The sequence below is a fragment of the Atractosteus spatula genome, chromosome 9 (assembly GCF_055471065.1).
Source record: "Atractosteus spatula isolate fAtrSpa1 chromosome 9, fAtrSpa1.hap1, whole genome shotgun sequence".
NCBI lineage: Eukaryota > Metazoa > Chordata > Actinopteri > Semionotiformes > Lepisosteidae > Atractosteus > Atractosteus spatula.
In genome coordinates this window covers 21,194,218-21,338,396 of record NC_142714.1, presented here as the reverse complement: position 1 = coordinate 21,338,396, position 144,179 = coordinate 21,194,218, and positions in this window count along the sequence as shown.

Here is a 144,179-nt window from a genome sequence, read left to right as displayed (position 1 = left end):
TTTGACCACTCCTGACACACTCTCTTGGTTTAGGCAGTGCTGTATTGTCTTTTCAGACTCATATTTTGATTCAGTGAAGCACATTTTCCAGTCAAATGAGTGGAATATTGAGAAAATTGACTTTGAGAAATATTTGAACCCTAACCCTAACTAGCAAAACCCGAAGCTAGGGTTAGGGTTTTATTCCCATACAATGTAGACAGTTTTTGATGGCATGGCTGTGTTTTGGGGCTGAAAGGATACCTAGGAATGTAATTCTTTCTATGTTTTCTAAACATTTTTTTCTGACCTATATGGCTGTAAACAGTGCTTTGCCCCAAAAAGGAATGGTGTCTGAACTGCCCTACAAGCAACAGTTCGAAAGAATCTGATTTTACTTTTAAACTCTTGCCTATGGGCTTTGAAATCACAGGCATATTAACAGATAAAGCCAAAATGTATTCGTTGTTTCGGACTTTTAGGCCACTTAGGCCTAAAAGTACATTCATTCAGCACTCCGTTCAACACGAAATTTCCAATGAAAGAATACCTTTCAAGAATTAATTTGACCACTCCTGACACACTCTCTTGGTTTAGGCAGTGGTGTATTGTCTTTTCAGACTCATATTTTGATTCAGAGAAGCACATTTTCCAGTCAAATGAGTGGAATATTGAGAAAATTGTCTTTGAGAAATATTTGAACCCTAACCCTAACTAGCAAAACCCAAAGCTAGGGTTAGGGTTTTATTCCCGTACAATGTAGACAGTTTTTGATGGCATGGTTGTGTTTTAGGGCTGAAATGATTCTGAGGAATGTAGTTCTTTCAATGTTTTCTAAACATTTTTTTCTGACCTATATGGCTGTATACAGTGCTTTGCCCCGAAAAGGAATGGTGTCTGAACTGCCCTACAAGCAACAGTTCGAAAGAACCTGATTTTACTTTTAAACTCTTACCATGGGCTTTGAAATCACAGGCATATTAACAGATAAAGCAAAAATGTATTAGTTGTTTCGGACTTTTAGGCCACTTAAGCCTAAACGTACATTCATTCAGCATTCCGTTGAACACGAAATTTCCAATGAAAGAATACCTTTCAAGAATTAATTTGACCACTCCTGACACACTCTCTTGGTTTAGGCAGTGGTGTATTGTCTTTTCAGACTCATATTTTGATTCAGAGAAGCACATTTTCCAGTCAAATGAGTGGAATATTGAGAAAATTGTCTTTGAGAAATATTTGAACCCTAACCCTAACTAGCAAAACCCGAAGCTAGTGTAAGGGTTTTATTTCCATACAATGTAGACAGTTTTTGATGGCATGGTTGTGTTTTAGGGCTGAAAAGATTCTGAGGAATTTAGTTCTTTCAATGTTTTCTAAACATTTTTTTCTGACCTATATGGCTGTATACAGTGCTTTGCCCCAAAAAGGAATGGTGTCTGACCTGCCCTACAAGCAACAGTTTGAAAAACCTGATTTTACTTTTAAACTCTTGCCTATGGGCTTTGAAATCACAGGCATATTAACAGATAAAGCCAAAATGTATTCGTTGTTTCGGACTTTTAGTGACTTTTAGGCCACTTAGGCCTAAACGTACATTCATTCAGCACTCCGTTCAACACGAAATTTCCAATGAAGAATATCTTTCAAGAATTAATTTGACCACTCCTGACACACTATCTTGGTTTAGGCAGTGCTGTATTGTCTTTTCAGACTCATATTTTGATTCAGAGAAGCTCATTTTCCAGTTAAATGAGTGGAATATTGAGAAAATTGTCTTTGAGAAATATTTGAACCCTAAACCTAACTAGCAAAAGCCGAAGCTAGGGTTAGGGTTTTATTCCCATACAATGTAGATAGTTTTTGATGGCATGGCTGTGTTTTAGGGCTGAAAGGACACTTAGGAATGTAGTTATTTCTATGTTTTCTAAACATTTTTTTCTGACCTATATGGCTGTATACTTAGGAATGCCCCAAAAAGGAATGGTGTCTGAACTGCCCTACAAGCAACAGTTCGAAAGAACTTGATTTTTCTTTTAAACTCTTGCCTATGGGCTTTGAAATCACAGGCATATTAACAGATAAAGCCAAAATGTATTCGTTGTTTCAGACTTTTAGGCCACTTAGGCCTTACCGCACATTCATTCAGCACTCCGTTCAACACGAAATTTCCAATGAAAGAATACCTTTCAAGAATTAATTTGACCACTCCTGACACACTGTCTTGGTTTAGGAAGTGCTGTATTGTCTTTTCAGACTCATATTTTGATTCAGAGAAGCACATTTTCCAGTCAAATGAGTGGAATATTGAGACAATTGTCTTTGAGAAATATTTGAACCCTAACCCTAACTAGCAAAACCCGAAGCTAGGGTTAGGGTTTTATTCCCATACAGTGTAGACAGTTTTTGATGGCATGGCTGTGTTTTGGGGCTAAAAGGATACCTAGGAATGTAATTCTTTCAATGTTTTCTAAACATTTTTTTCTGACCTATATGGCTGTATATAGTGGTTTGCCCCAAAAACAAATTGTGTTTGAACTGCCCTACAAGCAACAGTTCGAAAGAACCTGATTTAACTTTTAAACTCTTGCCTATGGGCTTTGAAATCACAGGCATATTAACAGATAAAGCGAAAATGTATTCGTTGTTTCCGACTTTTAGGCCACTTAGGCCTAAACGTACATACATTCAGCACTCCGTTCAACACGAAATTTCCAATGAAAGAACACATTTCAAGAATTAATTTGACCACTCCTGACACACTCTCTTGGTTTAGGCAGTGGTGTATTGTCTTTTCAGACTCATATTTTGATTCAGAGAAGCTCATTTTCCAGTCAAATGAGTGGAATATTGAGAAAATTGTCTTTGAGAAATATTTGAACCCTAACCTTAACTAGCAAAACCCAAAGCTAGGTTTAGGGTTTTATTCCCATACAATGTAGATAGTTTTTGATGGCATGGCTGTGTTTTGGGGCTGAAAGGATACTTAGGAATGTAGTTCTTTCAATGTTTTCTAAACATTTTTTTCTGACCTATATGGCTGTATACAGTGCTTTGCCCCAAAAAGGAATGGTGTCTGAACTGCCCTACAAGCAACAGTTCGAAAGAACCTGATTTTACTTTTAAACTCTTGCCTATGGGCTTTGAAATCACAGGCATTTTAACAGATAAAGCGAAAATGTATTCGTTGTTTCGGACTTTTAGGCCACTTAGGCCTAAACGTACATACATTCAGCACTCCGTTCAACACGAAATTTCCAATGAAAGAACACATTTCAAGAATTAATTTGACCACTCCTGACACACTCTCTTGGTTTAGGCAGTGGTGTATTGTCTTTTCAGACTCATTTTTTGATTCAGAGAAGCTCATTTTCCAGTCAAATGAGTGGAATATTGAGAAAATTGTCTTTGAGAAATATTTGAACCCTAACCCTAACTAGCAAAACCCGAAGCTAGGGTTAGGGTTTTATTCCCATACAATGTGGACAGTTTTTGATGGCATGGCTGTGTTTTGGGGCTGAAAGGATACTTAGGAATGTAGTTCTTTCAATGTTTTCTAAACATTTTTTTCTGACCTATATGGCTGTATATAGTGCTTTGCCCCAAAAAGGAATGGTGTCTGAACTGCCCTACAAGCAACAGTTCGAAAGAACCTGAATTTACTTTTAAAATCTTGCCTATGGGCTTTGAAATCACAGGCATTTTAACAGATAAAGCGAAAATGTATTCGTTGTTTCGGACTTTTAGGCCACTTAGGCCTAAACGTACATACATTCAGCACTCCGTTCAACACGAAATTTCCAATGAAAGAACACATTTCAAGAATTAATTTGAGCACTCCTGACACACTCTCTTGGTTTAGGCAGTGGTGTATTGTCTTTTCAGACTCATATTTTGATTCAGAGAAGCTCATTTTCCAGTCAAATCAGTGGAATATTGAGAAAATTGTCTTTGAGAAATATTTGAACCCTAACCCTAACTAGCAAAACCCGAAGCTAGGGTTAGGGTTTTATTCCCATACAATGTAGACAGTTTTTGATGGCATGGCTGTGTTTTGGGGCTGAAAGGATACTTAGGAATGTAGTTCTTTCAATGTTTTCTAAACATTTTTTTCTGACCTATATGGCTGTATACAGTGCTTTGCCCCAAAAAAGAATGGTGTGTGAACTGCCCTACAAGCAACAGTTCGAAAGAACCTGATTTTACTTTTAAACTCTTGCCTATGGGCTTTGAAATCACAGGCATTTTAACAGATAAAGCGAAAATGTATTCGTTGTTTCGGACTTTTAGGCCACTTAGGCCTAAACGTTCATACATTCAGCACTCCGTTCAACACGAAATTTCCAATGAAAGAACACATTTCAAGAATTAATTTGACCACTCCTGACACATTCTCTTGGTTTAGGCAGTGGTGTATTGTCTTTTCAGACTCATTTTTTGATTCAGAGAAGCTCATTTTCCAGTCAAATGAGTGGAATATTGAGAAAATTGTCTTTGAGAAATATTTGAACCCTAACCCTTAACTAGCAAAACCCAAAGCTAGGTTTAGGGTTTTATTCCCATACAATGTAGATAGTTTTTGATGGCATAGCTGTGTTTTGGGGCTGAAAAGATACTTAGGAATGTACTTCTTTCTATGTTTTCTAAACATTTTTTTCTGACCTATATGGCTGTATACAGTGCTTTGCCCCAAAAAGGAATGGTGTCTGAACTGTCCTACAAGCAACAGTTCGAAAGAATCTGATTTTACTTTTAAACTCTTGCCTATGGGCTTTGAAATCACAGGGATATTAACAGATAAAGCCAAAATGTATTCATTGTTTCGGACTTTTAGGCCACTTAGGCCTAAACGTACATTTATTAGCAATCCGTTCAACATGAGATTTCCAATGAAAGAATGCCTTTCAAGAATTAATTTGACCACTCCTGACACACTCTCTTGGTTTAGGCAGTGGTGTATTGTCTTTTCAGACTCATATTTTGATTCAGAGAAGCTCATTTTCCAGTCAAATCAGTGGAATATTGAGAAAATTGTCTTTGAGAAATACTTGAACCCTAACCCTAACTAGCAAAAGCCGAAGCTAGGGTTAGGGTTTTATTCCCATACAATGTAGACAGTTTTTGATGGCATGGCTGTGTTTTAGGGCTGAAAGGATACTTAGGAATGTAGTTCTTTCTATGTTTTCTAAACATTTTTTTCTGACTTCTATGGCTGTATACAGTGCTTTGCCCCAAAAAGGAATGGTGTCTGAAGTGCCCTATAAGCAACAGTTCGAAAGAACCTGATTTTACTTTTAAACTCTTCCCTATCGGCTTTGAAATCACAGGCATATTAACTGATAAAGCCAAAATGTATTCGTTGTTTCGGACATTTAGGCCACTTAGGCCTAACCGCACATTCATTCAGCACTCCGTTCAACACGAAATTTCCAATGAAAGAATACATTTCAAGAATTAATTTGACCACTCCTGACACTCTCTCTTGGTTTAGGCAGTGGTGTATTGTCTTTTCAGACTCATATTTTGATTCAGAGAAGCTCATTTTCCAGTCAAATCAGTGGAATATTGAGAAAATTGTCTTTGAGAAATATTTGAACCCTAACCCTAACTAGCAAAACCCGAAGCTAGGGTTAGGGTTTTATTCCCATACAATGTGGACAGTTTTTGATGGCATGGCTGTGTTTTGGGGCTGAAAGGATACTTAGGAATGTAGTTCTTTCAATGTTTTCTAAACATTTTTTTCTGACCTATATGGCTGTATACAGTGCTTTGCCCCAAAAAGGAATGGTGTCTGAACTGCCCTACAAGCAACAGTTCGAAAGAACCTGATTTTACTTTTAAACTCTTGCCTATGGGCTTTGAAATCACAGGCATTTTAACAGATAAAGCGAAAATGTATTCGTTGTTTCGGACTTTTAGGCCACTTAGGCCTAAACGTACATACATTCAGCACTCCGTTCAACACGAAATTTCCAATGAAAGAACACATTTCAAGAATTAATTTGAGCACTCCTGACACACTCTCTTGGTTTAGGCAGTGGTGTATTGTCTTTTCAGACTCATTTTTTGATTCAGAGAAGCTCATTTTCCAGTCAAATGAGTGGAATATTGAGAAAATTGTCTTTGAGAAATATTTGAACCCTAACCTTAACTAGCAAAACCCAAAGCTAGGGTTAGGGTTTTATTCCCATACAATGTAGATAGTTTTTGATGGCATAGCTGTGTTTTGGGGCTGAAAGGATACTTAGGAATGTAGTTCTTTCTATGTTTTCTAAACATTTTTTTCTGACCTATATGGCTGTATACAGTGCTTTGCCCCAAAAAGGAATGGTGTCTGAACTGTCCTACAAGCAACAGTTCGAAAGAATCTGATTTTACTTTTAAACTCTTGCCTATGGGCTTTGAAATCACAGGGATATTAACAGATAAAGCCAAAATGTATTCATTGTTTCGGACTTTTAGGCCACTTAGGCCTAAACGTACATTTATTAGCACTCCGTTCAACATGAGATTTCCAATGAAAGAATGCCTTTCAAGAATTAATTTGACCACTCCTGACACACTCTCTTGGTTTAGGCAGTGGTGTATTGTCTTTTCAGACTCATATTTTGATTCAGAGAAGCTCATTTTCCAGTCAAATCAGTGGAATATTGAGAAAATTGTCTTTGAGAAATATTTGAACCCTAACCCTAACTAGCAAAACCCGAAGCTAGGGTTAGGGTTTTATTCCCATACAATGTGGACAGTTTTTGATGGCATGGCTGTGTTTTGGGGCTGAAAGGATACTTAGGAATGTAGTTCTTTCAATGTTTTCTAAACATTTTTTTCTGACCTATATGGCTGTATATAGTGCTTTGCCCCAAAAAGGAATGGTGTCTGAACTGCCCTACAAGCAACAGTTCGAAAGAACCTGAATTTACTTTTAAAATCTTGCCTATGGGCTTTGAAATCACAGGCATTTTAACAGATAAAGCGAAAATGTATTCGTTGTTTCGGACTTTTAGGCCACTTAGGCCTAAACGTACATACATTCAGCACTCCGTTCAACACGAAATTTCCAATGAAAGAACACATTTCAAGAATTAATTTGAGCACTCCTGACACACTCTCTTGGTTTAGGCAGTGGTGTATTGTCTTTTCAGACTCATATTTTGATTCAGAAAAGCTCATTTTCCAGTCAAAATCAGTGGAATATTGAGAAAATTGTCTTTGAGAAATATTTGAACCCTAACCCTAACTAGCAAAAGCCGAAGCTAGGGTTAGGGTTTTATTCCCATACAATGTAGATAGTTTTTGATGGCATGGCTGTGTTTTAGGGCTGAAAGGATTCTGAGGAATGTAGTTATTTCAATGTTTTCTAAACATTTTTTTCTGACCTATATGGCTGTATACAGTGCTTTGCCCCAAAAAGGAATGGTGTCTGAACTGCCCTACAAGCAACAGTTCGAAAGAACTTGATTTTTCTTTTAAACTCTTGCCTATGGGCTTTGAAATCACAGGCATATTAACAGACAAAACCAAAATGTATTCGTTGTTTCGGACTTTTAGGCCACTTAGGCCTAACCACACATTCATTCAGTACTCCGTTCAACACGAAATTTCCAATGAAAGAATACATTTCAAGAATTAATTTGACCACTCCTGACACACTCTCTTGGTTTAGGCAGTGCTGTATTGTCTTTTCAGACTCATATTTTGATTCAGTGAAGCACATTTTCCAGTCAAATGAGTGGAATATTGAGAAAATTGTCTTTGAGAAATATTTGAACCCTAACCCTAACTAGCAAAACCCGAAGCTAGGGTTAGGGTTTTATTCCCATACAATGTAGACAGTTTTTGATGGCATGGTTGTGTTTTAGGGCTGAAAAGATACTTAGGAATGTAGTTCTTTCAATGCTTTCAAAACATTTTTTTCTGACCTATATGGCTGTAAACAGTGCTTTGCCCCAAAAAGGAATGGTGTTTGAAATGCCCTACAAGCAACAGTTCGAAAGAATCTGATTTTACTTTTAAACTCTTGCCTATGGGCTTTGAAATCACAGGCATATTAACAGATAAAGCCAAAATGTATTCGTTGTTTCGGACTTTGAGGCCACTTAGGCCTAACCACACATTCATTCAGTACTCCGTTCAACACGAAATTTCCAATGAAAGAATACATTTCAAGAATTAATTTGACCACTCCTGACACACTCTCTTGGTTTAGGCAGTGCTGTATTGTCTTTTCAGACTCATATTTTGATTCAGTGAAGCACATTTTCCAGTCAAATGAGTGGAATATTGAGAAAATTGTCTTTGAGAAATATTTGAACCCTAACCCTAACTAGCAAAACCCGAAGCTAGGGTTAGGGTTTTATTCCCATACAATGTAGACAGTTTTTGATGGCATGGTTGTGTTTTAGGGCTGAAAAGATACTTAGGAATGTAGTTCTTTCAATGCTTTCAAAACATTTTTTTCTGACCTATATGGCTGTAAACAGTGCTTTGCCCCAAAAAGGAATGGTGTTTGAACTGCCCTACAAGCAACAGTTCGAAAGAATCTGATTTTACTTTTAAACTCTTGCCTATGGGCTTTGAAATCACAGGCATATTAACAGATAAAGCCAAAATGTATTCGTTGTTTCGGACTTTTAGGCCACTTAGGCCTAAAAGTACATTCATTCAGCACTCCGTTCAACACGAAATTTCCAATGAAAGAATACCTTTCAAGAATTAATTTGACCACTCCTGACACACTCTCTTGGTTTAGGCAGTGGTGTATTGTCTTTTCAGACTCATATTTTGATTCAGAGAAGCACATTTTCCAGTCAAATGAGTGGAATATTGAGAAAATTGTCTTTGAGAAATATTTGAACCCTAACCCTAACTAGCAAAACCCAAAGCTAGGGTTAGGGTTTTATTCCCGTACAATGTAGACAGTTTTTGATGGCATGGTTGTGTTTTAGGGCTGAAATGATTCTGAGGAATGTAGTTCTTTCAATGTTTTCTAAACATTTTTTTCTGACCTATATGGCTGTATACATTGCTTTGCCCCGAAAAGGAATGGTGTCTGAACTGCCCTACAAGCAACAGTTCGAAAGAACCTGATTTTACTTTTAAACTCTTACCATGGGCTTTGAAATCATAGGCATATTAACAGATAAAGCAAAAATGTATTAGTTGTTTCGGACTTTTAGGCCACTTAAGCCTAAACGTACATTCATTCAGCATTCCGTTGAACACGAAATTTCCAATGAAAGAATACCTTTCAAGAATTAATTTGACCACTCCTGACACACTCTCTTGGTTTAGGCAGTGGTGTATTGTCTTTTCAGACTCATATTTTGATTCAGAGAAGCACATTTTCCAGTCAAATGAGTGGAATATTGAGAAAATTGTCTTTGAGAAATATTTGAACCCTAACCCTAACTAGCAAAACCCGAAGCTAGTGTAAGGGTTTTATTTCCATACAATGTAGACAGTTTTTGATGGCATGGTTGTGTTTTAGGGCTGAAAAGATTCTGAGGAATTTAGTTCTTTCAATGTTTTCTAAACATTTTTTTCTGACCTATATGGCTGTATACAGTGCTTTGCCCCAAAAAGGAATGGTGTCTGACCTGCCCTACAAGCAACAGTTTGAAAAACCTGATTTTACTTTTAAACTCTTGCCTATGGGCTTTGAAATCACAGGCATATTAACAGATAAAGCCAAAATGTATTCGTTGTTTCGGACTTTTAGTGACTTTTAGGCCACTTAGGCCTAAACGTACATTCATTCAGCACTCCGTTCAACACGAAATTTCCAATGAAGAATATCTTTCAAGAATTAATTTGACCACTCCTGACACACTATCTTGGTTTAGGCAGTGCTGTATTGTCTTTTCAGACTCATATTTTGATTCAGAGAAGCTCATTTTCCAGTTAAATGAGTGGAATATTGAGAAAATTGTCTTTGAGAAATATCTGAACCCTAAACCTAACTAGCAAAAGCCGAAGCTAGGGTTAGGGTTTTATTCCCATACAATGTAGATAGTTTTTGATGGCATGGCTGTGTTTTAGGGCTGAAAGGACACTTAGGAATGTAGTTATTTCTATGTTTTCTAAACATTTTTTTCTGACCTATATGGCTGTATACTTAGGAATGCCCCAAAAAGGAATGGTGTCTGAACTGCCCTACAAGCAACAGTTCGAAAGAACTTGATTTTTCTTTTAAACTCTTGCCTATGGGCTTTGAAATCACAGGCATATTAACAGATAAAGCCAAAATGTATTCGTTGTTTCAGACTTTTAGGCCACTTAGGCCTTACCGCACATTCATTCAGCACTCCGTTCAACACGAAATTTCCAATGAAAGAATACCTTTCAAGAATTAATTTGACCACTCCTGACACACTGTCTTGGTTTAGGAAGTGCTGTATTGTCTTTTCAGACTCATATTTTGATTCAGAGAAGCACATTTTCCAGTCAAATGAGTGGAATATTGAGACAATTGTCTTTGAGAAATATTTGAACCCTAACCCTAACTAGCAAAACCCGAAGCTAGGGTTAGGGTTTTATTCCCATACAGTGTAGACAGTTTTTGATGGCATGGCTGTGTTTTGGGGCTGAAAGGATACCTAGGAATGTAATTCTTTCAATGTTTTCTAAACATTTTTTTCTGACCTATATGGCTGTATATAGTGGTTTGCCCCAAAAACAAATTTTGTTTGAACTGCCCTACAAGCAACAGTTCGAAAGAACCTGATTTAACTTTTAAACTCTTGCCTATGGGCTTTGAAATCACAGGCATATTAACAGATAAAGCCAAAATGTATTAGTTGTTTCGGACTTTTAGGCCACTTAAGCCTAAACGTACATTCATTCAGCACTCCGTTCAACACGAAATTTCCAATGAAAGAATACCTTTCAAGAATTAATTTGACCTCACCTGAAACACTCTCTTGGTTTAGGGAGTGCTGTATTGTCTTTTCAGACTCATATTTTGATTCAGAGAAGCACATTTTACAGTCAAATGAGTGGAATATTGAGAAAATTGTCTTTGAGAAATATTTGAACCCTAACCCTAACTAGCAAAACCCGAAACTAGGGTTAGGGTTTTATTCCCATACAATGTAGACAGTTTTTGATGGCATGGCTGTGTTTTGGGGCTGAAAAGATTCTGAGGAATGTAGTTCTTTCAATGTTTTCTAAACATTTTTTTCTGACCTATATGGCTGTATACAGTGCTTTGCCCCAAAAAGGAATGTTGTCTGAACTGCCCAACAAGCAACAGTTCGAAAGAATCTGATTTTACTTTTAAACTCTTGCCTATGGGCTTTGAAATCACAGGCATATTAACAGATAAAGCCAAAATGTATTCGTTGTTTCGGACTTTTAGGCCACTTAGGCCTAAACGTACATTCATTCAGCACTCCGTTCAACACGAAATTTCCAATGAAAGAATACCTTTCAAGAATTAATTTGACCACTCCTGAAACACTCTCTTGGTTTAGGCAGTGGTGTATTGTCTTTTCAGACTCATATTTTGATTCAGAGCAGCTCATTTTCCAGTCAAATCAGTGGAATATTGAGAAAATTGTCTTTGAGAAATATTTGAACCCTAACCCTAACTAGCAAAAGCCGAAGCTAGGGTTAGGGTTTTATTCCCATACAATGTAGATAGTTTTTGATGGCATGGCTGTGTTTTAGGGCTGAAAGGATACTTAGGAATGTAGTTCTTTCTATGTTTTCTAAACATTTTTTTCTGACCTATACAGATGCAGCCATTCAAAGTGCGCGGCACAGACACCGCGGTACAGATACCGCAGGTATGATGACACGGGATACCGCGGTGCGTGATTGGTTGACCGACAGGGGCACTCGTGGTCCGTTGGTCTGTCGTAGAAAGACTTACTGTAAACGTCTTTACTGTGCCCGTTGTAGATATTGAATTTTACCACTGAAGGGAAATCTTAGTAGCTGAGCATAAAAAGAATAGGAGCATACTGTAACGCGTGTGAAGGCCATAAACGATATTAATTTTGGAACGTAAACATACAGTATATAGCTGGTCTTGGTACTTTAAAGAAAAAAATACACACCGGTACTCCATTTCTCCCTTAACATTGTAAGCTTCGAAGTCTTTAACTAACGTGATACCGGAGTCAACAAGCATACTTTTAGAATTTGATTAAAAGGGAATATAATATGGAATCGCGTATCTAAAGAATTTAATAACGGTATGATTATATCCATGTACTGCGGCAGGGCTGTGTAGGGCTGTTTCGCCTGCCTGATCATGCGAGCTCTCTTGTAGCCTACTGGTCTAGGTGCGTGACTTCCAACTAGCAGGTTGTGTGTTCGAATCCAGCTGGTGCTGAACTTTTATTTTAACAAACATTTCTTCGAAAAAATAGGTAAGCGATATTATGGATATTATGTGTGTGTGTGCAACAGTAAATTTTTATAGAGAAATGGAGGCTGGACAGTATGCGTTACAATATAAACATTTATATTGATTTAAATCGTGTTCTGATTTAAATCGCAAACGCGTGTTTAATTATGTGTTTTTAATCATAATCAGGCTAATGCATTTCTACATTTTCTGTATGAACCAGCTTAGAGGTTCATACAGAAAGACAGCTTGTGTTTAAATTGAGTGTAAGGTAATTTAATCTTCTAAAGTCATGGTCAGTATTATTGTACTGTGCTGTACTGTGTCACATTATTTTATAGCGTTTTTATTGCGTTATTAAATCCGGTGGCGCTGTGTTAGTTTCCTGACTCACATTATTTAAACTACCACATTGATCATTCATCTCTAAATAAACTTTATTTTATATAGCGTTTTAAGCGATTAGGTAATTAGATTGCTCATAAACCTAATCGCTTTTTCTACATAAACACAGCGTGATTGCTCTCTGAAAATGCTTTTCCTTTATTTTTAAAGTAGGCTCAGATTTCAACTATAGATCGTATTATTATAAACTTTCTTGGAAAAATGTATTTTATGTAAACCATGTTTGCTATTAATTCATTTAGGGCTAAAATACGTTCATTGTCTTCCAATTGAGTCGAGTTGACATTGGAAGCCAGCCACACCCGGACTGTTAAACCAACACATTAGCACGTCAAAGCCCATTGAGCCAGTATTGGCTTTAGTATCCCCCCCTTCTCCCCTCAATTCAATTCAATTCAAGGTGTTTTATTTGCATGACAGATGGGTACAAGCAGTGTTGGGTATGTATATTGTAACGCTTACGGCAGACAGGCACTGTGTAAGAGCTGGCGCACCAGAGCAGTGCACCGAGGGAGCGTCTGCATTTCTAACTTAGTTTTTAAAATTAGTCAAGCAATATGAAGCATCTCCTTTTACTTAGTGCCTGAGCATAAAAAGAATAGGAGCATACTGCAACGCGTGTGAAGGCCATAAACGATATTAATTTTGGAACATAAACATACAGTATATGGCTGGTCTTGGTACTTTAAAGAAAAAAATACACACCAGTATTCCATTTCTCCCTAAACATTTTAAGCATCGAAGTCTTTAACTAACACGATACCGGAGTCAACAAGCATACTTTTAGAATTTGATTAAAAGGGAATATAATATGGAATCGCGTATCTCAAGAAATTAATAACGATATAATTATATTCATGTTGCAAAAGAACTGCAACGGACATAAAAACTCCCTTGCTTTTAACAGAGCGTTCCATAATTTCTAACTACGAAAATGCCAGGTGAAAGGATTTGTAAACATATTTTGTTAAAGCAAGTCAGTTTTTTCCACAACACATAAAAGACATTTTTCCAAGAAAGTTTAGCCTTTGTCACTAATGAAACCACTAAATAAAGACATAAATATAGAAATCTTAAGATTTGTTCTATTTAATGTTGGTAGCAGGATGAACTGTCAGAGTGTATATTTTGTCGCAGAGTTGCTGCAAGATGTTAACAGTGAAAAAGGTATTTAGAAATGAGTTATTTCAAGATGAAAATTTTCAGAATAATTGCAAATCTAGCAGGATAGAGAAAGCACAGAAAACTGGCAGTTAGATTGATCAGATTAGTATGAAAAGTCATTTAGCAAAGGGAATTAGAAGAGTGACAAACTAGTATACTTTAGATCTTTTTTTCTGAACCAGGGACAATCTGATCATGTTTCCCTATAACAATAATAAAAAACTTTATTTGATATATCACCATTAAAGGTGGCATCTCAAAGCAATACAGTAGATGTAAAAACAGATAAAAGGACCACAGATTACAAAGTAAATGCATATAAGAAAGACAAGCAGTTAGAGGTGCTACCAAAATTAGAAAATGAAGCAGATACAGACACTAAGTCTTCTGAAAAGAAAGGTTCTGAGGTTAGATTTAAACTGGCCTTGGTGTGTGTGTGTTTGTGTATGTCTGTCCTGTGATGGACTGGCGCTATGTCCAGGGTGTATTCTGCCTTGTGTCCGTCGCTTACTGGGATAGGCTCCAAATCCTCTGTACTGGATAAAGAGATTAGAAATGGATGGAAGTAAAGGCACTGTGTGGATGGAACTATACACAGTGTTAGAAACCCACTATGAAATGGCAGCATCTCACTGAGAATAAACCATTTTATACTGCTGGCTTAAGGAAACAGCCTTTCCACCTCTCTTGCACATCAGTATCCATACCTAGTTATTTAAACAAATTGCCTCTAATTATAAACATCTTAATATGCTGGCTCTGTGGATCCGCATCAGCTATGTTTGCCCATTCCTTCAATTCATGTGCATCCAACACACAGTTCAACGCTAGCAACTACACAAAATCTAAAATATGAGCTCTACTTGCCACTTACAGTACCAACAGTACCAGCTAACTTTAGTAGTGACATTTTCATGGATCTTTTTAACAATAAAATTTACAACATCAGACTTCAGACACAATTAAACAGGCCTCAAAAAAGTCTGGTACAAACATTTTCAGCATGGAATAAACCGTTACTTTAATGGTATAAACCTTAAATGGATTCATATTCTCAATAAGATTTGGTGCTCAGTAACATGACTTAGAAAATGACAGAAGACATACGTATCATGCTTATCCTTCTATTTTTCATAATCGTAAACTCCTTAAGGCAGTTACATTTTCTCTGTTCTGACCTGGAGTTACAGAGAAATTTAAATTCTAATAAGAGATTTGTAATGAGGAAAGTCATACCAATCACTCATACAGTACCAAGATTTGCAATTACAATACAAATACTTTCTTTCTGTATGTGTTTATTTTGCAGTTTGAGTCTATGGCATTCCTTTGGGGGTCTATACTCCAAGGCATGACTTTTTTATGTATAAACATCAGTATTTACTGCTATTAATTACTGTACGATTTATAGTTGAAATCTGAGCCTAGATATAAAGTTAGATATAAAGTTAAAATCTCGACAAAGCAATGTAGGAAATACAGAGAAAATAAATCCTTTCTGACATCTAAAATCAGTTTCGATCAAGGTCTCTAAAACGAACAAGAAAAAGAAGATTTTCGGAGGGCAATTACGCTGTGTTTATATAGAATAAGTGATTTATGAGCAATCTAATTTCTTGTTCGTTTAAAACAGTGAAATGTCAGCTGTAAAAGATCGCACCAGAAACAGCACTCTCTCTGCCTGTCATAGACGTTCAGGAAAGGCTGAATGAAGTCATGTCAAGTACAATAATTCGGAGATCAATAATAACAGTTGTAGGACAGTATATAAGGAGGATAAGGATTTTGAAGTTGACTCGAAATCTGATAGGTAACCAGTGCAAGGACTTGAAAACAGGTGTAATGCATCCCTGATAGGATTCTTGCTGTCATATTCTGAACATATTGAAGATTGCTCAGTGTGGATTTAATTTCCTCAGTGAACAGGATGTGCATTTATTAATTCTAGAAAAAAAGCCTTTCTTGATTTCTCTAGTTCTTAGTTTCTCTAGTTCCCTTTAAAATAAACTATTATTCCACAATGCAGAGTATTACATGGCCAGTATTTACACATGATATTTGTGATTTAAAGAAATTAACACAAGCAGCTTTTGGAGATTTAAGTGTTGGCTGAGTTATTGCAGGATAAAAGACTAGAGATGTTGGCAAGAAGAAGATAATTTGGGGAAAGCTGAGGAATACACTTATAACAAGAACACTTCCTAATGGGGTTAGGCATACTTTTGATGAAGATGATGAAGTTAACAAACTATATGTTTACATAGATACTGAAATAAGGATTGTATTTTAGATTATGTGTAGTTGCTGGCATTGAACTGTGTGTTGGATGCACATGAATTGAAGGAATGGGCAAACATAGCTGATGCGGATCCACAGAGCCAGCATATTAAGATGTTTATAATTAGAGGCAAGTTGTTTAAATAACTAGGTATGGATACTGATGTGCAAGAGAGGTGGAAAGGCTGTTTCCTTAAGCCAGCAGTATAAAATATTTTATTCTCAGTGAGATGCTGCCATTTCATAGTGGGTTTCTAACACTGTGTATAGTTCCATCCACACAGTGCCTTTACTTCCATTTCTAATCTCTTTATCCAGTACAGAGGATTTGGAGCCTATCCCAGTAAGCAACGGACACAAGGCAGAATACACCCTGGACATAGCGCCAGTCCATCACAGGACAGACAGACACAAACACACACACACCAGGGCCAGTTTTCCCATAAACCAATTAACTTACCAGTATGTTTTGGAGTGCGAGAGGGAGTCATATCACACATATGGAGAAAAACCATGTAACCCAGAGAGAACATGTAAACCCCACACACACAGGATGGCAGGAATTGAACCTAGGACCCCAGTGCTGCAAGATAGCAATGCTAACCACTTTGCCACCATTATAAATGGATGGATATCTTAGTTATCTTTCTAGTTCACAGGTTTGCATGCATAATTTAATTTTGAAAGCCACTGAGACATCAGGTACTACTGTTGTATTTATGAAAAAGAAACAAAACAAAAAACATACTAACAACTGTGCCATCCTACTCCTTAGCTAATACATTTTATTATTCATAAACAGTTAACATTGTTAGCAAAATATTTTGAATTATATTTAACCCTATTTTTTCTTTAGTTTTGTATTTAACTTATTATATGATAGTCAGACTTAATGTATATTTGAACAATGAAAATATATTTTTACAAGATTTTACATTAAGCACTTAAAATTAATATGGTTAATAATAGTAAACTGTAACATGCTGTAACAAGATCGGTTAAACTGCGAAGAAAATGCTTTCAGAGAAAATGTTTCAGGTGTGAAGAACATAGATCTCCAATGCAATTTCAACCAAACCTGTTCCCACACACCCTGCCCCCACTACCATTAGAATATACACAAAGCACTAAAATCTTTCGAGCTAATGATCAGGTGACCCGAGAGAGAGCGAGAGAAACACCAAGGGGTGCGGAACCAGGGAACTATTTACATGGAAAACGGGCGATCTCCCCAGACTGTCCGCCCGTTTCACTGTTACCTGGATACCTCTTTATTTAGAACTCACAAACACTGATTTTTAGTTTAGAAGGATTCAAGTAGGGTTTTAGATGAAAGGCAGCGACCTTAATCAAGCCCAAATCACAATTGAACCCATTCAGAGCCTACATTACATTTTAGCGTTTCATTCTGAGCAGAAGACCCTCACACCTGAAGAAGGGGGAGGTGTTTTTCGCTGGAAATCTCGCCTGCTTCTACTTTACAACCGGAGTGCTGGCTGTGACGAATTAAACCGGTTTTACAAGTTTTAATCACAGACCATGTGACATGGGAGTCAGGAAACTCCACCGGATTTGATAACGCTATAAAAACGCTATAAAATAATGTGACTTGGCACAGAACAAGTTTACAGCACAGTTCAATAATAAATGCTGACCATGACTTTAGAAGCATAAATTGCCTTACACTCAATTTAAACACAAGCTGTCTTTAGCCCTCTAAGCTGGTTCATACAGAAATGTAGAGATCCAGGCTCAGAACACACAGCTTCATTAGCGAATACATATGCAGGACAACTAGAGAAGATGTTTTACAGAGGATGGATTTTTAGAAACATCCCATCAGTGACATCACTGAAGTCAACTCCTAGGTACTGTAACTGTCGTGTGGATAGTTTCACAAGAATCAGACAAAGGTTTAAGCATCGCTTGTTCTAGATAAAACTGCATAAAAAAAACAACAACCCATAATGTACTTCTTTGCGGCTCTGTTTGCCCAAATCATATATTCACAACGTGAAATCTAGAAAATAATATTACGTAACCAAAATCCGCAATATGGAAACAGAACCTGTGTAATTGTTGATAGATGATGTACTCGTAACATTTTTTCAAGACGAACTACAACATTTAAAAAATGACTTGTATGTACTTGATATCTCTAATCAATCCACGGGTCCCAGCACGAAACGAAACTAAAACGCATACCGTTTCGCGCTTCTTATTAGTTGCTCAAAAGTAATTTGACCTTATGAAATGCATAATATAAACCTAGAAACATATACGTGAGCAGTACTTAAGCACTGTAGTATCGGTGTTAAGACATACCTCTCAAATACTGTAAATCAAGTTAAAAATATCTCAAGACAGATTCTGGTCATAATGAAACCATGTTTTGTGTATGTTTTCTTTAAAGTACCGAGACCAGCCATATACTGTATGTTTATGTTCCAAAATTAATATCGTTTATGGCCTTCACACGCGTTGCAGTATGCTCCTATTCTTTTTATGCTCAGCTACTAAGATTTCCCTTCAGTGGTAAAATTAGATATGAATAGTCAATACTTAAACGGGCACAGTTAAGACATTAAATATACATACTGTATACAGTACAGTTTGCATACAGTAATATGTTTATGTTCCTAAATCAATCTCTTTTATGAGCATGTGAAAGGCATGGTGAATCACTGTACTCTGCATGATTGGAAACAAATGCGTGATTGCGAAATGCTGTGGTGTTACTTTTACAAAGATGGTCAATGAAAAAAAGAATGTTGACCAGGGCAATACTTTGAGTTTACACTTACAGCTTGTCCAAGGTCATTCATTATTAATACTATTAGTAATATCTTCGTTAAAGACTTTGATGGCCACAGCTCAAACATGAGAGGTTGAGCTTTATTAGCTCCACCTTGCGGAAATTCCGGATACTATTATTTTGCTTGTCGTATTATAGGAGAATTTACGGTAACTCGCGGTATTTACCGGTAGCTTGCGGTAGACTGCGTACAGCGTACCGCAAAATAATGCGGTATCGCCCGCGCATTTTGAATGGCTGCATCTGTACATACATTCAGCACTTCGTTCAACACGAAATTTCCAATGAAAGAATACCTTTCAAGAATTAATTTGACCACTCCTGAAACACTCTCTTGGTTTAGGCAGTGCTGTATTGTCTTTTCAGACTCATATTTTGATTCAGAGAAGCTCATTTTCCAGTCAAATCAGTGGAATATTGAGAAAATTGTCTTTGAGAAATATTTGAACCCTAACCCTAACTAGCAAAACCCGAAGCTAGGGTTAGGGTTTTATTCCCATACAATGTAGACAGTTTTTGATGGCATGGCTGTGTTTTGGGGCTGAAAGGATACTTAGGAATGTAGTTCTTTCTATGTTTTCTAAACATTTTTTTCTGACCTATATGGCTGTATACAGTGCTTTGCCCCAAAAAGGAATGATATCTGAAGTGCCCTACAAGCAACAGTTCGAAAGAACCTGATTTTACTTTTAAACTCTTGCCTATGGGCTTTGAAATCACAGGCATATTAACTGATAAAGCCAAAATGTATTCGTTGATTCGGACTTTTAGGCCACTTAGGCCTAACCGCACATTCATTCAGCACTCAGTTCAACACGAAATTTCCAATGAAAGAATACCTTTCAAGAATTAATTGGACCACTCCTGACACACTCTATTGGTTTAGGCAGTGGTGTATTGTCTATTCAGACTCATATTTTGATTCAGAGAAGCACATTTTCCAGTCAAATGAGTGGAATATTGAGAAAATTGTCTTTGAGAAATATTTGAACCCTAACCCTAACTAGCAAAACCCGAAGTTAGGGTTAGGGTTTTATTCCCATACAATGTAGACAGTTTTTGATGGCATGGCTGTGTTTTGGGGCTGAAAGGATACTTAGGAATGTAGTTCTTTCAATGTTTTCTAAACATTTTTTTCTGACCTATGTGGCTGTATATAGTGCTTTGCCCCAAAAACGAATGGTTTTTGAACTGCTCTACAAGCAACAGTTCGAAAGAACCTGATTTAACTTTTAAACTCTTGCCTATGGGCTTTGAAATCACAGGCATTTTAACAGATAAAGCGAAAATGTATTCGTTGTTTCGGACTTTTAGGCCACTTAGGCCTAAACGTACATACATTCAGCACTTCGTTCAACACGAGATTTCCAATGAAAGAATACCTTTCAAGAATTAATTTGACCACTCCTGAAATACTCTCTTGGTTTAGGCAGTGGTGTATTGTCTTTTCAGACTCATATTTTGATTCAGAGAAGCTCATTTTCCAGTCAAATCAGTGGAATATTGAGAAAATTGTCTTTGAGAAATATTTGAACCCTAACCCTAACTAGCAAAACCCGAAGCTAGGGTTAGGGTTTTATTCCCATACAATGTAGACAGTTTTTGATGGCATGGCTGTGTTTTGGGGCTGAAAGGATACTTAGGAATGTAGTTCTTTCTATGTTTTCTAAACATTTTTTTCTGACCTATATGGCTGTATACAGTGCTTTGCCCCAAAAAGGAATGATGTCTGAAGTGCCCTACAAGCAAAAGTTCGAAAGAACCTGATTTTACTTTTAAACTCTTGCCTATGGGCTTTGAAATCACAGGCATATTAACTGATAAAACCAAAATGTATTCGTTGATTTGGACTTTTAGGCCACTTAGGCCTAACCGCACATTCATTCAGCACTCAGTTCAACACGAAATTTCCAAAGAAAGAATACCTTTCAAGAATTAATTTGACCACTCCTGACACACTCTCTTGGTTTAGGCAGTGCTGTATTGTCTTTTCAGACTCATATTTTGATTCAGAGAAGCACATTTTCCAGTCAAACAAGTGGAATATTGAGAAAATTGTCTTTGAGAAATATTTGAACCCTAACCCTAACTAGCAAAACCCAAAGCTAGCGTTAGGGTTTTATTCCCATACAATGTAGACAGTTTTTGATGGCATAGTTGTGTTTTAGGGCTGAAAAGATACTTAGGAATGTAGTTCTTTCAATGCTTTCTAAACATTTTTTTCTGACGTATATGGCTGTATATAGTGCTTTGCCCCCAAAACGAATGGTGTTTGAACTGTCCTACAAGCAACAGTTCGAAAGAACCTGATTTAACTTTTAAACTCTTACCATGGGCTTTGACATCACAGGCATATTAACAGATAAAGCCAAAATGTATTAGTTGTTTCGGACTTTTAGGCCACTTAGGCCTAAACGTACATACATTCAGCACTCCGTTCAACACGAAATTTCCAATGAAAGAATACCTTTCAAGAATTAATTTGACCACTCCTGACACACTCTCTTGGTTTAGGCAGTGCTGTATTGTCTTTTCAGACTCATATTTTGATTCAGAGAAGCTCATTTTCCAGTCAAATGAGTGGAATATTGAGAAAATTGTCTTTGAGAAATATTTGAACCCTAACCCTAACTAGCAATCCCGAAGCTATGGTTAGGGTTTTATTCCCATACAATGTAGACAGTTTTTGATGGCATGGCTGTGTTTTAGGGCTGAAAGGATACTTAGGAATGTAGTTATTTCAATGTTTTCTAAACATTTTTTTCTGACCTATATGGCTGTATACAGTGCTTTGCCCCAAAAAGGAATGGTGTCTGAACTGCCCTACAAGCAACAGTTCGAAAGAACCTGATTTTACTTTTAAACTCTTGCCTATGGGCTTTGAAATCACAGGCATATTAACAAATAAAGCCAAAATGTATTCGTTGTTTCGGACTTTTAGGCCACTTAGGCCTAAACGTACATTCATTCAGCACTCCGTTCAACACGAAATTTCCAATGAAAGAATACCTTTCAAGAATTAATTGGACCTCTCCTGAAACACTCTCTTGGTTTAGGCAGTGTTGTATTGTCTTTTCAGACTCATATTTTGATTCAGTGAAGCACATTTTCCAGTCAAATGAGTGGAATATTGAGAAAATTGACTTTGAGAAATATTTGAACCCTAACCCTAACTAGCAAAACCCGAAGCTAGGGTTAGGGTTTTATTCCCATACAATGTAGACAGTTTTTGATGGCATGGCTGTGTTTTGGGGCTGAAAGGATACCTAGGAATGTAATTCTTTCTATGTTTTCTAAACATTTTTTTCTGACCTATATGGCTGTAAACAGTGCTTTGCCCCAAAAAGGAATGGTGTCTGAACTGCCCTACAAGCAACAGTTCGAAAGAATCTGATTTTACTTTTAAACTCTTGCCTATGGGCTTTGAAATCACAGGCATATTAACAGATAAAGCCAAAATGTATTCGTTGTTTCGGACTTTTAGGCCACTTAGGCCTAAAAGTACATTCATTCAGCACTCCGTTCAACACGAAATTTCCAATGAAAGAATACCTTTCAAGAATTAATTTGACCACTCCTGACACACTCTCTTGGTTTAGGCAGTGGTGTATTGTCTTTTCAGACTCATATTTTGATTCAGAGAAGCACATTTTCCAGTCAAATGAGTGGAATATTGAGAAAATTGTCTTTGAGAAATATTTGAACCCTAACCCTAACTAGCAAAACCCAAAGCTAGGGTTAGGGTTTTATTCCCGTACAATGTAGACAGTTTTTGATGGCATGGTTGTGTTTTAGGGCTGAAATGATTCTGAGGAATGTAGTTCTTTCAATGTTTTCTAAACATTTTTTTCTGACCTATATGGCTGTATACAGTGCTTTGCCCCGAAAAGGAATGGTGTCTGAACTGCCCTACAAGCAACAGTTCGAAAGAACCTGATTTTACTTTTAAACTCTTACCATGGGCTTTGAAATCACAGGCATATTAACAGATAAAGCAAAAATGTATTCGTTGTTTCGGACTTTTAGGCCACTTAGGCCTAAACGTACATTCATTCAGCACTCCGTTCAACACGAAATTTCCAATGAAAGAATACCTTTCAAGAATTAATTGGACCTCTCCTGAAACACTCTCTTGGTTTAGGCAGTGTTGTATTGTCTTTTCAGACTCATATTTTGATTCAGTGAAGCACATTTTCCAGTCAAATGAGTGGAATATTGAGAAAATTGACTTTGAGAAATATTTGAACCCTAACCCTAACTAGCAAAACCCGAAGCTAGGGTTAGGGTTTTATTCCCATACAATGTAGACAGTTTTTGATGGCATGGCTGTGTTTTGGGGCTGAAAGGATACCTAGGAATGTAATTCTTTCTATGTTTTCTAAACATTTTTTTCTGACCTATATGGCTGTAAACAGTGCTTTGCCCCAAAAAGGAATGGTGTCTGAACTGCCCTACAAGCAACAGTTCGAAAGAATCTGATTTTACTTTTAAACTCTTGCCTATGGGCTTTGAAATCACAGGCATATTAACAGATAAAGCCAAAATGTATTCGTTGTTTCGGACTTTTAGGCCACTTAGGCCTAAAAGTACATTCATTCAGCACTCCGTTCAACACGAAATTTCCAATGAAAGAATACCTTTCAAGAATTAATTTGACCACTCCTGACACACTCTCTTGGTTTAGGCAGTGGTGTATTGTCTTTTCAGACTCATATTTTGATTCAGAGAAGCACATTTTCCAGTCAAATGAGTGGAATATTGAGAAAATTGTCTTTGAGAAATATTTGAACCCTAACCCTAACTAGCAAAACCCAAAGCTAGGGTTAGGGTTTTATTCCCGTACAATGTAGACAGTTTTTGATGGCATGGTTGTGTTTTAGGGCTGAAATGATTCTGAGGAATGTAGTTCTTTCAATGTTTTCTAAACATTTTTTTCTGACCTATATGGCTGTATACAGTGCTTTGCCCCGAAAAGGAATGGTGTCTGAACTGCCCTACAAGCAACAGTTCGAAAGAACCTGATTTTACTTTTAAACTCTTACCATGGGCTTTGAAATCACAGGCATATTAACAGATAAAGCAAAAATGTATTAGTTGTTTCGGACTTTTAGGCCACTTAAGCCTAAACGTACATTCATTCAGCATTCCGTTGAACACGAAATTTCCAATGAAAGAATACCTTTCAAGAATTAATTTGACCACTCCTGACACACTCTCTTGGTTTAGGCAGTGGTGTATTGTCTTTTCAGACTCATATTTTGATTCAGAGAAGCACATTTTCCAGTCAAATGAGTGGAATATTGAGAAAATTGTCTTTGAGAAATATTTGAACCCTAACCCTAACTAGCAAAACCCGAAGCTAGTGTAAGGGTTTTATTTCCATACAATGTAGACAGTTTTTGATGGCATGGTTGTGTTTTAGGGCTGAAAAGATTCTGAGGAATTTAGTTCTTTCAATGTTTTCTAAACATTTTTTTCTGACCTATATGGCTGTATACAGTGCTTTGCCCCAAAAAGGAATGGTGTCTGACCTGCCCTACAAGCAACAGTTTGAAAAACCTGATTTTACTTTTAAACTCTTGCCTATGGGCTTTGAAATCACAGGCATATTAAAAGATAAAGCCAAAATGTATTCGTTGTTTCGGACTTTTAGTGACTTTTAGGCCACTTAGGCCTAAACGTACATTCATTCAGCACTCCGTTCAACACGAAATTTCCAATGAAAGAATACCTTTCAAGAATTAATTTGACCACTCCTGACACACTCTCTTGGTTTAGGCAGTGGTGTATTGTCTTTTCAGACTCATATTTTGATTCAGAAAAGCTCATTTTCCAGTCAAAATCAGTGGAATATTGAGAAAATTGTCTTTGAGAAATATTTGAACCCTAACCCTAACTAGCAAAAGCCGAAGCTAGGGTTAGGGTTTTATTCCCATACAATGTAGATAGTTTTTGATGGCATGGCTGTGTTTTAGGGCTGAAAGGATTCTGAGGAATGTAGTTATTTCTATGTTTTCTAAACATTTTTTTCTGACCTATATGGCTGTATACAGTGCTTTGCCCCAAAAAGGAATGGTGTCTGAACTGCCCTACAAGCAACAGTTCGAAAGAACTTGATTTTTCTTTTAAACTCTTGCCTATGGGCTTTGAAATCACAGGCATATTAACAGATAAAACCAAAATGTATTCGTTGTTTCGGACTTTTAGGCCACTGAGGCCTAACCACACATTCATTCAGCACTCCGTTCAACACGAAATTTCCAATGAAAGAATACCTTTCAAGAATTAATTTGACCACTCCTGACACACTCTCTTGGTTTAGGCAGTGCTGTATTGTCTTTTCAGACTCATATTTTGATTCAGTGAAGCACATTTTCCAGTCAAATGAGTGGAATATTGAGAAAATTGACTTTGAGAAATATTTGAACCCTAACCCTAACTAGCAAAACCCGAAGCTAGGGTTAGGGTTTTATTCCCATACAATGTAGACAGTTTTTGATGGCATGGCTGTGTTTTGGGGCTGAAAGGATACCTAGGAATGTAATTCTTTCTATGTTTTCTAAACATTTTTTTCTGACCTATATGGCTGTAAACAGTGCTTTGCCCCAAAAAGGAATGGTGTCTGAACTGCCCTACAAGCAACAGTTCGAAAGAATCTGATTTTACTTTTAAACTCTTGCCTATGGGCTTTGAAATCACAGGCATATTAACAGATAAAGCCAAAATGTATTCGTTGTTTCGGACTTTTAGGCCACTTAGGCCTAAAAGTACATTCATTCAGCACTCCGTTCAACACGAAATTTCCAATGAAAGAATACCTTTCAAGAATTAATTTGACCACTCCTGACACACTCTCTTGGTTTAGGCAGTGGTGTATTGTCTTTTCAGACTCATATTTTGATTCAGAGAAGCACATTTTCCAGTCAAATGAGTGGAATATTGAGAAAATTGTCTTTGAGAAATATTTGAACCCTAACCCTAACTAGCAAAACCCAAAGCTAGGGTTAGGGTTTTATTCCCGTACAATGTAGACAGTTTTTGATGGCATGGTTGTGTTTTAGGGCTGAAATGATTCTGAGGAATGTAGTTCTTTCAATGTTTTCTAAACATTTTTTTCTGACCTATATGGCTGTATACAGTGCTTTGCCCCGAAAAGGAATGGTGTCTGAACTGCCCTACAAGCAACAGTTCGAAAGAACCTGATTTTACTTTTAAACTCTTACCATGGGCTTTGAAATCACAGGCATATTAACAGATAAAGCAAAAATGTATTAGTTGTTTCGGACTTTTAGGCCACTTAAGCCTAAACGTACATTCATTCAGCATTCCGTTGAACACGAAATTTCCAATGAAAGAATACCTTTCAAGAATTAATTTGACCACTCCTGACACACTCTCTTGGTTTAGGCAGTGGTGTATTGTCTTTTCAGACTCATATTTTGATTCAGAGAAGCACATTTTCCAGTCAAATGAGTGGAATATTGAGAAAATTGTCTTTGAGAAATATTTGAACCCTAACCCTAACTAGCAAAACCCGAAGCTAGTGTAAGGGTTTTATTTCCATACAATGTAGACAGTTTTTGATGGCATGGTTGTGTTTTAGGGCTGAAAAGATTCTGAGGAATTTAGTTCTTTCAATGTTTTCTAAACATTTTTTTCTGACCTATATGGCTGTATACAGTGCTTTGCCCCAAAAAGGAATGGTGTCTGACCTGCCCTACAAGCAACAGTTTGAAAAACCTGATTTTACTTTTAAACTCTTGCCTATGGGCTTTGAAATCACAGGCATATTAACAGATAAAGCCAAAATGTATTCGTTGTTTCGGACTTTTAGTGACTTTTAGGCCACTTAGGCCTAAACGTACATTCATTCAGCACTCCGTTCAACACGAAATTTCCAATGAAGAATATCTTTCAAGAATTAATTTGACCACTCCTGACACACTATCTTGGTTTAGGCAGTGCTGTATTGTCTTTTCAGACTCATATTTTGATTCAGAGAAGCTCATTTTCCAGTTAAATGAGTGGAATATTGAGAAAATTGTCTTTGAGAAATATTTGAACCCTAAACCTAACTAGCAAAAGCCGAAGCTAGGGTTAGGGTTTTATTCCCATACAATGTAGATAGTTTTTGATGGCATGGCTGTGTTTTAGGGCTGAAAGGACACTTAGGAATGTAGTTATTTCTATGTTTTCTAAACATTTTTTTCTGACCTATATGGCTGTATACTTAGGAATGCCCCAAAAAGGAATGGTGTCTGAACTGCCCTACAAGCAACAGTTCGAAAGAACTTGATTTTTCTTTTAAACTCTTGCCTATGGGCTTTGAAATCACAGGCATATTAACAGATAAAGCCAAAATGTATTCGTTGTTTCAGACTTTTAGGCCACTTAGGCCTTACCGCACATTCATTCAGCACTCCGTTCAACACGAAATTTCCAATGAAAGAATACCTTTCAAGAATTAATTTGACCACTCCTGACACACTGTCTTGGTTTAGGAAGTGCTGTATTGTCTTTTCAGACTCATATTTTGATTCAGAGAAGCACATTTTCCAGTCAAATGAGTGGAATATTGAGACAATTGTCTTTGAGAAATATTTGAACCCTAACCCTAACTAGCAAAACCCGAAGCTAGGGTTAGGGTTTTATTCCCATACAGTGTAGACAGTTTTTGATGGCATGGCTGTGTTTTGGGGCTAAAAGGATACCTAGGAATGTAATTCTTTCAATGTTTTCTAAACATTTTTTTCTGACCTATATGGCTGTATATAGTGGTTTGCCCCAAAAACAAATTGTGTTTGAACTGCCCTACAAGCAACAGTTCGAAAGAACCTGATTTAACTTTTAAACTCTTGCCTATGGGCTTTGAAATCACAGGCATATTAACAGATAAAGCGAAAATGTATTCGTTGTTTCCGACTTTTAGGCCACTTAGGCCTAAACGTACATACATTCAGCACTCCGTTCAACACGAAATTTCCAATGAAAGAACACATTTCAAGAATTAATTTGACCACTCCTGACACACTCTCTTGGTTTAGGCAGTGGTGTATTGTCTTTTCAGACTCATATTTTGATTCAGAGAAGCTCATTTTCCAGTCAAATGAGTGGAATATTGAGAAAATTGTCTTTGAGAAATATTTGAACCCTAACCTTAACTAGCAAAACCCAAAGCTAGGTTTAGGGTTTTATTCCCATACAATGTAGATAGTTTTTGATGGCATGGCTGTGTTTTGGGGCTGAAAGGATACTTAGGAATGTAGTTCTTTCAATGTTTTCTAAACATTTTTTTCTGACCTATATGGCTGTATACAGTGCTTTGCCCCAAAAAGGAATGGTGTCTGAACTGCCCTACAAGCAACAGTTCGAAAGAACCTGATTTTACTTTTAAACTCTTGCCTATGGGCTTTGAAATCACAGGCATTTTAACAGATAAAGCGAAAATGTATTCGTTGTTTCGGACTTTTAGGCCACTTAGGCCTAAACGTACATACATTCAGCACTCCGTTCAACACGAAATTTCCAATGAAAGAACACATTTCAAGAATTAATTTGACCACTCCTGACACACTCTCTTGGTTTAGGCAGTGGTGTATTGTCTTTTCAGACTCATTTTTTGATTCAGAGAAGCTCATTTTCCAGTCAAATGAGTGGAATATTGAGAAAATTGTCTTTGAGAAATATTTGAACCCTAACCCTAACTAGCAAAACCCGAAGCTAGGGTTAGGGTTTTATTCCCATACAATGTGGACAGTTTTTGATGGCATGGCTGTGTTTTGGGGCTGAAAGGATACTTAGGAATGTAGTTCTTTCAATGTTTTCTAAACATTTTTTTCTGACCTATATGGCTGTATATAGTGCTTTGCCCCAAAAAGGAATGGTGTCTGAACTGCCCTACAAGCAACAGTTCGAAAGAACCTGAATTTACTTTTAAAATCTTGCCTATGGGCTTTGAAATCACAGGCATTTTAACAGATAAAGCGAAAATGTATTCGTTGTTTCGGACTTTTAGGCCACTTAGGCCTAAACGTACATACATTCAGCACTCCGTTCAACACGAAATTTCCAATGAAAGAACACATTTCAAGAATTAATTTGAGCACTCCTGACACACTCTCTTGGTTTAGGCAGTGGTGTATTGTCTTTTCAGACTCATATTTTGATTCAGAGAAGCTCATTTTCCAGTCAAATCAGTGGAATATTGAGAAAATTGTCTTTGAGAAATATTTGAACCCTAACCCTAACTAGCAAAACCCGAAGCTAGGGTTAGGGTTTTATTCCCATACAATGTAGACAGTTTTTGATGGCATGGCTGTGTTTTGGGGCTGAAAGGATACTTAGGAATGTAGTTCTTTCAATGTTTTCTAAACATTTTTTTCTGACCTATATGGCTGTATACAGTGCTTTGCCCCAAAAAGGAATGGTGTGTGAACTGCCCTACAAGCAACAGTTCGAAAGAACCTGATTTTACTTTTAAACTCTTGCCTATGGGCTTTGAAATCACATGCATTTTAACAGATAAAGCGAAAATGTATTCGTTGTTTCCGACTTTTAGGCCACTTAGGCCTAAACGTACATACATTCAGCACTCCGTTCAACACGAAATTTCCAATGAAAGAACACATTTCAAGAATTAATTTGACCACTCATGACACACTCTCTTGGTTTAGGCAGTGGTGTATTGTCTTTTCAGACTCATATTTTGATTCAGAGAAGCTCATTTTCCAGTCAAATGAGTGGAATATTGAGAAAATTGTCTTTGAGAAATATTTGAACCCTAACCGTAACTAGCAAAACCCGAAGCTAGGGTTAGGGTTTTATTCCCATACAATGTAGACAGTTTTTGATGGCATGGCTGTGTTTTGGGGCTGAAAGGATACTTAGGAATGTAGTTCTTTCAATGTTTTCTAAACATTTTTTTCTGACCTATATGGCTGTATACAGTGCTTTGCCCCAAAAAGGAATGGTGTGTGAACTGCCCTACAAGCAACAGTTCGAAAGAACCTGATTTTACTTTTAAACTCTTGCCTATGGGCTTTGAAATCACAGGCATTTTAACAGATAAAGCGAAAATGTATTCGTTGTTTCGGACTTTTAGGCCACTTAGGCCTAAACGTTCATACATTCAGCACTCCGTTCAACACGAAATTTCCAATGAAAGAACACATTTCAAGAATTAATTTGACCACTCCTGACACACTCTCTTGGTTTAGGCAGTGGTGTATTGTCTTTTCAGACTCATTTTTTGATTCAGAGAAGCTCATTTTCCAGTCAAATGAGTGGAATATTGAGAAAATTGTCTTTGAGAAATATTTGAACCCTAACCCTTAACTAGCAAAACCCAAAGCTAGGTTTAGGGTTTTATTCCCATACAATGTAGATAGTTTTTGATGGCATAGCTGTGTTTTGGGGCTGAAAAGATACTTAGGAATGTACTTCTTTCTATGTTTTCTAAACATTTTTTTCTGACCTATATGGCTGTATACAGTGCTTTGCCCCAAAAAGGAATGGTGTCTGAACTGTCCTACAAGCAACAATTCGAAAGAATCTGATTTTACTTTTAAACTCTTGCCTATGGGCTTTGAAATCACAGGGATATTAACAGATAAAGCCAAAATGTATTCATTGTTTCGGACTTTTAGGCCACTTAGGCCTAAACGTACATTTATTAGCAATCCGTTCAACATGAGATTTCCAATGAAAGAATGCCTTTCAAGAATTAATTTGACCACTCCTGACACACTCTCTTGGTTTAGGCAGTGGTGTATTGTCTTTTCAGACTCATATTTTGATTCAGAGAAGCTCATTTTCCAGTCAAATCAGTGGAATATTGAGAAAATTGTCTTTGAGAAATACTTGAACCCTAACCCTAACTAGCAAAAGCCGAAGCTAGGGTTAGGGTTTTATTCCCATACAATGTAGACAGTTTTTGATGGCATGGCTGTGTTTTAGGGCTGAAAGGATACTTAGGAATGTAGTTCTTTCTATGTTTTCTAAACATTTTTTTCTGACTTCTATGGCTGTATACAGTGCTTTGCCCCAAAAAGGAATGGTGTCTGAAGTGCCCTATAAGCAACAGTTCGAAAGAACCTGATTTTACTTTTAAACTCTTCCCTATGGGCTTTGAAATCACAGGCATATTAACTGATAAAGCCAAAATGTATTCGTTGTTTCGGACATTTAGGCCACTTAGGCCTAACCGCACATTCATTCAGCACTCCGTTCAACACGAAATTTCCAATGAAAGAATACATTTCAAGAATTAATTTGACCACTCCTGACACTCTCTCTTGGTTTAGGCAGTGGTGTATTGTCTTTTCAGACTCATATTTTGATTCAGAGAAGCTCATTTTCCAGTCAAATCAGTGGAATATTGAGAAAATTGTCTTTGAGAAATATTTGAACCCTAACCCTAACTAGCAAAACCCGAAGCTAGGGTTAGGGTTTTATTCCCATACAATGTGGACAGTTTTTGATGGCATGGCTGTGTTTTGGGGCTGAAAGGATACTTAGGAATGTAGTTCTTTCAATGTTTTCTAAACATTTTTTTCTGACCTATATGGCTGTATACAGTGCTTTGCCCCAAAAAGGAATGGTGTCTGAACTGCCCTACAAGCAACAGTTCGAAAGAACCTGATTTTACTTTTAAACTCTTGCCTATGGGCTTTGAAATCACAGGCATTTTAACAGATAAAGCGAAAATGTATTCGTTGTTTCGGACTTTTAGGCCACTTAGGCCTAAACGTACATACATTCAGCACTCCGTTCAACACGAAATTTCCAATGAAAGAACACATTTCAAGAATTAATTTGACCACTCCTGACACACTCTCTTGGTTTAGGCAGTGGTGTATTGTCTTTTCAGACTCATTTTTTGATTCAGAGAAGCTCATTTTCCAGTCAAATGAGTGGAATATTGAGAAAATTGTCTTTGAGAAATATTTGAACCCTAACCTTAACTAGCAAAACCCAAAGCTAGGGTTAGGGTTTTATTCCCATACAATGTAGATAGTTTTTGATGGCATAGCTGTGTTTTGGGGCTGAAAGGATACTTAGGAATGTAGTTCTTTCTATGTTTTCTAAACATTTTTTTCTGACCTATATGGCTGTATACAGTGCTTTGCCCCAAAAAGGAATGGTGTCTGAACTGTCCTACAAGCAACAGTTCGAAAGAATCTGATTTTACTTTTAAACTCTTGCCTATGGGCTTTGAAATCACAGGGATATTAACAGATAAAACCAAAATGTATTCATTGTTTCGGACTTTTAGGCCACTTAGGCCTAAACGTACATTTATTAGCACTCCGTTCAACATGAGATTTCCAATTAAAGAATGCCTTTCAAGAATTAATTTGACCACTCCTGACACACTCTCTTGGTTTAGGCAGTGGTGTATTGTCTTTTCAGACTCATATTTTGATTCAGAGAAGCTCATTTTCCAGTCAAATCAGTGGAATATTGAGAAAATTGTCTTTGAGAAATATTTGAACCCTAACCCTAACTAGCAAAACCCGAAGCTAGGGTTAGGGTTTTATTCCCATACAATGTGGACAGTTTTTGATGGCATGGCTGTGTTTTGGGGCTGAAAGGATTCTTAGGAATGTAGTTCTTTCAATGTTTTCTAAACATTTTTTTCTGACCTATATGGCTGTATATAGTGCTTTGCCCCAAAAAGGAATGGTGTCTGAACTGCCCTACAAGCAACAGTTCGAAAGAACCTGAATTTACTTTTAAAATCTTGCCTATGGGCTTTGAAATCACAGGCATTTTAACAGATAAAGCGAAAATGTATTCGTTGTTTCGGACTTTTAGGCCACTTAGGCCTAAACGTACATACATTCAGCACTCCGTTCAACACGAAATTTCCAATGAAAGAACACATTTCAAGAATTAATTTGAGCACTCCTGACACACTCTCTTGGTTTAGGCAGTGGTGTATTGTCTTTTCAGACTCATATTTTGATTCAGAGAAGCTCATTTTCCAGTCAAATCAGTGGAATATTGAGAAAATTGTCTTTGAGAAATATTTGAACCCTAACCCTAACTAGCAAAACCCGAAGCTAGGGTTAGGGTTTTATTCCCATACAATGTAGACAGTTTTTGATGGCATGGCTGTGTTTTGGGGCTGAAAGGATACTTAGGAATGTAGTTCTTTCAATGTTTTCTAAACATTTTTTTCTGACCTATATGGCTGTATACAGTGCTTTGCCCCAAAAAGGAATGGTGTGTGAACTGCCCTACAAGCAACAGCTCGAAAGAACCTGATTTTACTTTTAAACTCTTGCCTATGGGCTTTGAAATCACATGCATTTTAACAGATAAAGCGAAAATGTATTCGTTGTTTCCGACTTTTAGGCCACTTAGGCCTAAACGTACATACATTCAGCACTCCGTTCAACACGAAATTTCCAATGAAAGAACACATTTCAAGAATTAATTTGACCACTCATGACACACTCTCTTGGTTTAGGCAGTGGTGTATTGTCTTTTCAGACTCATATTTTGATTCAGAGAAGCTCATTTTCCAGTCAAATCAGTGGAATATTGAGAAAATTGTCTTTGAGAAATACTTGAACCCTAACCCTAACTAGCAAAAGCCGAAGCTAGGGTTAGGGTTTTATTCCCATACAATGTAGACAGTTTTTGATGGCATGGCTGTGTTTTAGGGCTGAAAGGATACTTAGGAATGTAGTTCTTTCTATGTTTTCTAAACATTTTTTTCTGACTTCTATGGCTGTATACAGTGCTTTGCCCCAAAAAGGAATGGTGTCTGAAGTGCCCTATAAGCAACAGTTCGAAAGAACCTGATTTTACTTTTAAACTCTTCCCTATGGGCTTTGAAATCACAGGCATATTACCTGATAAAGCCAAAATGTATTCGTTGTTTCGGACATTTAGGCCACTTAGGCCTAACCGCACATTCATTCAGCACTCCGTTCAACACGAAATTTCCAATGAAAGAATACATTTCAAGAATTAATTTGACCACTCCTGACACTCTCTCTTGGTTTAGGCAGTGGTGTATTGTCTTTTCAGACTCATATTTTGATTCAGAGAAGCTCATTTTCCAGTCAAATCAGTGGAATATTGAGAAAATTGTCTTTGAGAAATATTTGAACCCTAACCCTAACTAGCAAAACCCGAAGCTAGGGTTAGGGTTTTATTCCCATACAATGTGGACAGTTTTTGATGGCATGGCTGTGTTTTGGGGCTGAAAGGATACTTAGGAATGTAGTTCTTTCAATGTTTTCTAAACATTTTTTTCTGACCTATATGGCTGTATACAGTGCTTTGCCCCAAAAAGGAATGGTGTCTGAACTGCCCTACAAGCAACAGTTCGAAAGAACCTGATTTTACTTTTAAACTCTTGCCTATGGGCTTTGAAATCACAGGCATTTTAACAGATAAAGCGAAAATGTATTCGTTGTTTCGGACTTTTAGGCCACTTAGGCCTAAACGTACATACATTCAGCACTCCGTTCAACACGAAATTTCCAATGAAAGAACACATTTCAAGAATTAATTTGACCACTCCTGACACACTCTCTTGGTTTAGGCAGTGGTGTATTGTCTTTTCAGACTCATTTTTTGATTCAGAGAAGCTCATTTTCCAGTCAAATGAGTGGAATATTGAGAAAATTGTCTTTGAGAAATATTTGAACCCTAACCTTAACTAGCAAAACCCAAAGCTAGGGTTAGGGTTTTATTCCCATACAATGTAGATAGTTTTTGATGGCATAGCTGTGTTTTGGGGCTGAAAGGATACTTAGGAATGTAGTTCTTTCTATGTTTTCTAAACATTTTTTTCTGACCTATATGGCTGTATACAGTGCTTTGCCCCAAAAAGGAATGGTGTCTGAACTGTCCTACAAGCAACAGTTCGAAAGAATCTGATTTTACTTTTAAACTCTTGCCTATGGGCTTTGAAATCACAGGGATATTAACAGATAAAGCCAAAATGTATTCATTGTTTCGGACTTTTAGGCCACTTAGGCCTAAACGTACATTTATTAACACTCCGTTCAACATGAGATTTCCAATGAAAGAATGCCTTTCAAGAATTAATTTGACCACTCCTGACACACTCTCTTGGTTTAGGCAGTGGTGTATTGTCTTTTCAGACTCATATTTTGATTCAGAGAAGCTCATTTTCCAGTCAAATCAGTGGAATATTGAGAAAATTGTCTTTGAGAAATATTTGAACCCTAACCCTAACTAGCAAAACCCGAAGCTAGGGTTAGGGTTTTATTCCCATACAATGTAGACAGTTTTTGATGGCATGGCTGTGTTTTGGGGCTGAAAGGATACTTTGGAATGTAGTTCTTTCAATGTTTTCTAAACATTTTTTTCTGACCTATATGGCTGTATACAGTGCTTTGCCCCAAAAAGGAATGGTGTCTGAACTGCCCTACAAGCAACAGTTCGAAAGAACCTGATTTTACTTTTAAACTCTTGCCTATGGGCTTTGAAATCACAGGCATTTTAACAGATAAAGCGAAAATGTATTTGTTGTTTCGGACTTTTAGGCCACTTAGGCCTAAACGTACATACATTCAGCACTCCGTTCAACACGAAATTTCCAATGAAAGAACACATTTCAAGAATTAATTTGACCACTCCTGACACACTCTCTTGGTTTAGGCAGTGGTGTATTGTCTTTTCAGACTCATATTTTGATTCAGAGAAGCTCATTTTCCAGTCAAATCAGTGGAATATTGAGAAAATTGTCTTTGAGAAATATTTGAACCCTAATCCTAACTAGCAAAACCCGAAGCTAGGGTTAGGGTTTTATTCCCATACAATGTAGACAGTTTTTGATGGCATGGCTGTGTTTTGGGGCTGAAAGGATACTTAGGAATGTAGTTCTTTCAATGTTTTCTAAACATTTTTTTCTGACCTATATGGCTGTATACAGTGCTTTGCCCCAAAAAGGAATGGTGTGTGAACTGCCCTACAAGCAACAGTTCGAAAGAACCTGATTTTACTTTTAAACTCTTGCCTATGGGCTTTGAAATCACAGGCATTTTAACAGATAAAGCGAAAATGTATTCGTTCTTTCCGACTTTTAGGCCACTTAGGCCTAAACGTACATACATTCAGCACTCCGTTCAACACGAAATTTCCAATGAAAGAACACATTTCAAGAATTAATTTGACCACTCCTGACACACTCTCTTGGTTTAGGCAGTGGTGTATTGTCTTTTCAGACTCATATTTTGATTCAGAGAAGCTCATTTTCCAGTCAAATGAGTGGAATATTGAGAAAATTGTCTTTGAGAAATATTTGAACCCTAACCTTAACAAGCAAAACCCAAAGCTAGGTTTAGGGTTTTATTCCCATACAATGTAGATAGTTTTTGATGGCATGGCTGTGTTTTGGGGCTGAAAGGATACTTAGGAATGTAGTTCTTTCAATGTTTTCTAAACATTTTTTTCTGACCTATATGGCTGTATACAGTGCTTTGCCCCAAAAAGGAATGGTGTCTGAAGTGCCCTACAAGCAACAGTTCGAAAGAACCTGATTTTACTTTTAAACTCTTCCCTATCGGCTTTGAAATCACAGGCATATTAACTGATAAAGCCAAAATGTATTCGTTGTTTCGGACTTTTAGGCCACTTAGGCCTAACCGCACATTCATTCAGCACTCCGTTCAACACGAAATTTCCAATGAAAGAATACATTTCAAGAATTAATTTGACCACTCCTGACACTCTCTCTTGGTTTAGGCAGTGGTGTATTGTCTTTTCAGACTCATATTTTGATTCAGAGAAGCTCATTTTCCAGTCAAATCAGTGGAATATTGAGAAAATTGTCTTTGAGAAATATTTGAACCCTAACCCTAACTAGCAAAACCCGAAGCTAGGGTTAGGGTTTTATTCCCATACAGTGTAGACAGTTTTTGATGGCATGGCTGTGTTTTGGGGCTGAAAGGATACTTAGGAATGTAGTTCTTTCAATGTTTTCTAAACATTTTTTTCTGACCTATATGGCTGTATACAGTGCTTTGCCCCAAAAAGGAATGGTGTGTGAACTGCCCTACAAGCAACAGTTCGAAAGAACCTGATTTTACTTTTAAACTCTTGCCTATGGGCTTTGAAATCACAGGCATATTAACAGATAAAGCCAAAATGTATTTGTTGTTTCGGACTTTTAGGCCACTTAAGCCTAAACGTACATTCATTCAGCACTCCGTTCAACACGAAATTTCCAATGAAAGAATACCTTTCAAGAATTAATTTGACCACACCTGAAACACTCTCTTGGTTTAGGCAGTGCTGTATTGTCTTTTCAGACTTATATTTTGATTCAGAGAAGCACATTTTCCAGTCAAATGATTGGAATATTGAGAAAATTGTCTTTGAGAAATATTTGAGCCCTAACCCTAACTAGCAAAACCCGAAGCTAGTGTTAGGGTTTTATTTCCATACAATGTAGACAGTTTTTGATGGCAAGGTTGTGTTTTAGGGCTGAAAAGATTCTGAGGAATTTAGTTCTTTCAATGTTTTCTAAACATTTTTTTCTGACCTATATGGCTGTATACAGTGCTTTGCCCCAAGAAGGAATGGTGTCTGAACTGCCCTACAAGCAACAGTTCGAAAGAACTTGATTTTTCTTTTAAACTCTTCCCTATGGGCTTTGAAATCATAGGCATATTAACAGATAAAACCAAAATGTATTCGTTGTTTCGGACTTTTAGGCCACTTAGGCCTTACCACACATTCATTCAGCACTCCGTTCAACACGAAATTTCCAATGAAAGAATACATTTCAAGAAATAATTTGACCACTCCTGACACACTCTCTTGGTTTAGGCAGTGCTGTATTGTCTTTTCAGACTAATATTTTTATTCAGAGAAGCACATTTTCCAGTCAAATGAGTGGAATATTGAGAAAATTGTCTTTGAGAAATATTTGAACCCTAACCCTAACTAGCAAAACCCGAAGCTAGGGTTAGGGTTTTATTCCCATACAATGTAGACAGTTTTTGATGGCATGGCTGTGTTTTGGGGCTGAAAGGATACCTAGGAATGTAATTCTTTCAATGTTTTCTAAACATTTTTTTCTGACCTATATGGCTGTATACAGTGCTTTGCCCCAAAAAGGAATGGTGTCTGAACTGCCCTACAAGCAACAGTTCGAAAGAACCTGATTTTACTTTTAAACTCTTGCCTATGGGCTTTGAAATCACAGGCATATTAACAGATAAAGCCAAAATGTATTAGTTGTTTCGGACTTTTAGGCCACTTAAGCCTAAACGTACATTCATTCAGCACTCCGTTCAACACGAAATTTCCAATGAAAGAATACCTTTCAAGAATTAATTTGACCACACCTGAAACACTCTCTTGGTTTAGGCAGTGCTGTATTGTCTTTTCAGACTCATATTTTGATTCAGAGAAGCACATTTTCCAGTCAAATGAGTAGAATATTGAGAAAATTGTCTTTGAGAAATATTTGAGCCCTAACCCTAACTAGCAAAACCCGAAGCTAGTGTTAGGATTTTATTTCCATACAATGTAGATAGTTTTTGATGGCAAGGTTGTGTTTTAGGGCTGAAAAGATTCTGAGGAATTTAGTTCTTTCAATGTTTTCTAAACATTTTTTTCTGACCTATATGGCTGTATACAGTGCTTTGCCCCAAAAAGGAATGGTGTCTGAACTGCCCTACAAGCAACAGTTTGAAAGAACCTGATTTTACTTTTAAACTCTTGCCTATGGGCTTTGAAATCATAGGCATATTAACAGATAAAACCAAAATGTATTCGTTGTTTCGGACTTTTAGGCCACTTAGGCCTAAACGTACATTCATTCAGCACTCCGTTCAACACGAAATTTCCAATGAAAGAATACCTTTCAAGAATTAATTGGACCTCTCCTGAAACACTCTCTTGGTTTAGGCAGTGTTGTATTGTCTTTTCAGACTCATATTTTGATTCAGTGAAGCACATTTTCCAGTCAAATGAGTGGAATATTGAGAAAATTGACTTTGAGAAATATTTGAACCCTAACCCTAACTAGCAAAACCCGAAGCTAGGGTTAGGGTTTTATTCCCATACAATGTAGACAGTTTTTGATGGCATGGCTGTGTTTTGGGGCTGAAAGGATACCTAGGAATGTAATTCTTTCTATGTTTTCTAAACATTTTTTTCTGACCTATATGGCTGTAAACAGTGCTTTGCCCCAAAAAGGAATGGTGTCTGAACTGCCCTACAAGCAACAGTTCGAAAGAATCTGATTTTACTTTTAAACTCTTGCCTATGGGCTTTGAAATCACAGGCATATTAACAGATAAAGCCAAAATGTATTCGTTGTTTCGGACTTTTAGGCCACTTAGGCCTAAAAGTACATTCATTCAGCACTCCGTTCAACACGAAATTTCCAATGAAAGAATACCTTTCAAGAATTAATTTGACCACTCCTGACACACTCTCTTGGTTTAGGCAGTGGTGTATTGTCTTTTCAGACTCATATTTTGATTCAGAGAAGCACATTTTCCAGTCAAATGAGTGGAATATTGAGAAAATTGTCTTTGAGAAATATTTGAACCCTAACCCTAACTAGCAAAACCCAAAGCTAGGGTTAGGGTTTTATTCCCGTACAATGTAGACAGTTTTTGATGGCATGGTTGTGTTTTAGGGCTGAAATGATTCTGAGGAATGTAGTTCTTTCAATGTTTTCTAAACATTTTTTTCTGACCTATATGGCTGTATACAGTGCTTTGCCCCGAAAAGGAATGGTGTCTGAACTGCCCTACAAGCAACAGTTCGAAAGAACCTGATTTTACTTTTAAACTCTTACCATGGGCTTTGAAATCACAGGCATATTAACAGATAAAGCAAAAATGTATTAGTTGTTTCGGACTTTTAGGCCACTTAAGCCTAAACGTACATTCATTCAGCATTCCGTTGAACACGAAATTTCCAATGAAAGAATACCTTTCAAGAATTAATTTGACCACTCCTGACACACTCTCTTGGTTTAGGCAGTGGTGTATTGTCTTTTCAGACTCATATTTTGATTCAGAGAAGCACATTTTCCAGTCAAATGAGTGGAATATTGAGAAAATTGTCTTTGAGAAATATTTGAACCCTAACCCTAACTAGCAAAACCCGAAGCTAGTGTAAGGGTTTTATTTCCATACAATGTAGACAGTTTTTGATGGCATGGTTGTGTTTTAGGGCTGAAAAGATTCTGAGGAATTTAGTTCTTTCAATGTTTTCTAAACATTTTTTTCTGACCTATATGGCTGTATACAGTGCTTTGCCCCAAAAAGGAATGGTGTCTGACCTGCCCTACAAGCAACAGTTTGAAAAACCTGATTTTACTTTTAAACTCTTGCCTATGGGCTTTGAAATCACAGGCATATTAACAGATAAAGCCAAAATGTATTCGTTGTTTCGGACTTTTAGTGACTTTTAGGCCACTTAGGCCTAAACGTACATTCATTCAGCACTCCGTTCAACACGAAATTTCCAATGAAGAATATCTTTCAAGAATTAATTTGACCACTCCTGACACACTATCTTGGTTTAGGCAGTGCTGTATTGTCTTTTCAGACTCATATTTTGATTCAGAGAAGCTCATTTTCCAGTTAAATGAGTGGAATATTGAGAAAATTGTCTTTGAGAAATATTTGAACCCTAAACCTAACTAGCAAAAGCCGAAGCTAGGGTTAGGGTTTTATTCCCATACAATGTAGATAGTTTTTGATGGCATGGCTGTGTTTTAGGGCTGAAAGGACACTTAGGAATGTAGTTATTTCTATGTTTTCTAAACATTTTTTTCTGACCTATATGGCTGTATACTTAGGAATGCCCCAAAAAGGAATGGTGTCTGAACTGCCCTACAAGCAACAGTTCGAAAGAACTTGATTTTTCTTTTAAACTCTTGCCTATGGGCTTTGAAATCACAGGCATATTAACAGATAAAGCCAAAATGTATTCGTTGTTTCAGACTTTTAGGCCACTTAGGCCTTACCGCACATTCATTCAGCACTCCGTTCAACACGAAATTTCCAATGAAAGAATACCTTTCAAGAATTAATTTGACCACTCCTGACACACTGTCTTGGTTTAGGAAGTGCTGTATTGTCTTTTCAGACTCATATTTTGATTCAGAGAAGCACATTTTCCAGTCAAATGAGTGGAATATTGAGACAATTGTCTTTGAGAAATATTTGAACCCTAACCCTAACTAGCAAAACCCGAAGCTAGGGTTAGGGTTTTATTCCCATACAGTGTAGACAGTTTTTGATGGCATGGCTGTGTTTTGGGGCTAAAAGGATACCTAGGAATGTAATTCTTTCAATGTTTTCTAAACATTTTTTTCTGACCTATATGGCTGTATATAGTGGTTTGCCCCAAAAACAAATTGTGTTTGAACTGCCCTACAAGCAACAGTTCGAAAGAACCTGATTTAACTTTTAAACTCTTGCCTATGGGCTTTGAAATCACAGGCATATTAACAGATAAAGCGAAAATGTATTCGTTGTTTCCGACTTTTAGGCCACTTAGGCCTAAACGTACATACATTCAGCACTCCGTTCAACACGAAATTTCCAATGAAAGAACACATTTCAAGAATTAATTTGACCACTCCTGACACACTCTCTTGGTTTAGGCAGTGGTGTATTGTCTTTTCAGACTCATATTTTGATTCAGAGAAGCTCATTTTCCAGTCAAATGAGTGGAATATTGAGAAAATTGTCTTTGAGAAATATTTGAACCCTAACCTTAACTAGCAAAACCCAAAGCTAGGTTTAGGGTTTTATTCCCATACAATGTAGATAGTTTTTGATGGCATGGCTGTGTTTTGGGGCTGAAAGGATACTTAGGAATGTAGTTCTTTCAATGTTTTCTAAACATTTTTTTCTGACCTATATGGCTGTATACAGTGCTTTGCCCCAAAAAGGAATGGTGTCTGAACTGCCCTACAAGCAACAGTTCGAAAGAACCTGATTTTACTTTTAAACTCTTGCCTATGGGCTTTGAAATCACAGGCATTTTAACAGATAAAGCGAAAATGTATTCGTTGTTTCGGACTTTTAGGCCACTTAGGCCTAAACGTACATACATTCAGCACTCCGTTCAACACGAAATTTCCAATGAAAGAACACATTTCAAGAATTAATTTGACCACTCCTGACACACTCTCTTGGTTTAGGCAGTGGTGTATTGTCTTTTCAGACTCATATTTTGATTCAGAGAAGCTCATTTTCCAGTCAAATCAGTGGAATATTGAGAAAATTGTCTTTGAGAAATATTTGAACCCTAACCCTAACTAGCAAAACCCGAAGCTAGGGTTAGGGTTTTATTCCCATACAATGTAGACAGTTTTTGATGGCATGGCTGTGTTTTGGGGCTGAAAGGATACTTAGGAATGTAGTTCTTTCAATGTTTTCTAAACATTTTTTTCTGACCTATATGGCTGTATACAGTGCTTTGCCCCAAAAAGGAATGGTGTGTGAACTGCCCTACAAGCAACAGTTCGAAAGAACCTGATTTTACTTTTAAACTCTTGCCTATGGGCTTTGAAATCACATGCATTTTAACAGATAAAGCGAAAATGTATTCGTTGTTTCCGACTTTTAGGCCACTTAGGCCTAAACGTACATACATTCAGCACTCCGTTCAACACGAAATTTCCAATGAAAGAACACATTTCAAGAATTAATTTGACCACTCATGACACACTCTCTTGGTTTAGGCAGTGGTGTATTGTCTTTTCAGACTCATATTTTGATTCAGAGAAGCTCATTTTCCAGTCAAATGAGTGGAATATTGAGAAAATTGTCTTTGAGAAATATTTGAACCCTAACCGTAACTAGCAAAACCCGAAGCTAGGGTTAGGGTTTTATTCCCATACAATGTAGACAGTTTTTGATGGCATGGCTGTGTTTTGGGGCTGAAAGGATACTTAGGAATGTAGTTCTTTCAATGTTTTCTAAACATTTTTTTCTGACCTATATGGCTGTATACAGTGCTTTGCCCCAAAAAGGAATGGTGTGTGAACTGCCCTACAAGCAACAGTTCGAAAGAACCTGATTTTACTTTTAAACTCTTGCCTATGGGCTTTGAAATCACAGGCATTTTAACAGATAAAGCGAAAATGTATTCGTTGTTTCGGACTTTTAGGCCACTTAGGCCTAAACGTTCATACATTCAGCACTCCGTTCAACACGAAATTTCCAATGAAAGAACACATTTCAAGAATTAATTTGACCACTCCTGACACACTCTCTTGGTTTAGGCAGTGGTGTATTGTCTTTTCAGACTCATTTTTTGATTCAGAGAAGCTCATTTTCCAGTCAAATGAGTGGAATATTGAGAAAATTGTCTTTGAGAAATATTTGAACCCTAACCCTTAACTAGCAAAACCCAAAGCTAGGTTTAGGGTTTTATTCCCATACAATGTAGATAGTTTTTGATGGCATAGCTGTGTTTTGGGGCTGAAAAGATACTTAGGAATGTACTTCTTTCTATGTTTTCTAAACATTTTTTTCTGACCTATATGGCTGTATACAGTGCTTTGCCCCAAAAAGGAATGGTGTCTGAACTGTCCTACAAGCAACAATTCGAAAGAATCTGATTTTACTTTTAAACTCTTGCCTATGGGCTTTGAAATCACAGGGATATTAACAGATAAAGCCAAAATGTATTCATTGTTTCGGACTTTTAGGCCACTTAGGCCTAAACGTACATTTATTAGCAATCCGTTCAACATGAGATTTCCAATGAAAGAATGCCTTTCAAGAATTAATTTGACCACTCCTGACACACTCTCTTGGTTTAGGCAGTGGTGTATTGTCTTTTCAGACTCATATTTTGATTCAGAGAAGCTCATTTTCCAGTCAAATCAGTGGAATATTGAGAAAATTGTCTTTGAGAAATACTTGAACCCTAACCCTAACTAGCAAAAGCCGAAGCTAGGGTTAGGGTTTTATTCCCATACAATGTAGACAGTTTTTGATGGCATGGCTGTGTTTTAGGGCTGAAAGGATACTTAGGAATGTAGTTCTTTCTATGTTTTCTAAACATTTTTTTCTGACTTCTATGGCTGTATACAGTGCTTTGCCCCAAAAAGGAATGGTGTCTGAAGTGCCCTATAAGCAACAGTTCGAAAGAACCTGATTTTACTTTTAAACTCTTCCCTATGGGCTTTGAAATCACAGGCATATTAACTGATAAAGCCAAAATGTATTCGTTGTTTCGGACATTTAGGCCACTTAGGCCTAACCGCACATTCATTCAGCACTCCGTTCAACACGAAATTTCCAATGAAAGAATACATTTCAAGAATTAATTTGACCACTCCTGACACTCTCTCTTGGTTTAGGCAGTGGTGTATTGTCTTTTCAGACTCATATTTTGATTCAGAGAAGCTCATTTTCCAGTCAAATCAGTGGAATATTGAGAAAATTGTCTTTGAGAAATATTTGAACCCTAACCCTAACTAGCAAAACCCGAAGCTAGGGTTAGGGTTTTATTCCCATACAATGTGGACAGTTTTTGATGGCATGGCTGTGTTTTGGGGCTGAAAGGATACTTAGGAATGTAGTTCTTTCAATGTTTTCTAAACATTTTTTTCTGACCTATATGGCTGTATACAGTGCTTTGCCCCAAAAAGGAATGGTGTCTGAACTGCCCTACAAGCAACAGTTCGAAAGAACCTGATTTTACTTTTAAACTCTTGCCTATGGGCTTTGAAATCACAGGCATTTTAACAGATAAAGCGAAAATGTATTCGTTGTTTCGGACTTTTAGGCCACTTAGGCCTAAACGTACATACATTCAGCACTCCGTTCAACACGAAATTTCCAATGAAAGAACACATTTCAAGAATTAATTTGACCACTCCTGACACACTCTCTTGGTTTAGGCAGTGGTGTATTGTCTTTTCAGACTCATTTTTTGATTCAGAGAAGCTCATTTTCCAGTCAAATGAGTGGAATATTGAGAAAATTGTCTTTGAGAAATATTTGAACCCTAACCTTAACTAGCAAAACCCAAAGCTAGGGTTAGGGTTTTATTCCCATACAATGTAGATAGTTTTTGATGGCATAGCTGTGTTTTGGGGCTGAAAGGATACTTAGGAATGTAGTTCTTTCTATGTTTTCTAAACATTTTTTTCTGACCTATATGGCTGTATACAGTGCTTTGCCCCAAAAAGGAATGGTGTCTGAACTGTCCTACAAGCAACAGTTCGAAAGAATCTGATTTTACTTTTAAACTCTTGCCTATGGGCTTTGAAATCACAGGGATATTAACAGATAAAACCAAAATGTATTCATTGTTTCGGACTTTTAGGCCACTTAGGCCTAAACGTACATTTATTAGCACTCCGTTCAACATGAGATTTCCAATGAAAGAATGCCTTTCAAGAATTAATTTGACCACTCCTGACACACTCTCTTGGTTTAGGCAGTGGTGTATTGTCTTTTCAGACTCATATTTTGATTCAGAGAAGCTCATTTTCCAGTCAAATCAGTGGAATATTGAGAAAATTGTCTTTGAGAAATATTTGAACCCTAACCCTAACTAGCAAAACCCGAAGCTAGGGTTAGGGTTTTATTCCCATACAATGTGGACAGTTTTTGATGGCATGGCTGTGTTTTGGGGCTGAAAGGATACTTAGGAATGTAGTTCTTTCAATGTTTTCTAAACATTTTTTTCTGACCTATATGGCTGTATATAGTGCTTTGCCCCAAAAAGGAATGGTGTCTGAACTGCCCTACAAGCAACAGTTCGAAAGAACCTGAATTTACTTTTAAAATCTTGCCTATGGGCTTTGAAATCACAGGCATTTTAACAGATAAAGCGAAAATGTATTCGTTGTTTCGGACTTTTAGGCCACTTAGGCCTAAACGTACATACATTCAGCACTCCGTTCAACACGAAATTTCCAATGAAAGAACACATTTCAAGAATTAATTTGAGCACTCCTGACACACTCTCTTGGTTTAGGCAGTGGTGTATTGTCTTTTCAGACTCATATTTTGATTCAGAGAAGCTCATTTTCCAGTCAAATCAGTGGAATATTGAGAAAATTGTCTTTGAGAAATATTTGAACCCTAACCCTAACTAGCAAAACCCGAAGCTAGGGTTAGGGTTTTATTCCCATACAATGTAGACAGTTTTTGATGGCATGGCTGTGTTTTGGGGCTGAAAGGATACTTAGGAATGTAGTTCTTTCAATGTTTTCTAAACATTTTTTTCTGACCTATATGGCTGTATACAGTGCTTTGCCCCAAAAAGGAATGGTGTGTGAACTGCCCTACAAGCAACAGCTCGAAAGAACCTGATTTTACTTTTAAACTCTTGCCTATGGGCTTTGAAATCACATGCATTTTAACAGATAAAGCGAAAATGTATTCGTTGTTTCCGACTTTTAGGCCACTTAGGCCTAAACGTACATACATTCAGCACTCCGTTCAACACGAAATTTCCAATGAAAGAACACATTTCAAGAATTAATTTGACCACTCATGACACACTCTCTTGGTTTAGGCAGTGGTGTATTGTCTTTTCAGACTCATATTTTGATTCAGAGAAGCTCATTTTCCAGTCAAATGAGTGGAATATTGAGAAAATTGTCTTTGAGAAATATTTGAACCCTAACCGTAACTAGCAAAACCCGAAGCTAGGGTTAGGGTTTTATTCCCATACAATGTAGACAGTTTTTGATGGCATGGCTGTGTTTTGGGGCTGAAAGGATACTTAGGAATGTAGTTCTTTCAATGTTTTCTAAACATTTTTTTCTGACCTATATGGCTGTATACAGTGCTTTGCCCCAAAAAGGAATGGTGTGTGAACTGCCCTACAAGCAACAGTTCGAAAGAACCTGATTTTACTTTTAAACTCTTGCCTATGGGCTTTGAAATCACAGGCATTTTAACAGATAAAGCGAAAATGTATTCGTTGTTTCGGACTTTTAGGCCACTTAGGCCTAAACGTACATACATTCAGCACTCCGTTCAACACGAAATTTCCAATGAAAGAACACATTTCAAGAATTAATTTGACCACTCCTGACACACTCTCTTGGTTTAGGCAGTGGTATATTGTCTTTTCAGACTCATTTTTTGATTCAGAGAAGCTCATTTTCCAGTCAAATGAGTGGAATATTGAGAAAATTGTCTTTGAGAAATATTTGAACCCTAACCCTTAACTAGCAAAACCCAAAGCTAGGTTTAGGGTTTTATTCCCATACAATGTAGATAGTTTTTGATGGCATAGCTGTGTTTTGGGGCTGAAAGGATACTTAGGAATGTACTTCTTTCTATGTTTTCTAAACATTTTTTTCTGACCTATATGGCTGTATACAGTGCTTTGCCCCAAAAAGGAATGGTGTCTGAACTGTCCTACAAGCAACAATTCGAAAGAATCTGATTTTACTTTTAAACTCTTGCCTATGGGCTTTGAAATCACAGGGATATTAACAGATGAAGCCAAAATGTATTCATTGTTTCGGACTTTTAGGCCACTTAGGCCTAAACGTACATTTATTAGCAATCCGTTCAACACGAAATTTCCAATGAAAGAATACATTTCAAGAATTAATTTGACCACTCCTGACACACTCTCTTGGTTTAGGCAGTGGTGTATTGTCTTTTCAGACTCATATTTTGATTCAGAGAAGCTCATTTTCCAGTCAAATCAGTGGAATATTGAGAAAATTGTCTTTGAGAAATACTTGAACCCTAACCCTAACTAGCAAAAGCCGAAGCTAGGGTTAGGGTTTTATTCCCATACAATGTAGACAGTTTTTGATGGCATGGCTGTGTTTTAGGGCTGAAAGGATACTTAGGAATGTAGTTCTTTCTATGTTTTCTAAACATTTTTTTCTGACTTCTATGGCTGTATACAGTGCTTTGCCCCAAAAAGGAATGGTGTCTGAAGTGCCCTATAAGCAACAGTTCGAAAGAACCTGATTTTACTTTTAAACTCTTCCCTATGGGCTTTGAAATCACAGGCATATTACCTGATAAAGCCAAAATGTATTCGTTGTTTCGGACATTTAGGCCACTTAGGCCTAACCGCACATTCATTCAGCACTCCGTTCAACACGAAATGTCCAATGAAAGAACACATTTCAAGAATTAATTTGACCACTCCTGACACACTCTCTTGGTTTAGGCAGTGGTGTATTGTCTTTTCAGACTCATTTTTTGATTCAGAGAAGCTCATTTTCCAGTCAAATGAGTGGAATATTGAGAAAATTGTCTTTGAGAAATATTTGAACCCTAACCTTAACTAGCAAAACCCAAAGCTAGGGTTAGGGTTTTATTCCCATACAATGTAGATAGTTTTTGATGGCATAGCTGTGTTTTGGGGCTGAAAGGATACTTAGGAATGTAGTTCTTTCTATGTTTTCTAAACATTTTTTTCTGACCTATATGGCTGTATACAGTGCTTTGCCCCAAAAAGGAATGGTGTCTGAACTGTCCTACAAGCAACAGTTCGAAAGAATCTGATTTTACTTTTAAACTCTTGCCTATGGGCTTTGAAATCACAGGGATATTAACAGATAAAGCCAAAATGTATTCATTGTTTCGGACTTTTAGGCCACTTAGGCCTAAACGTACATTTATTAACACTCCGTTCAACATGAGATTTCCAATGAAAGAATGCCTTTCAAGAATTAATTTGACCACTCCTGACACACTCTCTTGGTTTAGGCAGTGGTGTATTGTCTTTTCAGACTCATATTTTGATTCAGAGAAGCTCATTTTCCAGTCAAATCAGTGGAATATTGAGAAAATTGTCTTTGAGAAATATTTGAACCCTAACCCTAACTAGCAAAACCCGAAGCTAGGGTTAGGGTTTTATTCCCATACAATGTAGACAGTTTTTGATGGCATGGCTGTGTTTTGGGGCTGAAAGGATACTTTGGAATGTAGTTCTTTCAATGTTTTCTAAACATTTTTTTCTGACCTATATGGCTGTATACAGTGCTTTGCCCCAAAAAGGAATGGTGTCTGAACTGCCCTACAAGCAACAGTTCGAAAGAACCTGATTTTACTTTTAAACTCTTGCCTATGGGCTTTGAAATCACAGGCATTTTAACAGATAAAGCGAAAATGTATTTGTTGTTTCGGACTTTTAGGCCACTTAGGCCTAAACGTACATACATTCAGCACTCCGTTCAACACGAAATTTCCAATGAAAGAACACATTTCAAGAATTAATTTGACCACTCCTGACACACTCTCTTGGTTTAGGCAGTGGTGTATTGTCTTTTCAGACTCATATTTTGATTCAGAGAAGCTCATTTTCCAGTCAAATCAGTGGAATATTGAGAAAATTGTCTTTGAGAAATATTTGAACCCTAATCCTAACTAGCAAAACCCGAAGCTAGGGTTAGGGTTTTATTCCCATACAATGTAGACAGTTTTTGATGGCATGGCTGTGTTTTGGGGCTGAAAGGATACTTAGGAATGTAGTTCTTTCAATGTTTTCTAAACATTTTTTTCTGACCTATATGGCTGTATACAGTGCTTTGCCCCAAAAAGGAATGGTGTGTGAACTGCCCTACAAGCAACAGTTCGAAAGAACCTGATTTTACTTTTAAACTCTTGCCTATGGGCTTTGAAATCACAGGCATTTTAACAGATAAAGCGAAAATGTATTCGTTCTTTCCGACTTTTAGGCCACTTAGGCCTAAACGTACATACATTCAGCACTCCGTTCAACACGAAATTTCCAATGAAAGAACACATTTCAAGAATTAATTTGACCACTCCTGACACACTCTCTTGGTTTAGGCAGTGGTGTATTGTCTTTTCAGACTCATATTTTGATTCAGAGAAGCTCATTTTCCAGTCAAATGAGTGGAATATTGAGAAAATTGTCTTTGAGAAATATTTGAACCCTAACCTTAACAAGCAAAACCCAAAGCTAGGTTTAGGGTTTTATTCCCATACAATGTAGATAGTTTTTGATGGCATGGCTGTGTTTTGGGGCTGAAAGGATACTTAGGAATGTAGTTCTTTCAATGTTTTCTAAACATTTTTTTCTGACCTATATGGCTGTATACAGTGCTTTGCCCCAAAAAGGAATGGTGTCTGAAGTGCCCTACAAGCAACAGTTCGAAAGAACCTGATTTTACTTTTAAACTCTTCCCTATCGGCTTTGAAATCACAGGCATATTAACTGATAAAGCCAAAATGTATTCGTTGTTTCGGACTTTTAGGCCACTTAGGCCTAACCGCACATTCATTCAGCACTCCGTTCAACACGAAATTTCCAATGAAAGAATACATTTCAAGAATTAATTTGACCACTCCTGACACTCTCTCTTGGTTTAGGCAGTGGTGTATTGTCTTTTCAGACTCATATTTTGATTCAGAGAAGCTCATTTTCCAGTCAAATCAGTGGAATATTGAGAAAATTGTCTTTGAGAAATATTTGAACCCTAACCCTAACTAGCAAAACCCGAAGCTAGGGTTAGGGTTTTATTCCCATACAGTGTAGACAGTTTTTGATGGCATGGCTGTGTTTTGGGGCTGAAAGGATACTTAGGAATGTAGTTCTTTCAATGTTTTCTAAACATTTTTTTCTGACCTATATGGCTGTATACAGTGCTTTGCCCCAAAAAGGAATGGTGTGTGAACTGCCCTACAAGCAACAGTTCGAAAGAACCTGATTTTACTTTTAAACTCTTGCCTATGGGCTTTGAAATCACAGGCATATTAACAGATAAAGCCAAAATGTATTTGTTGTTTCGGACTTTTAGGCCACTTAAGCCTAAACGTACATTCATTCAGCACTCCGTTCAACACGAAATTTCCAATGAAAGAATACCTTTCAAGAATTAATTTGACCACACCTGAAACACTCTCTTGGTTTAGGCAGTGCTGTATTGTCTTTTCAGACTTATATTTTGATTCAGAGAAGCACATTTTCCAGTCAAATGATTGGAATATTGAGAAAATTGTCTTTGAGAAATATTTGAGCCCTAACCCTAACTAGCAAAACCCGAAGCTAGTGTTAGGGTTTTATTTCCATACAATGTAGACAGTTTTTGATGGCAAGGTTGTGTTTTAGGGCTGAAAAGATTCTGAGGAATTTAGTTCTTTCAATGTTTTCTAAACATTTTTTTCTGACCTATATGGCTGTATACAGTGCTTTGCCCCAAGAAGGAATGGTGTCTGAACTGCCCTACAAGCAACAGTTCGAAAGAACTTGATTTTTCTTTTAAACTCTTCCCTATGGGCTTTGAAATCATAGGCATATTAACAGATAAAACCAAAATGTATTCGTTGTTTCGGACTTTTAGGCCACTTAGGCCTTACCACACATTCATTCAGCACTCCGTTCAACACGAAATTTCCAATGAAAGAATACATTTCAAGAAATAATTTGACCACTCCTGACACACTCTCTTGGTTTAGGCAGTGCTGTATTGTCTTTTCAGACTAATATTTTTATTCAGAGAAGCACATTTTCCAGTCAAATGAGTGGAATATTGAGAAAATTGTCTTTGAGAAATATTTGAACCCTAACCCTAACTAGCAAAACCCGAAGCTAGGGTTAGGGTTTTATTCCCATACAATGTAGACAGTTTTTGATGGCATGGCTGTGTTTTGGGGCTGAAAGGATACCTAGGAATGTAATTCTTTCAATGTTTTCTAAACATTTTTTTCTGACCTATATGGCTGTATACAGTGCTTTGCCCCAAAAAGGAATGGTGTCTGAACTGCCCTACAAGCAACAGTTCGAAAGAACCTGATTTTACTTTTAAACTCTTGCCTATGGGCTTTGAAATCACAGGCATTTTAACAGATAAAGCGAAAATGTATTTGTTGTTTCGGACTTTTAGGCCACTTAGGCCTAAACGTACATACATTCAGCACTCCGTTCAACACGAAATTTCCAATGAAAGAACACATTTCAAGAATTAATTTGACCACTCCTGACACACTCTCTTGGTTTAGGCAGTGGTGTATTGTCTTTTCAGACTCATATTTTGATTCAGAGAAGCTCATTTTCCAGTCAAATCAGTGGAATATTGAGAAAATTGTCTTTGAGAAATATTTGAACCCTAATCCTAACTAGCAAAACCCGAAGCTAGGGTTAGGGTTTTATTCCCATACAATGTAGACAGTTTTTGATGGCATGGCTGTGTTTTGGGGCTGAAAGGATACTTAGGAATGTAGTTCTTTCAATGTTTTCTAAACATTTTTTTCTGACCTATATGGCTGTATACAGTGCTTTGCCCCAAAAAGGAATGGTGTGTGAACTGCCCTACAAGCAACAGTTCGAAAGAACCTGATTTTACTTTTAAACTCTTGCCTATGGGCTTTGAAATCACAGGCATTTTAACAGATAAAGCGAAAATGTATTCGTTCTTTCCGACTTTTAGGCCACTTAGGCCTAAACGTACATACATTCAGCACTCCGTTCAACACGAAATTTCCAATGAAAGAACACATTTCAAGAATTAATTTGACCACTCCTGACACACTCTCTTGGTTTAGGCAGTGGTGTATTGTCTTTTCAGACTCATATTTTGATTCAGAGAAGCTCATTTTCCAGTCAAATGAGTGGAATATTGAGAAAATTGTCTTTGAGAAATATTTGAACCCTAACCTTAACAAGCAAAACCCAAAGCTAGGTTTAGGGTTTTATTCCCATACAATGTAGATAGTTTTTGATGGCATGGCTGTGTTTTGGGGCTGAAAGGATACTTAGGAATGTAGTTCTTTCAATGTTTTCTAAACATTTTTTTCTGACCTATATGGCTGTATACAGTGCTTTGCCCCAAAAAGGAATGGTGTCTGAAGTGCCCTACAAGCAACAGTTCGAAAGAACCTGATTTTACTTTTAAACTCTTCCCTATCGGCTTTGAAATCACAGGCATATTAACTGATAAAGCCAAAATGTATTCGTTGTTTCGGACTTTTAGGCCACTTAGGCCTAACCGCACATTCATTCAGCACTCCGTTCAACACGAAATTTCCAATGAAAGAATACATTTCAAGAATTAATTTGACCACTCCTGACACTCTCTCTTGGTTTAGGCAGTGGTGTATTGTCTTTTCAGACTCATATTTTGATTCAGAGAAGCTCATTTTCCAGTCAAATCAGTGGAATATTGAGAAAATTGTCTTTGAGAAATATTTGAACCCTAACCCTAACTAGCAAAACCCGAAGCTAGGGTTAGGGTTTTATTCCCATACAGTGTAGACAGTTTTTGATGGCATGGCTGTGTTTTGGGGCTGAAAGGATACTTAGGAATGTAGTTCTTTCAATGTTTTCTAAACATTTTTTTCTGACCTATATGGCTGTATACAGTGCTTTGCCCCAAAAAGGAATGGTGTGTGAACTGCCCTACAAGCAACAGTTCGAAAGAACCTGATTTTACTTTTAAACTCTTGCCTATGGGCTTTGAAATCACAGGCATATTAACAGATAAAGCCAAAATGTATTTGTTGTTTCGGACTTTTAGGCCACTTAAGCCTAAACGTACATTCATTCAGCACTCCGTTCAACACGAAATTTCCAATGAAAGAATACCTTTCAAGAATTAATTTGACCACACCTGAAACACTCTCTTGGTTTAGGCAGTGCTGTATTGTCTTTTCAGACTTATATTTTGATTCAGAGAAGCACATTTTCCAGTCAAATGATTGGAATATTGAGAAAATTGTCTTTGAGAAATATTTGAGCCCTAACCCTAACTAGCAAAACCCGAAGCTAGTGTTAGGGTTTTATTTCCATACAATGTAGACAGTTTTTGATGGCAAGGTTGTGTTTTAGGGCTGAAAAGATTCTGAGGAATTTAGTTCTTTCAATGTTTTCTAAACATTTTTTTCTGACCTATATGGCTGTATACAGTGCTTTGCCCCAAGAAGGAATGGTGTCTGAACTGCCCTACAAGCAACAGTTCGAAAGAACTTGATTTTTCTTTTAAACTCTTCCCTATGGGCTTTGAAATCATAGGCATATTAACAGATAAAACCAAAATGTATTCGTTGTTTCGGACTTTTAGGCCACTTAGGCCTTACCACACATTCATTCAGCACTCCGTTCAACACGAAATTTCCAATGAAAGAATACATTTCAAGAAATAATTTGACCACTCCTGACACACTCTCTTGGTTTAGGCAGTGCTGTATTGTCTTTTCAGACTAATATTTTTATTCAGAGAAGCACATTTTCCAGTCAAATGAGTGGAATATTGAGAAAATTGTCTTTGAGAAATATTTGAACCCTAACCCTAACTAGCAAAACCCGAAGCTAGGGTTAGGGTTTTATTCCCATACAATGTAGACAGTTTTTGATGGCATGGCTGTGTTTTGGGGCTGAAAGGATACCTAGGAATGTAATTCTTTCAATGTTTTCTAAACATTTTTTTCTGACCTATATGGCTGTATACAGTGCTTTGCCCCAAAAAGGAATGGTGTCTGAACTGCCCTACAAGCAACAGTTCGAAAGAACCTGATTTTACTTTTAAACTCTTGCCTATGGGCTTTGAAATCACAGGCATATTAACAGATAAAGCCAAAATGTATTAGTTGTTTCGAACTTTTAGGCCACTTAAGCCTAAACGTACATTCATTCAGCACTCCGTTCAACACGAAATTTCCAATGAAAGAATACCTTTCAAGAATTAATTTGACCACACCTGAAACACTCTCTTGGTTTAGGCAGTGCTGTATTGTCTTTTCAGACTCATATTTTGATTCAGAGAAGCACATTTTCCAGTCAAATGAGTAGAATATTGAGAAAATTGTCTTTGAGAAATATTTGAGCCCTAACCCTAACTAGCAAAACCCGAAGCTAGTGTTAGGATTTTATTTCCATACAATGTAGATAGTTTTTGATGGCAAGGTTGTGTTTTAGGGCTGAAAAGATTCTGAGGAATTTAGTTCTTTCAATGTTTTCTAAACATTTTTTTCTGACCTATATGGCTGTATACAGTGCTTTGCCCCAAAAAGGAATGGTGTCTGAACTGCCCTACAAGCAACAGTTTGAAAGAACCTGATTTTACTTTTAAACTCTTGCCTATGGGCTTTGAAATCATAGGCATATTAACAGATAAAACCAAAATGTATTCGTTGTTTCGGACTTTTAGGCCACTTAGGCCTTACCACACATTCATTCAGCACTCCGTTCAACACGAAATTTCCAATGAAAGAATACATTTCGAGAAATAATTTGACCACTCCTGACACACTCTCTTGGTTTAGGCAGTGGTGTATTGTCTTTTCAGACTCATATTTTGATTCAGAGAAGCACATTTTCCAGTCAAATGAGTGGAATATTGAGAAAATTGTCTTTGAGAAATATTTGAACCCTATCCCTAACTAGCAAAAGCCGAAGCTAGGGTTAGGGTTTTATTCCCATACAATGTAGATAGTTTTTGATGGCATGGCTGTGTTTTAGGGCTGAAAGGATTCTGAGGAATGTAGTTCTTTCTATGTTTTCTAAACATTTTTTCTGACCTATATGGCTGTATACAGTGCTTTGCCCCAAAAAGGAATGGTGTCTGAACTGCCCTACAAGCAACAGTTCGAAAGAACTTGATTTTTCTTTTAAACTCTTGCCTATGGGCTTTGAAATCACAGGTATATTAACAGATAAAACCAAAATGTATTCGTTGTTTCGGACTTTTAGGCCACTTAGGCCTTACCACACATTCATTCAGCACTCCGTTCAACACGAAATTTCCAATGAAAGTATACCTTTCAAGAATTAATTTGACCACTCCTGACACACTCTCTTGGTTTAGGCAGTGCTGTATTGTCTTTTCAGACTAATATTTTGATTCAGTGAAGCACATTTTCCAGTCAAATGAGTGGAATATTGAGAAAATTGTCTTTGAGAAATATTTGAACCCTAACCCTAACTAGCAAAACCCGAAGCTAGGGTTAGGGTTTTATTCCCATACAATGTAGACAGTTTTTGATGGCATGGCTGTGTTTTGGGGCTGAAAGGATACCTAGGAATGTAATTCTTTCAATGTTTTCTAAACATTTTTTTCTGACCTATATGGCTGTATACAGTGCTTTGCCCCAAAAAGGAATGGTGTCTGAACTGCCCTACAAGCAACAGTTCGAAAGAGCCTGATTTTACTTTTAAACTCTTGCCTATGGGCTTTGAAATCACAGGCATATTAACAGATAAAGCCAAAATGTATTAGTTGTTTCGGACTTTTAGGCCACTTAAGCCTAAACGTACATTCATTCAGCACTCCGTTCAACACGAAATTTCCAATGAAAGAATACCTTTCAAGAATTAATTTGACCACACCTGAAACACTCTCTTGGTTTAGGCAGTGCTGTATTGTCTTTTCAGACTCATATTTTGATTCAGAGAAGCACATTTTCCAGTCAAATGAGTAGAATATTGAGAAAATTGTCTTTGAGAAATATTTGAGCCCTAACCCTAACTAGCAAAACCCGAAGCTAGTGTTAGGATTTTATTTCCATACAATGTAGATAGTTTTTGATGGCAAGGTTGTGTTTTAGGGCTGAAAAGATTCTGAGGAATTTAGTTCTTTCAATGTTTTCTAAACATTTTTTTCTGACCTATATGGCTGTATACAGTGCTTTGCCCCAAAAAGGAATGGTGTCTGAACTGCCCTACAAGCAACAGTTTGAAAGAACCTGATTTTACTTTTAAACTCTTGCCTACAGATGCAGCCATTCAAAGTGTGCGTCACAGACACGTACCGCAGGTGACGTCGCTCAGTATGACGCAAGATGACGCGTGGCACCGCAGTAAGTGATTGGTTGACCGACAGGGGCACTCGTGGTCCGTTGGTCTGTCGTAGAAAGACTTACAGTAAAAACGTCTTTGCTGTGCCCGTTGTAGATATTGAATTTACCAATGAAGGGAAATCTTAGTAGCTGAGCATAAAAAGAATAGGAGCATACTGTAACGCGTGTGAAGGCCATAAACGATATTAATTTTGGAACATAAACATACAGTATATAGCTGGTCTTGGTACTTTAAAGAAAAAAATACACACCAGTATTCCATTTCTCCCTAAACATTTTAAGCTTTGAAGTCTTTAACTAACGTGATACCGGAGTCAACAAGCATACTTTTAGAATTTGATTAAAAGGGAATATAATATGGAATCGCGTATCTAAGGAATTTAATAATGGTATTCGTGTGCTGCGACAGGGCTGTGTAGGGCTGTTTCGCCTGCCTGTTCATGCGAGCTGTGTTGTAGCCGACTGGTCTAGGTGCGTGCCTAGCAACTGGTAGGTTGTGTGTTCAAATCCAGCTGGTACCGGACTTTTCTTTTAACAAACATTTCTTCGAAAAAATAGAATAGCGATATTATGGACAATCAATTGACTTTTATATTTCAAAATATCGCAACATGATCGATATTTGCGATATTTTGAACATATCTTCCCTTCTGACAGCGGTTCCTCCTTCTATTGTGTGTGTGTGTGCAACAGAGTAAATTTTTATAGAGAAATGGAGGCTGGACAGTATGCGTTACAATATAAACATTTATATTGATTTAAATCGTGTTCTGATTTAAATCGCAAACGCGTGTTTAATTATGTGTTTTTTAATCATAATCAGGCTAATGCATTTCTACATTTTCTGTATGAACCAGCTTAGAGGTTCATACAGAAAGACAGCTTGTGTTTAAATTGAGTGTAAGGTAATTTATGCTTCTAAAGTCATGGTCAGCATTTATTATCGTACTGTGCTGTAAACTTTTTCTGTGCCTAGTCACATTATTTTATAGCGTTTTTATTGCGTTATTAAATCTGGTGGCGCTGTGTGTTACAGTAGTTTCGTGACTCCCATGTCACATGGTCTGTGATTGAATCCCATAGAACTATGACTTTATTTTTTAACAAACATTTCTTTGAAAAAAATGAAACGTTTCCCTTAGTCAGAGATTAAATAAAACCTCACTCGCACCAAACAAATTTATATTTCTAAATATCACAAAATACGTTCATTGTCTTCCAATCGAGTCGAGTTGACATTGGAAGCCTGCCACACCCGGACTCTTAAACCAACGCATTAGCACGTCAAAGCCCATCGAGGGTATTGAGCCAGTATTGGCTTTAGTATTCCCCCCCTCTCCCCTCAATTCAATTCAATTCAAGGTGTTTTATTTGCATGACAGATGGGTACAAGCAGTGTTGGGTATGTATATTGTAACGCTTACGGCAGACAGGCACTGTGTAAGAGCCGGCGCACCAGAGCAGCGCACCGAGGGAGCGTCTGCATTTCTAACTTAGTTTTTAAAATTAGTCAAGCAATATGAAGCATCCCCTTTTACTTTGTGCCTGAGCATAAAAAGAATAGGAGCATACTGCAACGCGTGTGAAGTCCATAAAGGATATTAATTTTGGAACTTAAACATACAGTATATGGCTGGTATCGGTACTTTAAAGAAAACATACACACCAGTATTCCATTTCTCCCTAAACATTTTAAGCATCGAAGTCTTTAACTACCGCGATACCGGAGTCAACAAGCATACTTTTAGAATTTGATTAAAAGGGAATATAATATGGAATCGCGTATCTCAAGAAATTAATAACGATATAATTATATTCATGTTGCAAAAGAACTGCAACGGACATAAAAACTCCCTTGCTTTTAATAGAGCGTTCCATAATTTCTAACTACGAAAATGGCAGGTGAAAGGATTTGTAAACATATTTTGTTAAAGCAAGTCAGTTTTTTCCACAACACATAAAAGACATTTTTCCAAGAAAGTTTAGCCTTTGTCACTAATGAAATCACTAAATAAAGACATAAATATAGAAATCTTAAGATTTGTTTTATTTAATGTTGGTAGCAGGATGAACTGTCAGAGTGTATATTTTGTCGCAGAGTTGCTGCAAGATGTTAACAGTGAAAAAGGTATTTAGAAATGAGTTATTTCAAGATGAAAATTTTCAGAATAATTGCAAATCTAGCAGGATAGAGAAAGCACAGAAAACTGGCAGTTAGATTGATCAGATTAGTATGAAAAGTCATTTAGCAAAGGGAATTAGAAGAGTGACAAACTAGTATACTTTAGATCTTTTTTTTCTGAACCAGGGACAATCTGATCATGTTTCCCTATAACAATAATAAAAAACTTTATTTGATATATCACCATTAAAGGTGGCATCTCAAAGCAATACAGTAGATGTAAAAACAGATAAAAGGACCACAGATTACAAAGTAAATGCATATAAGAAAGACAAGCAGGTAGAGGTGCTACCAAAATTAGAAAATGAAGCAGATACAGACACTAAGTCTTCTGAAAAGAAAGGTTCTGAGGTTAGATTTAAACTGGCCCTGGTGTGTGTGTGTGTTTGTGTCTGTCCTGTGATGGACTGGCGCTATGTCCAGGGTGTATTCTGCCTTGTGTCCGTCGCTTCATTCATGTGCATCCAACACACAGTTCAACGCTAGCAACTACACAAAATCTAAAATATGAGCTCTACTTGCCACTTACAGTACCAACAGTACCAGCTAACTTTAGTAGTGACATTTTCATGGATCTTTTTAACAATAAAATTTACAACATCAGACTTCAGACACAATTAAACAGGCCTCAAAAAAGTCTGGTACAAACATTTTCAGCATGGAATAAACCGTTACTTTAATGGTATAAACCTTAAATGGATTCATATTCTCAATAAGATTTGGTGCTCAGTAACATGACTTAGAAAATGACAGAAGACATACGTATCATGCTTATCCTTCTATTTTTCATAATCGTAAACTCCTTAAGGCAGTTACATTTTCTCTGTTCTGACCTGGAGTTACAGAGAAATTTAAATTCTAATAAGAGATTTGTAATGAGGAAAGTCATACCAATCACTCATACAGTACCAGGATTTGCAATTACAATACAAATACTTTCTTTCTGTATGTGTTTATTTTGCAGTTTGAGTCTATGGCATTCCTTTGGGGGTCTATACTCCAAGGCATGACTTTTTTATGTATAAACATCAGTATTTACTGCTATTAATTACTGTACGATTTATAGTTGAAATCTGAGCCTAGATATAAAGTTAGATATAAAGTTAAAATCTCGACAAAGCAATGTAGGAAATACAGAGAAAATAAATCCTTTCTGACATCTAAAATCAGTTTCGATCAAGGTCTCTAAAACGAACAAGAAAAAGAAGATTTTCGGAGGGCAATTACGCTGTGTTTATATAGAATAGGTGATTTATGAGCAATCTAATTTCTTGTTCGTTTAAAACAGTGAAATGTCAGCTGTAAAAGATCGCACCAGAAACAGCACTCTCTCTGCCTGTCATAGACGTTCAGGAAAGGCTGAATGAAGTCATGTCAAGTACAATAATTCGGAGATCAATAATACCAGTTGTAGGACAGTATATAAGGAGGATAAGGATTTTGAAGTTGACTCGAAATCTGATAGGTAACCAGTGCAAGGACTTGAAAACAGGTGTAATGCATCCCTGATAGGATTCTTGCTGTCATATTCTGAACATATTGAAGATTGCTCAGTGTGGATTTAATTTCCCCAGTGAACAGGATGTGCATTTATTAATTCTAGAAAAAAAGCCTTTCTTGATTTCTCTAGTTCTTAGTTTCTCTAGTTCCCTTTAAAATAAACTATTATTCCACAATGCAGAGTATTACATGGCCAGTATTTACACATGATATTTGTGATTTAAAGAAATTAACACAAGCAGCTTTTGGAGATTTAAGTGTTGGCTGAGTTATTGCAGGATAAAAGACTAGAGATGTTGGCAAGAAGAAGATAGTTTGGGGAAAGCTGAGGAATACACTTATAACAAGAACACTTCCTAATGGGGTTAGGCATACTTTTGATGAAGATGATGAAGTTAACAGACTATATGTTTACATAGATACTGAAATAAGGATTGTATTTTAGATTATGTGTAGTTGCTGGCATTGAACTGTGTGTTGGATGCACATGAATTGAAGGAATGGGCAAACATAGCTGATGCGGATCCACAGAGCCAGCATATTAAGATGTTTATAATTAGAGGCAATTTGTTTAAATAACTAGGTATGGATACTGATGTGCAAGAGAGGTGGAAAGGCTGTTTCCTTAAGCCAGCAGTATAAAATATTTTATTCTCAGTGAGATGCTGCCATTTCATAGTGGGTTTCTAACACTGTGTATAGTTCCATCCACACAGTGCCTTTACTTCCATTTCTAATCTCTTTATCCAGTACAGAGGATTTGGAGCCTATCCCAGTAAGCAACGGACACAAGGCAGAATACACCCTGGACATAGTGCCAGTCCATCACAGGACAGACAGACACAAACACACACAGACCAGGGCCAGGTTTCCCATAAACTAATTAACTTACCAGTATGTTTTGGAGTGCGAGAGGGAGTCATATCACACATATGGAGAAAAACCATGTAACCCAGAGAGAACATGTAAACCCCACACACACAGGATGGCAGGAATTGAACCTAGGACCCCAGTGCTGCAAGATAGCAATGCTAACCACTTTGCCACCATTATAAATGGATGAATATCTTAGTTATCTTTCTAGTTCACAGGTTTGCATGCATAATTTAATTTTGAAAGCCACTGAGACATCAGGTACTACTGTTGTATTTATGAAAAAGAAACAAAACAAAAAACATACTAACAACTGTGCCATCCTACTCCTTAGCTAATACATTTTATTATTCATAAACAGTTAACATTGTTAGCAAAATATTTTGAATTATATTTAACCCTATTTTTTCTTTAGTTTTGTATTTAACTTATTATATGATAGTCAGACTTAATGTATATTTGAACAATGAAAATATATTTTTACAAGATTTTACATTAAGCACTTAAAATTAATATGGTTAATAATAGTAAACTGTAACATGCTGTAACAAGATCGGTTAAACAGCGAAGAAAATGCTTTCAGAGAAAATGTTTCAGGTGTGAAGAACATAGATCTCCAATGCAATTTCAACCAAACCTGTTCCCACACACCCTGCCCCCACTACCATTAGAATATACACAAAGCACTCAAATCTTTCGAGCTAATGATCAGGTGACCCGAGAGAGAGCGAGAGAAACACCAAGGGGTGCGGAACCAGGGAACTATTTACATGGAAAACGGGCGATCTCCCCAGACTGTCCGCCCGTTTCACTGTTACCTGGATACCTCTTTATTTAGAACTCACTAACACTGATTTTTAGTTTAGAAGGATTCAAGTAGGGTTTTAGATGAAAGGCAGCGACCTTAATCAAGCCCAAATCACAATTGAACCCATTCAGAGCTTACATTACATTTTAGCGTTTCATTCTGAGCAGAAGACCCTCACACCTGAAGAAGGGGGAGGTGTTTTTCGCTGGAAATCTCGCCTGCTTCTACTTTACAACCGGAGTGCTGGCTGTGACGAATTAAACCGGTATTACAGGTTTCAATCACAGACCATGTGACATGGGAGTCAGGAAACTAACACCGCGCCACCGGATTTGATAACGCTATAAAAACGCTATAAAATAATGTGACTTGGCACAGAACAAGTTTACAGCACAGTACAAAAATGCTGACCATGACTTTAGAAGCATAAATTGCCTTACACTCAATTTAAACACAAGCTGTCTTTAGCCCTCTAAGCTGGTTCATACACAAATGTAGAGATCCAGGCTCAGAACACACAGCTTCATTAGCGAATACATATGCAGGACAACTAGAGAAGACGTTTTACAGAGGATGGATTTTTAGAAACATCCCATCAGTGACATCACTGAAGTCAACTCCTAGGTACTGTAACTGTCGTGTGGATAGTTTCACAAGGATCAGACAAAGGTTTAAGCATCGCTTGTTCTAGATAAAACTGCAAAAAAAAAACAACCACCCATAATGTACTTCTTTGCGGCTGTTTGCCCAAATCATATATTCACAACGTGAAATCTAGAACATAATATTACGTAACCAAAATCCGCAATATGGAAACAGAACCTGTGTAATTGTTGATAGATGATGTACTCGTAACATTTTTTCAAGACGAACTACAACATTTAAAAAATGACTTGTATGTACTTGATATCTCTAATCAATCCACGGGTCCCAGCACGAAACGAAACTAAAACGCATACCGTTTCGCGCTTCTTATTAGTTGCTCAAAAGTAATTTGACCGTATGAAATGCATAATATAAACCTAGAAACATATACGTGAGTAGTACTTAAGCACTGTAGTATCTGTGTTAAGACATCAGGATGTCTTCTATCTTCTTCAGGATGAATAAAGTGGGCCTATTTATCTATCAATCATATTTAAATAACTAGTGTTCTGTACCGTGGTACCCCTAAAAGTACCACACTTGTACCATACAACAGTAGTACCTGATGTCTCAGTGGCTTTCAAAATTAAATTATGCAATAAATAACCACATGTAAGACTCTGATGCTTAAAATGTTTAGGGAGAAAGTGGAATACTGGTGTGTATTTTTTCTTTAAACTACCAATACCAGCCATATACAGTCTGTAACGTAGGGATTTCTATACGTCTTTATTTAGTGTTTACATTAGTGACAAAGGCTAAACGTTTAGCTTCAGTAACGTGTACATATCTCCCCTTTTTATAAAACGACATGGTTGAAAACTGTTCCAGAGCCACTGTTGTTTCATCAGTGAAAAGTACATCATGAAATGCCTCTCCCTGTTCAATCCACTGGAAAAAAGAAAAGGAGCATAAAGCTTCTGATGGTCATAAACGATATTCATTTAGGAGCAGCATCAGAGGTATGTTTTTAACTGCACTGCATTGGAGAGAATACCATAGTGTGTTTTTTTTTACTCCCTGGCGGAAACTGGCTTCCAGAAGAATCAGTATGGCTCAGAGATTAAATAAAACTTCACTCGCACCAAACAAATGTATATTTCTAAATATCACAACATGATCGAATTTAAGTCATTTTAATAACAATGAATAGTCACCTATGCGTTACAATATAAACATTTATATTGATTTAAATCGCGTTTAAATCACCTTTATTTAAAACCCATAAATAAAGCTGATACTGTTTAGACTTCCAATTATTTAAAACTGTATTAAAGCAGCACGATACACAATGCAACGTAAATCGCTATCTTTGTCTTCTGTGTGATAATGTTCACCTCTCTGTCCAGCAAATTTACAGGTTAAAAACAATACTGTTAGGCTGGGAAAACGATTTTTCTCCCCCCCCCCTCAAAAACCCAGTAAGTACAGTACTTACTAGTTAAAGGCTAGGCTCCCGACTACGGCGAAAGGAACCCTTCTTTCATTAGAATACAATGAACATATTTTAGCCCTGAATGAATAAATAGCAAACATGGTTTACATAAAAGACATTTTTCCAAGAAAGTTTAGCCTTTGTCACTAATGAAACCACTAAATAAAGACATAAATATAAAAATCTTAAGATTTTTAAAATGCATGACTTTGCTAAAATTTATTTGAAAATAAAAACAATTACAACCGCCAGGGGAGAGAGAGAACAGGGGAGGGATGTTGGTTTTGCATAAGGGGCGGGGCTATGGAAATTAGGTCTGTTTGGGAATGTGTAGTTACATGTTCTGGCTGTTTGTGAATTATCGTTGTTGAGTATGGAGTGTTGAGGTATTGATTTTGTGTAATGCTTTATGTTGAAAATTGAGGTGGATTTTGTTTATGATAAACAGGATAAAATGGGATGGGAGGAAGGTTTGGTTTTGCATAAGGGGCGGGATTATGATAATTGGAGGACTTTGCGAGAGTAAAATGGTTTGATATATTTGATTTTGTATTGTGGTTGTTATCTATGTTTTTGGTTGGTATTATGTTTATATGGTTGTTTTTGTTGGTTGGTTGTTATTATGGTTATTAATAATACGATCTATAGTTGAAATCTGAGCCTAAATAAAAAGAAAAAGCAAGTGATTAGGTTTATGAGCAATCTAATTACTTATTCGTTTAAAACGCTATATAAAATAAAGTTTATTATTAATTTGCTGCACAGAGCGGTGAATATTATTATGCATAAGACAAAGATAACGATCCTGATCAGTTTAGAAATCTGTGTACGCTGTAAGGTTTTTACTTCTTAAACTTTTAAAATACACGTTTTGAATAGAAAGAAATCCTCTTCCTGTTACAGTATGTATAGCAAACTAGCACGTCTTTTTTCTCCAATCAGAGGGGTGTCAGATGGTGTCAGCCAATCACCATTCTGCGTTGGGTAGCAACGGGTGACTGTTCTCAGGCGGAAGATGTAAACAGCTTAATGTTCGTGTTAAATAATTTTTTAAAATTCAATTAAACGGGCACAGTTAAGACATTAAATATACATATACATACTGTATACAGTACAGTTTGCATACGGTAATATGTTACGCGATTAAAAAATAAATAAATAAAACTGGAAGGTTCAGCACCAGCTGGATTCGAGCACACAACCTGCCCGTTGGCAGGCACGCACCTAGACCAGTCGGCTACAGTCAGCTCGCATGAGCAGGCAGGCGAAACAGCCCTACACAGCCCTGCCGCAGTACACGGATATAATCATACCGTTATTAAATTCTTGAGATACGCGATTCCATATTATATTCCCTTTTAATCAAATTCTAAAAGTATGCTTGTTGACTCCGGTATCACGTTAGTTAAAGACTTCGAAGCTTACAATGTTTAGGGAGAAATGGAATACCGGTGTGTATTTTTCCTTGTGATATTTTAAGCTCTAGTTGAATGATAGGTGTCGCATTTTAAATCATTTTCGTAGTTAGAAATTATGAAACGTCCTGTTAAAAGCAAGGAAGTTTTTATGCCCGTTGAAGTAAAACAAAATGCCTGACAAAGTATGGTTTGGACAGATTCCAAGTGCTTGTACAAATGTGCTAAAGAAATTATACTTTGAGTATACAGCTTGTCCAAAGTCATCCATTATTAATACTATTAGTAATATCTTCGGTAAAGGCTTTGATGCATAAATATTTCTGATAAAGGTAGGTTGTGTACTTTTGTCCAACTGAGCAATCTTGCTTTCATAAAATATACCAACATTTTAATGACTGAAGATTAACATGCTGTAATACACTGTTCAAAATTAAAGGCTCAAATGCTGTACATGAGAGGTTAAGCTCCCCCTGGCGGTTTTACAAGGTGACGCCGGATAGTTTCCGGCAGAGCGTCAAATGACGCGCGATTAACCACGTCACACTGCGTGACACTGCGTGATGCCGCGACACGCCCACCGGGGTATGCCGCAAAATAACGCACGCATTTTGAATGGCTGCATCTGTATGGGCTTTGAAATCACAGGCATATTAACAGATAAAGCCAAAATGTATTCGTTGTTTCGGACTTTTAGGCCACTTAGGCCTAAACGTACATTCATTTAGCACTCCGTTCAACACGAAATTTCCAATGAAAGAATACCTTTCAAGAATTAATTTGACCACTCCTGACACACTCTCTTGGTTTAGGCAGTGCTGTATTGTCTTTTCAGACTCATATTTTGATTCAGAGAAGCACATTTTCCAGTCAAATGAGTGGAATATTGAGAAAATTGTCTTTGAGAAATATTTGAACCCTAACCCTAACTAGCAAAACCCAAAGCTAGGGTTAGGGTTTTATTCCCGTACAATGTAGACAGTTTTTGATGGCATGGTTGTGTTTTAGGGCTGAAAAGATACTTAGGAATGTAGTTCTTTCAATGCTTTCAAAACATTTTTTTCTGACCTATATGGCTGTATATAGTGCTTTGCCCCAAAAACAAATTGTGTTTGAACTGTCTTACCAGCAACAGTTCGAAAGAACCTGATTTAACTTTTAAACTCTTACCATGGGCTTTGAAACCACAGGCATATTAACAGATAAAGCCAAAATGTATTCGTTGTTTCGGACTAGTAGGCCACTTAGGCCTAAACTTGCATTCATTCAGCACTCCGTTCAACACGAAATTTCCAATGAAAGAATACCTTTCAAGAATTAATTTGACCACTCCTGACACACTCTCTTGGTTTAGGCAGTGGTGTATTGTCTTTTCAGACTCATATTTTGATTCAGAAAAGCTCATTTTCCAGTCAAAATCAGTGGAATATTGAGAAAATTGTCTTTGAGAAATATTTGAACCCTAACCCTAACTAGCAAAAGCCGAAGCTAGGGTTAGGGTTTTATTCCCATACAATGTAGATAGTTTTTGATGGCATGGCTGTGTTTTAGGGCTGAAAGGATTCTGAGGAATGTAGTTATTTCAATGTTTTCTAAACATTTTTTTCTGACCTATATGGCTGTATACAGTGCTTTGCCCCAAAAAGGAATGGTGTCTGAACTGCCCTACAAGCAACAGTTCGAAAGAACTTGATTTTTCTTTTAAACTCTTGCCTATGGGCTTTGAAATCACAGGCATATTAACAGACAAAACCAAAATGTATTCGTTGTTTCGGACTTTTAGGCCACTTAGGCCTAACCACACATTCATTCAGCACTCCGTTCAACACGAAATTTCCAATGAAAGAATACATTTCAAGAATTAATTTGACCACTCCTGACACACTCTCTTGGTTTAGGCAGTGCTGTATTGTCTTTTCAGACTCATATTTTGATTCAGTGAAGCACATTTTCCAGTCAAATGAGTGGAATATTGAGAAAATTGTCTTTGAGAAATATTTGAACCCTAACCCTAACTAGCAAAACCCGAAGCTAGGGTTAGGGTTTTATTCCCATACAATGTAGACAGTTTTTGATGGCATGGTTGTGTTTTAGGGCTGAAAAGATACTTAGGAATGTAGTTCTTTCAATGCTTTCAAAACATTTTTTTCTGACCTATATGGCTGTATATAGTGCTTCGCCCCAAAAACAAATTGTGTTTGAACTGCCCTACAAGCAACAGTTCGAAAGAACCTGATTTAACTTTTAAACTCTTGCCTATGGGCTTTGAAATCACAGGCATATTAACAGATAAAACCAAAATGTATTCGTTGTTTCGGACTTTTAGGCCACTTAGGCCTTACCACACATTCATTCAGCACTCCGTTCAACACGAAATTTCCAATGAAAGTATACCTTTCAAGAATTAATTTGACCACTCCTGACACACTCTCTTGGTTTAGGCAGTGCTGTATTGTCTTTTCAGACTAATATTTTGATTCAGTGAAGCACATTTTCCAGTCAAATGAGTGGAATATTGAGAAAATTGTCTTTGAGAAATATTTGAACCCTAACCCTAACTAGCAAAACCCGAAGCTAGGGTTAGGGTTTTATTCCCATACAATGTAGACAGTTTTTGATGGCATGGCTGTGTTTTGGGGCTGAAAGGATACCTAGGAATGTAATTCTTTCAATGTTTTCTAAACATTTTTTTCTGACCTATATGGCTGTATATAGTGCTTCGCCCCAAAAACAAATTGTGTTTGAACTGCCCTACAAGCAACAGTTCGAAAGAACCTGATTTAACTTTTAAACTCTTACCATGGGCTTTGAAATCACAGGCATATTAACAGATAAAGCCAAAATGTATTCGTTGTTTCGGACTAGTAGGCCATTTAGGCCTAAACGTGCATTCATTCAGCACTCCGTTCAACACGAAATTTCCAATGAAAGAATACCTTTCAAGAATTAATTTGACCACTCCTGACACAATCTCTTGGTTTAGGCAGTGGTGTATTGTCTTTTCAGACTCATATTTTGATTCAGAAAAGCTCATTTTCCAGTCAAAATCAGTGGAATATTGAGAAAATTGTCATTGAGAAATATTTGAACCCTAACCCTAACTAGCAAAAGCCGAAGCTAGGGTTAGGGTTTTATTCCCATACAATGTAGATAGTTTTTTATGGCATGGCTGTGTTTTAGGGCTGAAAGGATTCTGAGGAATGTAGTTATTTCTATGTTTTCTAAACATTTTTTTCTGACCTATATGGCTGTATACAGTGCTTTGCCCCAAAAAGGAATGGTGTCTGAACTGCCCTACAAGCAACAGTTCGAAAGAACTTGATTTTTCTTTTAAACTCTTGCCTATGGGCTTTGAAATCACAGGCATATTAACAGATAAAACCAAAATGTATTCGTTGTTTCGGACTTTTAGGCCACTGAGGCCTAACCACACATTCATTCAGCACTCCGTTCAACACGAAATTTCCAATGAAAGAATACCTTTCAAGAATTAATTTGACCACTCCTGACACACTCTCTTGGTTTAGGCAGTGCTGTATTGTCTTTTCAGACTCATATTTTGATTCAGTGAAGCACATTTTCCAGTCAAATGAGTGGAATATTGAGAAAATTGACTTTGAGAAATATTTGAACCCTAACCCTAACTAGCAAAACCCGAAGCTAGGGTTAGGGTTTTATTCCCATACAATGTAGACAGTTTTTGATGGCATGGCTGTGTTTTGGGGCTGAAAGGATACCTAGGAATGTAATTCTTTCTATGTTTTCTAAACATTTTTTTCTGACCTATATGGCTGTAAACAGTGCTTTGCCCCAAAAAGGAATGGTGTCTGAACTGCCCTACAAGCAACAGTTCGAAAGAATCTGATTTTACTTTTAAACTCTTGCCTATGGGCTTTGAAATCACAGGCATATTAACAGATAAAGCCAAAATGTATTCGTTGTTTCGGACTTTTAGGCCACTTAGGCCTAAAAGTACATTCATTCAGCACTCCGTTCAACACGAAATTTCCAATGAAAGAATACCTTTCAAGAATTAATTTGACCACTCCTGACACACTCTCTTGGTTTAGGCAGTGGTGTATTGTCTTTTCAGACTCATATTTTGATTCAGAGAAGCACATTTTCCAGTCAAATGAGTGGAATATTGAGAAAATTGTCTTTGAGAAATATTTGAACCCTAACCCTAACTAGCAAAACCCAAAGCTAGGGTTAGGGTTTTATTCCCGTACAATGTAGACAGTTTTTGATGACATGGTTGTGTTTTAGGGCTGAAATGATTCTGAGGAATGTAGTTCTTTCAATGTTTTCTAAACATTTTTTTCTGACCTATATGGCTGTATACAGTGCTTTGCCCCGAAAAGGAATGGTGTCTGAACTGCCCTACAAGCAACAGTTTGAAAAACCTGATTTTACTTTTAAACTCTTGCCTATGGGCTTTGAAATCACAGGCATAGTAACAGATAAAGCCAAAATGTATTCGTTGTTTCGGACTTTTAGGCCACTTAGGCCTAAAAGTACATTCATTCAGCACTCCGTTCAACACGAAATTTCCAATGAAAGAATACCTTTCAAGAATTAATTTGACCACTCCTGACACACTCTCTTGGTTTAGGCAGTGGTGTATTGTCTTTTCAGACTCAAATTTTGATTCAGAGAAGCACATTTTCCAGTCAAATGAGTGGAATATTGAGAAAATTCTTTGAGAAATATTTGAACCCTAACCCTAACTAGCAAAACCCGAAGCTAGTGTAAGGGTTTTATTTCCATACAATGTAGACAGTTTTTGATGGCATGGTTGTGTTTTAGGGCTGAAAAGATTCTGAGGAATTTAGTTCTTTCAATGTTTTCTAAACATTTTTTTCTGACCTATATGGCTGTATACAGTGCTTTGCCCCAAAAAGGAATGGTTTCTGACCTGCCCTACAAGCAACAGTTTGAAAAACCTGATTTTACTTTTAAACTCTTGCCTATGGGCTTTGAAATCACAGGCATAGTAACAGATAAAGCCAAAATGTATTCGTTGTTTCGGACTTTTAGGCCACTTAGGCCTTACCACACATTCATTCAGCACTCCGTTCAACACGAAATTTCCAATGAAAGTATACCTTTCAAGAATGAATTTGACCACTCCTGACACACTCTCTTGGTTTAGGCAGTGGTGTATTGTCTTTTCAGACTCATATTTTGATTCAGAGAAGCACATTTTCCAGTCAAATGAGTGGAATATTGAGAAAATTGTCTTTGAGAAATATTTGAACCCTAACCCTAACTAGCAAAACCCGAAGCTAGGGTTAGGGTTTTATTCCCATACAATGTAGACAGTTTTTGATGGCATGGCTGTGTTTTGGGGCTGAAAGGATACCTAGGAATGTAATTCTTTCAATGTTTTCTAAACATTTTTTTCTGACCTATATGGCTGTATACAGTGCTTTGCCCCAAAAAGGAATGGTGTCTGAACTGCCCTACAAGCAACAGTTCGAAAGAGCCTGATTTTACTTTTAAACTCTTGCCTATGGGCTTTGAAATCACAGGCATATTAACAGATAAAGCCAAAATGTATTAGTTGTTTCGGACTTTTAGGCCACTTAAGCCTAAACGTACATTCATTCAGCACTCCGTTCAACACGAAATTTCCAATGAAAGAATACCTTTCAAGAATTAATTTGACCACACCTGAAACACTCTCTTGGTTTAGGCAGTGCTGTATTGTCTTTTCAGACTCATATTTTGATTCAGAGAAGCACATTTTCCAGTCAAATGAGTAGAATATTGAGAAAATTGTCTTTGAGAAATATTTGAGCCCTAACCCTAACTAGCAAAACCCGAAGCTAGTGTTAGGATTTTATTTCCATACAATGTAGATAGTTTTTGATGGCAAGGTTGTGTTTTAGGGCTGAAAAGATTCTGAGGAATTTAGTTCTTTCAATGTTTTCTAAACATTTTTTTCTGACCTATATGGCTGTATACAGTGCTTTGCCCCAAAAAGGAATGGTGTCTGAACTGCCCTACAAGCAACAGTTTGAAAGAACCTGATTTTACTTTTAAACTCTTGCCTATGGGCTTTGAAATCACAGGCATATTAACAGATAAAGCCAAAATGTATTCGTTGTTTCGGACTTTTAGGCCACTTAGGCCTAAACGTACATTCATTTAGCACTCCGTTCAACACGAAATTTCCAATGAAAGAATACCTTTCAAGAATTAATTTGACCACTCCTGACACACTCTCTTGGTTTAGGCAGTGCTGTATTGTCTTTTCAGACTCATATTTTGATTCAGAGTAGCACATTTTCCAGTCAAATGAGTGGAATATTGAGAAAATTGTCTTTGAGAAATATTTGAACCCTAACCCTAACTAGCAAAACCCAAAGCTAGGGTTAGGGTTTTATTCCCGTACAATGTAGACAGTTTTTGATGGCATGGTTGTGTTTTAGGGCTGAAAAGATACTTAGGAATGTAGTTCTTCAATGCTTTCAAAACATTTTTTTCTGACCTATATGGCTGTATATAGTGCTTTGCCCCAAAAACAAATTGTGTTTGAACTGCCTTACCAGCAACAGTTCGAAAGAACCTGATTTAACTTTTAAACTCTTACCATGGGCTTTGAAACCACAGGCATATTAACAGATAAAGCCAAAATGTATTCGTTGTTTCGGACTAGTAGGCCACTTAGGCCTAAACGTGCATTCATTCAGCACTCCGTTCAACACGAAATTTCCAATGAAAGAATACCTTTCAAGAATTAATTTGACCACTCCTGACACACTCTCTTGGTTTAGGCAGTGGTGTATTGTCTTTTCAGACTCATATTTTGATTCAGAAAAGCTCATTTTCCAGTCAAAATCAGTGGAATATTGAGAAAATTGTCTTTGAGAAATATTTGAACCCTAACCCTAACTAGCAAAAGCCGAAGCTAGGGTTAGGGTTTTATTCCCATACAATGTAGATAGTTTTTGATGGCATGGCTGTGTTTTAGGGCTGAAAGGATTCTGAGGAATGTAGTTATTTCAATGTTTTCTAAACATTTTTTTCTGACCTATATGGCTGTATACAGTGCTTTGCCCCAAAAAGGAATGGTGTCTGAACTGCCCTACAAGCAACAGTTCGAAAGAACTTGATTTTTCTTTTAAACTCTTGCCTATGGGCTTTGAAATCACAGGCATATTAACAGACAAAACCAAAATGTATTCGTTGTTTCGGATTTTTAGGCCACTTAGGCCTAACCACACATTCATTCAGCACTCCGTTCAACACGAAATTTCCAATGAAAGAATACATTTCAAGAATTAATTTGACCACTCCTGACACACTCTCTTGGTTTAGGCAGTGCTGTATTGTCTTTTCAGACTCATATTGTGATTCAGTGAAGCACATTTTCCAGTCAAATGAGTGGAATATTGAGAAAATTGTCTTTGAGAAATATTTGAACCCTAACCCTAACTAGCAAAACCCGAAGCTAGGGTTAGGGTTTTATTCCCATACAATGTAGACAGTTTTTGATGGCATGGTTGTGTTTTAGGGCTGAAAAGATACTTAGGAATGTAGTTCTTTCAATGCTTTCAAAACATTTTTTTCTGACCTATATGGCTGTATATAGTGCTTCGCCCCAAAAACAAATTGTGTTTGAACTGCCCTACAAGCAACAGTTCGAAACAACCTGATTTAACTTTTAAACTCTTGCCTATGGGCTTTGAAATCACAGGCATATTAACAGATAAAACCAAAATGTATTCGTTGTTTCGGACTTTTAGGCCACTTAGGCCTTACCACACATTCATTCAGCACTCCGTTCAACACGAAATTTCCAATGAAAGTATACCTTTCAAGAATTAATTTGACCACTCCTGACACACTCTCTTGGTTTAGGCAGTGCTGTATTGTCTTTTCAGACTAATATTTTGATTCAGTGAAGCACATTTTCCAGTCAAATGAGTGGAATATTGAGAAAATTGTCTTTGAGAAATATTTGAACCCTAACCCTAACTAGCAAAACCCGAAGCTAGGGTTAGGGTTTTATTCCCATACAATGTAGACAGTTTTTGATGGCATGGCTGTGTTTTGGGGCTGAAAGGATACCTAGGAATGTAATTCTTTCAATGTTTTCTAAACATTTTTTTCTGACCTATATGGCTGTATATAGTGCTTCGCCCCAAAAACAAATTGTGTTTGAACTGCCCTACAAGCAACAGTTCGAAAGAACCTGATTTAACTTTTAAACTCTTACCATGGGCTTTGAAATCACAGGCATATTAACAGATAAAGCCAAAATGTATTCGTTGTTTCGGACTAGTAGGCCATTTAGGCCTAAACGTGCATTCATTCAGCACTCCGTTCAACACGAAATTTCCAATGAAAGAATACCTTTCAAGAATTAATTTGACCACTCCTGACACAATCTCTTGGTTTAGGCAGTGGTGTATTGTCTTTTCAGACTCATATTTTGATTCAGAAAAGCTCATTTTCCAGTCAAAATCAGTGGAATATTGAGAAAATTGTCATTGAGAAATATTTGAACCCTAACCCTAACTAGCAAAAGCCGAAGCTAGGTTTAGGGTTTTATTCCCATACAATGTAGATAGTTTTTTATGGCATGGCTGTGTTTTAGGGCTGAAAGGATTCTGAGGAATGTAGTTATTTCTATGTTTTCTAAACATTTTTTTCTGACCTATATGGCTGTATACAGTGCTTTGCCCCAAAAAGGAATGGTGTCTGAACTGCCCTACAAGCAACAGTTCGAAAGAACTTGATTTTTCTTTTAAACTCTTGCCTATGGGCTTTGAAATCACAGGCATATTAACAGATAAAGCCAAAATGTATTCGTTGTTTCGGACTTTTAGGCCACTGAGGCCTAACCACACATTCATTCAGCACTCCGTTCAACACGAAATTTCCAATGAAAGAATACCTTTCAAGAATTAATTTGACCACTCCTGACACACTGTCTTGGTTTAGGAAGTGCTGTATTGTCTTTTCAGACTCATATTTTGATTCAGAGAAGCACATTTTCCAGTCAAATGAGTGGAATATTGAGACAATTGTCTTTGAGAAATATTTGAACCCTAACCCTAACTAGCAAAACCCGAAGCTAGGGTTAGGGTTTTATTCCCATACAGTGTAGACAGTTTTTGATGGCATGGCTGTGTTTTGGGGCTGAAAGGATACCTAGGAATGTAATTCTTTCAATGTTTTCTAAACATTTTTTTCTGACCTATATGGCTGTATATAGTGGTTTGCCCCAAAAACAAATTGTGTTTGAACTGCCCTACAAGCAACAGTTCGAAAGAACCTGATTTAACTTTTAAACTCTTGCCTATGGGCTTTGAAATCACAGGCATATTAACAGATAAAGCCAAAATGTATTAGTTGTTTCGGACTTTTAGGCCACTTAAGCCTAAACGTACATTCATTCAGCACTCCGTTCAACACGAAATTTCCAATGAAAGAATACCTTTCAAGAATTAATTTGACCACACCTGAAACACTCTCTTGGTTTAGGGAGTGCTGTATTGTCTTTTCAGACTCATATTTTGATTCAGAGAAGCACATTTTACAGTCAAATGAGTGGAATATTGAGAAAATTGTCTTTGAGAAATATTTGAACCCTAACCCTAACTAGCAAAACCCGAAGCTAGGGTTAGGGTTTTATTCCCATACAATGTAGACAGTTTTTGATGGCATGGCTGTGTTTTGGGGCTGAAAGGATACTTAGGAATGTAGTTCTTTCAATGTTTTCTAAACATTTTTTTCTGACCTATGTGGCTGTATACAGTGCTTTGCCTCAAAAAGGAATGGTGTTTGAACTGCCCTACAAGCAACAGTTCGAAAGAACCTGATTTTACTTTTAAACTCTTGCCTATGGGCTTTGAAATCACAGGCATATTAACAGATAAAGCCAAAATGTATTAGTTGTTTCGGACTTTTAGCCACTTAAGCCTAAACGTACATTCATTCAGCACTCCGTTCAATACGAAATTTCCAATGAAAGAATACCTTTCAAGAATTAATTTGACCACACCTGAAACACTGTCTTGGTTTAGGCAGTGCTGTATTGTCTTTTCAGATTCATATTTTGATTCAGAGAAGCACATTTTCCATTCAAATGAGTGGAATATTGAGAAAATTGTCTTTGAGAAATATTTGAACCCTAACTCTAACTAGCAAAACCCGAAGCTAGGGTTAGGGTTTTTTTCCCATACAATGTAGACAGTTTTTGATGGCATGGCTGTGTTTTGGGGCTGAAAGGATACTGAGGAATGTAGTTCTTTCAATGTTTTCTAAAAAATTTTTTCTGACCTATATGGCTGTATACAGTGCTTTGCCTCAAAAAGGAATGGTGTCTGAACTCCCCTACAAGCAACAGTTTGAAAGAACCTGATTTTACTTTTAAACTCTTGCCTATGGGCTTTGAAATCACAGGCATATTAACAGATAAAGCCGAAATGTATTTGTTGTTTCGGACTTTTAGGCCACTTAGGCCTAAACGTACATACATTCAGCACTCCGTTCAACACGAAATTTCCAATGAAAGAATACCTTTCTAGAATTAATTTGACCACTCCTGACACACTCTCTTGGTTTAGGCAGTGCTGTATTGTCTTTTCAGACTCATATTTTGATTCAGAGAAGCACATTTTCCAGTCAAATGAGTGGAATATTGAGAAAATTGTCTTTGAGAAATATTTGAACCCTAACCCTAACTAGCAAAACCCGAAGTTAGGGTTAGGGTTTTATTCCCATACAATGTAGACAGTTTTTGATGGCATGGCTGTGTTTTGGGGCTGAAAAGATTCTGAGGAATGTAGTTCTTTCAATGTTTTCTAAACATTTTTTTCTGACCTATATGGCTGTATACAGTGCTTTGCCCCAAAAAGGAATGTTGTCTGAACTGCCCAACAAGCAACAGTTCGAAAGAATCTGATTTTACTTTTAAACTCTTGCCTATGGGCTTTGAAATCACAGGCATATTAACAGATAAAGCCAAAATGTATTCGTTGTTTCGGACTTTTAGGCCACTTAGGCCTAAACGTACATTCATTCAGCACTCCGTTCAACACGAAATTTCCAATGAAAGAATACCTTTCAAGAATTAATTTGACCACTCCTGAAACACTCTCTTGGTTTAGGCAGTGGTGTATTGTCTTTTCAGACTCATATTTTGATTCAGAGCAGCTCATTTTCCAGTCAAATCAGTGGAATATTGAGAAAATTGTCTTTGAGAAATATTTGAACCCTAACCCTAACTAGCAAAAGCCGAAGCTAGGGTTAGGGTTTTATTCCCATACAATGTAGATAGTTTTTGATGGCATGGCTGTGTTTTAGGGCTGAAAGGATACTTAGGAATGTAGTTCTTTCTATGTTTTCTAAACATTTTTTTCTGACCTATACAGATGCAGCCATTCAAAGTGCGCGGCACAGACACCGCGGTACAGATACCGCAGGTATGATGACACGGGATACCGCGGTGCGTGATTGGTTGACCGACAGGGGCACTCGTGGTCCGTTGGTCTGTCGTAGAAAGACTTACTGTAAACGTCTTTACTGTGCCCGTTGTAGATATTGAATTTTACCACTGAAGGGAAATCTTAGTAGCTGAGCATAAAAAGAATAGGAGCATACTGTAACGCGTGTGAAGGCCATAAACGATATTAATTTTGGAACGTAAACATACAGTATATAGCTGGTCTTGGTACTTTAAAGAAAAAAATACACACCGGTACTCCATTTCTCCCTTAACATTGTAAGCTTCGAAGTCTTTAACTAACGTGATACCGGAGTCAACAAGCATACTTTTAGAATTTGATTAAAAGGGAATATAATATGGAATCGCGTATCTAAAGAATTTAATAACGGTATGATTATATCCATGTACTGCGGCAGGGCTGTGTAGGGCTGTTTCGCCTGCCTGATCATGCGAGCTCTCTTGTAGCCTACTGGTCTAGGTGCGTGACTTCCAACTGGCAGGTTGTGTGTTCGAATCCAGCTGGTGCTGAACTTTTATTTTAACAAACATTTCTTCGAAAAAATAGGTAAGCGATATTATGGATATTATGTGTGTGTGTGCAACAGTAAATTTTTATAGAGAAATGGAGGCTGGACAGTATGCGTTACAATATAAACATTTATATTGATTTAAATCGTGTTCTGATTTAAATCGCAAACGCGTGTTTAATTATGTGTTTTTAATCATAATCAGGCTAATGCATTTCTACATTTTCTGTATGAACCAGCTTAGAGGTTCATACAGAAAGACAGCTTGTGTTTAAATTGAGTGTAAGGTAATTTAATCTTCTAAAGTCATGGTCAGTATTATTGTACTGTGCTGTACTGTGTCACATTATTTTATAGCGTTTTTATTGCGTTATTAAATCCGGTGGCGCTGTGTTAGTTTCCTGACTCACATTATTTAAACTACCACATTGATCATTCATCTCTAAATAAACTTTATTTTATATAGCGTTTTAAGCGATTAGGTAATTAGATTGCTCATAAACCTAATCGCTTTTTCTACATAAACACAGCGTGATTGCTCTCTGAAAATGCTTTTCCTTTATTTTTAAAGTAGGCTCAGATTTCAACTATAGATCGTATTATTATAAACTTTCTTGGAAAAATGTATTTTATGTAAACCATGTTTGCTATTAATTCATTTAGGGCTAAAATACGTTCATTGTCTTCCAATTGAGTCGAGTTGACATTGGAAGCCAGCCACACCCGGACTGTTAAACCAACACATTAGCACGTCAAAGCCCATTGAGCCAGTATTGGCTTTAGTATCCCCCCCTTCTCCCCTCAATTCAATTCAATTCAAGGTGTTTTATTTGCATGACAGATGGGTACAAGCAGTGTTGGGTATGTATATTGTAACGCTTACGGCAGACAGGCACTGTGTAAGAGCTGGCGCACCAGAGCAGTGCACCGAGGGAGCGTCTGCATTTCTAACTTAGTTTTTAAAATTAGTCAAGCAATATGAAGCATCTCCTTTTACTTAGTGCCTGAGCATAAAAAGAATAGGAGCATACTGCAACGCGTGTGAAGGCCATAAACGATATTAATTTTGGAACATAAACATACAGTATATGGCTGGTCTTGGTACTTTAAAGAAAAAAATACACACCAGTATTCCATTTCTCCCTAAACATTTTAAGCATCGAAGTCTTTAACTAACACGATACCGGAGTCAACAAGCATACTTTTAGAATTTGATTAAAAGGGAATATAATATGGAATCGCGTATCTCAAGAAATTAATAACGATATAATTATATTCATGTTGCAAAAGAACTGCAACGGACATAAAAACTCCCTTGCTTTTAACAGAGCGTTCCATAATTTCTAACTACGAAAATGCCAGGTGAAAGGATTTGTAAACATATTTTGTTAAAGCAAGTCAGTTTTTTCCACAACACATAAAAGACATTTTTCCAAGAAAGTTTAGCCTTTGTCACTAATGAAACCACTAAATAAAGACATAAATATAGAAATCTTAAGATTTGTTCTATTTAATGTTGGTAGCAGGATGAACTGTCAGAGTGTATATTTTGTCGCAGAGTTGCTGCAAGATGTTAACAGTGAAAAAGGTATTTAGAAATGAGTTATTTCAAGATGAAAATTTTCAGAATAATTGCAAATCTAGCAGGATAGAGAAAGCACAGAAAACTGGCAGTTAGATTGATCAGATTAGTATGAAAAGTCATTTAGCAAAGGGAATTAGAAGAGTGACAAACTAGTATACTTTAGATCTTTTTTTCTGAACCAGGGACAATCTGATCATGTTTCCCTATAACAATAATAAAAAACTTTATTTGATATATCACCATTAAAGGTGGCATCTCAAAGCAATACAGTAGATGTAAAAACAGATAAAAGGACCACAGATTACAAAGTAAATGCATATAAGAAAGACAAGCAGTTAGAGGTGCTACCAAAATTAGAAAATGAAGCAGATACAGACACTAAGTCTTCTGAAAAGAAAGGTTCTGAGGTTAGATTTAAACTGGCCTTGGTGTGTGTGTGTTTGTGTATGTCTGTCCTGTGATGGACTGGCGCTATGTCCAGGGTGTATTCTGCCTTGTGTCCGTCGCTTACTGGGATAGGCTCCAAATCCTCTGTACTGGATAAAGAGATTAGAAATGGATGGAAGTAAAGGCACTGTGTGGATGGAACTATACACAGTGTTAGAAACCCACTATGAAATGGCAGCATCTCACTGAGAATAAACCATTTTATACTGCTGGCTTAAGGAAACAGCCTTTCCACCTCTCTTGCACATCAGTATCCATACCTAGTTATTTAAACAAATTGCCTCTAATTATAAACATCTTAATATGCTGGCTCTGTGGATCCGCATCAGCTATGTTTGCCCATTCCTTCAATTCATGTGCATCCAACACACAGTTCAACGCTAGCAACTACACAAAATCTAAAATATGAGCTCTACTTGCCACTTACAGTACCAACAGTACCAGCTAACTTTAGTAGTGACATTTTCATGGATCTTTTTAACAATAAAATTTACAACATCAGACTTCAGACACAATTAAACAGGCCTCAAAAAAGTCTGGTACAAACATTTTCAGCATGGAATAAACCGTTACTTTAATGGTATAAACCTTAAATGGATTCATATTCTCAATAAGATTTGGTGCTCAGTAACATGACTTAGAAAATGACAGAAGACATACGTATCATGCTTATCCTTCTATTTTTCATAATCGTAAACTCCTTAAGGCAGTTACATTTTCTCTGTTCTGACCTGGAGTTACAGAGAAATTTAAATTCTAATAAGAGATTTGTAATGAGGAAAGTCATACCAATCACTCATACAGTACCAAGATTTGCAATTACAATACAAATACTTTCTTTCTGTATGTGTTTATTTTGCAGTTTGAGTCTATGGCATTCCTTTGGGGGTCTATACTCCAAGGCATGACTTTTTTATGTATAAACATCAGTATTTACTGCTATTAATTACTGTACGATTTATAGTTGAAATCTGAGCCTAGATATAAAGTTAGATATAAAGTTAAAATCTCGACAAAGCAATGTAGGAAATACAGAGAAAATAAATCCTTTCTGACATCTAAAATCAGTTTCGATCAAGGTCTCTAAAACGAACAAGAAAAAGAAGATTTTCGGAGGGCAATTACGCTGTGTTTATATAGAATAAGTGATTTATGAGCAATCTAATTTCTTGTTCGTTTAAAACAGTGAAATGTCAGCTGTAAAAGATCGCACCAGAAACAGCACTCTCTCTGCCTGTCATAGACGTTCAGGAAAGGCTGAATGAAGTCATGTCAAGTACAATAATTCGGAGATCAATAATAACAGTTGTAGGACAGTATATAAGGAGGATAAGGATTTTGAAGTTGACTCGAAATCTGATAGGTAACCAGTGCAAGGACTTGAAAACAGGTGTAATGCATCCCTGATAGGATTCTTGCTGTCATATTCTGAACATATTGAAGATTGCTCAGTGTGGATTTAATTTCCTCAGTGAACAGGATGTGCATTTATTAATTCTAGAAAAAAAGCCTTTCTTGATTTCTCTAGTTCTTAGTTTCTCTAGTTCCCTTTAAAATAAACTATTATTCCACAATGCAGAGTATTACATGGCCAGTATTTACACATGATATTTGTGATTTAAAGAAATTAACACAAGCAGCTTTTGGAGATTTAAGTGTTGGCTGAGTTATTGCAGGATAAAAGACTAGAGATGTTGGCAAGAAGAAGATAATTTGGGGAAAGCTGAGGAATACACTTATAACAAGAACACTTCCTAATGGGGTTAGGCATACTTTTGATGAAGATGATGAAGTTAACAAACTATATGTTTACATAGATACTGAAATAAGGATTGTATTTTAGATTATGTGTAGTTGCTGGCATTGAACTGTGTGTTGGATGCACATGAATTGAAGGAATGGGCAAACATAGCTGATGCGGATCCACAGAGCCAGCATATTAAGATGTTTATAATTAGAGGCAAGTTGTTTAAATAACTAGGTATGGATACTGATGTGCAAGAGAGGTGGAAAGGCTGTTTCCTTAAGCCAGCAGTATAAAATATTTTATTCTCAGTGAGATGCTGCCATTTCATAGTGGGTTTCTAACACTGTGTATAGTTCCATCCACACAGTGCCTTTACTTCCATTTCTAATCTCTTTATCCAGTACAGAGGATTTGGAGCCTATCCCAGTAAGCAACGGACACAAGGCAGAATACACCCTGGACATAGCGCCAGTCCATCACAGGACAGACAGACACAAACACACACACACCAGGGCCAGTTTTCCCATAAACCAATTAACTTACCAGTATGTTTTGGAGTGCGAGAGGGAGTCATATCACACATATGGAGAAAAACCATGTAACCCAGAGAGAACATGTAAACCCCACACACACAGGATGGCAGGAATTGAACCTAGGACCCCAGTGCTGCAAGATAGCAATGCTAACCACTTTGCCACCATTATAAATGGATGGATATCTTAGTTATCTTTCTAGTTCACAGGTTTGCATGCATAATTTAATTTTGAAAGCCACTGAGACATCAGGTACTACTGTTGTATTTATGAAAAAGAAACAAAACAAAAAACATACTAACAACTGTGCCATCCTACTCCTTAGCTAATACATTTTATTATTCATAAACAGTTAACATTGTTAGCAAAATATTTTGAATTATATTTAACCCTATTTTTTCTTTAGTTTTGTATTTAACTTATTATATGATAGTCAGACTTAATGTATATTTGAACAATGAAAATATATTTTTACAAGATTTTACATTAAGCACTTAAAATTAATATGGTTAATAATAGTAAACTGTAACATGCTGTAACAAGATCGGTTAAACTGCGAAGAAAATGCTTTCAGAGAAAATGTTTCAGGTGTGAAGAACATAGATCTCCAATGCAATTTCAACCAAACCTGTTCCCACACACCCTGCCCCCACTACCATTAGAATATACACAAAGCACTAAAATCTTTCGAGCTAATGATCAGGTGACCCGAGAGAGAGCGAGAGAAACACCAAGGGGTGCGGAACCAGGGAACTATTTACATGGAAAACGGGCGATCTCCCCAGACTGTCCGCCCGTTTCACTGTTACCTGGATACCTCTTTATTTAGAACTCACAAACACTGATTTTTAGTTTAGAAGGATTCAAGTAGGGTTTTAGATGAAAGGCAGCGACCTTAATCAAGCCCAAATCACAATTGAACCCATTCAGAGCCTACATTACATTTTAGCGTTTCATTCTGAGCAGAAGACCCTCACACCTGAAGAAGGGGGAGGTGTTTTTCGCTGGAAATCTCGCCTGCTTCTACTTTACAACCGGAGTGCTGGCTGTGACGAATTAAACCGGTTTTACAAGTTTTAATCACAGACCATGTGACATGGGAGTCAGGAAACTCCACCGGATTTGATAACGCTATAAAAACGCTATAAAATAATGTGACTTGGCACAGAACAAGTTTACAGCACAGTTCAATAATAAATGCTGACCATGACTTTAGAAGCATAAATTGCCTTACACTCAATTTAAACACAAGCTGTCTTTAGCCCTCTAAGCTGGTTCATACAGAAATGTAGAGATCCAGGCTCAGAACACACAGCTTCATTAGCGAATACATATGCAGGACAACTAGAGAAGATGTTTTACAGAGGATGGATTTTTAGAAACATCCCATCAGTGACATCACTGAAGTCAACTCCTAGGTACTGTAACTGTCGTGTGGATAGTTTCACAAGAATCAGACAAAGGTTTAAGCATCGCTTGTTCTAGATAAAACTGCATAAAAAAAACAACAACCCATAATGTACTTCTTTGCGGCTCTGTTTGCCCAAATCATATATTCACAACGTGAAATCTAGAAAATAATATTACGTAACCAAAATCCGCAATATGGAAACAGAACCTGTGTAATTGTTGATAGATGATGTACTCGTAACATTTTTTCAAGACGAACTACAACATTTAAAAAATGACTTGTATGTACTTGATATCTCTAATCAATCCACGGGTCCCAGCACGAAACGAAACTAAAACGCATACCGTTTCGCGCTTCTTATTAGTTGCTCAAAAGTAATTTGACCTTATGAAATGCATAATATAAACCTAGAAACATATACGTGAGCAGTACTTAAGCACTGTAGTATCGGTGTTAAGACATACCTCTCAAATACTGTAAATCAAGTTAAAAATATCTCAAGACAGATTCTGGTCATAATGAAACCATGTTTTGTGTATGTTTTCTTTAAAGTACCGAGACCAGCCATATACTGTATGTTTATGTTCCAAAATTAATATCGTTTATGGCCTTCACACGCGTTGCAGTATGCTCCTATTCTTTTTATGCTCAGCTACTAAGATTTCCCTTCAGTGGTAAAATTAGATATGAATAGTCAATACTTAAACGGGCACAGTTAAGACATTAAATATACATACTGTATACAGTACAGTTTGCATACAGTAATATGTTTATGTTCCTAAATCAATCTCTTTTATGAGCATGTGAAAGGCATGGTGAATCACTGTACTCTGCATGATTGGAAACAAATGCGTGATTGCGAAATGCTGTGGTGTTACTTTTACAAAGATGGTCAATGAAAAAAAGAATGTTGACCAGGGCAATACTTTGAGTTTACACTTACAGCTTGTCCAAGGTCATTCATTATTAATACTATTAGTAATATCTTCGTTAAAGACTTTGATGGCCACAGCTCAAACATGAGAGGTTGAGCTTTATTAGCTCCACCTTGCGGAAATTCCGGATACTATTATTTTGCTTGTCGTATTATAGGAGAATTTACGGTAACTCGCGGTATTTACCGGTAGCTTGCGGTAGACTGCGTACAGCGTACCGCAAAATAATGCGGTATCGCCCGCGCATTTTGAATGGCTGCATCTGTACATACATTCAGCACTTCGTTCAACACGAAATTTCCAATGAAAGAATACCTTTCAAGAATTAATTTGACCACTCCTGAAACACTCTCTTGGTTTAGGCAGTGCTGTATTGTCTTTTCAGACTCATATTTTGATTCAGAGAAGCTCATTTTCCAGTCAAATCAGTGGAATATTGAGAAAATTGTCTTTGAGAAATATTTGAACCCTAACCCTAACTAGCAAAACCCGAAGCTAGGGTTAGGGTTTTATTCCCATACAATGTAGACAGTTTTTGATGGCATGGCTGTGTTTTGGGGCTGAAAGGATACTTAGGAATGTAGTTCTTTCTATGTTTTCTAAACATTTTTTTCTGACCTATATGGCTGTATACAGTGCTTTGCCCCAAAAAGGAATGATATCTGAAGTGCCCTACAAGCAACAGTTCGAAAGAACCTGATTTTACTTTTAAACTCTTGCCTATGGGCTTTGAAATCACAGGCATATTAACTGATAAAGCCAAAATGTATTCGTTGATTCGGACTTTTAGGCCACTTAGGCCTAACCGCACATTCATTCAGCACTCAGTTCAACACGAAATTTCCAATGAAAGAATACCTTTCAAGAATTAATTGGACCACTCCTGACACACTCTATTGGTTTAGGCAGTGGTGTATTGTCTATTCAGACTCATATTTTGATTCAGAGAAGCACATTTTCCAGTCAAATGAGTGGAATATTGAGAAAATTGTCTTTGAGAAATATTTGAACCCTAACCCTAACTAGCAAAACCCGAAGTTAGGGTTAGGGTTTTATTCCCATACAATGTAGACAGTTTTTGATGGCATGGCTGTGTTTTGGGGCTGAAAGGATACTTAGGAATGTAGTTCTTTCAATGTTTTCTAAACATTTTTTTCTGACCTATGTGGCTGTATATAGTGCTTTGCCCCAAAAACGAATGGTTTTTGAACTGCTCTACAAGCAACAGTTCGAAAGAACCTGATTTAACTTTTAAACTCTTACCATGGGCTTTGAAATCACAGGCATATTAACTGATAAAGCCAAAATGTATTCGTTGTTTCGGACTTTTAGGCCACTTAGGCCTAAACGTACATACATTCAGCACTTCGTTCAACACGAGATTTCCAATGAAGGAATACCTTTCAAGAATTAATTTGACCACTCCTGACACACTCTCTTGGTTTAGGCAGTGCTGTATTGTCTTTTCAGACTCATATTTTGATTCAGAGGAGCACATTTTCCAGTCAAATGAGTGGAATATTGAGAAAAATGTCTTTGAGAAATATTTGCACCCTAACCCTAACTAGCATAAGCCGAAGCTAGGGTTAGGGTTTTATTCCCATACAATGTAGATAGTTTTTGATGGCATGCCTGTGTTTTGGGGCTGAAAGGATACTTAGGAATGTAGTTCTTTCTATGTTTTCTAAACATTTTTTTCTGACCTATATGGCTGTATACAGTGCTTTGCCCCAAATAGGAATGGTGTCTGAACTGCCCTACAAGCAACAGTTCAAAAGAACCTGATTTTACTTTTAAACTCTTGCCTATGGGCTTTGAAATCACAGGCATTTTAACAGATGAAGCGAAAATGTATTCGTTGTTTCGGACTTTTAGGCCACTTATGCCTAAACGTACATACATTCAGCACTTCGTTCAACACAAGATTTCCAATGAAGGAATACCTTTCAAGAATTAATTTGACCACTCCTGACACACTCTCTTGGTTTAGGCAGTGCTGTATTGTCTTTTCAGACTCATATTTTGATTCAGAGAAGCACATTTTCCAGTCAAATGAGTGGAATATTGAGAAAATTGTCTTTGAGAAATATTTGAACCCTAACCCTATTTAGCAAAACCCGAAGCTCGGGTTAGGGTTTTATTCCCATACAATGTAGATATTTTTTGATGGCATGGCTGTGTTTTAGGGCTGAAAGGATACTTAGGAATGTAGTTCTTTCTATGTTTTCTAAACATTTTTTTCTGACCTATATGGCTGTATACAGTGCTTTCCCCAAAAAGGAATGGTGTCTGAACTGCCCTACAAGCAACAGTTCGAAAGAACCTGATTTAACTTTTAAACTCTTGCCTATGGGCTTTGAAATCACAGGCATTTTAACAGATAAAGCGAAAATGTATTCGTTGTTTCGGACTTTTAGGCCACTTAGGCCTAAACGTACATACATTCAGCACTTCGTTCAACACGAGATTTCCAATGAAAGAATACCTTTCAAGAATTAATTTGACCACTCCTGAAATACTCTCTTGGTTTAGGCAGTGGTGTATTGTCTTTTCAGACTCATATTTTGATTCAGAGAAGCTCATTTTCCAGTCAAATCAGTGGAATATTGAGAAAATTGTCTTTGAGAAATATTTGAACCCTAACCCTAACTAGCAAAACCCGAAGCTAGGGTTAGGGTTTTATTCCCATACAATGTAGACAGTTTTTGATGGCATGGCTGTGTTTTGGGGCTGAAAGGATACTTAGGAATGTAGTTCTTTCTATGTTTTCTAAACATTTTTTTCTGACCTATATGGCTGTATACAGTGCTTTGCCCCAAAAAGGAATGATGTCTGAAGTGCCCTACAAGCAAAAGTTCGAAAGAACCTGATTTTACTTTTAAACTCTTGCCTATGGGCTTTGAAATCACAGGCATATTAACTGATAAAACCAAAATGTATTCGTTGATTTGGACTTTTAGGCCACTTAGGCCTAACCGCACATTCATTCAGCACTCAGTTCAACACGAAATTTCCAAAGAAAGAATACCTTTCAAGAATTAATTTGACCACTCCTGACACACTCTCTTGGTTTAGGCAGTGCTGTATTGTCTTTTCAGACTCATATTTTGATTCAGAGAAGCACATTTTCCAGTCAAACAAGTGGAATATTGAGAAAATTGTCTTTGAGAAATATTTGAACCCTAACCCTAACTAGCAAAACCCAAAGCTAGCGTTAGGGTTTTATTCCCATACAATGTAGACAGTTTTTGATGGCATAGTTGTGTTTTAGGGCTGAAAAGATACTTAGGAATGTAGTTCTTTCAATGCTTTCTAAACATTTTTTTCTGACGTATATGGCTGTATATAGTGCTTTGCCCCCAAAACGAATGGTGTTTGAACTGTCCTACAAGCAACAGTTCGAAAGAACCTGATTTAACTTTTAAACTCTTACCATGGGCTTTGACATCACAGGCATATTAACAGATAAAGCCAAAATGTATTAGTTGTTTCGGACTTTTAGGCCACTTAGGCCTAAACGTACATACATTCAGCACTCCGTTCAACACGAAATTTCCAATGAAAGAATACCTTTCAAGAATTAATTTGACCACTCCTGACACACTCTCTTGGTTTAGGCAGTGCTGTATTGTCTTTTCAGACTCATATTTTGATTCAGAGAAGCTCATTTTCCAGTCAAATGAGTGGAATATTGAGAAAATTGTCTTTGAGAAATATTTGAACCCTAACCCTAACTAAAAATCCCGAAGCTATGGTTAGGGTTTTATTCCCATACAATGTAGACAGTTTTTGATGGCATGGCTGTGTTTTAGGGCTGAAAGGATACTTAGGAATGTAGTTATTTCAATGTTTTCTAAACATTTTTTTCTGACCTATATGGCTGTATACAGTGCTTTGCCCCAAAAAGGAATGGTGTCTGAACTGCCCTACAAGCAACAGTTCGAAAGAACCTGATTTTACTTTTAAACTCTTGCCTATGGGCTTTGAAATCACAGGCATATTAACAAATAAAGCCAAAATGTATTCGTTGTTTCGGACTTTTAGGCCACTTAGGCCTAAACGTACATTCATTCAGCACTCCGTTCAACACGAAATTTCCAATGAAAGAATACCTTTCAAGAATTAATTGGACCTCTCCTGAAACACTCTCTTGGTTTAGGCAGTGTTGTATTGTCTTTTCAGACTCATATTTTGATTCAGTGAAGCACATTTTCCAGTCAAATGAGTGGAATATTGAGAAAATTGACTTTGAGAAATATTTGAACCCTAACCCTAACTAGCAAAACCCGAAGCTAGGGTTAGGGTTTTATTCCCATACAATGTAGACAGTTTTTGATGGCATGGCTGTGTTTTGGGGCTGAAAGGATACCTAGGAATGTAATTCTTTCTATGTTTTCTAAACATTTTTTTCTGACCTATATGGCTGTAAACAGTGCTTTGCCCCAAAAAGGAATGGTGTCTGAACTGCCCTACAAGCAACAGTTCGAAAGAATCTGATTTTACTTTTAAACTCTTGCCTATGGGCTTTGAAATCACAGGCATATTAACAGATAAAGCCAAAATGTATTCGTTGTTTCGGACTTTTAGGCCACTTAGGCCTAAAAGTACATTCATTCAGCACTCCGTTCAACACGAAATTTCCAATGAAAGAATACCTTTCAAGAATTAATTTGACCACTCCTGACACACTCTCTTGGTTTAGGCAGTGGTGTATTGTCTTTTCAGACTCATATTTTGATTCAGAGAAGCACATTTTCCAGTCAAATGAGTGGAATATTGAGAAAATTGTCTTTGAGAAATATTTGAACCCTAACCCTAACTAGCAAAACCCAAAGCTAGGGTTAGGGTTTTATTCCCGTACAATGTAGACAGTTTTTGATGGCATGGTTGTGTTTTAGGGCTGAAATGATTCTGAGGAATGTAGTTCTTTCAATGTTTTCTAAACATTTTTTTCTGACCTATATGGCTGTATACAGTGCTTTGCCCCGAAAAGGAATGGTGTCTGAACTGCCCTACAAGCAACAGTTCGAAAGAACCTGATTTTACTTTTAAACTCTTACCATGGGCTTTGAAATCACAGGCATATTAACAGATAAAGCAAAAATGTATTAGTTGTTTCGGACTTTTAGGCCACTTAAGCCTAAACGTACATTCATTCAGCATTCCGTTGAATACGAAATTTCCAATGAAAGAATACCTTTCAAGAATTAATTTGACCACTCCTGACACACTCTCTTGGTTTAGGCAGTGGTGTATTGTCTTTTCAGACTCATATTTTGATTCAGAGAAGCACATTTTCCAGTCAAATGAGTGGAATATTGAGAAAATTGTCTTTGAGAAATATTTGAACCCTAACCCTAACTAGCAAAACCCGAAGCTAGTGTAAGGGTTTTATTTCCATACAATGTAGACAGTTTTTGATGGCATGGTTGTGTTTTAGGGCTGAAAAGATTCTGAGGAATTTAGTTCTTTCAATGTTTTCTAAACATTTTTTTCTGACCTATATGGCTGTATACAGTGCTTTGCCCCAAAAAGGAATGGTGTCTGACCTGCCCTACAAGCAACAGTTTGAAAAACCTGATTTTACTTTTAAACTCTTGCCTATGGGCTTTGAAATCACAGGCATATTAACAGATAAAGCCAAAATGTATTCGTTGTTTCGGACTTTTAGTGACTTTTAGGCCACTTAGGCCTAAACGTACATTCATTCAGCACTCCGTTCAACACGAAATTTCCAATGAAAGAATACCTTTCAAGAATTAATTTGACCACTCCTGACACACTCTCTTGGTTTAGGCAGTGGTGTATTGTCTTTTCAGACTCATATTTTGATTCAGAAAAGCTCATTTTCCAGTCAAAATCAGTGGAATATTGAGAAAATTGTCTTTGAGAAATATTTGAACCCTAACCCTAACTAGCAAAAGCCGAAGCTAGGGTTAGGGTTTTATTCCCATACAATGTAGATAGTTTTTGATGGCATGGCTGTGTTTTAGGGCTGAAAGGATTCTGAGGAATGTAGTTATTTCTATGTTTTCTAAACATTTTTTTCTGACCTATATGGCTGTATACAGTGCTTTGCCCCAAAAAGGAATGGTGTCTGAACTGCCCTACAAGCAACAGTTCGAAAGAACTTGATTTTTCTTTTAAACTCTTGCCTATGGGCTTTGAAATCACAGGCATATTAACAGATAAAACCAAAATGTATTCGTTGTTTCGGACTTTTAGGCCACTGAGGCCTAACCACACATTCATTCAGCACTCCGTTCAACACGAAATTTCCAATGAAAGAATACCTTTCAAGAATTAATTTGACCACTCCTGACACACTCTCTTGGTTTAGGCAGTGCTGTATTGTCTTTTCAGACTCATATTTTGATTCAGTGAAGCACATTTTCCAGTCAAATGAGTGGAATATTGAGAAAATTGACTTTGAGAAATATTTGAACCCTAACCCTAACTAGCAAAACCCGAAGCTAGGGTTAGGGTTTTATTCCCATACAATGTAGACAGTTTTTGATGGCATGGCTGTGTTTTGGGGCTGAAAGGATACCTAGGAATGTAATTCTTTCTATGTTTTCTAAACATTTTTTTCTGACCTATATGGCTGTAAACAGTGCTTTGCCCCAAAAAGGAATGGTGTCTGAACTGCCCTACAAGCAACAGTTCGAAAGAATCTGATTTTACTTTTAAACTCTTGCCTATGGGCTTTGAAATCACAGGCATATTAACAGATAAAGCCAAAATGTATTCGTTGTTTCGGACTTTTAGGCCACTTAGGCCTAAAAGTACATTCATTCAGCACTCCGTTCAACACGAAATTTCCAATGAAAGAATACCTTTCAAGAATTAATTTGACCACTCCTGACACACTCTCTTGGTTTAGGCAGTGGTGTATTGTCTTTTCAGACTCATATTTTGATTCAGAGAAGCACATTTTCCAGTCAAATGAGTGGAATATTGAGAAAATTGTCTTTGAGAAATATTTGAACCCTAACCCTAACTAGCAAAACCCAAAGCTAGGGTTAGGGTTTTATTCCCGTACAATGTAGACAGTTTTTGATGGCATGGTTGTGTTTTAGGGCTGAAATGATTCTGAGGAATGTAGTTCTTTCAATGTTTTCTAAACATTTTTTTCTGACCTATATGGCTGTATACAGTGCTTTGCCCCGAAAAGGAATGGTGTCTGAACTGCCCTACAAGCAACAGTTCGAAAGAACCTGATTTTACTTTTAAACTCTTACCATGGGCTTTGAAATCACAGGCATATTAACAGATAAAGCAAAAATGTATTAGTTGTTTCGGACTTTTAGGCCACTTAAGCCTAAACGTACATTCATACAGCATTCCGTTGAACACGAAATTTCCAATGAAAGAATACCTTTCAAGAATTAATTTGACCACTCCTGACACACTCTCTTGGTTTAGGCAGTGGTGTATTGTCTTTTCAGACTCATATTTTGATTCAGAGAAGCTCATTTTCCAGTCAAATGAGTGGAATATTGAGAAAATTGTCTTTGAGAAATATTTGAACCCTAAACCTAACTAGCAAAAGCCGAAGCTAGGGTTAGGGTTTTATTCCCATACAATGTAGATAGTTTTTGATGGCATGGCTGTGTTTTAGGGCTGAAAGGACACTTAGGAATGTAGTTATTTCTATGTTTTCTAAACATTTTTTTCTGACCTATATGGCTGTATACTTAGGAATGCCCCAAAAAGGAATGGTGTCTGAACTGCCCTACAAGCAACAGTTCGAAAGAACTTGATTTTTCTTTTAAACTCTTGCCTATGGGCTTTGAAATCACAGGCATATTAACAGATAAAGCCAAAATGTATTCGTTGTTTCAGACTTTTAGGCCACTTAGGCCTTACCGCACATTCATTCAGCACTCCGTTCAACACGAAATTTCCAATGAAAGAATACCTTTCAAGAATTAATTTGACCACTCCTGACACACTGTCTTGGTTTAGGAAGTGCTGTATTGTCTTTTCAGACTCATATTTTGATTCAGAGAAGCACATTTTCCAGTCAAATGAGTGGAATATTGAGACAATTGTCTTTGAGAAATATTTGAACCCTAACCCTAACTAGCAAAACCCGAAGCTAGGGTTAGGGTTTTATTCCCATACAGTGTAGACAGTTTTTGATGGCATGGCTGTGTTTTGGGGCTAAAAGGATACCTAGGAATGTAATTCTTTCAATGTTTTCTAAACATTTTTTTCTGACCTATATGGCTGTATATAGTGGTTTGCCCCAAAAACAAATTGTGTTTGAACTGCCCTACAAGCAACAGTTCGAAAGAACCTGATTTAACTTTTAAACTCTTGCCTATGGGCTTTGAAATCACAGGCATATTAACAGATAAAGCGAAAATGTATTCGTTGTTTCGGACTTTTAGGCCACTTAGGCCTAAACGTACATACATTCAGCACTCCGTTCAACACGAAATTTCCAATGAAAGAACACATTTCAAGAATTAATTTGACCACTCCTGACACACTCTCTTGGTTTAGGCAGTGGTGTATTGTCTTTTCAGACTCATATTTTGATTCAGAGAAGCTCATTTTCCAGTCAAATGAGTGGAATATTGAGAAAATTGTCTTTGAGAAATATTTGAACCCTAACCTTAACTAGCAAAACCCAAAGCTAGGTTTAGGGTTTTATTCCCATACAATGTAGATAGTTTTTGATGGCATGGCTGTGTTTTGGGGCTGAAAGGATACTTAGGAATGTAGTTCTTTCAATGTTTTCTAAACATTTTTTTCTGACCTATATGGCTGTATACAGTGCTTTGCCCCAAAAAGGAATGGTGTCTGAACTGCCCTACAAGCAACAGTTCGAAAGAACCTGATTTTACTTTTAAACTCTTGCCTATGGGCTTTGAAATCACAGGCATTTTAACAGATAAAGCGAAAATGTATTCGTTGTTTCGGACTTTTAGGCCACTTAGGCCTAAACGTACATACATTCAGCACTCCGTTCAACACGAAATTTCCAATGAAAGAACACATTTCAAGAATTAATTTGACCACTCCTGACACACTCTCTTGGTTTAGGCAGTGGTGTATTGTCTTTTCAGACTCATTTTTTGATTCAGAGAAGCTCATTTTCCAGTCAAATGAGTGGAATATTGAGAAAATTGTCTTTGAGAAATATTTGAACCCTAACCTTAACTAGCAAAACCCAAAGCTAGGGTTAGGGTTTTATTCCCATACAATGTAGATAGTTTTTGATGGCATAGCTGTGTTTTGGGGCTGAAAGGATACTTAGGAATGTAGTTCTTTCTATGTTTTCTAAACATTTTTTTCTGACCTATATGGCTGTATACAGTGCTTTGCCCCAAAAAGGAATGGTGTCTGAACTTTCCTACAAGCAACAATTCGAAAGAATCTGATTTTACTTTTAAACTCTTGCCTATGGGCTTTGAAATCACAGGGATATTAACAGATGAAGCCAAAATGTATTCATTGTTTCGGACTTTTAGGCCACTTAGGCCTAAACGTACATTTATTAGCAATCCGTTCAACATGAGATTTCCAATGAAAGAATGCCTTTCAAGAATTAATTTGACCACTCCTGACACACTCTCTTGGTTTAGGCAGTGGTGTATTGTCTTTTCAGACTCATATTTTGATTCAGAGAAGCTCATTTTCCAGTCAAATCAGTGGAATATTGAGAAAATTGTCTTTGAGAAATACTTGAACCCTAACCCTAACTAGCAAAAGCCGAAGCTAGGGTTAGGGTTTTATTCCCATACAATGTAGACAGTTTTTGATGGCATGGCTGTGTTTTAGGGCTGAAAGGATACTTAGGAATGTAGTTCTTTCTATGTTTTCTAAACATTTTTTTCTGACTTCTATGGCTGTATACAGTGCTTTGCCCCAAAAAGGAATGGTGTCTGAAGTGCCCTATAAGCAACAGTTCGAAAGAACCTGATTTTACTTTTAAACTCTTCCCTATGGGCTTTGAAATCACAGGCATATTACCTGATAAAGCCAAAATGTATTCGTTGTTTCGGACATTTAGGCCACTTAGGCCTAACCGCACATTCATTCAGCACTCCGTTCAACACGAAATTTCCAATGAAAGAATACATTTCAAGAATTAATTTGACCACTCCTGACACTCTCTCTTGGTTTAGGCAGTGGTGTATTGTCTTTTCAGACTCATATTTTGATTCAGAGAAGCTCATTTTCCAGTCAAATCAGTGGAATATTGAGAAAATTGTCTTTGAGAAATATTTGAACCCTAACCCTAACTAGCAAAACCCGAAGCTAGGGTTAGGGTTTTATTCCCATACAATGTGGACAGTTTTTGATGGCATGGCTGTGTTTTGGGGCTGAAAGGATACTTAGGAATGTAGTTCTTTCAATGTTTTCTAAACATTTTTTTCTGACCTATATGGCTGTATACAGTGCTTTGCCCCAAAAAGGAATGGTGTCTGAACTGCCCTACAAGCAACAGTTCGAAAGAACCTGATTTTACTTTTAAACTCTTGCCTATGGGCTTTGAAATCACAGGCATTTTAACAGATAAAGCGAAAATGTATTCGTTGTTTCGGACTTTTAGGCCACTTAGGCCTAAACGTACATACATTCAGCACTCCGTTCAACACGAAATTTCCAATGAAAGAACACATTTCAAGAATTAATTTGACCACTCCTGACACACTCTCTTGGTTTAGGCAGTGGTGTATTGTCTTTTCAGACTCATTTTTTGATTCAGAGAAGCTCATTTTCCAGTCAAATGAGTGGAATATTGAGAAAATTGTCTTTGAGAAATATTTGAACCCTAACCTTAACTAGCAAAACCCAAAGCTAGGGTTAGGGTTTTATTCCCATACAATGTAGATAGTTTTTGATGGCATAGCTGTGTTTTGGGGCTGAAAGGATACTTAGGAATGTAGTTCTTTCTATGTTTTCTAAACATTTTTTTCTGACCTATATGGCTGTATACAGTGCTTTGCCCCAAAAAGGAATGGTGTCTGAACTGTCCTACAAGCAACAGTTCGAAAGAATCTGATTTTACTTTTAAACTCTTGCCTATGGGCTTTGAAATCACAGGGATATTAACAGATAAAGCCAAAATGTATTCATTGTTTCGGACTTTTAGGCCACTTAGGCCTAAACGTACATTTATTAACACTCCGTTCAACATGAGATTTCCAATGAAAGAATGCCTTTCAAGAATTAATTTGACCACTCCTGACACACTCTCTTGGTTTAGGCAGTGGTGTATTGTCTTTTCAGACTCATATTTTGATTCAGAGAAGCTCATTTTCCAGTCAAATCAGTGGAATATTGAGAAAATTGTCTTTGAGAAATATTTGAACCCTAACCCTAACTAGCAAAACCCGAAGCTAGGGTTAGGGTTTTATTCCCATACAATGTGGACAGTTTTTGATGGCATGGCTGTGTTTTGGGGCTGAAAGGATACTTTGGAATGTAGTTCTTTCAATGTTTTCTAAACATTTTTTTCTGACCTATATGGCTGTATACAGTGCTTTGCCCCAAAAAGGAATGGTGTCTGAACTGCCCTACAAGCAACAGTTCGAAAGAACCTGATTTTACTTTTAAACTCTTGCCTATGGGCTTTGAAATCACAGGCATTTTAACAGATAAAGCGAAAATGTATTCGTTGTTTCGGACTTTTAGGCCACTTAGGCCTAAACGTACATACATTCAGCACTCCGTTCAACACGAAATTTCCAATGAAAGAACACATTTCAAGAATTAATTTGACCACTCCTGACACACTCTCTTGGTTTAGGCAGTGGTGTATTGTCTTTTCAGACTCATATTTTGATTCAGAGAAGCTCATTTTCCAGTCAAATCAGTGGAATATTGAGAAAATTGTCTTTGAGAAATATTTGAACCCTAACCCTAACTTGCAAAACCCGAAGCTAGGGTTAGGGTTTTATTCCCATACAATGTAGACAGTTTTTGATGGCATGGCTGTGTTTTGGGGCTGAAAGGATACTTAGGAATGTAGTTCTTTCAATGTTTTCTAAACATTTTTTTTGACCTATATGGCTGTATACAGTGCTTTGCCCCAAAAAGGAATGGTGTGTGAACTGCCCTACAAGCAACAGTTCGAAAGAACCTGATTTTACTTTTAAACTCTTGCCTATGGGCTTTGAAATCACAGGCATTTTAACAGATAAAGCGAAAATGTATTGGTTGTTTCGGACTTTTAGGCCACTTAGGCCTAAACGTACATACATTCAGCACTCCGTTCAACACGAAATTTCCAATGAAAGAACACATTTCAAGAATTAATTTGACCACTCCTGACACACTCTCTTGGTTTAGGCAGTGGTGTATTGTCTTTTCAGACTCATTTTTTGATTCAGAGAAGCTCATTTTCCAGTCAAATGAGTGGAATATTGAGAAAATTGTCTTTGAGAAATATTTGAACCCTAACCCTTAACTAGCAAAACCCAAAGCTAGGTTTAGGGTTTTATTCCCATACAATGTAGATAGTTTTTGATGGCATAGCTGTGTTTTGGGGCTGAAAAGATACTTAGGAATGTACTTCTTTCTATGTTTTCTAAACATTTTTTTCTGACCTATATGGCTGTATACAGTGCTTTGCCCCAAAAAGGAATGGTGTCTGAACTGTCCTACAAGCAACAATTCGAAAGAATCTGATTTTACTTTTAAACTCTTGCCTATGGGCTTTGAAATCACAGGGATATTAACAGATAAAGCCAAAATGTATTCATTGTTTCGGACTTTTAGGCCACTTAGGCCTAAACGTACATTTATTAGCAATCCGTTCAACATGAGATTTCCAATGAAAGAATGCCTTTCAAGAATTAATTTGACCACTCCTGACACACTCTCTTCGTTTAGGCAGTGGTGTATTGTCTTTTCAGACTCATATTTTGATTCAGAGAAGCTCATTTTCCAGTCAAATCAGTGGAATATTGAGAAAATTGTCTTTGAGAAATACTTGAACCCTAACCCTAACTAGCAAAAGCCGAAGCTAGGGTTAGGGTTTTATTCCCATACAATGTAGACAGTTTTTGATGGCATGGCTGTGTTTTAGGGCTGAAAGGATACTTAGGAATGTAGTTCTTTCTATGTTTTCTAAACATTTTTTTCTGACTTCTATGGCTGTATACAGTGCTTTGCCCCAAAAAGGAATGGTGTCTGAAGTGCCCTATAAGCAACAGTTCGAAAGAACCTGATTTTACTTTTAAACTCTTCCCTATGGGCTTTGAAATCACAGGCATATTAACTGATAAAGCCAAAATGTATTCGTTGTTTCGGACATTTAGGCCACTTAGGCCTAACCGCACATTCATTCAGCACTCCGTTCAACACGAAATTTCCAATGAAAGAATACATTTCAAGAATTAATTTGACCACTCCTGACACTCTCTCTTGGTTTAGGCAGTGGTGTATTGTCTTTTCAGACTCATATTTTGATTCAGAGAAGCTCATTTTCCAGTCAAATCAGTGGAATATTGAGAAAATTGTCTTTGAGAAATATTTGAACCCTAACCTTAACTAGCAAAACCCAAAGCTAGGGTTAGGGTTTTATTCCCATTCAATGTAGATAGTTTTTGATGGCATAGCTGTGTTTTGGGGCTGAAAGGATACTTAGGAATGTAGTTCTTTCTATGTTTTCTAAACATTTTTTTCTGACCTATATGGCTGTATATAGTGCTTTGCCCCAAAAAGGAATGGTGTCTGAACTGCCCTACAAGCAACAGTTCGAAAGAACCTGAATTTACTTTTAAAATCTTGCCTATGGGCTTTGAAATCACAGGCATTTTAACAGATAAAGCGAAAATGTATTCGTTGTTTCGGACTTTTAGGCCACTTAGGCCTAAACGTACATACATTCAGCACTCCGTTCAACACGAAATTTCCAATGAAAGAACACATTTCAAGAATTAATTTGAGCACTCCTGACACACTCTCTTGGTTTAGGCAGTGGTGTATTGTCTTTTCAGACTCATATTTTGATTCAGAGAAGCTCATTTTCCAGTCAAATCAGTGGAATATTGAGAAAATTGTCTTTGAGAAATATTTGAACCCTAACCCTAACTAGCAAAACCCGAAGCTAGGGTTAGGGTTTTATTCCCATACAATGTAGACAGTTTTTGATGGCATGGCTGTGTTTTGGGGCTGAAAGGATACTTAGGAATGTAGTTCTTTCAATGTTTTCTAAACATTTTTTTCTGACCTATATGGCTGTATACAGTGCTTTGCCCCAAAAAGGAATGGTGTGTGAACTGCCCTACAAGCAACAGCTCGAAAGAACCTGATTTTACTTTTAAACTCTTGCCTATGGGCTTTGAAATCACATGCATTTTAACAGATAAAGCGAAAATGTATTCGTTGTTTCCGACTTTTAGGCCACTTAGGCCTAAACGTACATACATTCAGCACTCCGTTCAACACGAAATTTCCAATGAAAGAACACATTTCAAGAATTAATTTGACCACTCATGACACACTCTCTTGGTTTAGGCAGTGGTGTATTGTCTTTTCAGACTCATATTTTGATTCAGAGAAGCTCATTTTCCAGTCAAATGAGTGGAATATTGAGAAAATTGTCTTTGAGAAATATTTGAACCCTAACCGTAACTAGCAAAACCCGAAGCTAGGGTTAGGGTTTTATTCCCATACAATGTAGACAGTTTTTGATGGCATGCCTGTGTTTTGGGGCTGAAAGGATACTTAGGAATGTAGTTCTTTCAATGTTTTCTAAACATTTTTTTCTGACCTATATGGCTGTATACAGTGCTTTGCCCCAAAAAGGAATGGTGTGTGAACTGCCCTACAAGCAACAGTTCGAAAGAACCTGATTTTACTTTTAAACTCTTGCCTATGGGCTTTGAAATCACAGGCATTTTAACAGATAAAGCGAAAATGTATTCGTTGTTTCGGACTTTTAGGCCACTTAGGCCTAAACGTACATACATTCAGCACTCCGTTCAACACGAAATTTCCAATGAAAGAACACATTTCAAGAATTAATTTGACCACTCCTGACACACTCTCTTGGTTTAGGCAGTGGTGTATTGTCTTTTCAGACTCATTTTTTGATTCAGAGAAGCTCATTTTCCAGTCAAATGAGTGGAATATTGAGAAAATTGTCTTTGAGAAATATTTGAACCCTAACCCTTAACTAGCAAAACCCAAAGCTAGGTTTAGGGTTTTATTCCCATACAATGTAGATAGTTTTTGATGGCATAGCTGTGTTTTGGGGCTGAAAGGATACTTAGGAATGTACTTCTTTCAATGTTTTCTAAACATTTTTTTCTGACCTATATGGCTGTATACAGTGCTTTGCCCCAAAAAGGAATGGTGTCTGAACTGTCCTACAAGCAACAATTCGAAAGAATCTGATTTTACTTTTAAACTCTTGCCTATGGGCTTTGAAATCACAGGGATATTAACAGATGAAGCCAAAATGTATTCATTGTTTCGGACTTTTAGGCCACTTAGGCCTAAACGAACATTTATTAGCAATCCGTTCAACATGAGATTTCCAATGAAAGAATGCCTTTCAAGAATTAATTTGACCACTCCTGACACACTCTCTTGGTTTAGGCAGTGGTGTATTGTCTTTTCAGACTCATATTTTGATTCAGAGAAGCTCATTTTCCAGTCAAATCAGTGGAATATTGAGAAAATTGTCTTTGAGAAATACTTGAACCCTAACCCTAACTAGCAAAAGCCGAAGCTAGGGTTAGGGTTTTATTCCCATACAATGTAGACAGTTTTTGATGGCATGGCTGTGTTTTAGGGCTGAAAGGATACTTAGGAATGTAGTTCTTTCTATGTTTTCTAAACATTTTTTTCTGACTTCTATGGCTGTATACAGTGCTTTGCCCCAAAAAGGAATGGTGTCTGAAGTGCCCTATAAGCAACAGTTCGAAAGAACCTGATTTTACTTTTAAACTCTTCCCTATGGGCTTTGAAATCACAGGCATATTAACTGATAAAGCCAAAATGTATTCGTTGTTTCGGACATTTAGGCCACTTAGGCCTAACCGCACATTCATTCAGCACTCCGTTCAACACGAAATTTCCAATGAAAGAATACATTTCAAGAATTAATTTGACCACTCCTGACACTCTCTCTTGGTTTAGGCAGTGGTGTATTGTCTTTTCAGACTCATATTTTGATTCAGAGAAGCTCATTTTCCAGTCAAATCAGTGGAATATTGAGAAAATTGTCTTTGAGAAATATTTGAACCCTAACCCTAACTAGCAAAACCCGAAGCTAGGGTTAGGGTTTTATTCCCATACAATGTGGACAGTTTTTGATGGCATGGCTGTGTTTTGGGGCTGAAAGGATACTTAGGAATGTAGTTCTTTCAATGTTTTCTAAACATTTTTTTCTGACCTATATGGCTGTATACAGTGCTTTGCCCCAAAAAGGAATGGTGTCTGAACTGCCCTACAAGCAACAGTTCGAAAGAACCTGATTTTACTTTTAAACTCTTGCCTATGGGCTTTGAAATCACAGGCATTTTAACAGATAAAGCGAAAATGTATTCGTTGTTTCGGACTTTTAGGCCACTTAGGCCTAAACGTACATACATTCAGCACTCCGTTCAACACGAAATTTCCAATGAAAGAACACATTTCAAGAATTAATTTGACCACTCCTGACACACTCTCTTGGTTTAGGCAGTGGTGTATTGTCTTTTCAGACTCATTTTTTGATTCAGAGAAGCTCATTTTCCAGTCAAATGAGTGGAATATTGAGAAAATTGTCTTTGAGAAATATTTGAACCCTAACCTTAACTAGCAAAACCCAAAGCTAGGGTTAGGGTTTTATTCCCATACAATGTAGATAGTTTTTGATGGCATAGATGTGTTTTGGGGCTGAAAGGATACTTAGGAATGTAGTTCTTTCTATGTTTTCTAAACATTTTTTTCTGACCTATATGGCTGTATATAGTGCTTTGCCCCAAAAAGGAATGGTGTCTGAACTGCCCTACAAGCAACAGTTCGAAAGAACCTGAATTTACTTTTAAACTCTTGCCTATGGGCTTTGAAATCACAGGCATTTTAACAGATAAAGCGAAAATGTATTCGTTGTTTCGGACTTTTAGGCCACTTAGGCCTTAACGTACATACATTCAGCACTCCGTTCAACACGAAATTTCCAATGAAAGAACACATTTCAAGAATTAATTTGACCACTCCTGACACACTCTCTTGGTTTAGGCAGTGGTGTATTGTCTTTTCAGACTCATATTTTGATTCAGAGAAGCTCATTTTCCAGTCAAATCAGTGGAATATTGAGAAAATTGTCTTTGAGAAATATTTGAACCCTAACCCTAACTTGCAAAACCCGAAGCTAGGGTTAGGGTTTTATTCCCATACAATGTAGACAGTTTTTGATGGCATGGCTGTGTTTTGGGGCTGAAAGGATACTTAGGAATGTAGTTCTTTCAATGTTTTCTAAACATTTTTTTTGACCTATATGGCTGTATACAGTGCTTTGCCCCAAAAAGGAATGGTGTGTGAACTGCCCTACAAGCAACAGTTCGAAAGAACCTGATTTTACTTTTAAACTCTTGCCTATGGGCTTTGAAATCACAGGCATTTTAACAGATAAAGCGAAAATGTATTCGTTGTTTCGGACTTTTAGGCCACTTAGGCCTAAACGTACATACATTCAGCACTCCGTTCAACACGAAATTTCCAATGAAAGAACACATTTCAAGAATTAATTTGACCACTCCTGACACTCTCTCTTGGTTTAGGCAGTGGTGTATTGTCTTTTCAGACTCATTTTTTGATTCAGAGAAGCTCATTTTCCAGTCAAATGAGTGGAATATTGAGAAAATTGTCTTTGAGAAATATTTGAACCCTAACCTTAACTAGCAAATCCCAAAGCTAGGGTTAGAGTTTTATTCCAATACAATGTAAATAGTTTTTGATGGCATAGCTGTGTTTTGGAGCTGAAAGGATACTTAGGAATGTAGTTCTTTCAATGTTTTCTAAACATTTTTTTCTGACCTATATGGCTGTATACAGTGCTTTGCCCCAAAAAGGAATGGTGTCTGAACTGCCCTACAAGCAACAGTTCGAAAGAACCTGATTTTACTTTTAAACTCTTGCCTATGGGCTTTGAAATCACAGGCATTTTAACAGATAAAGCGAAAATGTATTCGTTGTTTCGGACTTTTAGGCCACTTAGGCCTAAACGTACATACATTCAGCACTCCGTTCAACACGAAATTTCCAATGAAAGAACACATTTCAAGAATTAATTTGACCACTCCTGACACACTCTCTTGGTTTAGGCAGTGGTGTATTGTCTTTTCAGACTCATTTTTTGATTCAGAGAAGCTCATTTTCCAGTCAAATGAGTGGAATATTGAGAAAATTGTCTTTGAGAAATATTTGAACCCTAACCTTAACTAGCAAAACCCAAAGCTAGGGTTAGGGTTTTATTCCCATACAATGTAGATAGTTTTTGATGGCATAGATGTGTTTTGGGGCTGAAAGGATACTTAGGAATGTAGTTCTTTCTATGTTTTCTAAACATTTTTTTCTGACCTATATGGCTGTATATAGTGCTTTTCCCCAAAAAGGAATGGTGTCTGAACTGCCCTACAAGCAACAGTTCGAAAGAACCTGAATTTACTTTTAAACTCTTGCCTATGGGCTTTGAAATCACAGGCATTTTAACAGATAAAGCGAAAATGTATTCGTTGTTTCGGACTTTTAGGCCACTTAGGCCTTAACGTACATACATTCAGCACTCCGTTCAACACGAAATTTCCAATGAAAGAACACATTTCAAGAATTAATTTGACCACTCCTGACACACTCTCTTGGTTTAGGCAGTGGTGTATTGTCTTTTCAGACTCATATTTTGATTCAGAGAAGCTCATTTTCCAGTCAAATCAGTGGAATATTGAGAAAATTGTCTTTGAGAAATATTTGAACCCTAACCCTAACTTGCAAAACCCGAAGCTAGGGTTAGGGTTTTATTCCCATACAATGTAGACAGTTTTTGATGGCATGGCTGTGTTTTGGGGCTGAAAGGATACTTAGGAATGTAGTTCTTTCAATGTTTTCTAAACATTTTTTTTGACCTATATGGCTGTATACAGTGCTTTGCCCCAAAAAGGAATGGTGTGTGAACTGCCCTACAAGCAACAGTTCGAAAGAACCTGATTTTACTTTTAAACTCTTGCCTATGGGCTTTGAAATCACAGGCATTTTAACAGATAAAGCGAAAATGTATTCGTTGTTTCGGACTTTTAGGCCACTTAGGCCTAAACGTACATACATTCAGCACTCCGTTCAACACGAAATTTCCAATGAAAGAACACATTTCAAGAATTAATTTGACCACTCCTGACACACTCTCTTGGTTTAGGCAGTGGTGTATTGTCTTTTCAGACTCATTTTTTGATTCAGAGAAGCTCATTTTCCAGTCAAATGAGTGGAATATTGAGAAAATTGTCTTTGAGAAATATTTGAACCCTAACCTTAACTAGCAAATCCCAAAGCTAGGGTTAGAGTTTTATTCCAATACAATGTAAATAGTTTTTGATGGCATAGCTGTGTTTTGGAGCTGAAAGGATACTTAGGAATGTAGTTCTTTCTATGTTTTCTAAACATTTTTTTCTGACCTATATGGCTGTATACAGTGCTTTGCCCCAAAAAGGAATGGTGTCTGAACTGTCCTACAAGCAACAGTTCGAAAGAATCTGATTTTACTTTTAAACTCTTGCCTATGGGCTTTGAAATCACAGGGATATTAACAGATAAAGCCAAAATGTATTCATTGTTTCGGACTTTTAGACCACTTAGGCCTAAACGTACATTTATTAGCACTCCATTCAACATGAGATTTCCAATGAAAGAATGCCTTTCAAGAATTAATTTGACCACTCCTGACACACTCTCTTGGTTTAGGCAGTGGTGTATTGTCTTTTCAGACTCATATTTTGATTCAGAGAAGCTCATTTTCCAGTCAAATCAGTGGAATATTGAGAAAATTGTCTTTGAGAAATATTTGAACCCTAACCCTAACTAGCAAAACCCGAAGCTTTTGTTAGGGTTTTATTCCCATACAATGTGGACAGTTTTTGATGGCATGGCTGTGTTTTGGGGCTGAAAGGATACTTAGGAATGTAGTTCTTTCAATGTTTTCTAAACATTTTTTTCTGACCTATATGGCTGTATACAGTGCTTTGCCCCAAAAAGGAATGGTGTCTGAACTGCCCTACAAGCAACAGTTCGAAAGAACCTGATTTTACTTTTAAACTCTTGCCTATGGGCTTTGAAATCACAGGTATTTTAACAGATAAAGCGAAAATGTATTCGTTGTTTCGGACTTTTAGGCCACTTAGGCCTAAACGTACATACATTCAGCACTCCGTTCAACACGAAATTTCCAATGAAAGAACACATTTCAAGAATTAATTTGACCACTCCTGACACACTCTCTTGGTTTAGGCAGTGGTGTATTGTCTTTTCAGACTCATATTTTGATTCAGAGAAGCTCATTTTCCAGTCAAATCAGTGGAATATTGAGAAAATTGTCTTTGAGAAATATTTGAACCCTAATCCTAACTAGCAAAACCCGAAGCTAGGGTTAGGGTTTTATTCCCATACAATGTAGACAGTTTTTGATGGCATGGCTGTGTTTTGGGGCTGAAAGGATACTTAGGAATGTAGTTCTTTCAATGTTTTCTAAACATTTTTTTCTGACCTATATGGCTGTATACAGTGCTTTGCCCCAAAAAGGAATGGTGTGTGAACTGCCCTACAAGCAACAGTTCGAAAGAACCTGATTTTACTTTTAAACTCTTGCCTATGGGCTTTGAAATCACAGGCATTTTAACAGATAAAGCGAAAATGTATTCGTTCTTTCCGACTTTTAGGCCACTTAGGCCTAAACGTACATACATTCAGCACTCCGTTCAACACGAAATTTCCAATGAAAGAACACATTTCAAGAATTAATTTGACCACTCCTGACACACTCTCTTGGTTTAGGCAGTGGTGTATTGTCTTTTCAGACTCATATTTTGATTCAGAGAAGCTCATTTTCCAGTCAAATGAGTGGAATATTGAGAAAATTGTCTTTGAGAAATATTTGAACCCTAACCTTAACAAGCAAAACCCAAAGCTAGGTTTAGGGTTTTATTCCCATACAATGTAGACAGTTTTTGATGGCATGGCTGTGTTTTGGGGCTGAAAGGATACTTAGGAATGTAGTTCTTTCAATGTTTTCTAAACATTTTTTTCTGACCTATATGGCTGTATACAGTGCTTTGCCCCAAAAAGGAATGGTGTCTGAAGTGCCCTACAAGCAACAGTTCGAAAGAACCTGATTTTACTTTTAAACTCTTCCCTATCGGCTTTGAAATCACAGTTATATTAACTGATAAAGCCAAAATGTATTCGTTGTTTCGGACTTTTAGGCCACTTAGGCCTAACCGCACATTCATTCAGCACTCCGTTCAACACGAAATTTCCAATGAAAGAATACATTTCAAGAATTAATTTGACCACTCCTGACACTCTCTCTTGGTTTAGGCAGTGGTGTATTGTCTTTTCAGACTCATATTTTGATTCAGAGAAGCTCATTTTCCAGTCAAATCAGTGGAATATTGAGAAAATTGTCTTTGAGAAATATTTGAACCCTAACCCTAACTAGCAAAACCCGAAGCTAGGGTTAGGGTTTTATTCCCATACAGTGTAGACAGTTTTTGATGGCATGGCTGTGTTTTGGGGCTGAAAGGATACTTAGGAATGTAGTTCTTTCAATGTTTTCTAAACATTTTTTTCTGACCTATATGGCTGTATACAGTGCTTTGCCCCAAAAAGGAATGGTTTGTGAACTGCCCTACAAGCAACAGTTCGAAAGAACCTGATTTTACTTTTAAACTCTTGCCTATGGGCTTTGAAATCACAGGCATATTAACAGATAAAGCCAAAATGTATTTGTTGTTTCGGACTTTTAGGCCACTTAAGCCTAAACGTACATTCATTCAGCACTCCGTTCAACACGAAATTTCCAATGAAAGAATACCTTTCAAGAATTAATTTGACCACACCTGAAACACTCTCTTGGTTTAGGCAGTGCTGTATTGTCTTTTCAGACTTATATTTTGATTCAGAGAAGCACATTTTCCAGTCAAATGATTGGAATATTGAGAAAATTGTCTTTGAGAAATATTTGAGCCCTAACCCTAACTAGCAAAACCCGAAGCTAGTGTTAGGGTTTTATTTCCATACAATGTAGACAGTTTTTGATGGCAAGGTTGTGTTTTAGGGCTGAAAAGATTCTGAGGAATTTAGTTCTTTCAATGTTTTCTAAACATTTTTTTCTGACCTATATGGCTGTATACAGTGCTTTGCCCCAAAAAGGAATGGTGTCTGAACTGCCCTACAAGCAACAGTTCGAAAGAACTTGATTTTTCTTTTAAACTCTTCCCTATGGGCTTTGAAATCATAGGCATATTAACAGATAAAACCAAAATGTATTCGTTGTTTCGGACTTTTAGGCCACTTAGGCCTTACCACACATTCATTCAGCACTCCGTTCAACACGAAATTTCCAATGAAAGAATACATTTCAAGAAATAATTTGACCACTCCTGACACACTCTCTTGGTTTAGGCAGTGGTGTATTGTCTTTTCAGACTCATATTTTGATTCAGAGAAGCACATTTTCCAGTCAAATGAGTGGAATATTGAGAAAATTGTCTTTGAGAAATATTTGAACCCTATCCCTAATTAGCAAAAGCCGAAGCTAGGGTTAGGGTTTTATTCCCATACAATGTAGATAGTTTTTGATGGCATGGCTGTGTTTTAGGGCTGAAAGGATTCTGAGGAATGTAGTTCTTTCTATGTTTTCTAAACATTTTTTTCTGACCTATATGGCTGTATACAGTGCTTTGCCCCAAAAAGGAATGGTGTCTGAACTGCCCTACAAGCAACAGTTCGAAAGAACTTGATTTTTCTTTTAAACTCTTGCCTATGGGCTTTGAAATCACAGGTATATTAACAGATAAAACCAAAATGTATTCGTTGTTTCGGACTTTTAGGCCACTTAGGCCTTACCACACATTCATTCAGCACTCCGTTCAACACGAAATTTCCAATGAAAGTATACCTTTCAAGAATTAATTTGACCACTCCTGACACACTCTCTTGGTTTAGGCAGTGCTGTATTGTCTTTTCAGACTAATATTTTGATTCAGTGAAGCACATTTTCCAGTCAAATGAGTGGAATATTGAGAAAATTGTCTTTGAGAAATATTTGAACCCTAACCCTAACTAGCAAAACCCGAAGCTAGGGTTAGGGTTTTATTCCCATACAATGTAGACAGTTTTTGATGGCATGGCTGTGTTTTGGGGCTGAAAGGATACCTAGGAATGTAATTCTTTCAATGTTTTCTAAACATTTTTTTCTGACCTATATGGCTGTATACAGTGCTTTGCCCCAAAAAGGAATGGTGTCTGAACTGCCCTACAAGCAACAGTTCGAAAGAACCTGATTTTACTTTTAAACTCTTGCCTATGGGCTTTGAAATCACAGGCATATTAACAGATAAAGCCAAAATGTATTAGTTGTTTCGGACTTTTAGGCCACTTAAGCCTAAACGTACATTCATTCAGCACTCCGTTCAACACGAAATTTCCAATGAAAGAATACCTTTCAAGAATTAATTTGACCACACCTGAAACACTCTCTTGGTTTAGGCAGTGCTGTATTGTCTTTTCAGACTCATATTTTGATTCAGAGAAGCACATTTTCCAGTCAAATGAGTAGAATATTGAGAAAATTGTCTTTGAGAAATATTTGAGCCCTAACCCTAACTAGCAAAACCCGAAGCTAGTGTTAGGATTTTATTTCCATTCAATGTAGATAGTTTTTGATGGCAAGGTTGTGTTTTAGGGCTGAAAAGATTCTGAGGAATTTAGTTCTTTCAATGTTTTCTAAACATTTTTTTCTGACCTATATGGCTGTATACAGTGCTTTGCCCCAAAAAGGAATGGTGTCTGAACTGCCCTACAAGCAACAGTTTGAAAGAACCTGATTTTACTTTTAAACTCTTGCCTATGGGCTTTGAAATCATAGGCATATTAACAGATAAAACCAAAATGTATTCGTTGTTTCGGACTTTTAGGCCACTTAGGCCTTACCACACATTCATTCAGCACTCCGTTCAACACGAAATTTCCAATGAAAGAATACATTTCAAGAAATAATTTGACCACTCCTGACACACTCTCTTGGTTTAGGCAGTGGTGTATTGTCTTTTCAGACTCATATTTTGATTCAGAGAAGCACATTTTCCAGTCAAATGACTGGAATATTGAGAAAATTGTCTTTGAGAAATATTTGAACCCTATCCCTAACTAGCAAAAGCCGAAGCTAGGGTTAGGGTTTTATTCCCATACAATGTAGATAGTTTTTGATGGCATGGCTGTGTTTTAGGGCTGAAAGGATTCTGAGGAATGTAGTTCTTTCTATGTTTTCTAAACATTTTTTTCTGACCTATATGGCTGTATACAGTGCTTTGCCCCAAAAAGGAATGGTGTCTGAACTGCCCTACAAGCAACAGTTCGAAAGAACTTGATTTTTCTTTTAAACTCTTGCCTATGGGCTTTGAAATCACAGGTATATTAACAGATAAAACCAAAATGTATTCGTTGTTTCGGACTTTTAGGCCACTTAGGCCTTACCACACATTCATTCAGCACTCCGTTCAACACGAAATTTCCAATGAAAGTATACCTTTCAAGAATTAATTTGACCACTCCTGACACACTCTCTTGGTTTAGGCAGTGCTGTATTGTCTTTTCAGACTAATATTTTGATTCAGTGAAGCACATTTTCCAGTCAAATGAGTGGAATATTGAGAAAATTGTCTTTGAGAAATATTTGAACCCTAACCCTAACTAGCAAAACCCGAAGCTAGGGTTAGGGTTTTATTCCCATACAATGTAGACAGTTTTTGATGGCATGGCTGTGTTTTGGGGCTGAAAGGATACCTAGGAATGTAATTCTTTCAATGTTTTCTAAACATTTTTTTCTGACCTATATGGCTGTATACAGTGCTTTGCCCCAAAAAGGAATGGTGTCTGAACTGCCCTACAAGCAACAGTTCGAAAGAGCCTGATTTTACTTTTAAACTCTTGCCTATGGGCTTTGAAATCACAGGCATATTAACAGATAAAGCCAAAATGTATTAGTTGTTTCGGACTTTTAGGCCACTTAAGCCTAAACGTACATTCATTCAGCACTCCGTTCAACACGAAATTTCCAATGAAAGAATACCTTTCAAGAATTAATTTGACCACACCTGAAACACTCTCTTGGTTTAGGCAGTGCTGTATTGTCTTTTCAGACTCATATTTTGATTCAGAGAAGCACATTTTCCAGTCAAATGAGTAGAATATTGAGAAAATTGTCTTTGAGAAATATTTGAGCCCTAACCCTAACTAGCAAAACCCGAAGCTAGTGTTAGGATTTTATTTCCATACAATGTAGATAGTTTTTGATGGCAAGGTTGTGTTTTAGGGCTGAAAAGATTCTGAGGAATTTAGTTCTTTCAATGTTTTCTAAACATTTTTTTCTGACCTATATGGCTGTATACAGTGCTTTGCCCCAAAAAGGAATGGTGTCTGAACTGCCCTACAAGCAACTGTTTGAAAGAACCTGATTTTACTTTTAAACTCTTGCCTATGGGCTTTGAAATCACAGGCATATTAACAGATAAAGCCAAAATGTATTCGTTGTTTCGGACTTTTAGGCCACTTAGGCCTAAACGTACATTCATTTAGCACTCCGTTCAACACGAAATTTCCAATGAAAGAATACCTTTCAAGAATTAATTTGACCACTCCTGACACACTCTCTTGGTTTAGGCAGTGCTGTATTGTCTTTTCAGACTCATATTTTGATTCAGAGAAGCACATTTTCCAGTCAAATGAGTGGAATATTGAGAAAATTGTCTTTGAGAAATATTTGAACCCTAACCCTAACTAGCAAAACCCAAAGCTAGGGTTAGGGTTTTATTCCCGTACAATGTAGACAGTTTTTGATGGCATGGTTGTGTTTTAGGGCTGAAAAGATACTTAGGAATGTAGTTCTTTCAATGCTTTCAAAACATTTTTTTCTGACCTATATGGCTGTATATAGTGCTTTGCCCCAAAAACAAATTGTGTTTGAACTGCCTTACCAGCAACAGTTCGAAAGAACCTGATTTAACTTTTAAACTCTTACCATGGGCTTTGAAACCACAGGCATATTAACAGATAAAGCCAAAATGTATTCGTTGTTTCGGACTAGTAGGCCACTGAGGCCTAAACGTGCATTCATTCAGCACTCCGTTCAACACGAAATTTCCAATGAAAGAATACCTTTCAAGAATTAATTTGACCACTCCTGACACACTCTCTTGGTTTAGGCAGTGGTGTATTGTCTTTTCAGACTCATATTTTGATTCAGAAAAGCTCATTTTCCAGTCAAAATCAGTGGAATATTGAGAAAATTGTCTTTGAGAAATATTTGAACCCTAACCCTAACTAGCAAAAGCCGAAGCTAGGGTTAGGGTTTTATTCCCATACAATGTAGATAGTTTTTGATGGCATGGCTGTGTTTTAGGGCTGAAAGGATTCTGAGGAATGTAGTTATTTCAATGTTTTCTAAACATTTTTTTCTGACCTATATGGCTGTATACAGTGCTTTACCCCAAAAAGGAATGGTGTCTGAACTGCCCTACAAGCAACAGTTCGAAAGAACTTGATTTTTCTTTTAAACTCTTGCCTATGGGCTTTGAAATCACAGGCATATTAACAGACAAAACCAAAATGTATTCGTTGTTTCGGACTTTTAGGCCACTTAGGCCTAACCACACATTCATTCAGTACTCCGTTCAACACGAAATTTCCAATGAAAGAATACATTTCAAGAATTAATTTGACCACTCCTGACACACTCTCTTGGTTTAGGCAGTGCTGTATTGTCTTTTCAGACTCATATTTTGATTCAGTGAAGCACATTTTCCAGTCAAATGAGTGGAATATTGAGAAAATTGTCTTTGAGAAATATTTGAACCCTAACCCTAACTAGCAAAACCCGAAGCTAGGGTTAGGGTTTTATTCCCATACAATGTAGACAGTTTTTGATGGCATGGTTGTGTTTTAGGGCTGAAAAGATACTTAGGAATGTAGTTCTTTCAATGCTTTCAAAACATTTTTTTCTGACCTATATGGCTGTAAACAGTGCTTTGCCCCAAAAAGGAATGGTGTTTGAACTGCCCTACAAGCAACAGTTCGAAAGAATCTGATTTTACTTTTAAACTCTTGCCTATGGGCTTTGAAATCACAGGCATATTAACAGATAAAGCCAAAATGTATTCGTTGTTTCGGACTTTGAGGCCACTTAGGCCTAACCACACATTCATTCAGTACTCCGTTCAACACGAAATTTCCAATGAAAGAATACATTTCAAGAATTAATTTGACCACTCCTGACACACTCTCTTGGTTTAGGCAGTGCTGTATTGTCTTTTCAGACTCATATTTTGATTCAGTGAAGCACATTTTCCAGTCAAATGAGTGGAATATTGAGAAAATTGTCTTTGAGAAATATTTGAACCCTAACCCTAACTAGCAAAACCCGAAGCTAGGGTTAGGGTTTTATTCCCATACAATGTAGACAGTTTTTGATGGCATGGTTGTGTTTTAGGGCTGAAAAGATACTTAGGAATGTAGTTCTTTCAATGCTTTCAAAACATTTTTTTCTGACCTATATGGCTGTAAACAGTGCTTTGCCCCAAAAAGGAATGGTGTTTGAACTGCCCTACAAGCAACAGTTCGAAAGAATCTGATTTTACTTTTAAACTCTTGCCTATGGGCTTTGAAATCACAGGCATATTAACAGATAAAGCCAAAATGTATTCGTTGTTTCGGACTTTTAGGCCACTTAGGCCTAAAAGTACATTCATTCAGCACTCCGTTCAACACGAAATTTCCAATGAAAGAATACCTTTCAAGAATTAATTTGACCACTCCTGACACACTCTCTTGGTTTAGGCAGTGGTGTATTGTCTTTTCAGACTCATATTTTGATTCAGAGAAGCACATTTTCCAGTCAAATGAGTGGAATATTGAGAAAATTGTCTTTGAGAAATATTTGAACCCTAACCCTAACTAGCAAAACCCAAAGCTAGGGTTAGGGTTTTATTCCCGTACAATGTAGACAGTTTTTGATGGCATGGTTGTGTTTTAGGGCTGAAATGATTCTGAGGAATGTAGTTCTTTCAATGTTTTCTAAACATTTTTTTCTGACCTATATGGCTGTATACATTGCTTTGCCCCGAAAAGGAATGGTGTCTGAACTGCCCTACAAGCAACAGTTCGAAAGAACCTGATTTTACTTTTAAACTCTTACCATGGGCTTTGAAATCATAGGCATATTAACAGATAAAGCAAAAATGTATTAGTTGTTTCGGACTTTTAGGCCACTTAAGCCTAAACGTACATTCATTCAGCATTCCGTTGAACACGAAATTTCCAATGAAAGAATACCTTTCAAGAATTAATTTGACCACTCCTGACACACTCTCTTGGTTTAGGCAGTGGTGTATTGTCTTTTCAGACTCATATTTTGATTCAGAGAAGCACATTTTCCAGTCAAATGAGTGGAATATTGAGAAAATTGTCTTTGAGAAATATTTGAACCCTAACCCTAACTAGCAAAACCCGAAGCTAGTGTAAGGGTTCTATTTCCATACAATGTAGACAGTTTTTGATGGCATGGTTGTGTTTTAGGGCTGAAAAGATTCTGAGGAATTTAGTTCTTTCAATGTTTTCTAAACATTTTTTTCTGACCTATATGGCTGTATACAGTGCTTTGCCCCAAAAAGGAATGGTGTCTGACCTGCCCTACAAGCAACAGTTTGAAAAACCTGATTTTACTTTTAAACTCTTGCCTATGGGCTTTGAAATCACAGGCATATTAACAGATAAAGCCAAAATGTATTCGTTGTTTCGGACTTTTAGTGACTTTTAGGCCACTTAGGCCTAAACGTACATTCATTCAGCACTCCGTTCAACACGAAAGTTCCAATGAAGAATATCTTTCAAGAATTAATTTGACCACTCCTGACACACTATCTTGGTTTAGGCAGTGCTGTATTGTCTTTTCAGACTCATATTTTGATTCAGAGAAGCTCATTTTCCAGTTAAATGAGTGGAATATTGAGAAAATTGTCTTTGAGAAATATCTGAACCCTAAACCTAACTAGCAAAAGCCGAAGCTAGGGTTAGGGTTTTATTCCCATACAATGTAGATAGTTTTTGATGGCATGGCTGTGTTTTAGGGCTGAAAGGACACTTAGGAATGTAGTTATTTCTATGTTTTCTAAACATTTTTTTCTGACCTATATGGCTGTATACTTAGGAATGCCCCAAAAAGGAATGGTGTCTGAACTGCCCTACAAGCAACAGTTCGAAAGAACTTGATTTTTCTTTTAAACTCTTGCCTATGGGCTTTGAAATCACAGGCATATTAACAGATAAAGCCAAAATGTATTCGTTGTTTCAGACTTTTAGGCCACTTAGGCCTTACCGCACATTCATTCAGCACTCCGTTCAACACGAAATTTCCAATGAAAGAATACCTTTCAAGAATTAATTTGACCACTCCTGACACACTGTCTTGGTTTAGGAAGTGCTGTATTGTCTTTTCAGACTCATATTTTGATTCAGAGAAGCACATTTTCCAGTCAAATGAGTGGAATATTGAGACAATTGTCTTTGAGAAATATTTGAACCCTAACCCTAACTAGCAAAACCCGAAGCTAGGGTTAGGGTTTTATTCCCATACAGTGTAGACAGTTTTTGATGGCATGGCTGTGTTTTGGGGCTGAAAGGATACCTAGGAATGTAATTCTTTCAATGTTTTCTAAACATTTTTTTCTGACCTATATGGCTGTATATAGTGGTTTGCCCCAAAAACAAATTTTGTTTGAACTGCCCTACAAGCAACAGTTCGAAAGAACCTGATTTAACTTTTAAACTCTTGCCTATGGGCTTTGAAATCACAGGCATATTAACAGATAAAGCCAAAATGTATTAGTTGTTTCGGACTTTTAGGCCACTTAAGCCTAAACGTACATTCATTCAGCACTCCGTTCAACACGAAATTTCCAATGAAAGAATACCTTTCAAGAATTAATTTGACCTCACCTGAAACACTCTCTTGGTTTAGGGAGTGCTGTATTGTCTTTTCAGACTCATATTTTGATTCAGAGAAGCACATTTTACAGTCAAATGAGTGGAATATTGAGAAAATTGTCTTTGAGAAATATTTGAACCCTAACCCTAACTAGCAAAACCCGAAACTAGGGTTAGGGTTTTATTCCCATACAATGTAGACAGTTTTTGATGGCATGGCTGTGTTTTGGGGCTGAAAACATTCTGAGGAATGTAGTTCTTTCAATGTTTTCTAAACATTTTTTTCTGACCTATATGGCTGTATACAGTGCTTTGCCCCAAAAAGGAATGTTGTCTGAACTGCCCAACAAGCAACAGTTCGAAAGAATCTGATTTTACTTTTAAACTCTTGCCTATGGGCTTTGAAATCACAGGCATATTAACAGATAAAGCCAAAATGTATTCGTTGTTTCGGACTTTTAGGCCACTTAGGCCTAAACGTACATTCATTCAGCACTCCGTTCAACACGAAATTTCCAATGAAAGAATACCTTTCAAGAATTAATTTGACCACTCCTGAAACACTCTCTTGGTTTAGGCAGTGGTGTATTGTCTTTTCAGACTCATATTTTGATTCAGAGCAGCTCATTTTCCAGTCAAATCAGTGGAATATTGAGAAAATTGTCTTTGAGAAATATTTGAACCCTAACCCTAACTAGCAAAAGCCGAAGCTAGGGTTAGGGTTTTATTCCCATACAATGTAGATAGTTTTTGATGGCATGGCTGTGTTTTAGGGCTGAAAGGATACTTAGGAATGTAGTTCTTTCTATGTTTTCTAAACATTTTTTTCTGACCTATACAGATGCAGCCATTCAAAGTGCGCGGCACAGACACCGCGGTACAGATACCGCAGGTATGATGACACGGGATACCGCGGTGCGTGATTGGTTGACCGACAGGGGCACTCGTGGTCCGTTGGTCTGTCGTAGAAAGACTTACTGTAAACGTCTTTACTGTGCCCGTTGTAGATATTGAATTTTACCACTGAAGGGAAATCTTAGTAGCTGAGCATAAAAAGAATAGGAGCATACTGTAACGCGTGTGAAGGCCATAAACGATATTAATTTTGGAACGTAAACATACAGTATATAGCTGGTCTTGGTACTTTAAAGAAAAAAATACACACCGGTACTCCATTTCTCCCTTAACATTGTAAGCTTCGAAGTCTTTAACTAACGTGATACCGGAGTCAACAAGCATACTTTTAGAATTTGATTAAAAGGGAATATAATATGGAATCGCGTATCTAAAGAATTTAATAACGGTATGATTATATCCATGTACTGCGGCAGGGCTGTGTAGGGCTGTTTCGCCTGCCTGATCATGCGAGCTCTCTTGTAGCCTACTGGTCTAGGTGCGTGACTTCCAACTAGCAGGTTGTGTGTTCGAATCCAGCTGGTGCTGAACTTTTATTTTAACAAACATTTCTTCGAAAAAATAGGTAAGCGATATTATGGATATTATGTGTGTGTGTGCAACAGTAAATTTTTATAGAGAAATGGAGGCTGGACAGTATGCGTTACAATATAAACATTTATATTGATTTAAATCGTGTTCTGATTTAAATCGCAAACGCGTGTTTAATTATGTGTTTTTAATCATAATCAGGCTAATGCATTTCTACATTTTCTGTATGAACCAGCTTAGAGGTTCATACAGAAAGACAGCTTGTGTTTAAATTGAGTGTAAGGTAATTTAATCTTCTAAAGTCATGGTCAGTATTATTGTACTGTGCTGTACTGTGTCACATTATTTTATAGCGTTTTTATTGCGTTATTAAATCCGGTGGCGCTGTGTTAGTTTCCTGACTCACATTATTTAAACTACCACATTGATCATTCATCTCTAAATAAACTTTATTTTATATAGCGTTTTAAGCGATTAGGTAATTAGATTGCTCATAAACCTAATCGCTTTTTCTACATAAACACAGCGTGATTGCTCTCTGAAAATGCTTTTCCTTTATTTTTAAAGTAGGCTCAGATTTCAACTATAGATCGTATTATTATAAACTTTCTTGGAAAAATGTATTTTATGTAAACCATGTTTGCTATTAATTCATTTAGGGCTAAAATACGTTCATTGTCTTCCAATTGAGTCGAGTTGACATTGGAAGCCAGCCACACCCGGACTGTTAAACCAACACATTAGCACGTCAAAGCCCATTGAGCCAGTATTGGCTTTAGTATCCCCCCCTTCTCCCCTCAATTCAATTCAATTCAAGGTGTTTTATTTGCATGACAGATGGGTACAAGCAGTGTTGGGTATGTATATTGTAACGCTTACGGCAGACAGGCACTGTGTAAGAGCTGGCGCACCAGAGCAGTGCACCGAGGGAGCGTCTGCATTTCTAACTTAGTTTTTAAAATTAGTCAAGCAATATGAAGCATCTCCTTTTACTTAGTGCCTGAGCATAAAAAGAATAGGAGCATACTGCAACGCGTGTGAAGGCCATAAACGATATTAATTTTGGAACATAAACATACAGTATATGGCTGGTCTTGGTACTTTAAAGAAAAAAATACACACCAGTATTCCATTTCTCCCTAAACATTTTAAGCATCGAAGTCTTTAACTAACACGATACCGGAGTCAACAAGCATACTTTTAGAATTTGATTAAAAGGGAATATAATATGGAATCGCGTATCTCAAGAAATTAATAACGATATAATTATATTCATGTTGCAAAAGAACTGCAACGGACATAAAAACTCCCTTGCTTTTAACAGAGCGTTCCATAATTTCTAACTACGAAAATGCCAGGTGAAAGGATTTGTAAACATATTTTGTTAAAGCAAGTCAGTTTTTTCCACAACACATAAAAGACATTTTTCCAAGAAAGTTTAGCCTTTGTCACTAATGAAACCACTAAATAAAGACATAAATATAGAAATCTTAAGATTTGTTCTATTTAATGTTGGTAGCAGGATGAACTGTCAGAGTGTATATTTTGTCGCAGAGTTGCTGCAAGATGTTAACAGTGAAAAAGGTATTTAGAAATGAGTTATTTCAAGATGAAAATTTTCAGAATAATTGCAAATCTAGCAGGATAGAGAAAGCACAGAAAACTGGCAGTTAGATTGATCAGATTAGTATGAAAAGTCATTTAGCAAAGGGAATTAGAAGAGTGACAAACTAGTATACTTTAGATCTTTTTTTCTGAACCAGGGACAATCTGATCATGTTTCCCTATAACAATAATAAAAAACTTTATTTGATATATCACCATTAAAGGTGGCATCTCAAAGCAATACAGTAGATGTAAAAACAGATAAAAGGACCACAGATTACAAAGTAAATGCATATAAGAAAGACAAGCAGTTAGAGGTGCTACCAAAATTAGAAAATGAAGCAGATACAGACACTAAGTCTTCTGAAAAGAAAGGTTCTGAGGTTAGATTTAAACTGGCCTTGGTGTGTGTGTGTTTGTGTATGTCTGTCCTGTGATGGACTGGCGCTATGTCCAGGGTGTATTCTGCCTTGTGTCCGTCGCTTACTGGGATAGGCTCCAAATCCTCTGTACTGGATAAAGAGATTAGAAATGGATGGAAGTAAAGGCACTGTGTGGATGGAACTATACACAGTGTTAGAAACCCACTATGAAATGGCAGCATCTCACTGAGAATAAACCATTTTATACTGCTGGCTTAAGGAAACAGCCTTTCCACCTCTCTTGCACATCAGTATCCATACCTAGTTATTTAAACAAATTGCCTCTAATTATAAACATCTTAATATGCTGGCTCTGTGGATCCGCATCAGCTATGTTTGCCCATTCCTTCAATTCATGTGCATCCAACACACAGTTCAACGCTAGCAACTACACAAAATCTAAAATATGAGCTCTACTTGCCACTTACAGTACCAACAGTACCAGCTAACTTTAGTAGTGACATTTTCATGGATCTTTTTAACAATAAAATTTACAACATCAGACTTCAGACACAATTAAACAGGCCTCAAAAAAGTCTGGTACAAACATTTTCAGCATGGAATAAACCGTTACTTTAATGGTATAAACCTTAAATGGATTCATATTCTCAATAAGATTTGGTGCTCAGTAACATGACTTAGAAAATGACAGAAGACATACGTATCATGCTTATCCTTCTATTTTTCATAATCGTAAACTCCTTAAGGCAGTTACATTTTCTCTGTTCTGACCTGGAGTTACAGAGAAATTTAAATTCTAATAAGAGATTTGTAATGAGGAAAGTCATACCAATCACTCATACAGTACCAAGATTTGCAATTACAATACAAATACTTTCTTTCTGTATGTGTTTATTTTGCAGTTTGAGTCTATGGCATTCCTTTGGGGGTCTATACTCCAAGGCATGACTTTTTTATGTATAAACATCAGTATTTACTGCTATTAATTACTGTACGATTTATAGTTGAAATCTGAGCCTAGATATAAAGTTAGATATAAAGTTAAAATCTCGACAAAGCAATGTAGGAAATACAGAGAAAATAAATCCTTTCTGACATCTAAAATCAGTTTCGATCAAGGTCTCTAAAACGAACAAGAAAAAGAAGATTTTCGGAGGGCAATTACGCTGTGTTTATATAGAATAAGTGATTTATGAGCAATCTAATTTCTTGTTCGTTTAAAACAGTGAAATGTCAGCTGTAAAAGATCGCACCAGAAACAGCACTCTCTCTGCCTGTCATAGACGTTCAGGAAAGGCTGAATGAAGTCATGTCAAGTACAATAATTCGGAGATCAATAATAACAGTTGTAGGACAGTATATAAGGAGGATAAGGATTTTGAAGTTGACTCGAAATCTGATAGGTAACCAGTGCAAGGACTTGAAAACAGGTGTAATGCATCCCTGATAGGATTCTTGCTGTCATATTCTGAACATATTGAAGATTGCTCAGTGTGGATTTAATTTCCTCAGTGAACAGGATGTGCATTTATTAATTCTAGAAAAAAAGCCTTTCTTGATTTCTCTAGTTCTTAGTTTCTCTAGTTCCCTTTAAAATAAACTATTATTCCACAATGCAGAGTATTACATGGCCAGTATTTACACATGATATTTGTGATTTAAAGAAATTAACACAAGCAGCTTTTGGAGATTTAAGTGTTGGCTGAGTTATTGCAGGATAAAAGACTAGAGATGTTGGCAAGAAGAAGATAATTTGGGGAAAGCTGAGGAATACACTTATAACAAGAACACTTCCTAATGGGGTTAGGCATACTTTTGATGAAGATGATGAAGTTAACAAACTATATGTTTACATAGATACTGAAATAAGGATTGTATTTTAGATTATGTGTAGTTGCTGGCATTGAACTGTGTGTTGGATGCACATGAATTGAAGGAATGGGCAAACATAGCTGATGCGGATCCACAGAGCCAGCATATTAAGATGTTTATAATTAGAGGCAAGTTGTTTAAATAACTAGGTATGGATACTGATGTGCAAGAGAGGTGGAAAGGCTGTTTCCTTAAGCCAGCAGTATAAAATATTTTATTCTCAGTGAGATGCTGCCATTTCATAGTGGGTTTCTAACACTGTGTATAGTTCCATCCACACAGTGCCTTTACTTCCATTTCTAATCTCTTTATCCAGTACAGAGGATTTGGAGCCTATCCCAGTAAGCAACGGACACAAGGCAGAATACACCCTGGACATAGCGCCAGTCCATCACAGGACAGACAGACACAAACACACACACACCAGGGCCAGTTTTCCCATAAACCAATTAACTTACCAGTATGTTTTGGAGTGCGAGAGGGAGTCATATCACACATATGGAGAAAAACCATGTAACCCAGAGAGAACATGTAAACCCCACACACACAGGATGGCAGGAATTGAACCTAGGACCCCAGTGCTGCAAGATAGCAATGCTAACCACTTTGCCACCATTATAAATGGATGGATATCTTAGTTATCTTTCTAGTTCACAGGTTTGCATGCATAATTTAATTTTGAAAGCCACTGAGACATCAGGTACTACTGTTGTATTTATGAAAAAGAAACAAAACAAAAAACATACTAACAACTGTGCCATCCTACTCCTTAGCTAATACATTTTATTATTCATAAACAGTTAACATTGTTAGCAAAATATTTTGAATTATATTTAACCCTATTTTTTCTTTAGTTTTGTATTTAACTTATTATATGATAGTCAGACTTAATGTATATTTGAACAATGAAAATATATTTTTACAAGATTTTACATTAAGCACTTAAAATTAATATGGTTAATAATAGTAAACTGTAACATGCTGTAACAAGATCGGTTAAACTGCGAAGAAAATGCTTTCAGAGAAAATGTTTCAGGTGTGAAGAACATAGATCTCCAATGCAATTTCAACCAAACCTGTTCCCACACACCCTGCCCCCACTACCATTAGAATATACACAAAGCACTCAAATCTTTCGAGCTAATGATCAGGTGACCCGAGAGAGAGCGAGAGAAACACCAAGGGGTGCGGAACCAGGGAACTATTTACATGGAAAACGGGCGATCTCCCCAGACTGTCCGCCCGTTTCACTGTTACCTGGATACCTCTTTATTTAGAACTCACAAACACTGATTTTTAGTTTAGAAGGATTCAAGTAGGGTTTTAGATGAAAGGCAGCGACCTTAATCAAGCCCAAATCACAATTGAACCCATTCAGAGCCTACATTACATTTTAGCGTTTCATTCTGAGCAGAAGACCCTCACACCTGAAGAAGGGGGAGGTGTTTTTCGCTGGAAATCTCGCCTGCTTCTACTTTACAACCGGAGTGCTGGCTGTGACGAATTAAACCGGTTTTACAAGTTTTAATCACAGACCATGTGACATGGGAGTCAGGAAACTCCACCGGATTTGATAACGCTATAAAAACGCTATAAAATAATGTGACTTGGCACAGAACAAGTTTACAGCACAGTTCAATAATAAATGCTGACCATGACTTTAGAAGCATAAATTGCCTTACACTCAATTTAAACACAAGCTGTCTTTAGCCCTCTAAGCTGGTTCATACAGAAATGTAGAGATCCAGGCTCAGAACACACAGCTTCATTAGCGAATACATATGCAGGACAACTAGAGAAGATGTTTTACAGAGGATGGATTTTTAGAAACATCCCATCAGTGACATCACTGAAGTCAACTCCTAGGTACTGTAACTGTCGTGTGGATAGTTTCACAAGAATCAGACAAAGGTTTAAGCATCGCTTGTTCTAGATAAAACTGCATAAAAAAAACAACAACCCATAATGTACTTCTTTGCGGCTCTGTTTGCCCAAATCATATATTCACAACGTGAAATCTAGAAAATAATATTACGTAACCAAAATCCGCAATATGGAAACAGAACCTGTGTAATTGTTGATAGATGATGTACTCGTAACATTTTTTCAAGACGAACTACAACATTTAAAAAATGACTTGTATGTACTTGATATCTCTAATCAATCCACGGGTCCCAGCACGAAACGAAACTAAAACGCATACCGTTTCGCGCTTCTTATTAGTTGCTCAAAAGTAATTTGACCTTATGAAATGCATAATATAAACCTAGAAACATATACGTGAGCAGTACTTAAGCACTGTAGTATCGGTGTTAAGACATACCTCTCAAATACTGTAAATCAAGTTAAAAATATCTCAAGACAGATTCTGGTCATAATGAAACCATGTTTTGTGTATGTTTTCTTTAAAGTACCGAGACCAGCCATATACTGTATGTTTATGTTCCAAAATTAATATCGTTTATGGCCTTCACACGCGTTGCAGTATGCTCCTATTCTTTTTATGCTCAGCTACTAAGATTTCCCTTCAGTGGTAAAATTAGATATGAATAGTCAATACTTAAACGGGCACAGTTAAGACATTAAATATACATACTGTATACAGTACAGTTTGCATACAGTAATATGTTTATGTTCCTAAATCAATCTCTTTTATGAGCATGTGAAAGGCATGGTGAATCACTGTACTCTGCATGATTGGAAACAAATGCGTGATTGCGAAATGCTGTGGTGTTACTTTTACAAAGATGGTCAATGAAAAAAAGAATGTTGACCAGGGCAATACTTTGAGTTTACACTTACAGCTTGTCCAAGGTCATTCATTATTAATACTATTAGTAATATCTTCGTTAAAGACTTTGATGGCCACAGCTCAAACATGAGAGGTTGAGCTTTATTAGCTCCACCTTGCGGAAATTCCGGATACTATTATTTTGCTTGTCGTATTATAGGAGAATTTACGGTAACTCGCGGTATTTACCGGTAGCTTGCGGTAGACTGCGTACAGCGTACCGCAAAATAATGCGGTATCGCCCGCGCATTTTGAATGGCTGCATCTGTACATACATTCAGCACTTCGTTCAACACGAAATTTCCAATGAAAGAATACCTTTCAAGAATTAATTTGACCACTCCTGAAACACTCTCTTGGTTTAGGCAGTGCTGTATTGTCTTTTCAGACTCATATTTTGATTCAGAGAAGCTCATTTTCCAGTCAAATCAGTGGAATATTGAGAAAATTGTCTTTGAGAAATATTTGAACCCTAACCCTAACTAGCAAAACCCGAAGCTAGGGTTAGGGTTTTATTCCCATACAATGTAGACAGTTTTTGATGGCATGGCTGTGTTTTGGGGCTGAAAGGATACTTAGGAATGTAGTTCTTTCTATGTTTTCTAAACATTTTTTTCTGACCTATATGGCTGTATACAGTGCTTTGCCCCAAAAAGGAATGATATCTGAAGTGCCCTACAAGCAACAGTTCGAAAGAACCTGATTTTACTTTTAAACTCTTGCCTATGGGCTTTGAAATCACAGGCATATTAACTGATAAAGCCAAAATGTATTCGTTGATTCGGACTTTTAGGCCACTTAGGCCTAACCGCACATTCATTCAGCACTCAGTTCAACACGAAATTTCCAATGAAAGAATACCTTTCAAGAATTAATTGGACCACTCCTGACACACTCTATTGGTTTAGGCAGTGGTGTATTGTCTATTCAGACTCATATTTTGATTCAGAGAAGCACATTTTCCAGTCAAATGAGTGGAATATTGAGAAAATTGTCTTTGAGAAATATTTGAACCCTAACCCTAACTAGCAAAACCCGAAGTTAGGGTTAGGGTTTTATTCCCATACAATGTAGACAGTTTTTGATGGCATGGCTGTGTTTTGGGGCTGAAAGGATACTTAGGAATGTAGTTCTTTCAATGTTTTCTAAACATTTTTTTCTGACCTATGTGGCTGTATATAGTGCTTTGCCCCAAAAACGAATGGTTTTTGAACTGCTCTACAAGCAACAGTTCGAAAGAACCTGATTTAACTTTTAAACTCTTACCATGGGCTTTGAAATCACAGGCATATTAACTGATAAAGCCAAAATGTATTCGTTGTTTCGGACTTTTAGGCCACTTAGGCCTAAACGTACATACATTCAGCACTTCGTTCAACACGAGATTTCCAATGAAGGAATACCTTTCAAGAATTAATTTGACCACTCCTGACACACTCTCTTGGTTTAGGCAGTGCTGTATTGTCTTTTCAGACTCATATTTTGATTCAGAGGAGCACATTTTCCAGTCAAATGAGTGGAATATTGAGAAAAATGTCTTTGAGAAATATTTGCACCCTAACCCTAACTAGCATAAGCCGAAGCTAGGGTTAGGGTTTTATTCCCATACAATGTAGATAGTTTTTGATGGCATGCCTGTGTTTTGGGGCTGAAAGGATACTTAGGAATGTAGTTCTTTCTATGTTTTCTAAACATTTTTTTCTGACCTATATGGCTGTATACAGTGCTTTGCCCCAAATAGGAATGGTGTCTGAACTGCCCTACAAGCAACAGTTCAAAAGAACCTGATTTTACTTTTAAACTCTTGCCTATGGGCTTTGAAATCACAGGCATTTTAACAGATGAAGCGAAAATGTATTCGTTGTTTCGGACTTTTAGGCCACTTATGCCTAAACGTACATACATTCAGCACTTCGTTCAACACAAGATTTCCAATGAAGGAATACCTTTCAAGAATTAATTTGACCACTCCTGACACACTCTCTTGGTTTAGGCAGTGCTGTATTGTCTTTTCAGACTCATATTTTGATTCAGAGAAGCACATTTTCCAGTCAAATGAGTGGAATATTGAGAAAATTGTCTTTGAGAAATATTTGAACCCTAACCCTATTTAGCAAAACCCGAAGCTCGGGTTAGGGTTTTATTCCCATACAATGTAGATATTTTTTGATGGCATGGCTGTGTTTTAGGGCTGAAAGGATACTTAGGAATGTAGTTCTTTCTATGTTTTCTAAACATTTTTTTCTGACCTATATGGCTGTATACAGTGCTTTCCCCAAAAAGGAATGGTGTCTGAACTGCCCTACAAGCAACAGTTCGAAAGAACCTGATTTAACTTTTAAACTCTTGCCTATGGGCTTTGAAATCACAGGCATTTTAACAGATAAAGCGAAAATGTATTCGTTGTTTCGGACTTTTAGGCCACTTAGGCCTAAACGTACATACATTCAGCACTTCGTTCAACACGAGATTTCCAATGAAAGAATACCTTTCAAGAATTAATTTGACCACTCCTGAAATACTCTCTTGGTTTAGGCAGTGGTGTATTGTCTTTTCAGACTCATATTTTGATTCAGAGAAGCTCATTTTCCAGTCAAATCAGTGGAATATTGAGAAAATTGTCTTTGAGAAATATTTGAACCCTAACCCTAACTAGCAAAACCCGAAGCTAGGGTTAGGGTTTTATTCCCATACAATGTAGACAGTTTTTGATGGCATGGCTGTGTTTTGGGGCTGAAAGGATACTTAGGAATGTAGTTCTTTCTATGTTTTCTAAACATTTTTTTCTGACCTATATGGCTCTATACAGTGCTTTGCCCCAAAAAGGAATGATGTCTGAAGTGCCCTACAAGCAAAAGTTCGAAAGAACCTGATTTTACTTTTAAACTCTTGCCTATGGGCTTTGAAATCACAGGCATATTAACTGATAAAACCAAAATGTATTCGTTGATTTGGACTTTTAGGCCACTTAGGCCTAACCGCACATTCATTCAGCACTCAGTTCAACACGAAATTTCCAAAGAAAGAATACCTTTCAAGAATTAATTTGACCACTCCTGACACACTCTCTTGGTTTAGGCAGTGCTGTATTGTCTTTTCAGACTCATATTTTGATTCAGAGAAGCACATTTTCCAGTCAAACAAGTGGAATATTGAGAAAATTGTCTTTGAGAAATATTTGAACCCTAACCCTAACTAGCAAAACCCAAAGCTAGCGTTAGGGTTTTATTCCCATACAATGTAGACAGTTTTTGATGGCATAGTTGTGTTTTAGGGCTGAAAAGATACTTAGGAATGTAGTTCTTTCAATGCTTTCTAAACATTTTTTTCTGACGTATATGGCTGTATATAGTGCTTTGCCCCCAAAACGAATGGTGTTTGAACTGTCCTACAAGCAACAGTTCGAAAGAACCTGATTTAACTTTTAAACTCTTACCATGGGCTTTGACATCACAGGCATATTAACAGATAAAGCCAAAATGTATTAGTTGTTTCGGACTTTTAGGCCACTTAGGCCTAAACGTACATACATTCAGCACTCCGTTCAACACGAAATTTCCAATGAAAGAATACCTTTCAAGAATTAATTTGACCACTCCTGACACACTCTCTTGGTTTAGGCAGTGCTGTATTGTCTTTTCAGACTCATATTTTGATTCAGAGAAGCTCATTTTCCAGTCAAATGAGTGGAATATTGAGAAAATTGTCTTTGAGAAATATTTGAACCCTAACCCTAACTAAAAATCCCGAAGCTATGGTTAGGGTTTTATTCCCATACAATGTAGACAGTTTTTGATGGCATGGCTGTGTTTTAGGGCTGAAAGGATACTTAGGAATGTAGTTATTTCAATGTTTTCTAAACATTTTTTTCTGACCTATATGGCTGTATACAGTGCTTTGCCCCAAAAAGGAATGGTGTCTGAACTGCCCTACAAGCAACAGTTCGAAAGAACCTGATTTTACTTTTAAACTCTTGCCTATGGGCTTTGAAATCACAGGCATATTAACAAATAAAGCCAAAATGTATTCGTTGTTTCGGACTTTTAGGCCACTTAGGCCTAAACGTACATTCATTCAGCACTCCGTTCAACACGAAATTTCCAATGAAAGAATACCTTTCAAGAATTAATTGGACCTCTCCTGAAACACTCTCTTGGTTTAGGCAGTGTTGTATTGTCTTTTCAGACTCATATTTTGATTCAGTGAAGCACATTTTCCAGTCAAATGAGTGGAATATTGAGAAAATTGACTTTGAGAAATATTTGAACCCTAACCCTAACTAGCAAAACCCGAAGCTAGGGTTAGGGTTTTATTCCCATACAATGTAGACAGTTTTTGATGGCATGGCTGTGTTTTGGGGCTGAAAGGATACCTAGGAATGTAATTCTTTCTATGTTTTCTAAACATTTTTTTCTGACCTATATGGCTGTAAACAGTGCTTTGCCCCAAAAAGGAATGGTGTCTGAACTGCCCTACAAGCAACAGTTCGAAAGAATCTGATTTTACTTTTAAACTCTTGCCTATGGGCTTTGAAATCACAGGCATATTAACAGATAAAGCCAAAATGTATTCGTTGTTTCGGACTTTTAGGCCACTTAGGCCTAAAAGTACATTCATTCAGCACTCCGTTCAACACGAAATTTCCAATGAAAGAATACCTTTCAAGAATTAATTTGACCACTCCTGACACACTCTCTTGGTTTAGGCAGTGGTGTATTGTCTTTTCAGACTCATATTTTGATTCAGAGAAGCACATTTTCCAGTCAAATGAGTGGAATATTGAGAAAATTGTCTTTGAGAAATATTTGAACCCTAACCCTAACTAGCAAAACCCAAAGCTAGGGTTAGGGTTTTATTCCCGTACAATGTAGACAGTTTTTGATGGCATGGCTGTGTTTTAGGGCTGAAAGGATACTTAGGAATGTAGTTATTTCAATGTTTTCTAAACATTTTTTTCTGACCTATATGGCTGTATACAGTGCTTTGCCCCAAAAAGGAATGGTGTCTGAACTGCCCTACAAGCAACAGTTCGAAAGAACCTGATTTTACTTTTAAACTCTTGCCTATGGGCTTTGAAATCACAGGCATATTAACAAATAAAGCCAAAATGTATTCGTTGTTTCGGACTTTTAGGCCACTTAGGCCTAAACGTACATTCATTCAGCACTCCGTTCAACACGAAATTTCCAATGAAAGAATACCTTTCAAGAATTAATTGGACCTCTCCTGAAACACTCTCTTGGTTTAGGCAGTGTTGTATTGTCTTTTCAGACTCATATTTTGATTCAGTGAAGCACATTTTCCAGTCAAATGAGTGGAATATTGAGAAAATTGACTTTGAGAAATATTTGAACCCTAACCCTAACTAGCAAAACCCGAAGCTAGGGTTAGGGTTTTATTCCCATACAATGTAGACAGTTTTTGATGGCATGGCTGTGTTTTGGGGCTGAAAGGATACCTAGGAATGTAATTCTTTCTATGTTTTCTAAACATTTTTTTCTGACCTATATGGCTGTAAACAGTGCTTTGCCCCAAAAAGGAATGGTGTCTGAACTGCCCTACAAGCAACAGTTCGAAAGAATCTGATTTTACTTTTAAACTCTTGCCTATGGGCTTTGAAATCACAGGCATATTAACAGATAAAGCCAAAATGTATTCGTTGTTTCGGACTTTTAGGCCACTTAGGCCTAAAAGTACATTCATTCAGCACTCCGTTCAACACGAAATTTCCAATGAAAGAATACCTTTCAAGAATTAATTTGACCACTCCTGACACACTCTCTTGGTTTAGGCAGTGGTGTATTGTCTTTTCAGACTCATATTTTGATTCAGAGAAGCACATTTTCCAGTCAAATGAGTGGAATATTGAGAAAATTGTCTTTGAGAAATATTTGAACCCTAACCCTAACTAGCAAAACCCAAAGCTAGGGTTAGGGTTTTATTCCCGTACAATGTAGACAGTTTTTGATGGCATGGTTGTGTTTTAGGGCTGAAATGATTCTGAGGAATGTAGTTCTTTCAATGTTTTCTAAACATTTTTTTCTGACCTATATGGCTGTATACAGTGCTTTGCCCCGAAAAGGAATGGTGTCTGAACTGCCCTACAAGCAACAGTTCGAAAGAACCTGATTTTACTTTTAAACTCTTACCATGGGCTTTGAAATCACAGGCATATTAACAGATAAAGCAAAAATGTATTAGTTGTTTCGGACTTTTAGGCCACTTAAGCCTAAACGTACATTCATTCAGCATTCCGTTGAACACGAAATTTCCAATGAAAGAATACCTTTCAAGAATTAATTTGACCACTCCTGACACACTCTCTTGGTTTAGGCAGTGGTGTATTGTCTTTTCAGACTCATATTTTGATTCAGAGAAGCACATTTTCCAGTCAAATGAGTGGAATATTGAGAAAATTGTCTTTGAGAAATATTTGAACCCTAACCCTAACTAGCAAAACCCGAAGCTAGTGTAAGGGTTTTATTTCCATACAATGTAGACAGTTTTTGATGGCATGGTTGTGTTTTAGGGCTGAAAAGATTCTGAGGAATTTAGTTCTTTCAATGTTTTCTAAACATTTTTTTCTGACCTATATGGCTGTATACAGTGCTTTGCCCCAAAAAGGAATGGTGTCTGACCTGCCCTACAAGCAACAGTTTGAAAAACCTGATTTTACTTTTAAACTCTTGCCTATGGGCTTTGAAATCACAGGCATATTAACAGATAAAGCCAAAATGTATTCGTTGTTTCGGACTTTTAGTGACTTTTAGGCCACTTAGGCCTAAACGTACATTCATTCAGCACTCCGTTCAACACGAAATTTCCAATGAAAGAATACCTTTCAAGAATTAATTTGACCACTCCTGACACACTCTCTTGGTTTAGGCAGTGGTGTATTGTCTTTTCAGACTCATATTTTGATTCAGAAAAGCTCATTTTCCAGTCAAAATCAGTGGAATATTGAGAAAATTGTCTTTGAGAAATATTTGAACCCTAACCCTAACTAGCAAAAGCCGAAGCTAGGGTTAGGGTTTTATTCCCATACAATGTAGATAGTTTTTGATGGCATGGCTGTGTTTTAGGGCTGAAAGGATTCTGAGGAATGTAGTTATTTCTATGTTTTCTAAACATTTTTTTCTGACCTATATGGCTGTATACAGTGCTTTGCCCCAAAAAGGAATGGTGTCTGAACTGCCCTACAAGCAACAGTTCGAAAGAACTTGATTTTTCTTTTAAACTCTTGCCTATGGGCTTTGAAATCACAGGCATATTAACAGATAAAACCAAAATGTATTCGTTGTTTCGGACTTTTAGGCCACTGAGGCCTAACCACACATTCATTCAGCACTCCGTTCAACACGAAATTTCCAATGAAAGAATACCTTTCAAGAATTAATTTGACCACTCCTGACACACTCTCTTGGTTTAGGCAGTGCTGTATTGTCTTTTCAGACTCATATTTTGATTCAGTGAAGCACATTTTCCAGTCAAATGAGTGGAATATTGAGAAAATTGACTTTGAGAAATATTTGAACCCTAACCCTAACTAGCAAAACCCGAAGCTAGGGTTAGGGTTTTATTCCCATACAATGTAGACAGTTTTTGATGGCATGGCTGTGTTTTGGGGCTGAAAGGATACCTAGGAATGTAATTCTTTCTATGTTTTCTAAACATTTTTTTCTGACCTATATGGCTGTAAACAGTGCTTTGCCCCAAAAAGGAATGGTGTCTGAACTGCCCTACAAGCAACAGTTCGAAAGAATCTGATTTTACTTTTAAACTCTTGCCTATGGGCTTTGAAATCACAGGCATATTAACAGATAAAGCCAAAATGTATTCGTTGTTTCGGACTTTTAGGCCACTTAGGCCTAAAAGTACATTCATTCAGCACTCCGTTCAACACGAAATTTCCAATGAAAGAATACCTTTCAAGAATTAATTTGACCACTCCTGACACACTCTCTTGGTTTAGGCAGTGGTGTATTGTCTTTTCAGACTCATATTTTGATTCAGAGAAGCACATTTTCCAGTCAAATGACTGGAATATTGAGAAAATTGTCTTTGAGAAATATTTGAACCCTAACCCTAACTAGCAAAACCCAAAGCTAGGGTTAGGGTTTTATTCCCGTACAATGTAGACAGTTTTTGATGGCATGGTTGTGTTTTAGGGCTGAAATGATTCTGAGGAATGTAGTTCTTTCAATGTTTTCTAAACATTTTTTTCTGACCTATATGGCTGTATACAGTGCTTTGCCCCGAAAAGGAATGGTGTCTGAACTGCCCTACAAGCAACAGTTCGAAAGAACCTGATTTTACTTTTAAACTCTTACCATGGGCTTTGAAATCACAGGCATATTAACAGATAAAGCAAAAATGTATTAGTTGTTTCGGACTTTTAGGCCACTTAAGCCTAAACGTACATTCATACAGCATTCCGTTGAACACGAAATTTCCAATGAAAGAATACCTTTCAAGAATTAATTTGACCACTCCTGACACACTCTCTTGGTTTAGGCAGTGGTGTATTGTCTTTTCAGACTCATATTTTGATTCAGAGAAGCTCATTTTCCAGTCAAATGAGTGGAATATTGAGAAAATTGTCTTTGAGAAATATTTGAACCCTAAACCTAACTAGCAAAAGCCGAAGCTAGGGTTAGGGTTTTATTCCCATACAATGTAGATAGTTTTTGATGGCATGGCTGTGTTTTAGGGCTGAAAGGACACTTAGGAATGTAGTTATTTCTATGTTTTCTAAACATTTTTTTCTGACCTATATGGCTGTATACTTAGGAATGCCCCAAAAAGGAATGGTGTCTGAACTGCCCTACAAGCAACAGTTCGAAAGAACTTGATTTTTCTTTTAAACTCTTGCCTATGGGCTTTGAAATCACAGGCATATTAACAGATAAAGCCAAAATGTATTCGTTGTTTCAGACTTTTAGGCCACTTAGGCCTTACCGCACATTCATTCAGCACTCCGTTCAACACGAAATTTCCAATGAAAGAATACCTTTCAAGAATTAATTTGACCACTCCTGACACACTGTCTTGGTTTAGGAAGTGCTGTATTGTCTTTTCAGACTCATATTTTGATTCAGAGAAGCACATTTTCCAGTCAAATGAGTGGAATATTGAGACAATTGTCTTTGAGAAATATTTGAACCCTAACCCTAACTAGCAAAACCCGAAGCTAGGGTTAGGGTTTTATTCCCATACAGTGTAGACAGTTTTTGATGGCATGGCTGTGTTTTGGGGCTAAAAGGATACCTAGGAATGTAATTCTTTCAATGTTTTCTAAACATTTTTTTCTGACCTATATGGCTGTATATAGTGGTTTGCCCCAAAAACAAATTGTGTTTGAACTGCCCTACAAGCAACAGTTCGAAAGAACCTGATTTAACTTTTAAACTCTTGCCTATGGGCTTTGAAATCACAGGCATATTAACAGATAAAGCGAAAATGTATTCGTTGTTTCCGACTTTTAGGCCACTTAGGCCTAAACGTACATACATTCAGCACTCCGTTCAACACGAAATTTCCAATGAAAGAACACATTTCAAGAATTAATTTGACCACTCCTGACACACTCTCTTGGTTTAGGCAGTGGTGTATTGTCTTTTCAGACTCATATTTTGATTCAGAGAAGCTCATTTTCCAGTCAAATGAGTGGAATATTGAGAAAATTGTCTTTGAGAAATATTTGAACCCTAACCTTAACTAGCAAAACCCAAAGCTAGGTTTAGGGTTTTATTCCCATACAATGTAGATAGTTTTTGATGGCATGGCTGTGTTTTGGGGCTGAAAGGATACTTAGGAATGTAGTTCTTTCAATGTTTTCTAAACATTTTTTTCTGACCTATATGGCTGTATACAGTGCTTTGCCCCAAAAAGGAATGGTGTCTGAACTGCCCTACAAGCAACAGTTCGAAAGAACCTGATTTTACTTTTAAACTCTTGCCTATGGGCTTTGAAATCACAGGCATTTTAACAGATAAAGCGAAAATGTATTCGTTGTTTCGGACTTTTAGGCCACTTAGGCCTAAACGTACATACATTCAGCACTCCGTTCAACACGAAATTTCCAATGAAAGAACACATTTCAAGAATTAATTTGACCACTCCTGACACACTCTCTTGGTTTAGGCAGTGGTGTATTGTCTTTTCAGACTCATTTTTTGATTCAGAGAAGCTCATTTTCCAGTCAAATGAGTGGAATATTGAGAAAATTGTCTTTGAGAAATATTTGAACCCTAACCTTAACTAGCAAAACCCAAAGCTAGGGTTAGGGTTTTATTCCCATACAATGTAGATAGTTTTTGATGGCATAGCTGTGTTTTGGGGCTGAAAGGATACTTAGGAATGTAGTTCTTTCTATGTTTTCTAAACATTTTTTTCTGACCTATATGGCTGTATACAGTGCTTTGCCCCAAAAAGGAATGGTGTCTGAACTGTCCTACAAGCAACAGTTCGAAAGAATCTGATTTTACTTTTAAACTCTTGCCTATGGGCTTTGAAATCACAGGGATATTAACAGATAAAACCAAAATGTATTCATTGTTTTGGACTTTTAGGCCACTTAGGCCTAAACGTACATTTATTAGCACTCCGTTCAACATGAGATTTCCAATGAAAGAATGCCTTTCAAGAATTAATTTGACCACTCCTGACACACTCTCTTGGTTTAGGCAGTGGTGTATTGTCTTTTCAGACTCATATTTTGATTCAGAGAAGCTCATTTTCCAGTCAAATCAGTGGAATATTGAGAAAATTGTCTTTGAGAAATATTTGAACCCTAACCCTAACTAGCAAAACCCGAAGCTAGGGTTAGGGTTTTATTCCCATACAATGTGGACAGTTTTTGATGGCATGGCTGTGTTTTGGGGCTGAAAGGATACTTAGGAATGTAGTTCTTTCAATGTTTTCTAAACATTTTTTTCTGACCTATATGGCTGTATATAGTGCTTTGCCCCAAAAAGGAATGGTGTCTGAACTGCCCTACAAGCAACAGTTCGAAAGAACCTGAATTTACTTTTAAAATCTTGCCTATGGGCTTTGAAATCACAGGCATTTTAACAGATAAAGCGAAAATGTATTCGTTGTTTCGGACTTTTAGGCCACTTAGGCCTAAACGTACATACATTCAGCACTCCGTTCAACACGAAATTTCCAATGAAAGAACACATTTCAAGAATTAATTTGAGCACTCCTGACACACTCTCTTGGTTTAGGCAGTGGTGTATTGTCTTTTCAGACTCATATTTTGATTCAGAGAAGCTCATTTTCCAGTCAAATCAGTTGAATATTGAGAAAATTGTCTTTGAGAAATATTTGAACCCTAACCCTAACTAGCAAAACCCGAAGCTAGGGTTAGGGTTTTATTCCCATACAATGTAGACAGTTTTTGATGGCATGGCTGTGTTTTGGGGCTGAAAGGATACTTAGGAATGTAGTTCTTTCAATGTTTTCTAAACATTTTTTTCTGACCTATATGGCTGTATACAGTGCTTTGCCCCAAAAAGGAATGGTGTGTGAACTGCCCTACAAGCAACAGTTCGAAAGAACCTGATTTTACTTTTAAACTCTTGCCTATGGGCTTTGAAATCACATGCATTTTAACAGATAAAGCGAAAATGTATTCGTTGTTTCCGACTTTTAGGCCACTTAGGCCTAAACGTACATACATTCAGCACTCCGTTCAACACGAAATTTCCAATGAAAGAACACATTTCAAGAATTAATTTGACCACTCATGACACACTCTCTTGGTTTAGGCAGTGGTGTATTGTCTTTTCAGACTCATATTTTGATTCAGAGAAGCTCATTTTCCAGTCAAATGAGTGGAATATTGAGAAAATTGTCTTTGAGAAATATTTGAACCCTAACCGTAACTAGCAAAACCCGAAGCTAGGGTTAGGGTTTTATTCCCATACAATGTAGACAGTTTTTGATGGCATGGCTGTGTTTTGGGGCTGAAAGGATACTTAGGAATGTAGTTCTTTCAATGTTTTCTAAACATTTTTTTCTGACCTATATGGCTGTATACAGTGCTTTGCCCCAAAAAGGAATGGTGTGTGAACTGCCCTACAAGCAACAGTTCGAAAGAACCTGATTTTACTTTTAAACTCTTGCCTATGGGCTTTGAAATCACAGGCATTTTAACAGATAAAGCGAAAATGTATTCGTTGTTTCGGACTTTTAGGCCACTTAGGCCTAAACGTTCATACATTCAGCACTCCGTTCAACACGAAATTTCCAATGAAAGAACACATTTCAAGAATTAATTTGACCACTCCTGACACACTCTCTTGGTTTAGGCAGTGGTGTATTGTCTTTTCAGACTCATTTTTTGATTCAGAGAAGCTCATTTTCCAGTCAAATGAGTGGAATATTGAGAAAATTGTCTTTGAGAAATATTTGAACCCTAACCCTTAACTAGCAAAACCCAAAGCTAGGTTTAGGGTTTTATTCCCATACAATGTAGATAGTTTTTGATGGCATAGCTGTGTTTTGGGGCTGAAAAGATACTTAGGAATGTACTTCTTTCTATGTTTTCTAAACATTTTTTTCTGACCTATATGGCTGTATACAGTGCTTTGCCCCAAAAAGGAATGGTGTCTGAACTGTCCTACAAGCAACAATTCGAAAGAATCTGATTTTACTTTTAAACTCTTGCCTATGGGCTTTGAAATCACAGGGATATTAACAGATAAAGCCAAAATGTATTCATTGTTTCGGACTTTTAGGCCACTTAGGCCTAAACGTACATTTATTAGCAATCCGTTCAACATGAGATTTCCAATGAAAGAATGCCTTTCAAGAATTAATTTGACCACTCCTGACACACTCTCTTGGTTTAGGCAGTGGTGTATTGTCTTTTCAGACTCATATTTTGATTCAGAGAAGCTCATTTTCCAGTCAAATCAGTGGAATATTGAGAAAATTGTCTTTGAGAAATACTTGAACCCTAACCCTAACTAGCAAAAGCCGAAGCTAGGGTTAGGGTTTTATTCCCATACAATGTAGACAGTTTTTGATGGCATGGCTGTGTTTTAGGGCTGAAAGGATACTTAGGAATGTAGTTCTTTCTATGTTTTCTAAACATTTTTTTCTGACTTCTATGGCTGTATACAGTGCTTTGCCCCAAAAAGGAATGGTGTCTGAAGTGCCCTATAAGCAACAGTTCGAAAGAACCTGATTTTACTTTTAAACTCTTCCCTATGGGCTTTGAAATCACAGGCATATTAACTGATAAAGCCAAAATGTATTCGTTGTTTCGGACATTTAGGCCACTTAGGCCTAACCGCACATTCATTCAGCACTCCGTTCAACACGAAATTTCCAATGAAAGAATACATTTCAAGAATTAATTTGACCACTCCTGACACTCTCTCTTGGTTTAGGCAGTGGTGTATTGTCTTTTCAGACTCATATTTTGATTCAGAGAAGCTCATTTTCCAGTCAAATCAGTGGAATATTGAGAAAATTGTCTTTGAGAAATATTTGAACCCTAACCCTAACTAGCAAAACCCGAAGCTAGGGTTAGGGTTTTATTCCCATACAATGTAGACAGTTTTTGATGGCATGGCTGTGTTTTGGGGCTGAAAGGATACTTAGGAATGTAGTTCTTTCAATGTTTTCTAAACATTTTTTTCTGACCTATATGGCTGTATACAGTGCTTTGCCCCAAAAAGGAATGGTGTGTGAACTGCCCTACAAGCAACAGCTCGAAAGAACCTGATTTTACTTTTAAACTCTTGCCTATGGGCTTTGAAATCACATGCATTTTAACAGATAAAGCGAAAATGTATTCGTTGTTTCCGACTTTTAGGCCACTTAGGCCTAAACGTACATACATTCAGCACTCCGTTCAACACGAAATTTCCAATGAAAGAACACATTTCAAGAATTAATTTGACCACTCATGACACACTCTCTTGGTTTAGGCAGTGGTGTATTGTCTTTTCAGACTCATATTTTGATTCAGAGAAGCTCATTTTCCAGTCAAATGAGTGGAATATTGAGAAAATTGTCTTTGAGAAATATTTGAACCCTAACCCTAACTAGCAAAACCCGAAGCTAGGGTTAGGGTTTTATTCCCATACAATGTAGACAGTTTTTGATGGCATGGCTGTGTTTTGGGGCTGAAAGGATACTTAGGAATGTCGTTCTTTCAATGTTTTCTAAACATTTTTTTCTGACCTATATGGCTGTATACAGTGCTTTGCCCCCAAAAAGGAATGGTGTGTGAACTGCCCTACAAGCAACAGTTCGAAAGAACCTGATTTTACTTTTAAACTCTTGCCTATGGGCTTTGAAATCACAGGCATTTTAACAGATAAAGCGAAAATGTATTCGTTGTTTCGGACTTTTAGGCCACTTAGGCCTAAACGTACATACATTCAGCACTCCGTTCAACACGAAATTTCCAATGAAAGAACACATTTCAAGAATTAATTTGACCACTCCTGACACACTCTCTTGGTTTAGGCAGTGGTGTATTGTCTTTTCAGACTCATTTTTTGATTCAGAGAAGCTCATTTTCCAGTCAAATGAGTGGAATATTGAGAAAATTGTCTTTGAGAAATATTTGAACCCTAACCCTTAACTAGCAAAACCCAAAGCTAGGTTTAGGGTTTTATTCCCATACAATGTAGATAGTTTTTGATGGCATAGCTGTGTTTTGGGGCTGAAAGGATACTTAGGAATGTACTTCTTTCTATGTTTTCTAAACATTTTTTTCTGACCTATATGGCTGTATACAGTGCTTTGCCCCAAAAAGGAATGGTGTCTGAACTGTCCTACAAGCAACAATTCGAAAGAATCTGATTTTACTTTTAAACTCTTGCCTATGGGCTTTGAAATCACAGGGATATTAACAGATGAAGCCAAAATGTATTCATTGTTTCGGACTTTTAGGCCACTTAGGCCTAAACGTACATTTATTAGCAATCCGTTCAACATGAGATTTCCAATGAAAGAATGCCTTTCAAGAATTAATTTGACCACTCCTGACACACTCTCTTGGTTTAGGCAGTGGTGTATTGTCTTTTCAGACTCATATTTTGATTCAGAGAAGCTCATTTTCCAGTCAAATCAGTGGAATATTGAGAAAATTGTCTTTGAGAAATACTTGAACCCTAACCCTAACTAGCAAAAGCCGAAGCTAGGGTTAGGGTTTTATTCCCATACAATGTAGACAGTTTTTGATGGCATGGCTGTGTTTTAGGGCTGAAAGGATACTTAGGAATGTAGTTCTTTCTATGTTTTCTAAACATTTTTTTCTGACTTCTATGGCTGTATACAGTGCTTTGCCCCAAAAAGGAATGGTGTCTGAAGTGCCCTATAAGCAACAGTTCGAAAGAACCTGATTTTACTTTTAAACTCTTCCCTATGGGCTTTGAAATCACAGGCATATTACCTGATAAAGCCAAAATGTATTCGTTGTTTCGGACATTTAGGCCACTTAGGCCTAACCGCACATTCATTCAGCACTCCGTTCAACACGAAATTTCCAATGAAAGAATACATTTCAAGAATTAATTTGACCACTCCTGACACTCTCTCTTGGTTTAGGCAGTGGTGTATTGTCTTTTCAGACTCATATTTTGATTCAGAGAAGCTCATTTTCCAGTCAAATCAGTGGAATATTGAGAAAATTGTCTTTGAGAAATATTTGAACCCTAACCCTAACTAGCAAAACCCGAAGCTAGGGTTAGGGTTTTATTCCCATACAATGTGGACAGTTTTTGATGGCATGGCTGTGTTTTGGGGCTGAAAGGATACTTAGGAATGTAGTTCTTTCAATGTTTTCTAAACATTTTTTTCTGACCTATATGGCTGTATACAGTGCTTTGCCCCAAAAAGGAATGGTGTCTGAACTGCCCTACAAGCAACAGTTCGAAAGAACCTGATTTTACTTTTAAACTCTTGCCTATGGGCTTTGAAATCACAGGCATTTTAACAGATAAAGCGAAAATGTATTCGTTGTTTCGGACTTTTAGGCCACTTAGGCCTAAACGTACATACATTCAGCACTCCGTTCAACACGAAATTTCCAATGAAAGAACACATTTCAAGAATTAATTTGACCACTCCTGACACACTCTCTTGGTTTAGGCAGTGGTGTATTGTCTTTTCAGACTCATTTTTTGATTCAGAGAAGCTCATTTTCCAGTCAAATGAGTGGAATATTGAGAAAATTGTCTTTGAGAAATATTTGAACCCTAACCTTAACTAGCAAAACCCAAAGCTAGGGTTAGGGTTTTATTCCCATACAATGTAGATAGTTTTTGATGGCATAGCTGTGTTTTGGGGCTGAAAGGATACTTAGGAATGTAGTTCTTTCTATGTTTTCTAAACATTTTTTTCTGACCTATATGGCTGTATACAGTGCTTTGCCCCAAAAAGGAATGGTGTCTGAACTGTCCTACAAGCAACAGTTCGAAAGAATCTGATTTTGCTTTTAAACTCTTGCCTATGGGCTTTGAAATCACAGGGATATTAACAGATAAAGCCAAAATGTATTCATTGTTTCGGACTTTTAGGCCACTTAGGCCTAAACGTACATTTATTAACACTCCGTTCAACATGAGATTTCCAATGAAAGAATGCCTTTCAAGAATTAATTTGACCACTCCTGACACACTCTCTTGGTTTAGGCAGTGGTGTATTGTCTTTTCAGACTCATATTTTGATTCAGAGAAGCTCATTTTCCAGTCAAATCAGTGGAATATTGAGAAAATTGTCTTTGAGAAATATTTGAACCCTAACCCTAACTAGCAAAACCCGAAGCTAGGGTTAGGGTTTTATTCCCATACAATGTGGACAGTTTTTGATGGCATGGCTGTGTTTTGGGGCTGAAAGGATACTTTGGAATGTAGTTCTTTCAATGTTTTCTAAACATTTTTTTCTGACCTATATGGCTGTATACAGTGCTTTGCCCCAAAAAGGAATGGTGTCTGAACTGCCCTACAAGCAACAGTTCGAAAGAACCTGATTTTACTTTTAAACTCTTGCCTATGGGCTTTGAAATCACAGGCATTTTAACAGATAAAGCGAAAATGTATTCGTTGTTTCGGACTTTTAGGCCACTTAGGCCTAAACGTACATACATTCAGCACTCCGTTCAACACGAAATTTCCAATGAAAGAACACATTTCAAGAATTAATTTGACCACTCCTGACACACTCTCTTGGTTTAGGCAGTGGTGTATTGTCTTTTCAGACTCATATTTTGATTCAGAGAAGCTCATTTTCCAGTCAAATCAGTGGAATATTGAGAAAATTGTCTTTGAGAAATATTTGAACCCTAACCCTAACTTGCAAAACCCGAAGCTAGGGTTAGGGTTTTATTCCCATACAATGTAGACAGTTTTTGATGGCATGGCTGTGTTTTGGGGCTGAAAGGATACTTAGGAATGTAGTTCTTTCAATGTTTTCTAAACATTTTTTTTGACCTATATGGCTGTATACAGTGCTTTGCCCCAAAAAGGAATGGTGTGTGAACTGCCCTACAAGCAACAGTTCGAAAGAACCTGATTTTACTTTTAAACTCTTGCCTATGGGCTTTGAAATCACAGGCATTTTAACAGATAAAGCGAAAATGTATTGGTTGTTTCGGACTTTTAGGCCACTTAGGCCTAAACGTACATACATTCAGCACTCCGTTCAACACGAAATTTCCAATGAAAGAACACATTTCAAGAATTAATTTGACCACTCCTGACACACTCTCTTGGTTTAGGCAGTGGTGTATTGTCTTTTCAGACTCATTTTTTGATTCAGAGAAGCTCATTTTCCAGTCAAATGAGTGGAATATTGAGAAAATTGTCTTTGAGAAATATTTGAACCCTAACCCTTAACTAGCAAAACCCAAAGCTAGGTTTAGGGTTTTATTCCCATACAATGTAGATAGTTTTTGATGGCATAGCTGTGTTTTGGGGCTGAAAAGATACTTAGGAATGTACTTCTTTCTATGTTTTCTAAACATTTTTTTCTGACCTATATGGCTGTATACAGTGCTTTGCCCCAAAAAGGAATGGTGTCTGAACTGTCCTACAAGCAACAATTCGAAAGAATCTGATTTTACTTTTAAACTCTTGCCTATGGGCTTTGAAATCACAGGGATATTAACAGATAAAGCCAAAATGTATTCATTGTTTCGGACTTTTAGGCCACTTAGGCCTAAACGTACATTTATTAGCAATCCGTTCAACATGAGATTTCCAATGAAAGAATGCCTTTCAAGAATTAATTTGACCACTCCTGACACACTCTCTTCGTTTAGGCAGTGGTGTATTGTCTTTTCAGACTCATATTTTGATTCAGAGAAGCTCATTTTCCAGTCAAATCAGTGGAATATTGAGAAAATTGTCTTTGAGAAATACTTGAACCCTAACCCTAACTAGCAAAAGCCGAAGCTAGGGTTAGGGTTTTATTCCCATACAATGTAGACAGTTTTTGATGGCATGGCTGTGTTTTAGGGCTGAAAGGATACTTAGGAATGTAGTTCTTTCTATGTTTTCTAAACATTTTTTTCTGACTTCTATGGCTGTATACAGTGCTTTGCCCCAAAAAGGAATGGTGTCTGAAGTGCCCTATAAGCAACAGTTCGAAAGAACCTGATTTTACTTTTAAACTCTTCCCTATGGGCTTTGAAATCACAGGCATATTAACCGATAAAGCCAAAATGTATTCGTTGTTTCGGACATTTAGGCCACTTAGGCCTAACCGCACATTCATTCAGCACTCCGTTCAACACGAAATTTCCAATGAAAGAATACATTTCAAGAATTAATTTGACCACTCCTGACACTCTCTCTTGGTTTAGGCAGTGGTGTATTGTCTTTTCAGACTCATATTTTGATTCAGAGAAGCTCATTTTCCAGTCAAATCAGTGGAATATTGAGAAAATTGTCTTTGAGAAATATTTGAACCCTAACCCTAACTAGCAAAACCCGAAGCTAGGGTTAGGGTTTTATTCCCATACAATGTGGACAGTTTTTGATGGCATGGCTGTGTTTTGGGGCTGAAAGGATACTTAGGAATGTAGTTCTTTCAATGTTTTCTAAACATTTTTTTCTGACCTATATGGCTGTATACAGTGCTTTGCCCCAAAAAGGAATGGTGTCTGAACTGCCCTACAAGCAACAGTTCGAAAGAACCTGATTTTACTTTTAAACTCTTGCCTATGGGCTTTGAAATCACAGGCATTTTAACAGATAAAGCGAAAATGTATTCGTTGTTTCGGACTTTTAGGCCACTTAGGCCTAAACGTACATACATTCAGCACTCCGTTCAACACGAAATTTCCAATGAAAGAACACATTTCAAGAATTAATTTGACCACTCCTGACACACTCTCTTGGTTTAGGCAGTGGTGTATTGTCTTTTCAGACTCATTTTTTGATTCAGAGAAGCTCATTTTCCAGTCAAATGAGTGGAATATTGAGAAAATTGTCTTTGAGAAATATTTGAACCCTAACCTTAACTAGCAAAACCCAAAGCTAGGGTTAGGGTTTTATTCCCATACAATGTAGATAGTTTTTGATGGCATAGCTGTGTTTTGGGGCTGAAAGGATACTTAGGAATGTAGTTCTTTCTATGTTTTCTAAACATTTTTTTCTGACCTATATGGCTGTATATAGTGCTTTGCCCCAAAAAGGAATGGTGTCTGAACTGCCCTACAAGCAACAGTTCGAAAGAACCTGAATTTACTTTTAAAATCTTGCCTATGGGCTTTGAAATCACAGGCATTTTAACAGATAAAGCGAAAATGTATTCGTTGTTTCGGACTTTTAGGCCACTTAGGCCTAAACGTACATACATTCAGCACTCCGTTCAACACGAAATTTCCAATGAAAGAACACATTTCAAGAATTAATTTGAGCACTCCTGACACACTCTCTTGGTTTAGGCAGTGGTGTATTGTCTTTTCAGACTCATATTTTGATTCAGAGAAGCTCATTTTCCAGTCAAATCAGTGGAATATTGAGAAAATTGTCTTTGAGAAATATTTGAACCCTAACCCTAACTAGCAAAACCCGAAGCTAGGGTTAGGGTTTTATTCCCATACAATGTAGACAGTTTTTGATGGCATGGCTGTGTTTTGGGGCTGAAAGGATACTTAGGAATGTAGTTCTTTCAATGTTTTCTAAACATTTTTTTCTGACCTATATGGCTGTATACAGTGCTTTGCCCCAAAAAGGAATGGTGTGTGAACTGCCCTACAAGCAACAGCTCGAAAGAACCTGATTTTACTTTTAAACTCTTGCCTATGGGCTTTGAAATCACATGCATTTTAACAGATAAAGCGAAAATGTATTCGTTGTTTCCGACTTTTAGGCCACTTAGGCCTAAACGTACATACATTCAGCACTCCGTTCAACACGAAATTTCCAATGAAAGAACACATTTCAAGAATTAATTTGACCACTCATGACACACTCTCTTGGTTTAGGCAGTGGTGTATTGTCTTTTCAGACTCATATTTTGATTCAGAGAAGCTCATTTTCCAGTCAAATGAGTGGAATATTGAGAAAATTGTCTTTGAGAAATATTTGAACCCTAACCGTAACTAGCAAAACCCGAAGCTAGGGTTAGGGTTTTATTCCCATACAATGTAGACAGTTTTTGATGGCATGCCTGTGTTTTGGGGCTGAAAGGATACTTAGGAATGTAGTTCTTTCAATGTTTTCTAAACATTTTTTTCTGACCTATATGGCTGTATACAGTGCTTTGCCCCAAAAAGGAATGGTGTGTGAACTGCCCTACAAGCAACAGTTCGAAAGAACCTGATTTTACTTTTAAACTCTTGCCTATGGGCTTTGAAATCACAGGCATTTTAACAGATAAAGCGAAAATGTATTCGTTGTTTCGGACTTTTAGGCCACTTAGGCCTAAACGTACATACATTCAGCACTCCGTTCAACACGAAATTTCCAATGAAAGAACACATTTCAAGAATTAATTTGACCACTCCTGACACACTCTCTTGGTTTAGGCAGTGGTGTATTGTCTTTTCAGACTCATTTTTTGATTCAGAGAAGCTCATTTTCCAGTCAAATGAGTGGAATATTGAGAAAATTGTCTTTGAGAAATATTTGAACCCTAACCCTTAACTAGCAAAACCCAAAGCTAGGTTTAGGGTTTTATTCCCATACAATGTAGATAGTTTTTGATGGCATAGCTGTGTTTTGGGGCTGAAAGGATACTTAGGAATGTACTTCTTTCAATGTTTTCTAAACATTTTTTTCTGACCTATATGGCTGTATACAGTGCTTTGCCCCAAAAAGGAATGGTGTCTGAACTGTCCTACAAGCAACAATTCGAAAGAATCTGATTTTACTTTTAAACTCTTGCCTATGGGCTTTGAAATCACAGGGATATTAACAGATGAAGCCAAAATGTATTCATTGTTTCGGACTTTTAGGCCACTTAGGCCTAAACGAACATTTATTAGCAATCCGTTCAACATGAGATTTCCAATGAAAGAATGCCTTTCAAGAATTAATTTGACCACTCCTGACACACTCTCTTGGTTTAGGCAGTGGTGTATTGTCTTTTCAGACTCATATTTTGATTCAGAGAAGCTCATTTTCCAGTCAAATCAGTGGAATATTGAGAAAATTGTCTTTGAGAAATACTTGAACCCTAACCC